A 133086-nucleotide genomic window follows, 5' to 3' on the forward strand; every position below is an offset into this window, starting at 1 on the left:
ACTGACTAAGATGCTTCTTCTTTGATGGTCGCGCTGCTACTGTGGTTACACGCGTGGATACCGCCTACCAGCGGTCTGCATTTGTGTTTGCACGCGGACAATGACGCGGAAATATATATGAAAACTGACGTTGTCGCGGCTACGCTGTAGGACGTACGCACAACTATAATGAGTCCTTAACGACTTTATTCAGCAATTTGTTTTTGTTCTTTTTGGTCGTTTCAGTGCGTGTTCACGAGCAAACTACGCTGCGTGTGCCGTGACCCGTTGATGTAGTTGTCCGCATAAAGACACAGAATACGCTGGCAATATTGAAGTTTGTTTTGTGACATTGCACTGATCAAGTCCTATGATCTTTCAACAGGTACGCTCCATCAGTCTGAACGTGAGGAAGAACGTTTCTCTTAGCACGATGAGTCAAGATCATCTGCTGAAGGAATTCTCCTCAATATCCTGAATGATAAACTTTCAACCGAAGACTGATCCATCTACATAACTGCTCACACATCTGAGGCTTCTCAACATTATGGATTTGATCCCGGACTGTATTAACCATGGCGATCTTTCTGTGTTTGTTTTTTGGGTGTGTTTGTGGTCATGCTCAGATCTGAATTGTATTGGCTTAAGAAAGCAATCAGCCAAACTTTGCACAATGTGAATTTTGATTCAGACTAACCGGTATTTACTCTGTTTATTCTTTGGTTGGCGTCTGGTGTTGTTCCTGTTGAATTATACTTTTATGTTCTTCAATGCCTTAGGACATGATGAAACCAGTGCTCATGTGTTTACCGCTTATTTTCATGGTTCCTATATATACCTCTATGAATGTTTTTGTTTTTTCGGTAAAGGACGTGTGGGTGAAAACTTGTTCGGGTCATATGAATAGAAATTATATTTTGCATATATAAAACAAGCCCAGTTTTGGGACTGGTAGATTATGACATTTTGTTTATAATTAAATTAAATAAAAGCAAATAAATAACAAATTATCATAATGCAATAATGCAGTCATTAAAATCCAGTTCAGTTTTTTCCATTGTGAACTACTAATTAGAATGGAAATGTAAAACAACACGCTGGCTTTTTTTAAAGCAAAATATAATTATATTCCCTTCTATTTGGGGCGAATTATGACTCGGACATGTTTGTGACAGGTGTGTCGTGAGATGTATGAATGCATTAATTTCTAAATTTGACAGTTTAGTACTATTTTTCTTCTCAGTATTTCTCCGCATTGCCAGAAGTTTCAGTTCAGGATCATAAAAAATGATTGTGAAAGCGCTGCAGTGGGGAAAAAAATTAAATATCGAGTTATCTAACACTGGGTGATAAACAAATGTATTAATCTGACAGAAATCTGACTGCTTGTATGTATGAGATGAGAAATTGTGCTGTTTATATTGGTTTCCATTTCCGTTTCGGGTTAAAACTGTAGGATTATAGAATCCAAACCACTTCTATTTCTAATTACTAAACCAGCACATTAAAGATAACTGAATCAATAAATCCATTTCAAAGATGTTCATTGTAAATTCTTTCTGGTTTTGGTTCTGGGTGAGTATTTCTGTGCTCCCTTCACCTTAGTATTCTTATTTATGGGTGTTTGTTTCTTAATTAAATCGTATTTTGTACAACACATACAGCGATGGTCATTTTATTTGAATTACGGTGTTTATTATATCACTACTGTTGATCGTATTTAAACAATTTATGCTTTAGACATGAATTTGTTAGATGACTAATGTTTAGATATTTGAATTCATCATAATGCTTTTTCTTCAGTCTGCAGTGGAAATAAAGAAGACGATAGGAGTCAATTGACAAATTGAAAAAGTTTATATTTGACCCATGTGGTTTGTTCAATTCAATTTTATTTATATAGCGCTTTTCAAAATTGGCAATTGTTTCGAAGCAGCTTTACATTAAAAGAAGCAGGGGTAACTCAGAAAAATCGACAGACAATATAAGTAGCAAATACAGCAGCTATGAATAAACTTTACAAGCGAGCGTGTTAATAATGTCTCGTATACAAGAGGGTGCTAAGTTTTTGCCAATGTCGGCTGACTCTCCGCGATTGAAAAAAACCCCTAGGAGAAAAACCTCAGGGATAGATAGATAGATAGATAGATAGATAGATAGATAGATAGATAGATAGATAGATAGATAGATAGATAGATAGATAGATAGATAGATAGATCCTATTAGCGTAGGGTCCGTTTGCATGTAATGCAAGTGTCACACAGTGTTGTGTTTTAATATATGCTCGGTTTCAGACAGGCTAGCTATTGCGGCATTAGTATATTACCTAGACGAGTTATGTGAATGCTTTGGTCCGTACAAGCTTATTGCGAGATAAGTATAATTTACTAGACAAATTATGTGAATGCTTTGTTAGAGAAAAAAGTCTTAAGTTTAGATTTAAAGTGATCGACTGTGTCTGATTCACGGACATCAGTTGGCAAATCATTCCAGAGCTTAGGGGCTTAGTAGGAAAAGGATCTACCACCTTTAGACACTTTTAATATTTTGGGGATAGTTAAGAGACCAGAATTTTGCAACCGCAATGTACGTGGTGGATTTTATTCTGATATTAAGATATGAAGGTGCTAGGCCATTTAAGGCTTTGTGGGGTGATTAATAGTATTTTAAATTGTATGCAATATTTGACTGGTAGCCAGTGTAAAGATGCTAAAATTGGGCTTATGTAGTCTTCCTTTTTAGAACGACTAAGCACTCTTGCAGCTGCGTTTTGACCTATCACATTTCATTTATCGTACATTGCAAACCTTCTTGAAAGTAATAAAGAAAGTTCTGCTTAGTTCTTCAGTCAGCTCACAGTTTACTGCTGTTGTTGAATGAATCACTGTTATAAATCTGTTGTGGGGAGCATTTAGAGCCCCACCATAAATATTGAACAACCAATTAATATCCATCACTGTTTTCTCTTATTTAATATGCATTGCAGGCTGAAATGTGATTGATAAATCTAAAACGGACGTTTTCTGTGCTTCGCCTTCTTATTTATGGGTGTTTACCAGCTGGAAACCGACACCCTATAAATCTGCTTCAAAACATCTCTATTGTTAAAAGTGCTTTATGAATGCTGTTTTCAATGCCATTTATTTTTATTTGCTTAGGCTTATATGATTTAGGGCCATTTCTGCATATCTTAAGCAACCACACTTGCACTTTATTTTAAAGCTCCTCAATTTTATGCAGATTTCGGTATAATCTCTTGTTTATCATCTTCACCCAGGCCTCAGACTTTTTTACCTGTAAACCAATTCAGCGAATTTATTTTCTTTTGCTGAATAAACGGCCCACTACATGAAATCTTTGCAGAAGCTTTGCAGTTTTCTTTAAGACTGAAACGGCCGTCGCTATTGCTAAAAAAATTAATAAATTTATATGACCCAAAATGTGCACTACAGGTACATGGCCTCCCTTCCATACCCATGTGGCATCCTTTGCCCAGGCAAAGTTTTTGAGCACTTTTTTCAGGCTCAATTAGATGATGTACAAATGTAAACAGCCAAATAGATATGTACACCATGTCATCATTGCAGCTTCCAAGAGATTAGGTTTTTGTTTCGACTGGTTTAAAAATAGTACCAGACAAAAAATATTCACAAAAAAGTTGTAGTCTTTCATCCTTGCATAGTGGCATGCTGTCTGATCCATGAAATATTAAATAGATGAAAAATGCTGGACCGCGGGAAATGCATGACTTATTCATATTATATTGGCATCTTTAAAGAGTAACTAAACCCTAATCCAACTTTTTTTAGTTACTGATCTGTAAGAATGATGGTTTATTAGTGCTGTTCATTGGTTTTAGTAAGTTTTTTAACATTTGGATATAAAGTGTTTCAAAACTACAATATATGGTGTAAAAACGAGTGAGTGCTGCCCTCTTCAGGTTGAACGGTGGCTACTGCAGTTGAAATTTCCTATTGGATGTTGGGTCCAAAAAATGACTCGTGACGTAAGCAGGTTCAAGATCACCACGCCCTTGTTACGATCTCACCACACACTTGGTACGAGCTTAGTTCGTCCCCTCTATCTCTGTTGGGATCTGCCCACTTTTCTTGCATTTTTCAAATATTGCCAGTGGGTGGAGTCAGGCTCTGACCAGGGGTTTAGTTACGCTTTAAGACTAATTTGAAAAGAAAAGGTATTTTGATGAGATGTTTCATGTTCCTATTACGAGAGCATCAGTGAATCAGGACTGATGTGTCTTATTTAAGCTCTCATGATCAATTCTTTTGTTTTCATTTGCTTTAATAGGTTTGTTTATAGATGCTGCTTACCTAGAGTGGGCATCTCATAACTCAAAATGTCTCTCATGCAATCACTTCGAAACGTTGTTGAAAAGAAAATACTTTAAAATGTGCCACAAATGCAAATCATGCTGACGTAAAATTCGTCAAAATTACATTTCAAAATGTTAGTTTGAATCAGTTCAAAGTTCTGTTATTTGTTATATAGCTTTATTATTCAGAATGCGTAATGCTCTTGATGTGAAACATTTTAAAATCACTCAAAAATTCTGCTAAATTAAAAATTGTTAGTTTGGAACGATTAAAATTAATTTTTTGCACCACAGAGGCTGTTAAAGGGATAGTTCACAAAAAAAAAGGAAAATTCTGTTATCATTTTCTCGCCCTTAAGTTGTTATAAACCTGTATAAATTTCTTTGTTCTACTAAACAATAATGAAGATATTTTGAAAAAGGTTAATAACCAAACAAATCTGGGGCACGATTCACTTTCATAGTATTTTGTTCCTACTATGGAAGTCAGTGGTGCCCCAGATCTGTTTGGTTACAAATGTTCTTTAAAATATCGCACTTTGTTTAGAAACATTAAAAAATTCCGCTGCAGTCGAAAAACCTTAAAACTAGTTTGAAATATGTACAAATAATTTAAGTTTGAATCACTTAAAAATGCTGTTATTTGTTTTATATAGGCCTACTATTTAGAATGCATAGATATATTTTGTTGGAACTTGCCACAAATGCTGTTGATTGGAAGTGGGATAAAACTCTGCTGATGTGGAAATATTAGCTTAAACCCCTTCAAAGTGCTGTTATTTGATATATAGGTTAGTTATTATTCACAATGTGCAAAATATTGTGTGGCAAATGCTGTTGATTTGAAACAAAACTGTGCTAAAATTCTGTTGATGTGAACATATAAAAAAATTACAGTAATTTGGAACATGAACACTTAAATAGGTTGGTCTAAACCTGGCATTTTTAGAGTGTGTCACGTCTTTTACTAGCCTTTTCTTTCTTTTACCCCTTCAAAGTGCTGGTATTTGTTGTTGGTCTTAACCCGCGTCTGGCGCGCCACCAATCGACACAGTTCAAAATCGCGCTAAAATTGGCTAAAAACAAACAAACAAAAGTACATTTTCAATGTAACATTTTAGTTTTTGTTTAAAAACTATTCAACCTGTTGTTAATTGTTACACACTTATTATTCATAACGCGTAAAATGCTTGTGATTAGAAAAGCGCTCACTTTTGTATTTGTTTTGTTCAGGCAGGGCAGGGGTCTCAGTAGGTTTTGCGACACACCCACACACATCTGATAGCTGAAGAGCTTCATTCAGATGACAGGAGGATAGAGGACAGATGTTGTTCAGGCGATGCAGAGACTTTTAATAACATCCAGTGTGAATGATCTTTGATAGTGAAGTGAAAACGCACGTGCGTGTTGCTGCTGCATGAAGAGAAGACGCTTGAGGAAATCCACGCGCGTGAACTTCTCGTGGACTTATAACGTAATATACGCTGCAAAGATTGCTTGGTATATATTTGCGTTATAAAGCAGTGGATTTATTAATATTATTATTCACTACGGAGGGATTATTTATCTAACTGTATGTTTGGTGGCGAGGACGATATGAAGGTGACATCTAGAGATGAGAGTTTGAACACTTCAGGAGATTTGGATGGATCTAATGATCTGCTGACGGGTAAGACCGTTAAATGACAATAAAGACATGATGCTACAAACTAAAGAGTATCATTTCTTAATCATGGACTGGACATAACGGGATAGAAATGGTCAGGTATGCAGAAATGACTTTAATTAAATTACGCTTACAAAACAAAACATAGTTGTTTTGGCGTATTGATTACGATTGGTAACCATAATTCAACCAAGGTTTTTGCAGCAAAACCATGTTTTTTTTTAATAAACATGATTTAATACAGTAAACATCTTTTATTTTATTTTAGTAAAGCCATGGTTAATTTTCGTAAGGTTAGACTACTGTCACATTCTTACCCACATGAAAAAATACTGTGGTAAACTTTCTTGTTTACTAAACTGTAGATACTGTAGTGTGTTTTGAAACTTACCATAGCAAATATTGAAGTATACAATATAGTATTTACTACAGTTTATCAATTCAGTAAATACATTAACAAAGCATACTATTTACTGTAATATGCTACAGTATACTACTACAGTTTACTTTAGCATGTATACTATTGTATTTTTTTCATGTGGTTGCTGGCTGACATAATTTCTTTATTTCCTTAAAGAAAGGCACATAAGCTGTGACTGCACTGTCAGAAATAAATGCCTTTACAGGACTACAAAACAGAATACAATGTTGGGTAGATTACCATACCATAAGGACCTACATTGGTAACAAAAAGTCAAAATATATACCCTAGCTCTCAGTGGGGCAGCACCCTTTAAGAAGGTAATTGTATGGACCATTAGGTACAGATTTGTAAATATTTAGTACCAATATGTATTTTTGAATTACTTATAAGCTTTGGTCCCAGTATGTACTTCTGAGGTACTTGAATGAAATCCTTAGGTGCAAAGCTGTACTTTTTGAAAGGGTACAGCCCCAGTGATAGAAAAGGTACAGTTTTGTACCTTTATTTCTGACATTGTGAGAGAGTACCCTTTAAAAGGTCCTAATAGGAACCATTTAGGTACAGATATGCACCTTTGAGGTATGTGTATTTTTTGAAAGAGTACCTTCCCAGTGACAGCTTTTGTACTTTTTGACAGCTTGAGTGTAGTTTAGATACATTTTATTATTTACAGGTACCATATAACTATATTATAACTGTAAAAATATAGTGTCAAGTAAATTAAAGGGGTAATTCACCCAAATATGAAAAATTCTGTCATATTTTACTCAATCTTTTACATGTTATCCACCAAGCAATAGACTGTGAAATGACGGCTAACTAAAGACCCAATATAGTCCGGCTATGAGAGTAACCCACTCCTAAATAATCTTGAATTTGGTTATATGACGTTTTTGCCTAAATAACTTGGAGATGTACGATATTCCATCATGTAAGCAAAGTCAACAGATGTTCAAGGTGTTTGTTTTCATTTCTTTGACATGTTCAAAGCGTATATCCATTGTGTATTCTTTGGCGATGGTTAGATGTCACTGACACTCCAAATTTTGCCTTGTTTTAGCCAAGTTTGTTTGCTGTGTATGTACACTAGATGTCGCCTTGGCTATGGCAGTTCATTGGACCGAATGCGTCAAATAGAGCCACCATCTTGAAACAGGGGAACCCCTGCATCAGCGTCATTGTAGGCAATGGTGTAACATAAATAAAATCACCATAAATCGTCATGAACGTGATATTCTTGGTTCCCTTTCAATACGGTTCACTTCGCATTGCGTCAGTTTGCTGACGCTATGGGGGAAACTCCTGTTTACTCCGTGATTGAAGCCTATTGGTTAACGTCTGTAGAAAATACAGACCAATGACGTTTGAGCCCGCGCGGGGGCGTGGCACACGTCCCTATATAAGCCGGTGAAATACGTCAAGAGCTCATTACTTTTCTCCTTCAGCGCGAACCTTCTCGCTGCTCCGAAGAAGAAGCCCTTACTCGCCGTCGATCCAAGCACTGCAGCGGACTACAACACACCAGCGTGTTCCCCTGCCGCTTTCCGGTGAGCCTAAAAGAGAGTTATCTAAAAGAGCAGAAGCGCGTTGAGATAATGTCGCTTCGGCATTGCGGCTCCTGCCGAGCCCCTTTGCCTGTGGAGGATTTCCACAAGGAGTGCGTCATCTGTCTGGGTCCTGCCCACGCCGAGGCCGTACTCGCCGAGGCGGGCTGCGCCCACTGCGAGCTCCTTCCTATCGCGGTGCTGCGCTCCCGCCTCGAGATCTTTAAACGGAAGGCTTCCCGTGCTCTCCCGCCTAAACAGCAGCGGAGCCGTGAAGCTGGAAGACGCCCTGAGACCGAGTCCACGCCGGCTCATCCCCCGCGTGCTCTGTCTCCCCGCCGTCACCCTGTCACCTTCGCCCATGAGGACCTACGCCCCCTGCCGAGTGCTAGCGGCATGGTTTCCTTTGGGTCCGGTGACAACTTGGAAATGATGTCATCCTCTGAGGAGTTAGAGGATTGGGCGGCTTCGGATGACGACGCCCACGCAGCCGCCGCTGATGAACCTACCGAGTCGCGTCCTCACGACTCTGAGCTCATCCGCATCTTGACGCAAGCTACGGCGGAGCTCAACATCAAGTGGTCGCCGCCGTCAGAGCCTCAACTCAGCCGGTTGGACGAGTGGTTTCTGCAGCCCGGGCGCCGTCAATCGTCCCGCCAACGGCAGGCGCCGTTTTTCCCTGAGGTTCACCAGGAGCTCACCAAATCTTGGCGTGCTCCCCACTCCACCCGAGCTCAGAGCGCCGTCTCCCACGTCCTCTCCATAGTGGACGGCGCCGACGAACACGGCTACTCCAAGATGCCGCCGCTCGAGGAAACTGTCGCCGCCCATCTCTGCCCATCTTCAGCCGGCGGATGGAGGGCGAAGTTGAACCATCCGTCAAAGCCCTGTCGCCTGACATCGACCCTGGCGTCGAAATCTTACGCCGCCGACGGCCACGCTGCATCCACTCTCCATACGATGGCGGTGCTGCAGGTATACCAGGCAAAACTCCTCCGTGACATGGACGAGACAGGTCCGGACCCGTCGACCTTTCAAATCCTGCGCAGCGCGACTGATCTGGCCCTTCGCGCCACTAAAGTCGCCACTCAGGCTGTAGGAAGAGCCATGGCCAGCCTGGTTGTTCTGGAGAGACATCTGTGGCTGAACTTGACGGAGATCAAGGACACGGATCGGGTTGCCCTTCTTGACTCGCCCGTGTCACCGTCGGGGCTCTTCGGCTCCGCTGTGGAGGGGTTCACCCAGCGCTTCACTGAGGCACAGAAATCGTCGCAGGCTATGCGGCATTTTCTACCAAAACGATCTGCCTCAGCGTCTGAGACCGGCCGCCCAAAACCGCCGCCAGCTCAACGCCCTAAGCCAGCGCCAGCTCAGCCCCAGCAGAGAGCTGAACCGGAGGTCAAGCGCCAGCGTCCTGCACGACCGGCTGGCCCGCCTCGACGCCGCGGTCCCCGTCCTCGGATTACGCTGGACCCGACGCCGGCGCCGCCTCCCTGAAGAGAGTCTGAGGAGGAAAAGAGGCTCTGGTCCCGGTTCGGCCGGCCCGCCCTCGAAAGTTCTGCGTGTTTCAGTCCCCTCGGGCGCTGGACACACCCTCGCTGTAACAGCGAAACACAAATTTTTACCTTTTCACAAAAAGAGCAAATTTCCTCCTCTGTACACACAAACACACACACACGGCTTAACGTCCATAAGCATATCGACGCTCGCCGTCAAATTTCACGTTTGGCAATCCACCCCCGGTATGCCGGGCTGGATTCTAAACGTAATCCAACACGGTTATTCACTTCAATTCGCCCGGAGACCACCCCGGTTTCGCGGCGTTCTCTACACCACTGTCCCAGACGATCGTATGCAGATCCTCAGGGAAGAGGTGCGTTCTTTATTACTAAAAGACGCGATAGAGACGGTCCCGGCGGATCAAAGCGAATCAGGCTTTTACAGTCGTTATTTTCTCGTTCCAAAGAAAGACGGCGGCCTCAGACCGATATTGGATCTACGCGTTTTGAATCGCGCTCTTGCCAAACGGCCGTTCAAAATGCTTACAGCCAGACGAATCATGGCGTTAATTCGACCGGGCGATTGGTTCATATCAGTGGATCTGAAAGACGCTTACTTTCACATTCCGATAGCGCCACGTCACAGGCCGTTCCTAAGATTCGCGCTCGACGGGACAGCATACCAGTACAAAGTTCTGCCCTTCGGATTATCTCTGGCACCACGCACATTTACCAAATGTGCGGATGCGGCTCTCGCCCCTCTCAGACAGAGCGGCATCCGCATATTAAATTACCTCGACGATTGGCCTATGCTAGCACAGTCAGAGAGGGAAATTACTGCGCACAAGACCGTTGTACTTCAGCATTTGGAGAATTTGGGGTTCAAAATCAACCTCCAGAAGAGTTTGCTCACCCCCACGCAGCGAATCGCGTTCTTAGGCACGACGCTCGACTCATTAAAGATGCGGGCATGGCTTACACAGGAACGCGCGCTCACGGTCAGACGCGAGGCGGCATCGTTCAAAGCGGGTTCACATCTCCCTCTCAAACGATTCCAAAAAATGCTGGGTCTGATGGCAGCAGCATCCCCACTAATACCGTTGGGAATGCTGTTCATGAGGCCGCTTCAGTTTTGGTTGAAAGCGAAAGTTCCGCCCCGTGCTTGGTTGTCGGGCCGCTTATTAATCAAAATCACGTACAGCTGCGTGAAAGCGCTTTCGATATGGACATCCCCTCACCTTTTCCTCTCGGGCACGGAGCTCGGCTCCGTGAGCAGGAGGAAAGTGGTGACTACGGATGCGTCTGCGACGGGTTGGGGCGCTCACTGCGACGGCGAGCTCGCCTTCGGTGCGTGGAACAACCAGTTGTCTCAGCTACATATCAACCACCTCGAGATGTGGGCGGTTATCTTGGCGCTACGACACTTTCGACCGAAACTCCAACATCAACACGTTCTAGTGCGGTCGGACAGTATGACGGTGGTTTCGTTCATAAACCACCAAGGAGGGCTGAGATCTCGCTCCCTATCCAGGCTGGCGAAACGGCTTTTATTATGGGCTCACGCGAACGTACGTTCGTTAAAAGCGACTCACGTACCGGGTGTAGCCAATACGGGTGCAGACATTCTCTCGCGCAACGGTCCGCCGCCGGGAGAATGGAGACTGCATCCTCAGACGGTCGAGAGAATATGGACCGTCTTCGGCCGGGCGGAGATCGATCTGTTTGCATCAGACGAGAACGCGCATTGCCCGATCTTCTTCTCGAGACATCACGATGCCCTGTCGCAAGCATGGCCGGCGTGTCTTCTGTATGCTTTTCCTCCGGTGGCTCTGTTACCACAGGTCCTTCAGAGGATAAGAGAGACGAAATGCGCGATAATTCTGGTCGCCCCGTTTTGGCACAATCAACCATGGCTCCCCGACCTATGGCAGCTGAAAACATCAGCACCATGGCCAGTACCGCTGAGGAAAGACCTCCTATCTCAGGCGAGAGGGACGATATGGCATCCACAGCCGGAGCTATGGAATCTACACGTTTGGTCTCTGAACGGCAACCATCACGCCTTTCAGGACGAGTGTTAAATACTTTAACTGAAGCTAGGGCCCCATCTACCAGGCACCTTTACGCTCAAAAGTGGTCTATTTTTTCTGACTGGTGCACGACGAAAGACTTAAACCCAAACACCTGTGAAGTGGACGTATTCTCTCCTTTCTGCAGGAAATGCTGGACAGCGGTCGCGCGCCCTCGACGCTTAAAGTGTATGTGGCGGCGATAACGGCGAATCACGCCCTTATCGCCGGTCGCACCGTGGGAAAACATGATCTCATCATTAAATTCCTCAGAGGCGCTCGCAGACTAAACCCACTGCGACCTAACACGGTCCCGTCTTGGGATCTGTCCACGGTCCTGAAAGCGCTGCGCGGTCCCCCTTTCGAGCCCCTCGAGCAGGCTGACCTGCGCGCTCTCTCGTTTAAAACCGCTCTCCTCCTGGCGTTGGCATCGGTTAAACGAGTGGGCGATTTACACGCGTTTTCAATTGACCCGTCGTGTCTGGAATTCGGTCCTAACGATAGCAAAGTGATCCTTAGACCGAGAGCGGGATACATTCCTAAAGTTTTGACCACGCCATTTAGAGTTCAGGTGGTTTCACTTCTCGCCCTTCCGACGGCGGACGGCGAACAAACCCCGAACACGCTCTGCCCCGTCAGAGCGTTAAGAATATACACGGACCGTTCTGCCTCATACCGCAAGTCAGATCAGCTGTTCGTAAGCTTCGCACAACATTCCTTAGGTATGCCGCTCACTAAACAGAGGCTATCTAAATGGATCGTCGAAGCCATTGCTTTGGCTTACGCCTCCCTGAATGAACATTGTCCAGTTGGTTTAAAAGCTCACTCCACGAGGGGTATGGCTTCATCTTGGGCTTGGTCTACGGGGATTTCCATCGTTGACATTTGTAACGCGGCCGGCTGGTCCTCGCCGTCTACGTTTGTCAGATTTTATAGCCTGGATGTCCCTGCCTTACAAGCACAGGTCTTATCGGCTTAATGATTCACGCGACTGCGTTTCTGTATGCCTTCACGGTGCGTTGCTAGCTCACCGTCATGGCTACTTATTAATAATTCATGCACAGCTCGCGGCGCGCTCAGGGAACCCGCCGTCTCGTGCTCTATTGTATATGCATCATAGTGCGTTTAGAAACTTCACTGTATGCGTATTACTGTCTCATATATGGTGCTTACACTTGCGCTCGCTAGAGCTATGTATATGCTGGGTTAGGGCCACATGCAGTGTCTCTCCGGTAAGGGCACCTCAGTCCGTTGTGTATGCACGGCGGGATGGGATTACGTTCCCCCATAGCGTCAGCAAACTGACGCAATGCGAAGTGAACCGTATTGAAAGGGAACGCTTAGGTTACTCACGTAACCCCGGTTCCCTGAAATAACGGGAACGAAGCATTGCCTCGCTGGCCGTCCTACAAACGTCTACGCAGCGAGTGTTATTCGGCTGCGCGCTTCAGTCGAATAATAATGAGCTCTTGACGTATTTCACCGGCTTATATAGGGACGTGTGCCACGCCCCCGCGCGGGCTCAAACGTCATTGGTCTGTATTTTCTACAGACGTTAACCAATAGGCTTCAATCACGGAGTAAACAGGAGTTTCCCCCATAGCGTCAGCAAACTGACGCAATGCTTCGTTCCCGTTATTTCAGGGAACCGGGGTTACGTGAGTAACCTAAGCGTTTTCTTTTGGTTCGTTTCAACAGTCAGACATGTATTTAGCATTAAGTCCAGAAAAAAAATGAAAGTTTGGAAATTATGAAAATCTACTTTTTCTAACTATATTGCATAGTTCTAGTATAGGCCTAACATCCATACGCAGCACAAAATCCGGCACCATCCATGAATTCGAAGTACAGGTGGAGATAGCAGTGTTACCTAGCTATGACAAGACCCCTGTTCCAAGATGGCGGCGGTTTTGACGCATGCTTAGAACCCCAAGGCGACATCTACTATATATATCTATGGCTGGGTACAATCCTGTGTAACTGTTTTTGAACTAATAAACACAAAACAAGATATTTTGAGGAATGTTTGTAACCAAACTGATCATAAGCCCCCATCACTTCCATAGTATTCTTTTTCCTACTATGGAAGTGAATGGGGCTCATGATCAGTTTGGTTACAAACATTCCTCAAAATAGCTAGTTTTGTGTTTATCAGTACAAATAAATTTATGCAGGTTTATAAAAACATGTGAGGGAGTAGATTATGACCGAATTTTAATTTTTGGTTGAACTATCCCTTTAATTTAGTCTGGTTCATTTTTGGTGCTGCAACATGAATCACTTTCAGATGACAAAACATCCTGTACACCTAAAGACCTAACAGGTTGAATTCATTTGATTTAAACTAAACAGACTAATTTACTGACTAGTCATTTAACTTAATACAAATTAACTGACGTTGTTATTAACTTTTTGAAGTGCAAATACTGTATATTATTAGTGAGTGACAAATAAAACAGATGCTTAGTCTATCTCACATCTGTTCATAACAGACCACAGTGATATTATCTAAATAAATGATGAAGTTTCATTTTGTAGACAAACTTCCTCTTTATCAGTTTTACAGCTACAATATTGCCATTGTTCTGTATATGCACTATAAATAATCATTATCTTTCTTTTTTTAACACACAAACAGCAAAAATAAAACAAAAACAGTGTTTTATTTTTTGTCTTTATTTCAGACAGTAATACTTTATTTATATAATACTCCAAGGTACTTCATAAACACGGCTTTACCATAAACTATGGCTTTACCATTGTGCATGATAATAAAAAGATTTTTTTGCAAATTTGCCAATGCTAACATTTTCTCCCTTAATACATTAAGCACATTTAATCACATTTCCCAGTTGTTTAACAGCCATCTGGTTATCTGACATTGCCAGCTGGTTAACAGCACAGTCGTAACTACTCTGAAGTGTTTATCTACAGTAGTGCCTGGGTTATTTTCAACCCAAAAGGACAAACCCAACTGGTTGCGATGTAATTTAACCCTCATGCTGGGTTGTTTTAACCCAATTGTTGAGTCAAATAAAAACATTTGGCTTGGTTTGTCCCTTTTTTTTGGGTTGATGCATTTTTTACAGTGGAGGGTTAAAGTAAGTTAGCCGATAGTAATAATCACCTCATTTCCATTTTTAAGCATTCACATCAGATATAGGCAATATAAAAGCCTAATTGCTTCTGCCCCTTATGGGCATCTCCATGCCTGTCAAAACTCTCAGTAGCTCCCAAACACAATGCCAAATTAATAATGAAGTATTTGAGGAACCAAAAGCTAAATACCTTTCAATAAAATCAAACCCTGATCTTAATTCAGCTCACAATCTAAATCTCTAACAGGACATTAAAATGAACCACCTGAAGCCAATCTGTTTTCCCTTAGTGTCAATATGAAATGGGATTTATTTCATTTCTGTAATATGAAGGATGTATAAGAAAGAAGGAATGTGCAACAACAACAAAACGTCATAAAGTAATTCATTAGGACCTCATGGTGTCTTTGTAACAGGTGTCATAAAGGGGAGGGGCAAAAATCATACAATAGTTCAAGGTAGGATTAGTGTATTATGAAAATAAAAAGGGTACATTTTGATACAGGTTTATACAGAAATGAATGGTACATGGAGAAAACTAAACATTTAATATGCTTTGAATTAACATTATCGGGTACTTTTCAAAATAAGGGTTCCTATAAGGTTCTTTGTAATGGTGTATGGTTCCATAAAGAACCTTTAACAGACCTTTTTATTTTTAACTTTAAAGCTATTTGGGGCATACTTTGCCACGCAGTCATTTGGCATAGCTATATAAGTAAAAACTATTTTTTTACTACATTAATTGTTGTGTATAGTAAAGCTGTTAACAAGGGTGTATTTGTTTGGAGTCTTTTATACAAATTAGTAGAGTATAAAATAAACACTTTTATATTGATGAACCTCTGCCTTGACACCTAATTGTATCCGAAATGTCACTTTAATTCCTCTTCCAAGCCAAATGAATCCATTCAGTGTTAGATTTGTAACATTCTCTGTTATTTTCAGGTAACCTCGCCTCGGGTCAGAAGAAAAGAAACATTAAACAGTGTTTTCTCAAACTTTTGCCCTGCTTTCATACTGAGTCAAAACCATCTATCAAGAAAGGCAAGTCAATGGCTGTCTGCTGTTTGTTTAATGTATTCATGCCGAGTCCTGTGTGAATGACTTCATCTCTGTTTGTCTCTCCTGTAGACAGCATAGAGGATGATTTTGAAATCGCTACTGTGTGCTACAGGCCTGATGGTTTGGAGAAACTTCTAGAACAGACTAAATTCAGCAAAGCAGAGCTACAAATTCTCTACAGGGGATTTAAAAATGTATGAAATGTATTATCTTTATTTTATTAATAGTCATTTCTTATGGATTTTGACATGGGCTGTTAAATGGAACTAGATGTAAATCAAATGTCTTGAGTTATGTACAGGCATTCCTGTTGCTTAACTGAGAAAGCGTTAAAGGAACAGTATGTAGGATTGTGGCCAAAACTGGTATTGCAACCACAAAACTTGTGGCTAAAACTGGTACTACAATTACACAGCTAGTGGCTTATACACAAAATGACAACATAAACATAAGTTGAGGGCTGCAACTCCACTTTTTAAATGACAATATCCTGCCCGACCACTGTTGTGAGTTATATAAGTATTTGAAATGAAAATGATTTCTTAATGTCTGGTGACATATCAGGGCCATTTTATGATTAATTTATATGAATTTCTTACATACGGTTCCTTTAAAGCAACATTATGTAGTTTTTTTTACCTTTAAATAATGTCTCTAAAATTATTTCAGTGATAGAACAACTTTTAACTGGACAAATTGTACTGTTGCTGCAACCTGAGCAGCCTCCTAGCTGCTACAAGCACACTTTGAAAGTGGCGGTGGAGGGTAGGAAACACAGCCCCGCCCCTCCCCCTGCCTGCAGAAGAGTGTCTGATACCAGGCACTGTTGCGCTTTTTAACCACATGGGGGAGCTGTAAGTCATTTTTACATGGAAACTACATAGTGTTGCTTTAAGTTCCCTTTCAGACAGTATCTTTGACGTCACGTTGATGACCAACGAATTGGGAACTTGTTAGAGCAGAGGTGCCCAAACTAGGGCCCACAGGCCAAAGTTAGTCCACAAAGACCTTTAATTTGGCCCGTCATTCCACAAGAGATAAGGAAAAAGGATAAACGTCATTCTAAACGTTCATGTTTCTAATTAAACATTTGCTAAAATGTAAACATTTTTGTTTTATTTGTATATTACAAAAATGTAAATTGAAATTTAATGCAAGAAATCAAAGTGAATAATTTTGTACATGCATACTTGAAGGTAGCATGCATGTCAAAACTCAAAGAACTCAGGTACTATAGGGCTAATAATGGAGAGGTTGCGGCAATGGCACACAGACAAAAGGAATTTTTAAAATGATTGGCAAAATTAAATATTTGCTTATTTATTATTTTTAAATATTAGAAAATGATAAATGAGGAGAATCAGGGCAAATTTAATTTTAATATAGCATAGCAACATTTACTTTCGGCCCACGGCCCTCAGTCAGGTTTGATTTTTGGCCCTTGGTAGGAAAAAGTTTGGGCACCCATGTGCGAGACCAATCTGCTTTAAGTGCGTCTTAAAAAGACTCAATAAATATTGGCATGCAGTATTTGCATCTGCTGGCATCGCCTCAACGTGCGGGTATAAATAGCAGGTGACTGCATCATCTGTTTTTCAGTGGTAAAGCAGCTGTGGCGATGGGATGCAACGTCTCCATTCCCTTCCTTCAGGGAACAAAGGTTACATACGTAACCGAGACATTAGCAGAGCAAAAGGTCATGGGTTTAACAAGCAGGCTGTTAAAATGTTTACCTTTTAAAATCGCTTTGGATAAATGCGTCTCCCAAAAGCATAAATGTAATTTAATTGTAGACCTCCAATAGTCTTCTTATTAGTGTCATTTCTTTTATGACTTTTTTCGGATAGTTTTACAAGGCCATTTTCTATCCACTCTTTGCTATACTGTATTTTTAAGATATATGTATGTAATAAAAGTATTTTATTATTATACTACTTAATGTTAATTATAGCCCATATGACAATGTGCATTGTTCACTACTACAGAAAATTGACAGTAGCTCACTAAGTTTTGTGTTTTTTGTCATTTTTTAGGAATGTCCAAGTGGTGTATTAAACGAAGAGTCATTTAAATTAATCTACTCTCACTTTTTCCCTCAAGGAGGTGAGTACAATGTTCAAGGCACACAAAATAATATTTGGCTTTTACCAAAGTCCCTTTAGGGAAAGTCGTGCCACTAGGCGGCCATGATTGCAACGCCTCTGGGCAGTTATTTCTGTCGTGCAAGACTAAAGTTTGATCTATTTGAATGGGGAAAGACAGATATCTATAAAATCGTTTGCTAAAATCACGATTTAACAACATATTTTTGACCAACATTTAAACCTGATGTCAACTGTACTATCTCTTTTGCTTCGTGAGCTCAAATTGCGCTCTTATTTTTTCAATATGCGCACAGGTTGCCACAGAGTCCCTCTCCTAGAAAATCGCCAGTCTTTATTGATTGAGGATTGGATCTTTTAACTGAAAGGCAGGACTTCAGTCTCCAGAGTGGCTATATTGAGCATTACATTGTCCCCATATTCATAGGGTGCGTCTGAAATCTCTAAAATGTTGCCTTCAAGGCAGCATTTCAAGGCATGAAGGCATCAAGGCACGTTCAAATCCATTGTTTGCTTTACTTCCTGTCTACTGGTATACCTTCATCAGGTCGATTTTTAAAGACAGCATAGATGTATCCTTCGCTGCCTTCAATGTCCCATCATTTTTTATACATGTGATGGAATGTGATTGGTCGAGCCTGGTCACGTTTGCAAAAATAAAATGCAGCCAAGAAAGCTGGCTGGAGCACAGTTTTAGTGTTAATCAAAGTTATAATTTCACTTTTTACATATTTTGACTGCATTTATAGCAAGAAATAGATATTACAGTTTTTAAATATTTGATTAGTTATCACAAAGGCCCTCTTTGTTTATATTTGAAACAGAATTCCGATTAACCTATATGAATGCGTTTCCCAGAGCTGCCTTCATGCATCTCTAAAATGCATCTTTCGGAAGCAGCATTCCAAGGCAGGAAGTCATTAAGCCACGTCCAAATCCAATGTTTGCTTAACTTTCTGACTCTTGAGTTACCTTTATTGGTATAACATTTTTCAAATATAGGATTAGTTATCACAAAGGTGCCTCTCTGTTTATATTTCAAACAGAATTCCAGTAATTAACTTTCCAGTACACTCTCAGAAAAAAAAGGTACACGTTGTCACTGGGGCAGTACTTTTTCAAGTACACTTTTGTACGGTGCATATTGGTACCCTAGAGCACAGTGGTTCCCAACCTTTTTCACTTTAAGGGCTCACAATAGTTGAAGGCCCCCCACTCACTCTTTTTCACATAAAATTAAATAAAACTTGGAAAGACTAGACAGATGTATATCTGCTAATAAAATGGCCAAAAAATAAACATCTTGATTTTTACTTGTTTTAGCTTATTTTAATGCTTGTTTTGTCCATTTTTTTTAAAATAATTTTTAAATCATCTTGAGGCCCCCTTGGAAATCTGCTGAGGCCCCCTATGGGCCCCGACCCCCTGGTTGGAAAACAGTGCTTTAGAGGTACTATTGGTTCCTCAAAGGTACATATCTGTACCAAAATGGCACATATTAGGAACTTTTAAAAGGTATCGGCCCATTGACATTTGTATCTTTTATTTCTGAGAGTGTAGGAGGAAAAGAAGATAAATACTTGAAAAAAATCCTAACACTTTTACATTAAAATACCATTTTACAGTATTAAAAAACTAAGCCTTTTTAAAAAAGGAAAAACTTTAGGTGTAACCAACTGAAGTAATTTTTAAGTTGATCCAGCTTTTCACTTTTTACAATGCAATAAACTCTTAATATTTTTACATCTCTCTTTTTTCAAGTTGAACTTGTATTACTTTGCAGATTCTGGCATGTACGCTCATTTCTTGTTTGATGCTTTTGATAGACACAAGAATGGATCTTTACGTTTTGAGGTTAGTTAACAACTTTATTATAAAATCACTTAAAAAGTTACCGTTATATGTAAACATTACAGGGCAAATATACAATAGTATTGTACAATTACTGTGTGACATTATGTTATTATACAGTATGTCATTTATATTGAACATTAAAAGGTGTTTTTCGAGACCTCAGTAAGATTAAATTGAAAGCAAATTGAGATTTTTGTAAATTATCCTGCTTCTCAGATGTTTGTCCTAAGAAGGAAGATGTCTCCAAAGTTTCAGAACAGATGCCAGTAATGTTAGATTTGCCAAACTACAAAATATGCTCTTATACTGTATCAAAACAGTAGATTTTGCTATTTACATTAACATTTGGGCATTAAGACGCTTTTATCCAAAGTGACTTACAAAACTAGGAAAACAGCAAAGCAGTTTGTCATATACGCAACGAGAAAACATGAAAAGTGTCAAAGTCACTTAAAGTCATTTTTTGTTTCTCAATTATATCCTATAAGAAACAAGTTGATACTTTAATTAAACATAACCGAGAACTGTAAATCTCCTGAGCTATGAAAACCTCTGGGCAATAAAATTTTCCTAAATATCTGTACTAAATTGTTTTGTTATTTATCGTCATAATATAAAATCTCCCTTATGTTTAATTTTACTGGTCTTTTGTTTCTAATCGGCTTTAGGACTTTGTAACTGGCCTGTCAATCATTTTGCGGGGTACAGTTATTGACAGGCTTTGCTGGGCCTTTAGTCTGTATGATCTCAATAAAGACGGCTGCATCACTAAAGAGGTAAATTGCCGTACATATGCAACTACTATAGTGCTTCTTTAAAAAAAGCTTATGGTGCTAACAATCCCCTTTGAATTCTTTCAGGAGATGAACGACATCATGAAGTCCATATACAATATGATGGGAAAGTCCACATATCCATGTATGAAGGACAGCGCACCCAAAGAACACGTTGAGAGTTTCTTCCGGGTAATTTTCAGGCTCTTAATCAAACTCATACATACATTCTTATGATAATCCATGTTTTTTCTGCTCAGAAAATGGATCGAAATAATGACGGTGTTGTCACTATGGAGGAATTCCTTGAGTCATGTCAGAAGGTACAAAAACATTACAGTCTTAAGTAATACATTTCTCATATCCTTGTGTTATGAAAATGGTAATGCTATATGGTTATCCTTTGTGTGTCAAAATATTTCCGTTCAAGCACCTGACCTTGGTGATGCAAAACCAACCTTAACTTTCTAAAAGATGCAAAAGAAAATAAGACGTGTTTCATTTTTGTGTACATGCCTATGTATATTTTTTATTATTGTGTCTTTTATTCAGGATGAGGCCATCATGGAGTCCATGCATCTGTTTGATCATGTCATTTAGATTCATGTAGACCTCTGGTGAATGTTGTTGCATGACAACATCTGTCTTTACATCTGACATGTAAACAGTTGATGTACATATGTGAGCATAACACTTTATTTGGGAAAGAAAGTGTATGTATTGTAAAGATTATGAGCTAATGTTTATGAACATTAAAATTACTGTTTTATCACTGGATCTATAACTGTTTTGTATATATCATAAAATGCTTTTAAAAATTATTATCCCAAGATCCAGTGAATTCATTTGACAGTTTTCTTTTATTAATATGACCCTACAAGGTGAATGCATACATTTAAGTTATTGTAATTTGGGAGACAGGACATTTGTAACACACATTTAAAAACAGCTAGACTTCTCTGTACACAAAAGTTCATGGATGTGAAACAGATGTGTAATAAATTAATTCAAAAACATTGATTCCTTTCTGGGCAAAACACTAATATAGTACATAAATATATTGCATAATAATAAAAAAATTAAAAATGGGGACTTCCAATTATGTTCATGAAATATAATTTTTTTTATTTTGAGAAACCTACAACAACCAATATAATTACTGTTAATTACAATTGAATATTTTAATGAATTATTATTATTATTATTATTTATCAAGTTATATTGTTGCATAGTGCAGAGCTTACTACTTAATGTTTGCGCAGACCGATCAGAGTATGACATCACAGTCGCTTAGCAATACAATGATCACCACTGGGAATTTAATTTTTTTCATTTAATACTCCGTATATGCAATATGTCTTTAATGGAAATGTATTAATTAACTTATTTAAATGTATTTTTTATTTTATGTCAATGAATAAATTCATGATTGCTATGCAAAAAATGTGTTTATATTTCCTGTCGTTTCCTGTTTTTGAGAACGTGCTTTATGAGTCTTTATGCTGGCAACTTTTTCTAACCATTGATAATAACCACAGAAAATCAAACGGAAACTGAATATATAAATTTTTTAAGACAAAAATCAAAATCAAAAAAAAATATACGGTATATTTTACAGTGTGAAGAAAGTTAACACATGTGTTGTTATATAATTTATTCTATTTAATTCTGTCGAAGGAAATCTTTATTTATTTATTTTTTATTATTGATAAACAATAAAGGGAACAAAGTACAAAAGTCACAGTATAAAAATTATACACATTATATAAATATAACATTTGTATAAACTGTGACATAAATATTTATATAAAAAAGCATGTAACAGTATTTAGTATTTTTGTTAATATTTTAAAGAAAGAGACAAGGAAAAACAAAAAGAGACAATAAGGAAAAAAGGAGAGGGTAAGACTTCAAGTTATGTGACAGTTAAAGTATACAAATTAAAGTCTTTACATATTAAAGTAGTTTTTCTTGAACCTCAATTTTTTTTCCAAAACTGTCTGGTATAATGACATGTCCAAAATAAGTGGCACACAGTTTCCATTTGAATTTGGCAAAATGAACATCTTATATCAATATCAGTTTTATATGTCGAAGGAAATCTTTCAATGTTGAAATTCATGTACAAGGATGTAACTTTTGAATAGGCCAATCAGCGCTCAGGACAACAGACCTGCATGTATAGCCCCGCCCATCTTATATCCTCGTCCAATCATGAATAAGCAGCGTTTAACGCCTCAGCAGCGGCGGATTCAAACGGAAGATGTAAGATGGCCGCAGAAAAAGACACCGATGTAAATAAACGAGATAGAAGGTAATAAACTTTCATTTACAAGTATAAATGACGTCTCATCTGCACCAGAAAGACAGACTCTTGCATTTATGAAGAAGTTGAAGTTAAGTGATGTTTAAATCTTGTAGTGTAGTTTCTTTATTGCTAACGTTACTGCAAATATCAGCTGATATTATTTTCTTAGAACGTGTAACTTACAGTGGTAACCTGTGCATAGGTTAGTTAGTTAGTAGCTGTGATAACTTGAAAGTACCATGTTTTGGATATCTGCTGAATACTATGAATATACTGTGTTCTGAAAGGGAGCACGCACTGTTCTGTTCAGTGCTGTTTTCTTTGTAAGGAAACGTGTCACCCAAATAACGAACAAAAATGACAGATCCAGACATTATTCTGGCATTGTGAGAATGTTTTACTGTGGTAAACGTCTATTGTGTTAAACAAAAATAATAAATATGGAGTAATGAGCATAATTTCAGTCAGTAACAGTTACAGGGTCGATGCTTTTGTTTAATGTGATCATACGTTATCTTTTTTGTTTTGGCTTGTTTACAAGCATTTTATCATCAATTTATTCTAAGCTTTCTTACAATCAGTTTTTTTAAATCAATACAAAATGTTCATTCACAGTGAGATTTAAAACCCTGTGACCTAACGTTACCTAGATAGGCGTTTTGACAGCTTATTTGTATATGTAGCCTAATATGTGTTGTTTAGACAGCATACGAAATATCACTTGTAAATGTTTTTAAACATATTTCCTTTTTAATAAATTTTTTGTTACAAAACGTTATCAACAGATGTTAAAAAAGTGAAGTGAAATGTTAATTGAGTAAATGTCCGTTTCTCAAACGCAAGGCTGCAGCCGGCGGATGTCGCATTTGCAGGCTGCATACGTCATCAAGACTGTCTTATTTCAGAATATTAACAATTATAAAGTTGACATTCATTCTTAGTTAATCGTAAATTGTTGTAATATGCTTATGACTTACTATGTAATGCTTAGATAATTTAAATAAACCAGGCTTGATGACGTATGCAGCCTGCATTTGCGACCTCCGGAGTTTTCAGTTTGAGAAAGAGCCATTGACATGAATTTCTTTGTATGTCTCCTTTTTGCTTTAATAACATAATTTTACATGCTTATTCTGCAAATTCCTATGATCTGTGTTTATCATTGATGAAAACAATGAAAGCTAAGAATTTTATCACAAACTTGCTTGTTTTGTTATAAACACAGACAGTGCAGAATACTTAGTATTGTCAAGTATCTGCCATAATGTTTAGAGATTTCAATTAGGTCCCAGATTTAATTTTAATCTCATATATTTAAAGGGACATTCAACTCTTTTTGAAAATATGCTCATATTCCAGCTCCCTCGTTAAACATTTGATTTTTACCGTTTTGGAATCCATTCAGCTGATCTCCAGGTCTGGCGCTAGCACTTTTAGCATAGCTTAGCACAATCCATTGAATCGGATTAGACCATTAGCATCACTCTAAAAAATAACCAAAGAATTTGGATATTTTTCCTATTTAAAACTTGACTCTTCTGTAGTTACATCGTGTACTAAGACCGGCAGAAAATTAAAAGCTGCGATTTTCTAGGCAGATATGGCTAGGAACTATACTCTCAAACTGGCGTAATAATCAAGGACTTTGTTGATGTAACATGGCTGCAGCAGGCGTAGTGATATTGCGCACTGCCTGAAAATAGTCCCCTTGGTTACTTTAAATGCCAAGGGAGCATATTTTCAAAAAAAAGTGGAATGTCCCTAAAGTCAATGTTTAAACCCCATTTTATATATGTGTATTTACAGGGGCACGGTGTGTAATGTTGTGATCAGTCAAGACACAGAAACGGGGACGAGTGGTGATGGCCGGCCGCCCATCATCTTCAATCCTGACTTTTTTGTCGAGAAGCTACGTCACGAGCGGCCTGAAGCTTTCACAGAGCTGGTGCTGAGCAATGTCACGCGCCTTATCGACCTCCCAGGGGCCGAATTCTCCAAGTTACTGGGGGAAGAGGAGCCCAAGACTCCCAACGGCACTGCAGTGGGAGGCTTTTTTCGCTCCTTTAACTTCCTTAAACGTAAAGGTAAGAAGGTTTTTGGGAAATGTTGCTGTTTTTTATAAACTATGGATTAATTTTCTCATTTAATTTCATCAGTTGTTCTTTCAGTCAATATGCCTTTGAGTTGTCACATGACCCAACATGGGTGCAGACAAAAAATTTTCAAAATTTTTATGTTATGTTTTTGGATATGGGGTGTTTATAAATCATGATTATTTAGATTTCTTTTGTGTTGGCTAATAGTTTTTTTTCTTCTTTATTGACCAGATAAAGGCCTTGTGTTTGGGATGCCCCTAACAGAGGAAGGAATAGCCCAGATATATCAACTTATCGTTTACCTCAGCAAAAGTGAGTCCATGATATGCATTTGAATATGTTTATGAATATGTCTCTTTAGGTGAAAAATAGTAACTTATGAAAGGGTATCGCCCCAGTGTATAATAAGGAAACAATTAATGGCCCCTGTAACGGACTTATCTTTGCTTGTAGATCTGCATGCTGAGGGTCTTTTTCGGGTTCCTGGGAACAGCCTGAGACAGCAGATCCTCAGAGAGCAGCTCAACAGCGGGACTGATATCAACTTCGCCTCCGGGGATTTCCATCCCAACGATGTTGCGACCCTTCTTAAAACATTTTTGAAAGAGCTGCCTGAGCCCCTACTAACCCATCGCCACTTACACGCCCATCTAAAAATCACAGGTCGGTTTACCCAAAAACTATTGATTCCTTACTCAAAGATTTAGAAATACGATTATTTGTAATGATAACCACAGGCTTGATTCTCAACCGAGTGTCCACTTCTCATTGTGTTTTGTTTCTGGGCAGAATTGACCATGTTCGACGATCAGGGCAATAAGACGAGTTTGCCGGATAAGGAGCGTCAGATCGAGGCTCTACAGCTTCTCCTGATGTTGCTGCCAACAGCCAATCGCACCCTTCTTAAACTGCTACTGGACCTTCTGTACCACACCGCAAAACAACAAGACAAAAACAAGATGTCTGCACACAATCTCGCCCTCATGTTCGCCCCACACGTCATCTGGCCCAAAAACGTACGCACTTACTTAATTTAATACTTTTGTCCATCATCATTTATTAAGTATTTAATCATGGGTCTTTTTTTTCAGATGAATGCCAGTGACCTTCAGGAGAACCTGAAGAAGCTGAACAACGGCATGGCATTTCTCATCAAACATTCCCAGAAGATCTTTCGGGTACAACTTTTTACTTTAATTGTATTTGGTAGCTTAAAAATAGTGTTGGGTTGATAACCGATTCTGATTTGAAATCACAATTTTAGATCAGATTTATTTAATTATATGAACGATTTTCTAAAAAATTAAAGCCATTGTTATCATTTTAAAACTACTTGCTATTTTACAGTCATTTACATGTGCACCTGCTGTTGGATGAAAAACAATATCATAAAAACAGAACAGAAAATGATCTTTACAAGAGATTTTACATCTTTTATTTTCTTATTCGTAAAGGCACCAGGTTATCTGAGGGAACACGCCAGGCTGCAGTTCGCCAACTCCAAAATTATTCACTCCAAGGTCTGTGTCATTTCATTTGTGCAAACTGTATTATGTCCCATAGTTAAATCGGTGTCTATACTTTGATCTTTCTGATATCTATTCTGTGTTGTTTTAAAGGACGATTTGGAGCTGTTGTCCGTCAGTGGTTCTCCGTTCATACAGGCGTGTAAGAGGAGCGGTGCGAGAGTTGCTTTAGACCCTGAGAATCACACAGAAGAGGCACTGAAAGAGCTTTATCAACACGTCACTGATTACATGCCAAACTCGGCCAAGAAGAAAAAGCTTATCAGACAGGTAACAGCATACTGCTTAAAGAGCATGGTCCGATTTACGGTTTTACATTTCCTTTGGCGTGTAAGTGTGTATTAGCACATGTTAACAATATACAAAAGGTACAAACCCCAAAGTAAACGATGACACGAGTTATCATCTCCAACTTAAATCTCTTTTCTTGGACTACAACAAACACACGGATTGTAGGCTACAGTTTACTTCCTGGGACTGGTGACGTAGTAGTAGTAGTAGTAAAGACAGACATTATCATAATTCCTCCCGCTTTGACTCACAGCCTATAAGTTAACTCCTGTTAGAATTGCATTGTGCGTGAATCTTTCAAACATGGTTAGTAGCGTCACATTTAGGTATTCAGACCAATCACAACGTTCAGATTAGCTGCCCAATCAGGGACACAGCGCTTTTTAAATCCATCCGTTACAGGAAGAGAGTGAAATCTGGAGCTACAAAAATTTACGATATGTGGAAAATAATGTGTTTTTTGAACTATAAACCACGCAAACACAAAATAACAATGAAATAGGTGCTCTTTAATTGGTGTGTGTCTGTGTGTTTGTTTGTATTATATTACGTTATATGACTCTACAGCTAAAGTCTTTTTTGTGTTGCTGTTTTCTACATAAGTCTTCCTGCATAATGTAAAGAACATTCTGTGTTCATTCTGAGTTCAATATTTTTGACACGGTCACTTTACTTCGGTATTACTTTTTATTGTTGAGTAAAATTGTTAAAATCTAATGTAGGCTACTATGTAGGTTTTTCTGTAACTATTGCTTTGTTGTTTTCAGCTTGGTAAACAGTCCACCCCAGGTACCCCTGGCAATGACAACACGACACCTACGAGTAAAAAACACGCCCGCTCTCGCTCCTTCGGTGGTCTTATCAAGGTCAGCACTTTCTAAGATTTAAGCTGAATGTCTGTGACTCTTTGGGATGGTTTCCCAGACAGTGTTTAGATTTACATTTACATGCATTTGGCAGACGCTTTATCCATAGCGAATTACTAGGCATACCTTTTTATCAGTTTGTGTGTTCCCTGGGTTTGAACCCATGACCTTTTGCGCTGCTAATGCGATTAATCCAGGATTAGGCCTTGGGTCATTTAAGTCTTTTTTTTACAAACATACCTTACAAATTTATACTGGTGTGCATCAAAAAAAATGCCATTGATATATGGGTCAATGACATGACGTTAATTATCTGTATGGTTGAATTAAATATAAAAGGGTTAAAATTTCAAAATAAATTTGCAGATTACTTGCATACATTCTCTTTTTTGAGGACCAAGTCTAAAATTTTTGGGTTTATTTCATTTTAAAAGAATATTTGGGGGATAATTGCAAAAATGTCAATGTGGCGTAACCGGTCTGTGTCAATTGGTGTAACTAGTATTTTTTTTTAAATGAAAATAGAAATATATTCATAAAAAATGTGCAATAAAATATAATCATCTAGTTTAGTGTAATATGATTTTTTGCATACATTTTTACATCATTTGTCAAAGATTATTTAGAAAACAGAGCTGTTTTCAGCATATGTCAGGGCAAATATTACAAAAACGCATTAAAATGTACATTTAAAATAACTAATAAAATTATATTTTAAAATGATTATATATATATATATCTAATTATGCTTACATGCCATCAAGGTGGATAAAATATTAAATATTTCTCATTCTTTGGCACAATTGGCGGTTACACCATTTGACATTTTCAGGTCCATTCAGTTTTAACTTTCATAAAAATAATGAAAATTTTATTTCTTTATAGCATAAAATCAACATAAGTACACTATGTGCATTGAAATAAACTTGATGCATGCTTTTTAAACAAATTTTTTTTAAACATTTTTGATTTTCTTTTCTCATCTTGCCAAACTTGTTTTTGTCACTGACCCATATGTTAAGATCTGTTAGTGCAAGATTTTTTTTTATTAAATTAAGACCCTGTCCGGGGAACCGCCCATGTATAACACATGTTATTCTGTACTGACATCGCCAGATGTGTGTAAACATATCATGTTTAAATGCAGTGATGGTAAAGATAAGGTTGATGACACTTTTTTAAAAAAAATATATGTATATATTTTTGTATGTCCATACGAACGCTTTCAAAGTTGTGAATGAATTTCACTATTGCACATTAACACTACGTTTTTGTTTGTTTCTTTACTGTTATGTGCATTGTTTAGTTTGTGCACCTTGTTACAATGCATGTTACTCATAGTGAGAGTCATTGTGTGGACCTATTGTTAATATAAATGTGTATTTCAGTGGTATAGCCAAGTAGGAAGGTTTCAATTACAAGCATTTATATTTCAATATGGATTCTCTCTCTGCAAAAAATTAAAAAAGATAAATGAATAATATTAATATTGAATCGAATCAAATCTAAACCATATAAATGAGAAAGAATCAAATCTCCAAATTGGTTGCAATACTCAGCCCTTACTGACAAAACACATTGGGATCACTTTCCACAGTCATTTAGTTTCCAGCTGATGAAATACTAAAAATATTGACAGCCAATTAAAATCCATTAAATTAAAATGGTTTACACATTTAAAAAGGGAATTTAGAATAAATAGTATGTTTTCATCTGTTGGTGTGGATGCTACTATATCTGTCGCTGTAGTTTTCTCTATAATTATTTTTTGTGGTGTAAACAGTACAGTACTTCACTCTGAATTGTAGTAAACTGTATGAATCAGATGTACTCAGTTTACCTATCTGCAAATACAGAGGAAGGTTTTGGGGAATCAGCCGGGAGACCGAAGGGGTCGACACGTGTCGCCGCCGTCCACATCTGGATATACTGCAGGTCCAGGAAAGGAGAACATTAGCTGTGAGCCAGTGAGCTTTAAATAAAACTTTTCTTTTTTTTTCAAAATCTGCCTGCACACTGCAAAAAATGATTTTCAAGAAAGAAAATTCTTAGTATTTTTGTCTTGTTTTCAGTAGAAATATCTAAGAATTCTTAAATGATGTTTTTTCTTGATGGGCAAAATGACCCAAGAAAATAAGACCAAAAATATCAAATTTAAGGGATTTTGTGCATAAAACTAGCAAAAAAGTAAGAAAAATGTAAGAAAAAATTGCTTACCCCATTTGCAGATTTTTTTTGCTTGTTTTATGCACAAAATCACTTAAATTTTATATTTTGGTCTAAAAACAAAACTTATTTTCTTGGGTCTTTTTGCTCATCAAGAAATCTTAATTTAAGCATTTTTTTATATTTTTACTGAAAGCAAGACAAAAATACTATGAATGTTTTTTTTCTTAAAAAATAATTTTTTTTGCAGTATAGACAGCCAGAGTGTATAGAGTCTTTATATTTTTTATTTGTATTTATTTTTTTTATTCTGTGATGTTTTAACTTACTAAAAGTTGGGAGAAACCGTTACATCAGGTTTGCATGGGTAAACCACTAGTCAGTGCCACTGGGCATTTTATAACTGACCCGTGATAACACATTTGTTTATATTTGCAGTGTGTATTTATGTAAATATATATGCGTGTGTGAAATACATTTGCATATGTTAACTTGCCTTAAACTTTCAATTTACACTGTAATCCAATGTGATAGACACAAATATGTATTCATATTATTGACAATATGACATTTTACAGAACACAGGAACTGATATTTGTTTACATAACAATAGTTGTCTTAACGCTGTGAACATAGACAAAAAGTGAATTGTGTTAAATAATGTGTTTTTCTTAAAATGTGACGCCAGATACAGTTGGCTTATCTTTTTTGGTGCAAAAAGATCAGCATGACCCAATTTTTTTTTTTTTTACTGGTTTTAATACTCAATATTTATATTGTGAGATGCATGCATGTTTCTTACTGTTTCCTGTATATAATGGGCTTTAAGCATCTTACACTGGAGTTTACCGATTCTTCAGAAGGTTTTTGTATGTTGGAAGTATGATGGTATGTGGTTGGTTTTGATGAAGGGTTGATGTTTGAACACTTTTGTGTGAGTCGAGACACCATATTTTAACCACTGAGGATTAAGAAAGCATTATAGTGTGGTCAGAACTTGATTTAAAGTTAATCCAAAGTGTTCAGCGGGCTTGTTGCATGTTGTACGTTTCTGTTTGGAGCAGTAGGAATTAAAGAACGTCATAAAGGGAATGAATGATCTTGCTGGTTTGACTTTGTAATTGTTAAGAGTTTAATTTCTCAAAATAGTGATTTTTTTTGTCTTTTTCATCTCTCAAAAGCTTAGCTGTATTGTCATGCTTTGATGTCACTTCCTGTCATCGTCTTTACATTATTCTTTTTAATAAACATGGTTACAGGCACATTCTTCATCAAGTTAAGAGAAAGTGATTAGGTTTTGCTCAAACATGGGTCAATAATTTTAGGTAAATGTTTTACATTTTCATATGTGTTAATGCTGGACTGTTCATAAACTTTCCTCTCACTATCCCAGTATTTAAAAACTTTTGGTAACTGTGGTAAAACTCTTTAAGGTTACATTTTTTATGCCAGCTGTGAATCATTTTCAGTATTGGGTGTTTTATATGATTGTTTGCGTTTGAGTGTGTGAGAGGGCATGTGATGCTTTTATCTTTTTGTACAGATGGTACCATGCGGAGGGTAAGCAGGTTGGAAAATGTATGATGCGACACAAATTGGGCAATGCATTGATTAGGCCTAATAAACCTTAAAGAAATGTTAAAAATGATTTAAAGGCCTTTTTTATTTGTTGCAATGGATAAGTGCAGTTTTAAATCATTGTTATTTGTGTATTTCAGCTGTGAAACATTTCTGTTATCTGCACTACTGCAATGGATATTTTTTATTAAAACTTTTACCAGAAAAGCTGTCAATGTGTCCGTTTTCTTAAATAAACTATCAAATATTGTTCCTGTAGCTCAATTCGATATTAATTAGGCTTGCAATGCAAATCTATTGGGTTCGATTCCTGTAAAAAAATACTGATTACAAAAATGTGTAGTTATAATGCACTACTGCACTGCAAAAAATGATTTTTAAGAAAACATTTTCTTAATATTTCTGTCTTGTTTTTAGTAAAAATATCTAAAAATTCTTAAATAAAAGATGTGTTTTCTTGATGAGCAAAACTAATATTTTGTGCATAAAACAAGCGAAAAAAAAAAAATTCTTGAATTTAGATTTTTGCTTACCCCAATGGCAGATTTTTTTTTTTGCTTGTTTTAATTTAATTTTGAGTGAATTTTGCTTTAATTAAGTAACAAAAGAAAACTTATTTTAAGATTTTGTTTCTCACCCCCGTGGAAGATATTTTTGATTGTTTTAAGCACAAATTCGCTTAAATTGTATATTTTCTTGTTTAAAAACTAGACTTATTTTCTTAGGTCATTTTGCTCATCAAGAAAAAGCATCTTCATTTAAGACTTTTTAGATATTTCTACTGAAAACAAGACAAATATACTAAGTAAGAAAGTCATTTGGGGTGGTTGAACAGGGTTTAGATTAATATACACTGCAAAAAATGATTTTTAAGAAAAAAAAATCTTAGTATTTTTGTCTTGTTTTCAGTAGAAATATCTAAAAAGTCTTAAATGAAGATGCTTTTTCTTGATGAGCAAAACGACCTAAGAAAATAAGTCTAGTTTTTAAACCAAAAAAATAAAATTTAAGTGATTTTGTGCATAAAACAAGCAAAAAAATCTGCCAATGGGGTAAAGAAATTTTTCTGGAAGTTTTCTTGAATTTAGTGTTTAAGAAAAATGTTCAAGATTTTTTGCTTACCCCATTGGCAGATTTTTTTGCTTGTTTTATGCACAAAATCACTTAAATTTGATATCTTTTGTCTAAAAACTAGCCTTTTGTCTTGGGTCATCAAGAAAAAGTATCTTAATTTAAGAATTTTTAGATATTTTTACTGAAAACAAGACAAAAATACTAAGATTTTTTTTCTTGAAAATCATTTTTTGCAGTGTAGGACTAGGCCTTAGTTATATTAAATGATTTAAATTCCTTACAAAAAACTACTGTGTAAACCTTGAGACTATACAATGTTACTAATATATATTAAGATCTGTCAGTGCAAGGTGTTTTTAAATTAAGTCACCTCAAACGTGCATTTTAGTCTGGGACTAGGATAAGCCCTGTCTGGAAAACCACCCCTTTAAAGGGATAGTTCACCCAAAAATTAACTCACTCTCATGTTGTTACAAACCCTTATAACACAAAGGAAGATGTTTTGAAAAATCTTTGTAACCAAACCGTTCGTGGACCCTATTTATTTCCATGGTATTCTTTTTGTAAATGGGGTCCACAAGTGGCTTGGTTACGAACATTTCTCAAAATATCTTCCTCTGTGTTCATCCGAAAAAAAAAAAAAATATAGCTGCAAGCAGCGATTACCGGGGTTCAAGCCATTTAGATCACAAGACGTTTAAGGACATGGCCATATAGATATTCTGCATTGTATATTGTAGGAGAAACAAGACTCTTAAAGAACAAGACTTAAAGGTTAAAGGTCAAGTTCTTCCTGATACCATTTTTTAAACCCTAGTTTGCATGTAATGTTGCTATAATAGCATAAATAGTACCTGTAAAATGATAAAGCTCAAAGTTTACTGCCAGGCGATACATTTTCTTCAATAGAATTCCTCTTTAAAAGCCTACAACGAACGGCCGGTTTGGACTACAGCTCTCTATTTCCTGCTTTAATGACGTCAGTAAAACAGTTCGTTGACTAAACTCCGCCCACAGGAATACGTCAGTCACCTGCTTTGGCTCAAACGGCTCTGCTAAGCTTAGCTGCTATGGAATCACAGCACACTTAACAAACTACACAATCAAAACCCGATACGTATTTCTGAAGGAGGGACTTCATAGAACAAGGAAGACATCAGCCCGTTTTGAGGACAGTGAAAACAGCGCTATACAGATAAGTAAATTGTGTGAAAACTACCGCGTTTTTTCACACGTGAAAAACATGAACACATGTTATATTGCCCACTATAAACACAATCAAAGCTTCAAAATCACAGACAGAATGGGAGCTTTAATATTGACATGGTTACACACTCATTTGGAATGTAGTTTTTTTTATAAAAAACAAAAAAATATAATTCTTACTGCAAATGTTGTGTAAGTGCCTCCAAAATTCTGTTCACATTTCACAGCTATCATAAAGTGACATGAGTGTTAAAACTGATAATTCAGAACAATTAAAGTGTTAGTCTTTCACTAAATGTGATTTTAATATTATAACAGTAAAATCATGAAGTTAAAGGTGCAGTGTGTGTTTTAGCGGCATCTAGTGGTGAGGTCACGAATTGTAACCAATGGCTTAGTCCACAAAAGTAACATAAACACATGCTCTGCATATTTTGTATGTTTCTCTCATCTTAAACAGTCATTTTAGTTCATAGAGATCTATTCTGTAGGTCTTACTAAATGGTTGCTTGTTTAAATCTTTTAGACATTTTTTTTAAACCAAAGTAATTGTTCTTATAGAACATATATTCTTTGACATAGATATTATGTGCAAACATACAAGTATTTCAGATGACAGCCTCTGTCATATTATAGTAGGCCTAAAAATCGTACTAAAGCTCTACATTGTTTTATATTTAACAACTGGCTATGTCCATACATAACTGATCCAGATGTGTTGTTTATATCAAATGGAGTTAATAACAAATATGATTTCATTAAAGGTGCAGTGTGTAAATTTTAGTGGCATCTAGTGTTGAGGTTGCGAATTGCAACCAACGGCTCAGTCAACTGCTCACCTCTTGCTTCTGAAACACATAAGAGAAGCTACGGTAGCCGCCATCGGTCAAACAGGTCATTGTTGGAGAAAACTTAGTAAAAAAGTTTGTCCGTTAAGGGCTTCTGTAGAAACATGGCTGCACAAAATGGCGACTTCCATGTAAGGGGACCCTCTGTGTATGTAGATAAAATGTCTCATTCTAAGGCAATAATCACATAACGGTTCATTATGAAAGGTCGTTATACACCCCTGATAATTTAGTTTTGTATATTATTTTGCATTTCTGTCAAGAGATCCTTCAAAAAATTACACACTGCACCTTTAAGCAAATGTCAGTCAGATTTCCTATTAAGCACTTATTTGTTTTCACACATGCGCTGTGCTAGTGTAAGTTTTCAGTAAATCATTTACATTTAAAATAACCAATTGCATCATAACATTACAATTTCATTGCAATAATTATATAAACAATTATTAAAAACTTTATAAGACACATCATGACATGTTTATGTCATGGAAAATAGATTAGAATACTAAAGCTACTTATAACCAAATAAATATTCTCTTTATGTATGATTATTAGTTATTATTTCTACTGTTGGCCTGTTCTTTAAGAACCCACATATTTACAGCAATCTTTTTCTTACCTTTAGGATTTGAAGAATTCTAAGACAAAATTTGAAGCTTTATAACTTTATTGGGTTGTTTCCCACAGGTTAAATTGATGCATGACTAGCCATTAGTTATTTAAAAACATTTAGGTACTTTTTTAAAAACAAACCTTTTAAAAAACATTAATGGTGTACATCTTAAGACAAAACTATAGCCCAGATATATATAAAGGTAGGCCAGTGTAAGCTATTTTCAAGTAACGGCCGCTACGCTAATACGATTTTATTTTTCTCTCCCTGTCTCGTCCTTGACCCGAGGACAACGAGACAAACAGACCCAGTCCCGGTAGATGTGAAAGTCGGCACACCTCTGATCTACTGGCCGTCCTTCAACGTCATGCCCAGCTGATGCCTGACCAACGATCACCGGCAGAACCGCATAATCTCCGCTAAATCTCCTTATCCGTTCTCCTAAGGGTTTTTCCCTCCTAGGACTTATTTTTCCTCGGATAAAAGCCCCGGGGAGGCAGCCTTTTTGGGCTTTACCTAGCTTCCTCTTCTATACGTTGCTTTAGTAATACGTGCACTTATAATATTGAGTCATAGCCGCAGCAAATTTAACTGCTCATGCTATCATGTATTTTGTTGTGCTATCTGTCGTTTTTCTGTGCTTTTCACTGCTTCTATTTATGTAAAGCTGCTTTGAAACAATTGACTTTTGTGAAAAGCGCTATATAAATAAAATTGAATTGAATTGAATTGAAGTAAGACAACTAAAACTTACGCCTAAATTTTAGTCTGGAACTACACTTAAACCAATGGTCAGTAACATTAATCTCTAAGACTAGTATTCAAAGTTAGTCATACATTTTTATCTTCACGATTGAACATAACTGTTTTAATTATCACGTGAAAAAATATTTAAATTATTTAAATTATATTTAAATCCAAATAATAAGACTGATTAGCCCTAACTAACTACTAGTTCTTCAGACTAGTCCTTAAAACACAGTCTTAATTATGTTTTTTATATTATATAGTTTTTAAAATAACATTACAAAAATATTAAATGTATCATTAATTATTACGAGTTGAATTTGAATCCCGAGCAGTTTTAACCTTACGGACATGTTACTATAACAACAACTCTAGGATGACCTTAGAAGAAACAAATAATTCAACATGAAGCTAAATCGTCAACAATGAAATCCAGCTAATTGAGTTATCTACGTATGAACGACGGACCCAGCAGTGAAAGCTTTTAACAACTATAGTGTATACAGCTCTTGCATTAGAAGTCCCACAATCAGTTATAAAAGAGTTGGATATTATTTTGTTTAATTTCATATGGAAGAACAGATCGCATTACATTAAAAAGTCAATTCTATGTAATCCAGTTGAGAAAGGAGGATACATTTTTTACTAGATTTTAATACTGCTAACTGTGTTTTTAAAAATAAGTGGATAAAAAGTTACTGAAGTTGCAAGAGTAGTATATGGAACATCATACCAGAAAAGATTTTAAAGAAATTGGGTGGTTTGGAATTGTTTTTGCGATACAATTTTGATATAAACAAGGGTTCCCATAAAACTGTCAGGTTTCCATAAACAGGTTTGTTTATCTTGGATGCTCATATATAAACATAACTTTTCTCCACATAGATATGTTATTTGGAATAACAAGAATATTCTATACAAGAAACAGATCCTTATTTTATAGAAATTGGTATGATAATAATATAATATTAGTGAGGCAGTTATTTAAAGATGATGGTCACCTATTTAATTATTGTGAATTCCTCAATCATTATAAGATTCCAGTAACTGCTAAGGAATTTGCAGTTGTATTTGATGCCATACCTAGTGGACTTATTCAACTCTGTCAATGTTATACATCTTATGATTGTAACTCCTTACATAATACTGAGTTATGTATTAATGGAGTAAATATTCTAGAATTTTTTTTTATAACTTTTTTATAAGAACAGAAATGAATGTATAAATGAATATTTGCCTAGATGTAAACCATACTAATCTGCAGTTCAATCTTTAAACAAGTTTTAATTTAAACTATTTGATTGTAATATTATAGTAGTGAGTTTGTAAAACTAATATATATAAATTGTTCATACTTTAATTTGAAAACAGAAGTAGAGATAATTAGATTTTATTTCAAGTTAATAGACACATTCACTTGAATTCAAAATAAAATGTATAATACAGTGAAAAGTCTTGATGATGACAACTATAATTATTACTCGATTATTTGTCATTTAATACTATTGTTGTTTTTTTTAATAGAAAACAGTTTTAATACATTTTGATGATTTGATTATAAAATAAAATAGATATAGTACAGTAAATTCACAAAATTGTTTTTCATATAAACATAAACATCTAGAGCAGTACTTTCAAACTCAGTGAAAAGCAGTGGTTTCTCGAGACCCAATGCTCGGCACATTTTGTATGATTCTCTCATCTGACACAATCAGTTCAGTTCATAAAAATCTCTACTTATGATTAAAGTAGATTTGTTTAAAATAGAAGACTTTTGTATATGTGCAGAGCAGTGGGCCTCCAGGAATAATTTTGTGAACCACTTATCTAGGGTACAGTTAACGTAACACCCGTTGTTCTAGATGCAAATATTTCCGGAATGATGAGCCAAAAATCCTCACAGACACTTGAGAACATAAGACAAACAGGCCCATCAGTTTAGTTGTAATCGCACACCATTACACTGGACACGTACATGGTTAATGCTGGCTGGCTGTTGGTCGCATGTTTTCTAAGATATGTAGTTATCCTAATAGACCCTTATAAGAATCTGAAAGCAGATGTTATGTGCAAAATAACAAGTAGGTCGGACAAATATTTATGTGTCGTATACATATGCTATAGTCATCATTCCTTGATCTTATGTTATAGCGCCACCTAGTGGACAATCTCTGCAATTTTTTGCATATGACCTGGGCCTAGGTCTATGCATATGTGTACCAAGTTTGGTGTTGATATCTGATTCCTATCATAAATGATAGCCATTTAAGTATTTGTGGCACCACCTCTTCGTACTTTTAACCGTGGTGTTGCGACGACGAGTGCAAAGTTCAACTTTTTTTTGATAATTATTGATATACAGTGTCTAAGGAATATTCCAGCACTGGATTGGTTCAGATCGGTCAAAAAACCTAGGACTAGTTCACAAAAGTAGGTTAAAAAGAAAATGATGAATATCTAACAAACGATTTGACTGAGACAAGTGCTTCTTGAGGAAAAGTTGTTCATTGTAAGTACCTCTATTAAATGATATGAAGATCTTGTTGATATCTGAAACACTGCATAATACACAATCACTTAAACACTGAAAAAACGTGATAGCGCCTCCCGGAGGCCGAATTTTTTCTTACTCTGCACAGACCTTCATGGCCAAGAGACAAACAGGCCCACCGCGTTTCGTTTCGATCGGCATCCGTTAACCCTGTCTAACAGCTGCTTTTCCTTGATTGGCCGATGGCGGCCATGTTTTTTGATCTAAGCGAATTTCCTTTTACACATTGATAGTACCCTAGACCAGGAGCATCGGTGCCAAATGTCAAGTTGATCGGTCGCACATTTCTGTAGTTACAGACCTTCAAAGTTGAGGTGGTGTTATAGCGCCAGCTAGTGGTCAAGCGGCGCAATTTTTGTTTCGTGACCCCAGAATAGTCCATTGTATACGTGTACCAAATTTGGTGTTGATACCTCTTTCCAATCCCAAGTTATAGCCATTTAAGTCCAAGAGGCTCCGCCCATTGGGGGCGTTTGGGCGTGGCTTGACGACGGCGAGTCTAAAGTTCCACTTTTTTTTGATAACTTTTCATATTCACACTCCAAGGAATATTACAGCACTGGAACGGCTCCGATCGGATGAAAAACCTAGGACTAGTTCGTTTTTATTTTTTTCGACAAAATCGAAAATAGCGAAAAAATTTCCATGGCGGAAATGAAATCGGAGATATACGTTTTGTTCGACTTGACGCAAGGATTCCAGTGATATAAGACACTTGACATTTGGACAAGATTTGTGGGAGTTATGATCATCAACGCGTTTGTTATCGCTATAGCGCCACCTATAGGCCAATCGGGTTGATACTCTATCAACCTCTCCCCAAATTGGGTCCTACCATTTGACCAAGTTTCAAGTCTCTAGGCCTTACGGTTTGGTCTGCACGTTCCGTTTTACGGCAAAATAATAATAATAAATAAAAATCTTAACAATTACAATAGGGTTTCAGCCCTACGGGCTTGAACCCCTAAATATGCGGATTTGTAACAACACGAGAGTGAGTAAATGATTACTTCATTTTTGGGTGAACTTTCCCTTTAAGTCAGTGGTAAAGTCAGGCACGTCATCTTTTGTCCAGCAGAGGGCGTAGCAGCTTCACTAATATAGCACTGTTTTAAACGATTTACCACAACGGGATGTATTTATTTCTGACGCGATTTCTTCCTATTAAAAAAAACAAAAGTAATCGTACCTTTATCCATTTTACATTAGTAATCATAATTCTAAGCAATTAAAAATAATGAAAATTGTTTAATATATTATGTTTCCCTTATTTTAGAGAAATAACTGCATACACATTAAGCTAAATATTTCTACAAACAGATTTAGAAAATATAAACTTATACTTAAATGTCTTACATATTCTTTCTTACCAATTCGTTAGTGAAATAAGGCAAATGTGACAAAGTGAATTTTGAAAACAAGTCCAGAGTTTCTCATGCAGAGGTTTACCACGAAACGGGAAATGCACTCATGAATATTAATTAGGTTATGCTGACGTTCCCTGATAAAACAAAGCTTCATTAATATTCATAAGCCTGGTTTTGGCGTTGTAGTAGTATACCTACTGGTTAATTAGCATTTGGGCAGAATTCAGAAATTTTATTAAATTGGCTAAGGTATATCTATTTATATATTTTGTTAATTTGTACTTTGAATTTGAGGTGTGAGCAATCTATTTTTTCTTTAGGTATCCTATATGTGCAATCCAAGTGACTAAATGGATTAATTAATCGAATTATGATATAATTATTTTGTCAGTGGTTCTCAAAAATGTTCTGACATGTGGCCTCACTTCGTGTACATTGCATCCCTTCATGAATTTTAAATGAAAATAAAACATTATAAAACTTAAAATTTGAATCAAACAAAACATATTATGATTTAAGAAAAATGTATGTATTTTATAAAATGTGATAAAACTGGTGCCCCTCTATATCATAATGGTGAAATTTTCTAACTTGTGTATTATTTTCACTATTAGTTTTGTAAATGTACATCTTATAAAAAAAAGTGTATACACATTTTCATACACAAGGTTGTGTTTTTCATTTTTATGTCTACTGCTTGTACCAATATGTTTTTATTGTAATACTGCAATGCAACAATGCAAAACTGTAAAATAAATTTGGATTAAATAAAATAAAAATGTCTCTAATTCTAGTATACCGTACTTACATATAAATAATATATTTATGCATAACACGTCTTCAGACTCTGAATTAAAGGGGACTTTTAACAAGAATTAGTTAAGATGTCAAATAAATCTTTGGTGTCTCCAGAGTACATATGTGAAGTTCTAGCTCAGAATACCGTATAGATAATTTATTATAGCATGTTAAAATTTCCACTTTGTAGGTGTGAGCAAAAATCTGCCATTTTTGGGTGTGTTCTTTTAAATGCAAATGAGCTGAACACTGATGCCAGTGCCGTGGTTGGATAGTGCAGATTATGGGGATGTATTATCTCCTTCTGACATCACAAGGGGAGCCAAATTTCATTTACCTGTTTGTTCACATGCTTACAGAGAATGGTTTACCAAAACTAATTTACTAGATTTTTTACATTTTCTAGGTCGATTAAAGCCCTGGGGACCCAATTTTAGCACTTAAACATGGAAAAAGTCAGATTTTCATGATATGTCCCCTTTAAGAAATGAAAAATCTGTTCTGTGTAAACTGCAAAAAAATGATTTTCAAGAAAAACATGTCTTAAGGGGATCTTACACCGGCCGCGCAGCTCCGCGCCTAGGACAACTCGGAGGTATTGTAAACCGGAAGTGCACATTAAATAGCGAGATTCATCAGATAGCGTCTACTTCAAAATGCAAAATATACGTTAGCAGCCAATGTTAATTGTTAATGATTTGGGACAAATATGATGTTATTTAATGTTAAACTATGTGAGTGCCGCTGTGTGGCGCGACAGGGATTTGAGCAACTTCCTGAGTCACAGCTGGGCGGCGCGGACAGGCGCCACCTGGCGGCGACAGTGTGCATATACTCATAGAAAACAATGTGTTCGATTTTTTTTAGAACGGTGCTGCGCGGCACGGCCGGTGTGCGATCCCCTTTAGTATTTTTGTCTTGTTTTCAGTAAAAATATCTAAAAATTCTTACATTAAGATACTTTTTCTTGATGAGCAAAATGACCCAAGAAAATAAGTCTAGTATCAAATGTAAGTGATTTTGTGCATAAAACAAGCAAAAAAATCTGCCAATGGGGTAAGCAATTTTTTCTTGATTTTTTTCTATAATTTTGTGTTTAAGAACAATGCTTACCCCATTTATTTTTGCTTACCCCATTGGCAGATTTTTTTGCTTTTTTATGCACAAAATCACTTAAATTTGATATTTTTGGTCTAAAAACTAGACTTACTTTCTTGTGTCGTTTTGCTCATCAAGAAAAAACAACTTAATTTAGGAAATTTTAGATATTTTTTCTGAAAACAAGACAAAAATACTACGAATTTTTTATAAAATAAAAAAATAAAATCTAAATACAAACAAAAGTATAAATAAGTTCATAATAATTTTCAAACCAAACATTCTCAACATGCCCTTTAATTCTGCTAGGAATTTTAATTCTTGTTTGTGTGGATCTAAATCAAAGCTGATATGTGAGGTTAGACATTATTGTGTTTATACAGCTTCTTCTTATCCAAGTCCCCCGCCAGCACGTGAGTGTTAAAACCCCCAGAGGAGAGAGCAGGACTGTGGGCATCATCGCTCTGTCGACTGCAGGACTCCCATTACTGTGACTGAGAGAGAAGAGACGTGAGTGCTGCCTGCCCGTATATGTGTGTGTGTGTCCGTTAGAAACCGTCGGAGGGTGTAATATTGACTGGGAGGAGTCAGACACTGTGATTTGTAGATCCTTTGATGGATGATTCCTATATGTGAATGAGGGAGGACGCGTGTGGGAGATTGTACGACTCCTTCTTTCAGAGCTCTTCCCAAGAGGAAAGAAATGGAGAGGGGACTGTAAAAGCAGACTGTGGTTGAACCACAGCACAAAGACCAGAGCAAAACCAGCCGGTAGAGAAGAAAACAGCCATACAAGAGTTCACCTTAGTATTTGAAACCAGTCTGAGGCTTCAATTAAATTTACTTTTAGTTTTAATTTCTTTTATTTTGAGTGTTTTAACTTCAGCTTTCTGTGTAATAGTTTAGTTTATGTTTAGCTACTAGAGAGTAGAGGTTTAAACAAACTCTGCTTCTTGGACTCTGGTGTGGAGATGCTGGGTTGGGCTGGTTTGTGGATTTGGGGTGCACTGGGTGCCCTGGTTCTGGTGGGTCAGTCTGAAGCGTGCCCACCTCACTGTTCCTGTACGGGGACCACCGTGGACTGCCATGGACTTGCCTTCAAGAATGTGCCACGAAATATACCAAAGAACACAGAAAGACTGTGAGTATCTTGTAAAACATAAACATTTGTACTGTACTGTTTGAACTTGTTTACATTCTTTATGTTCACACTTTTGGTGTGCATGTGTATGTTTCACAGAAAGTGTGGATGGTTTAACAAGGTATTTATCACATTTTTCTGCCACATTGTCATTGGTCTTATTGCTTTTAATAGGCACCTTATGATATAGGATAATGCAAATGTTAATGTATAGACACTGAAAAACAAATGTTATATAGATGTATATTACTTGTTTTCAATAATTATTAATTATAATGTGTAGAAATTGAAAAGCAAGTGTTATAGACGTCTATAAAGGCATAAGAACCTAATTTTTTAGACACCTAGAAATGTATAGACACTGATAAACAAATGGTATGAATATCTTTAAAAACAAATGCTATAGACATCTAAATGTATAGACACTAAGAAGCAAATGTAATAGACGTCTTTAAATGTATAGAAACTGAGAAGCAAATGTTATAGACGTCTTTATATTTATAGATACTGAGAAGCAAATGTTGAAGATGTTTTATACAGTAAATGTATAGACTTTGAAAAACAAATGTTATAGATGTCTAAAAAGTTATAGACATTGAGAAGCAAATGATATAGACACTAAAAAGCAAATGTTATAGATGTCTATAAATGTATAGACACAGAGAAGCAAATGTTATAGACGTCTTTAAATGTATAGATACTGAGAAGCAAATGTTGAAGATGTTTTATACAGTAAATGTATAGACTTTGAAAAACAAATGTTATAGACGTCTAAAAAGTTTTAGACACTGAGAAGCAAATGATATAGACAAAAGCAAATGTTATAGATGTCTTTAAATGTTTAGACACTGAGAAGCAAATGTTATAGACATGTTAAAATGTACAGACACTGAGAAACAAATATAAAAGATGTCTTATGCATTAAATGTATAGACTTTGAAAAACAAATGTTATAGATGTCTATAAATGTATAGACACAGAGAAGCAAATGTTATAGACGTCTTTAAATGTATAGACACTGAGAAGCAAATGTTATAGACGTCTTTAAATGTATAGAAACTGAGAAGCAAATGTTACAGACATCTTTAAATGTATAGAAACTGAGAAGCAAAAGTTATAGACATCTTTATATATATAGACACTGAGAAGCAAATGTTGAAGATGTCTTATACATTAAATGTATAGACTTTGAAAAACAAATGTTATAGATGTCTATAATTGTATAGACACTAAGAAGCAAATGCTATAGACATCTATAAATGTATAGACACGAGAAGCAACTGTTATAGATGTATTTAAATATATAGACACTGAGAAGCAAATGTTATAGACATCTTTTTTATGTATAGACACTAAGAAGCAAATGTTATAGACGTCTTTAAATGTATGGACACTAAGAAGCAAATGTTATAGACGTCTTTAAATGTATAGACACTGAGAAGCAAATGTTATAGACGTCTTTAAATGTATAGACACTGAGAAGCAAATGTTAAAGATGTCTTTAAATGTATAGACACTAAGAAGCAAATGTTATAGACGTGACATAGACGTCTTTAAATGTTTAGACACTAAGAAGCAAATGTTATAGACATCTATAAATGTATAGACACGAGAAGCAACTGTTATAGATGTATTTAAATATATAGGCACTGAGAAGCAAATGTTGAAGATTTCTTATATATTAAATGTATAGGCTTTGAAAAACAAATGTTATAGATGTCTATAATTGTATAGACACTAAGAAGCAAATGCTATAGACATCTATAAATGTATAGACACGAGAAGCAACTGTTATAGATGTATTTAAATATATAGACACTGAGAAGCAAATGTTAAAGATGTCTTTAAATGTATAGATACTGAGAAGCAAATGTTGAAGATGTTTTATACAGTAAATGTATAGACTTTGAAAAACAAATGTTATAGACGTCTAAAAAGTTTTAGACACTGAGAAGCAAATGATATAGACAAAAGCAAATGTTATAGATGTCTTTAAATGTTTAGACACTGAGAAGCAAATGTTATAGACATGTTAAAATGTACAGACACTGAGAAACAAATATAAAAGATGTCTTATGCATTAAATGTATAGACTTTGAAAAACAAATGTTATAGATGTCTATAAATGTATAGACACAGAGAAGCAAATGTTATAGACGTCTTTAAATGTATAGACACTGAGAAGCAAATGTTATAGACGTCTTTAAATGTATAGAAACTGAGAAGCAAATGTTACAGACATCTTTAAATGTATAGAAACTGAGAAGCAAAAGTTATAGACATCTTTATATATATAGACACTGAGAAGCAAATGTTGAAGATGTCTTATACATTAAATGTATAGACTTTGAAAAACAAATGTTATAGATATCTATAATTGTATAGACACTAAGAAGCAAATGCTATAGACATCTATAAATGTATAGACACGAGAAGCAACTGTTATAGATGTATTTAAATATATAGACACTGAGAAGCAAATGTTATAGACATCTTTTTTATGTATAGACACTAAGAAGCAAATGTTATAGACGTCTTTAAATGTATGGACACTAAGAAGCAAATGTTATAGACGTCTTTAAATGTATAGACACTGAGAAGCAAATGTTATAGACGTCTTTAAATGTATAGACACTGAGAAGCAAATGTTAAAGATGTCTTTAAATGTATAGACACTAAGAAGCAAATGTTATAGACGTGACATAGACGTCTTTAAATGTTTAGACACTAAGAAGCAAATGTTATAGACATCTATAAATGTATAGACACGAGAAGCAACTGTTATAGATGTATTTAAATATATAGGCACTGAGAAGCAAATGTTGAAGATTTCTTATATATTAAATGTATAGGCTTTGAAAAACAAATGTTATAGATGTCTATAATTGTATAGACACTAAGAAGCAAATGCTATAGACATCTATAAATGTATAGACACGAGAAGCAACTGTTATAGATGTATTTAAATATATAGACACTGAGAAGCAAATGTTAAAGATGTCTTTAAATGTATGGACACTAAGAAGCAAATGTTATAGACGTCTTTAAATGTATAGACACTAAGAAGCAAATGTTATAGACGTCTTTAAATGTATAGACACTAAGAAGCAAATGTTATAGACAACTTTAAATGTATAGACTTTGAAAAACAAAAGTTATAGACGTCTTTAAATATAAAGACACTGAGAAGCAAATGTTGAAGGTGTCTTCTGCTGTAATTGATATTATTCTGCTGTAATTGATATTATATTATTACTTCTCAGTGTCTATACATTTAAAGACGTCTATAACATTTGTTTTTTAAACCCATATACATTTAATGTAGAAAACATCTTCAACATTTGCTTCTAAATGTCTATACATTTAGATGTCTATAACATTTGCTTCTCAGTGTCTATACATATAAATACGTCTATAACATTTGCTTCTCAGTTTCTATACATTTAAAGACGTCTATAACATTTGCTTCTCAATTTCTATACATTTAGATGTCTTTAACATTTGCTTCTCAGTGTCTATACATTTAAAGACGTCTATAACATTTGCCTCTCATTGTCTATACATTTAAAGACGTCTATAACATTTGCTTCTCAGTTTCTATACATTTAAAGACGTCTATAATATTTGCTTCTCATTGTCTATACATTTAAAGACGTCTATAACATTTCCTTCTCAATGTCTATAAATATAAAGATGTCTATAACATTTGCTTCTCAGATTCTATACATTTAAAGACGTCTATAACATTTCCTTCTCAATGTCTATACATTTAGATGTCTATAACATTTTCTTCTCAATGTCTATACATTTAAAGACGTCTATAACATTTGCTTCTCGTGTCTATACATTTAAAGACGTCTATAACATTTGCTTCTTAGTGTTTATACATTAAAAGACGTCTATAACATTTGGCGTGGTGATGGCGCAGTGGATAAGACACACGCCTTTGGTGTGAGAAACCCGGGTTCGAATCCACTGTGACACACCATTGTGTCCCTGAGCAAGACACTTAACCCCTAGTTGCTCCAGAGGCGTATGACCTCTGACATATATTGCAATTGTAAGTCGCTTTGGATAAAAGCGTCAGCTAAATGAATAAATGTAAATGTCTTATAGAGTAAATGTATAGACTTTGAAAAACAAATGTTATAGACATCTATAAATGTATAGACACTAAGAAACAAATGTTATAGACATCTTTAAATACAGACACTGAGAAGCAAATGTTATAGACGTCTATACATTTATAAATAACTGAGAACAAAATATAGTTGATGTCTATAAATGTATAGACCAGGGGTAGGCAACGTCGGTCCCGGACTGCCGATTTCCTGCTAAGTTTAGCTCCAGTTCTAATCAAGCACACCTGAACAAGCTTATCAAGGAAAGTTTCCAGGACTGACGTTGCCTACCCCTGGTATAGACACTGAGAAGCAAATGTTATAGACGTCTTTAAATGTATGGGCACTGAAAGCAAATGTTATAGATCAGTGGTCCTATGTTTTAAAGATGTATGTACTTAGTTAACTTTCATGTTGTGCTTAAAGATCTAAGCTTGTATGGTTCGAACCCTGCAAAGAACTTTGGAAGGAATGTGACAGGCACAAGATATGCTCTAGTAACATTTAATATCAATTACAGCAGAAAATGACTTGTACTCATGTCTGATTTAGTAAAAATGACAGTTTGTATTTATAGTCAACTTACAATGGACTTTACTAATCCTTTAGACAAGGTTTACATAGAGACTGTCTGTAGTACTTATCTTGCTTTAAACCCCTAGCATTCCTTTAAATTCGAACCAACAACCTTCCAGTTGCCATCCCAGATCTTTCAACTCATAGCACAACATAGTAGATAAAAGAGATAAGTAATCTTTTAACCCTATGAGAGCCACTTCAATAGGTTTCGTTCTCAGCAAACATGCCACATATTTGGTATTTGGGTTTTGTTTACAGCGTTGTTCTTTAAATTATGACCCCCTCGGCATCTCTGTGTATGCAGGGGTGTGTTTGTGTGTCTCGGAGGTTTGGGTGTCTCATATGTCAGTGTTCGCTGTCAAAACCATTGTTTACCCTGTGACATGGCGAATGAAACGGATACTACAGGACAATAATGTCAATTGATTTACAGGATGTAATTCCGGTTATTGCCCTCCTCAAATGCACTTTAAGACGTATCATATGTATTCTTCCTAAGGTCACTGCGCTTTAAACCAATGCCTCATATTTTAGTCAACTATACTTAAACAGGAATTAAAAGCATGACAAAAGCATGAATATACCTCAAGTGTAGTGTAGACAATATACTAGAATCAACATTTGTGTATTTAAGATTATGGCTCAGGGGTTTAATTAACAGTTTCTTCCAACCAATCAGATTTCAAAGCTCGAGTTAGACTTAAGTGTGGGGTTGGAGGGTGAAAACATTCCAATCGAAGCCAATTTTAGGTGATTTTTGGGGTTGTGGCTAGGGTGTTGTTGACACTTAAACATCCTTACCAACCTATCATCTCTCTTTAGCATGGTTAGTACAGTGACGCTTAAGGGGTTTTGGTTAGCATTGACTATACCTTTAAAATAACTTTTTTTTCAAACCTCGGTCGGTTAAAATATGGACAAATACTGTTAAGTTACAAATAAGTTGTGCTGGGTTGTTTCAAACCATAGCTGGGTCAAATATACACACTTTCAACACTCGAAAAAAATTCTAAGTTGTAATTTAACCTATGCTGGAGTTTTTTAACCCATTGTTGGGTCAAATATAAACATATCTTAATTTAACCCAACGGCTGTGTTTGTCAATTTTTAACCCAACGGTGGGTTGACAATAATACAGCATTTTTTAGAGAGTAGGTTAATTTAAACCAGCTGTTTGAATTTATATTTTACCCAACCGTGGGTTGAAAAAAATCCAGCATAGGAGTTCCCACGGGTCATTGAAAGTTTGTGAATCTGGGGGAAATAATTCAAGACCCTGGAAAGTTTTTGAAAATATACATACATAGATACAGGTCATTTAAAGTGCATGAATCTATTTTATACAAGACGTTTTTTTGTAAAAAATCCATATTATTCCCTGTGTTGTGCAGGATAATATCATGAAAATTCTAGACTTTTTAAGCATACGTGCTACACTGTTCGCTTTAAATGCTTATATCTTCTGTATGCGAATGTTGATTCATACCAAAATGCTTTTTTGCATAGTTGTGTTTGACACATGAAAATGTCTCGGGTTACGTATGTAACTGTTGTTCCCTGAGAAGGGAACAAGACGCTGCGTCTCCCTTGCCATACTTCCTGCGTCCCTAATGCCGTCTTTGGCAATATTTCAGATAGCGATATACTTCCTGGCTCCTGCGTCCCCCATGTCTTTGTCGTTAAGCCTCACCATTAGTTCAATTTGATATACACATTCAGATGCACTTACACCTGGAGGCGTCCCCAAAGTGTCACCACAGTGACGCAGCGCGAGTTTCCTCAAAAGGGAACTGTAACAATGTATCTTAAAAGGTAACACAATGTAACCTTGCTCTCACTTGAAATGTGTCCCCACATTTAGTCCTTGAATTTTAGCGTATTTAACCTGGAAAGTCCTTGAAAGATCCTTGAATTTGAAGTAAACTATAGTGTGGGGACCCTGAATAAAACATTGACAACCAATCAAATCAATTCAAATGTAAAAAGTTCATGCTTTTAAAGGAAAACACCAACATTTTCAGTATTTTATTATACCTCAACTTAGACGAATCAATACAGACCTATCTTTTTTCAATGTGGGCAGTTAATCTTTGTACAGCGTGTCGTGAATGTGTTAGCATTTAGCCTAGCCCCATTCATTCCTTAGGATCCAAACAGGGATGAATTTAGAAGCCACCAAACACTTCCATGTTTTCCCTATTTAAAGACTGTTACATGAATAGTTACACAAGTAAGTATGATGGCATAAAGTAAAACGTGGTGATTTTTTAAGTGGATAAAAAACGAGAACTATATTGTATGGTGGAAGAGCACTTAGTTTGCAGCACTTCAACCTCGGGTGCAGTAATATTGACAGAAGTTTGAGTGAGTCGTACTTGGCGAGAGGAGAAATAGTCAGGAGTGATGATGTTACTGCGCGCCGAGGTCAAAGTACTGCAAACGAAGCGCTCTTCCACCAAACAATATAGTTCTCATGTTATATCCGCTTAAAAAATCACTACGTTTTATTCAGTCCCACCATACTTACTCGTGTAAGTACTCATGTAACCGTCTTTAAATAGTGAAAACATGTAAGTGTTTGGTGGCTTCCAAATTCATCACTGTTTGGATCCTAAGGAATGAATGGGTCCAGGCTAAATGCTAACACATTCACGATGTGCTGTACAAAGATTAAGTGCACGCATTGAAAAAAGATAAGTATGTATTTATTTGTCTAATTTGAGGTAAGAACATAGTAAAATATTGAAAAACAGTGGTGTTTTCCTTTAAAGTGTAAAAATAAACATAACATTATTACCCAATTGTGTAGTAGATGCTAACATACAGGTAGGCCTAGTTTTAATAGTTATCGTTCCTGGTGTGAATGGACCTTAACCCAAACGTTTTCAGCTCCAACAACAGATGTTGATCTAAAAGCGCATGCTTCAACGAACAATACAAAGACGTTTATGTAGGGTTCAATGTGTCGAACCTATTGTTGAACAATTAGGAGTGAAAGCAGTATTGATAACAGCCAGTAGTTCTGTCGCTCCCTAGGCGATGTGCAGTGAAGAGAGTCATTTATCACAGAGACTGCACTAGCCAAATAATATCAGCTATCGTCCCTTGAGCTTTGGTCCTGCAGCGGTAAAGAATTAAGTTGTGGAGGCGCCGTTATTTGAGTTGACCGGGTGGAGGCGGGGGGGTCGTGGATGAGGGCAAAAGGCTGCGGGTTGAGGTATAACTGTTCCTAATACTGGACCAGCAAGCTGCCGTTTCGTTTTATATATCAGGCTAAATTAAATAAAGGTGGTTGTTATTAAATGAATCGATTGATTAGATCACATGGAAGTTTCTGGTATGGTATCTCATGTCACAAGAGTCCAATTTATATCTGGCTCTCGCAAGAGGTAATAAGAGGTCGAGTTGATTGTACTTGGTTGGACTAAAGGTTGCTTGTAGAACCTTAAATTTTGAAACATTATGAAATTTGGCAAACTCATAAGGGAGAATCTCAACATCCTATGTGGGAAATCACATACACATACACTGTAAAAAAATCCATAGAAATTACAATGTAATTGCAGCTGGGTTGCCGGTAATTTACCGTAAATTTAAATTTATGTTATTTACTGGCAAGAGTTTGTTCAAAGTTAAATAAATTTTAAATATTTACAAGTCTTTATCTTTACAGAATAAAACTATACAATAACACCCTCATGCAAAGCATTCTGGGAACCAGAAATCATCATCAACCTTTTTCTGTTTTTTGCTTCAGATTTTGTTTCCCAGAACGTTTTGCTTGATGCTGTTTTTTTAGTTTTACTCTGTAAAGACAAAGACTTGTAAATGTTAAATGTTCATTCAACTTTGAACAAAATGTTGCCAGTAAATAACATAAATTTAAATCTACGGTAAATTACCGGCAACCCAGCTGCAATTTCTACGGATTTTTTTTACAGTGTAACGTTTTATACCAAATTAAACAAAGTCATTGACATTTATGCATTTATTCTAAAGTGCATTCAAGTTTCACTTAATATCAGTTTGTGTGATCCTGGGATTGAACCCATGTCCTTTATGTTGCTTAAACAATGCTCAAGTGATACAGAAATACATGTTTTCCTATTACACACCAGTAAAAGGCATGTTTGAACAATTTTTTTATAAAGCATACATTTTGTTTACATTGCAATATATCTGTCACAGCCATGACAGATACTATTATCACTGCTTAGATTTGTTGCTCATTTCCCGCGAGTAAACATATAACCTACTCAAAAGGTTGCATATTCAAAAAGAACAAATGTATATAATATAAAAATAAACACAGATGCTGAATGGCTGCACATGTTTGTGTACCTAATAATGACAATATTGAGTGGTTTCTGTTAATTAGAGTGAAACAAAGATAAAGAAGGGTAAGTTTGTTATTCTTTATTGATTTTAAAGTCTTCAGGGAGTCCATTTATTTTAAAATAAGAGTGTATATATTATTTGAATGTATTATCTCTCTATTATTTCTCTGCATTTACGTCTGATTTTAACCTGCATTTCATCCTGAACGTTTATTTTATTTTAATAAATGTAATTAATTTTTCTAATTAATATTTTATATTAAAGTGCCACTTTAGATCACTGAAAAAATTATTAATTCAATTTACTAAATTGTTTTAAGGTAAGTGGTTGCAATCAATTTATTTAAGCTACATTTAAACAAACGTTTTTTTTTTGTTTTGTCTTGTTTTTCTAATTTTTTATTTTGTTTAAATGTAGCTTAAATAAATTGATTGCGTCCACTTACCTAAAAAAATTGAGTAAATTGAATGAATCATTTTTTTCAGTGATGGATTATTCATATAGGCTACTTTCAGTATGTAATATTTCGATTAAGGAAGCAAACTTTTGTGCAAAGTAATAAAATGTACACTATAAAAAATTCCTTGTTGCACTTAAATCTTTAAGTTGAATCAACTTGAATTTACAATACATTTAAACTTTCTTGACTAGTTGAGGAGTTTCTATACATTACGAAAAAGTTGAATTAGCTTAAGTTATTTGACTTTTATTTGTATCATTTATAGCACACTGAAAAAATTATTCTTTCAATTTACTAATTTTTGTTTAAGGCAAGTGGTTGAAATGAATTTATTTAAGCTACATTTCACTAAAGTTTTTTTTTAAATGTAGCTTAAATAAATTGGTTGAAACCACATTATTGCATTGATTGCAACCTTTAAAAAATTGAGTAAATGGAATGAATCATTTTTTTCAGTGATGGATTATTCATATAGGCTACTTTCGGTATGTAATATTTCGGTTTAGGAAGCAAACTTTTGTGCAAAGTAATAAAATGTACACTATAAAAAAATCCTTGTTGCACTTAAATCTTTAAGTTGCATCAACTTAAATTTACAATACATTTCAACTTTCTTGACTAGTGAGGAGTTGCTATAAATTACAAAAAAAGTTGAATTAGCTTAAGTTATTTGACTTTTATTTGTATCATTTATAGCACACTGAAAAAAATATTCTTTCAATTTACTAATTTTTGTTTAAGGCAAGTGGTTGAAATGAATTTATTTAAGCTACATTTCACTAAAGTTTTTTAAAAAATGTAGCTTAATAAATTGGTTGCAACCACATTATTGCATTGATTGCAACCTTTAAAAAATTTAGTAAATTGAATGAATCATTTTTCAGTGCAACTCCTTATTACTCAAAAAAATTCAAATGAATTGTTAATTCAAGTCAAATAATCATAAACATTTAAGTGCAACAAGGAATTTTTACTGTGTGGTGTCAATAAAATAATACATTCCAGTACTTATAATAAGCAATCAAATACATTATTTAAATTATTTGAAATGACAATAAAATAATTATCAATTTCAATATTTTATTTAAAAAAAATGAGTACACCCAAACAAATGGATCAAAACGTTATGTACTCTGGCATTGAGGTGAATAAAACCAGATAATATTTGACCAAAAAATGGGTTTAAACAACCCAGCAGTGTTTTGTCCATTTTTAACCAATGCCATGGGTTAAAAATAACTCAAAATATCATTCTGTGGTTACCCGATGCTTGACTTTATAACACATTGCATTATACAGAATATGTATATACATATATCTGTGGACTTGGTTGGCTCTAAGGGATTCGTGTGAACAGCAGATGAAGAGATCAAGTGTCTTTTGTGTCCAATTTTCCAGGTTACTGGTCCTGGTGTTGGCCACAGATGCTGGACTAATTAAAGGATTAAAAGAGTTCATTGCTCTGATTGGTCACACCTGGGCTCTTTTCCACAATAGCACTATTATAGCCCGTGCCCCATGTGACACTACTGTACAAGTGTGCAAATGCATTTTCCACTACAAAGGGGGCGGCGGCTATTCGGCATTCAGCTTAAAAAAAAAAAAGAATTCAGTCCTTATTGTGTTTTTTTTTCCTGTCGGGCACTGGTGTCCAATAGACTGCACAGTAATACATTCTGTGTGGCTTAAAAAGGCCCATGGCAACACAAAAAGGACATTACACACTATACATTTTATCAGTATGTGTATTCAGTAGGATCAAACCCATGGCCTTTTGTGCTTCTAGTGCAATGCTGAACCAAATGTACATGCGCTTTGATAGCTGAGGAGACATAATGAAGTTTCAGCTTAGTCTCATCTATCTCTCAACAAATTGGAATAGGAATAAAAATAGGACAATTGTTGACCTATCGCATAAGTATATAGCTATACTTTAAATATTATGTGGATAGCTTGTCTTGTAAGATTGTAGAAATTTTTTTTTTTATATTCAAATCTCTGAGCACAGTCTGAGACATTGCTGAAATTTCTTCTGAAGCAGAGACACGGTACATTACTGTTTTCATTTTCTGGTGATATATAGAAGAGTTTTCACCAAAAAAAAAAAAACTCAATTTATTATAGATTTTTGAGATTTTCTGGTCTCATGCTATGGCTTATCTCCCTTTTTAACAATACTTGAACATAAATCTGCAGGATTTGTCACTTATTTGAGCGTAGTTTAACTTAAATCTCTAATCTTACTGTAAAATTTCCACACACACACACAAAAAAATTTCATTTATGCATTTGGTAGACGCTTTTTTGCATTACTAAATACACATTTTTTATAAGTATGTTCTCTTACTCTTTGCTGCATTACTCTCAAAACAGAAGCACAACGTAGAAACAACAGTAATGCTTAATGCTACGTACACACCAAACGCGTAGCATTGCGTTGCTCGCTCTAGATTACTCGGGGGATTTAATTTTGTGTCATGTTTGAGGCAAATAGCGCGTTTTCATGGCAATCGCACCGCCTAATTTGTGTCATTCGCATCGCCCCGCGCGAGGACGCGTCTGATCGCGTCTGATCGCGTCTTTGCATTAACTTTGTATGTAAACTACTCACACAAATCGTTGAACTTGTGTCTTGTGTGAACACACAGTTATGCTAAGTACACACCAAACGCAGGACATCGCGTTACTCACTCTAGATTACTCGGAGGATTTAACTTTGTGTCATGCTAATTTTTTCAACTTGAGCGAAGACGCGTTTGAGGCAAATAGCGCATGTTTTTGGTGCAAACACCCCACCCATATCGCGTCATTCGCATCGCCCCACGCGAGGACGCGTTTGATTGTGTCTTTGCATTGACTTTGTATGTAATCTACTTGCGAAAATCGTTGAACTTGCGTCTTGTGTGAACCCACAGTTATGCTACGTACACACCAAATGCGGGCATCGCATTACTTGCTCTAGATTACTCGCGGGATTTAACTTCGTATCATGCAAATTTTTTGCCCGAGTTGAATATTTTCAACTTGAGTGAAGATGCGTTTGAGGCGAATATCGTGTTTTTCAAGGCAAACACCCCACCTATATCGCATCATTTGCATCGCCTCACGCGAGGACGCGTTTCATTGCGTCTTTGCATTGACTTTATATGTAATCTTCTTGCAAAAATCGTTGAACTTTCGTCTTGTGTGAACCCACAGTTATGCTACGTACACACCAAAAGCGGGGCATCGCGTTTCACTCTCTAGATTCCTTGTGGGATTTAACTTCGTATCATGTAAATTTTTCACTTGAGTTTAATATTTTCAACTTGAGTGAAGATGCGTTTGAGGCGGATAGCGCGTGTTTTCGTGGCAAACGCCCCGTGAATATCGCGTCATTTGCATTGCCCCATGCAATGACGCGTTTGATTACGTCTTTGCATTGACTTTTTATGTAATCTACTTGCGCAAATCGTTGAACTCGCATCTTGTGTGAACCTATAGTTATGCTACGTACACACCAAAAGCGTGGCATCGCGTTACTCTCTCTAGATTACTTGTGGGATTTAACTTCGTATCATGCGAATTTTTCGCTCGAGTTGAATATTTTCAACTTGAGTGAAGACGCGTTTGAGGCGGATAGCGTGTCATTCGCATCGCCCCACATGAGGACGCATTTGATTGCATCTTTGCGTTGACTTTGTATGTAATCTACTCGCGCAAACCGTTGAACTCGCATCTGATGTGAACCCACAGTTAAAGATTCATTTTAAACACAATAGACACTCACAAAATATACTACACAATAGTGTTGTCAAACGCTTAATCGTATACAAAATAAAAGTTTGGGTTTTCATAATATACTGTATGTATGTGTAATTATTATGTATATAAAAAACACATAAATGTATAAATGTAAAAAAAATCAGTTTTTATATATGATATAAAATATATAACAATATAAATTAATAAATATATACACATTTAAAAGATTCTTAAATACATACATGAATGTGTTTATGTATTTATATATAATAATTACACACAGAACACACAAATATATTATGCATTTACATAACATTTTTAATTTTAAGTTAATCAACTTTTAATTTGTTTGCGATTAATCGTTTAACAGCCCTACTAAACAAATTACCAGGGTTCTTCAATTATTTTTTAACAAGGGCCAAATTCTGTCAACAATACAAAGCCAAGAGACAAAGCCCTTTATGTTATGACAACACATTTTTCTGCTGATATTATTATTGTTTTTTTCTTTCTTCTTCTTCTTAGTATTTCTAAGTATTTACAGCTGTTTTTTAATTAATAACATTAACTGAGGGCTTGTACTCTGCCACCAGTTGTGTTACCTTCTCTTTTTCTTCCCTCAGAATGTTGTGGATAATTGGCTTGTTATCCAGTTATTGATGTCATCAGTCTTACAGACCGCCATGGTCTGCATGCAAGCCCACTCGCTTTGCATTCTGGCTGTTTGGCAAAAAAGTTAATTCAGTCGGTTCAGTCTATTTTCAGCCTCCAGACTTCTCTTTATGTTGTTGCCATCAGACTACTTTCCAATGCTGATTTTATTTTATGTTTAGTGATGCTGACTTTTACTACAATTTTAGTATTAACCATCTCTCACTTGCCTAGTGTAGTTCAATTCTGTGGTTCTTTACCAAAACAAAATAATTATTATTTCCAGTTTGCATTTACACAGGAGTGCTGAACCTGAAGGCATGACAACAAGTTCACAACCTGATTGGTCAGCATTTATGATGTTTATTTTCCAACGAATTGAAATCATCCAAAACAATGCTGCAAAACAAAGAGCTCATAAAATGTTTAAAAGAGTCAAAACAGTGCCAGGAATTCCATTATATGCGCAGATAAAGATATGATCAACTTTATTCCTATAGGTTAACAAACGGTGTGATTTTTGCAACATGATCTCACGGAAAGTCGTGTTATAGTCACGAATATTTGATTCATTTATTTGTGTCCATGGCACGAAATTCAGCTGTTCTTAGTCCCTTGTGCACGAATGTCTTTTTCGTGTCACGCGCACTAATTTCTATAAATAGTTTTTCGTGTAGGTGGCACGACTTTCTTTTTTTTGTCATTTCATGTATTGTTTTGCTACCCCCCCCCCCCCCCATTTTTAAATCATTGTCGCTTGGGGTTGGATTTGGGGTTTGGGTTAGGATGTACTTTTATGTATTGTTACATGTTATTTTTCCGTTTTTAAAATTATTCTCGCCTGAAGTTGGGGTTAGAGTTGGGGTTTGTGTTAGGATGTCTTAAAATGTAAGTAATAATGAAAATAATAAATAAAATGAAACGGAAAAAAAGTTGTGCCACGGACACGAAAATATATAAAATTATATATATATATATATATATATATATATATTTATATATTATTGTTTTTTTTTTTAGATTTTTTACATTTATGTATACATACATCTTACGACCAACAAGACAAAATATAAAGGGACCAACAAAGATTAGAGAAATAATAAGATAGTAGCCTAATTCTAATAGTGACAAGAAGTCATAATAGAAAATAAAATTATAAAATAATTATTGTTTTATAATAATTAATGAATAAAAACACACTAAAATAAAATAAAATAAATAAATAAATAATAAAATGATAAAAAATACATATATAAAAAGGGTAAATAACATTTCACAGTATCCAATACACTGACCCTATTCAAATTTTACAATATTTTGCAGCCTATGCATGTGTTACGAAAATATATTTATACAAATTGTGCAAGTGACATGAAAAATACATTTGCCCCCAAGGCATGAAAAAATGCTGAATTTTGTGCCATGGACACTAATAAATTATTAACATTTTTTGTGAACACGACTTTCCCTAAGATTAGTCTGTATTTTTAGGCATTGCACTAGCATTTTTTAGGGTTATCATTTCCTGTTTTAAGTTCATTTAGATGGTTTTCGATGTCTTTGTTGCTTTCAAATTTATGTTGTACCACACTACAGTTTATTTGAAAGACTTTTCAGCCATCTTGGTCTGTTTGCTTGGTGCACACCCGGGTTTGGATAGCTCTTTTCACAATTGCTCAAATGATCGGCACTAACATAGCAATCGAACCAAAACTGCCAAGTGTGAACCCATCCTTAGACCTTCACGTTTTTTTTGTATGATTTACATTGTATGAATTTATATAAAATCTTAAAATTGTTTTTTGTGGGTTTAGGTTGCTATGTCAATAAAACATAAAATCATAATACAGTACTGTAACTGACATGCTCATTTACCCAAAAATCTGAATCCAATAAATTACAATCAGTATTTCACTTGTGATTAAGAGTGATTCTTTTTCTTCCTTTTTTTTTAAAGAGACTTGAACGCAAACAATCTGACACACATTGGAAAGGACGACTTTGCTGGACTGAAGCACCTGAGGATTTTGTGAGTTCAGTGTAAATCTCATTTATATTTCATAAAGTTATATTACATACACAGTCAGGGACGTGCACAGACATTTTGAGGGGCAGGGGCTCAAGTGAAATAAAGGGCACTTCTCATAATTATGTATATTTTTTTCTTTTTTTTAAACAAAAAGTATATATATTAACGCAATTCTGACTTCCTTTTTTTTAAATATTAAAAAAGTTAATTAATTTTTTCTTCCTTAAACTCACGCAATTGTTTAATTTTCAAAAGATGTCTACAAAATAATCAGTTCACACAGACACCATGGTCTCCTTAGTAGTCTAGGTTTATAGAGCAGCAAAGGAAGCCATTACACAATGTGCATGTTTTGAAAACATTAAATTACATTACAATAACATTAATTACAAATGTGTTAAAATGCTAAACACAAAGTTGTGACTGCTGAGTTAGCGCTACATGCCAATAAATGCCATATCATATGCTAGCGTTTAGCTGATTAGTTGTTAGTTGTTACTCAAAATGTATTTTTGTCTGATACGGGCTCAAAATATAAGGTCTGTTTACTAATGTGAGCTTCTGGCATGAGCATCAGAGCAGAGCTCAACATTATTATTCATGACCCTTTCAAATAGGGCAAAAATAGACCATTTCATTCAAATGACAAATTCTAGGGTTGTAAATGGACATGTAAAAACGTTTCTGGATAATTTTTGCACTTAATAAAGCAACATACCTTCTATGTAATTGTCAAAAAACAATTTAACATATTATGACAACACATCCTATGGCACCTTTATTCTTAGGTTTCATATTTATTAGGGTTACACATGTCAGAAACAACAAATATAGATTAGGCCTATTTTATTTGTATTTTATATTTTACTTATTTTGTGATGTCAGTGAAAATTCAGCAAGTAAAATACTGAACCATCAGATTTCTTCCCAATCTACTCCAGCACTCCAGTATAACACATTATACTTATTTAACAGCCGTTACAAAAACGCAAAAAAAAAAGCTTACTACTGTAGTTAGCAATTGTATTATTGTTTGTGCTTTATTATTTTATGAGCAGTCTGTTTAAACTACATACACTATGTTACAAGTTTGCAACTCTTCAGGTTAATATGGGATTGCCGTGGAAAACAATGTCCCTGAATCGTTATGTGTAACAACGTGTCCTATATTTTATGCATAAAACTGTTAATATAAGAATGTTTTCTTCCTCACACACTTACCGGTAGCCTGCCTGTATAATCATGCACATCACGTCTCGTTCAGGCTGAGCTTTGGCGCTTGAAGCTCGAATGATGCAGCACGAGTGTAGACAAACTAATCATAAAGCGATGTACGTTAGAGAGGCGGGACTATGGAAAGGTAAAGCCAATCATATTAGCGATGTGAATTTTGGAGGCGGGACTCATCTGTTAACCGTTTGTGTGCCACAAATAGCGCTATTTTTCTTTATATAAGAGTTTAAATCTTATTTAAATGATTCCTGAATAAATTCATGTTAAATTAAATAAGCAACAAGTAAAAAACACAAGAAACAGACAGACATCAGTTGTTATATGAATAAAGATTATATATATATTTTTTTAAAGCACCCCAGAAAAAAGGGCACTTTCTCTCCAGGAATAAAAAGGGCAGGTGCTCTAGCCCCCTTTGATGTCTATGTGTGCACGTGCCTGTACACAGTATAACAGCGAAACAAGGTTTTCTCTAAACAAATATTTTAGGTCACAGCTGGCTTTTTGGTTTCAACTTAAATTCTTCAATGCAACAAAGACAGGAAATAAATGAATACAAACAATTTCAGTAGCTTTCACAACATGATCTATAAAGGTTGATCTACGTAGCCACATGTGTAAACTTTACTTTACTAAAACTAAACTAAACAAGCTAGAAAACATTAAAGGAGACATTTCACAAGACTTTTTTAAGATGTCAAATAAATCTTTGGTGTCCACAGAGTACGTATGTGAAGTTTTATCTCAAAATATCAGATAATTTATTATAGCATAAAATTGCCATTTTGTAGGTGTGTGTTTTTGGGTGTTTCCTTTTAAATGCAAATGAGCTGATATCTGTACTAAATGGCAGTGCCGTGATTGGATAGTGCAGATTAAGGGGTGTTATTATCCCCTTCTGACATCACAAGGGGAGCCAAATTTCAATGAACTATTTTTTCACATGCTTGCAGAGAATGGTTTCCCAAAGTTAGGTTACTGGGTTGATCTTTTTCAATTTTTTAGGTTTAGAAGCACTGGGGACCCAATTATAGCACTTAAACATGGAAAAATTCCATGATATGTCCTCTTTGAGATAGTTTGAAAGCTCGCAATCCACACACAAAGAAGAAATAGCAGAGAAACAAACACAAAAAACGTATTGCACTATGTTATATCAAAAAAATATTGTAACATCATGTTTGTATATATAGGCTAAATTGACCTCTGTAAGAAATACCTTGTCAAAATTAAAAATATTTTATGTGTGTGTGAGAGAGAGAGAGAGAGAGAGAGAGAGAGAGAGAGAGAGAGAGAGAGAGAGAGAGAGAGAGAGAGAGAGAGAGAGAGAGAGAGAGAGAGAGAGAGAGAGAACAAAGAGTTTAATTGTCAGTTTGAATGTATTTTTTCATGTTTTTAACCCATAGGCAGTGTTGGGGCTAGTTACTCAAAAAAGTAATATATTACGTATTACATATTACTCTCAAAAATAGTAATGCCTTAATTTACTTTATTACTCCCTGGAGAAAGTAACTAGTTATATAACTAGTTATATTACTAGTTACATTTTTTTTCTGGACAAGAATGTTTATTTGGGCAAGCCACAGCCAAGAAAATGCTGGCTTCCTTACCCGCTACTGGACGTAGGGCACAGCGTTTGGAGAAACATTAAAGAGTGTGCACTTCACCGTCAAGTTATTTTTCTTCCGTTGAACATAATAAAATATGACTGAATCTCCACCCGTCGAAACTAGCTTTCTGTTGCTGGGAACCTTCCTCTGAAAAAGAGCTTGCCGTTGTTGACGCTTCCATTTACCCGATCTGTCTTTGAGTGTGCCGCTGCCGCTCTGTGCTGCTGGCTGCCGGGTGTCGACCAATCGGTGATGGTAAATGATACCTCGTGCCAAACTTAGACCAATCACTGTTCCATTCACGCCCTCCTCCCCTTCCCTTTTGTTCTCTGTTTTTTGTGCCTTGTGTGATGAAGGTGCTACTGGCGAATGTAACTTAAGTAACTAGCTCGGGAAAACTGTAATAATATTACCATTTTCAGACGGGTAATGCCTTACACTACTAGTTACTGAAAAAAGTAATATTATTACAGTAACTAGTTACTTTGTAACTAGTTACACCCAACACTGCCCATAGGCCACAAAACACAGCCATTATCGATGAATGTATTAATTCTTATGCATCTGAATATTCTGGTGGAGCCATAAAAAGCCACAACAAAATGAAAATTTTAGACTTCTGCTTGGAGAACAGTGCGTGACATTCAGTAATTTGTGTAAGGGAGCTTCAAATCGCATGAGTGCATTTAGTAATTTATAAATAATTAATACATATAAATTACGGTCTCATATTTTATTAATCACAATTTTATAATTGCATAATAATTTAATTAATGTATGATTATATTTACAAAATCTTTAACTTTATTTAATGCAAAATAGATTGTTTTATTGTGTCATTCATTATGACCAGGATCTTTATTGATATCAATCACTATTATACATTTATATCTATCTGTCTTCTTCTTTACAGACACCTCATGGATAATCAAATTGTTTCTATAGACAAAGGAGCATTCAGTGATCTCAAGGAGTTGGACAGATTGTAAGTTCAAAAACTTTCAATTTTACAAATTCCTTTTCTTACATTGTGATAATTCAACTCCTGTTTTGACCATATACACAAGATTTACAAGAAACTGAATGTCTTTGTCTAGCAAAGCAGATGTAAAGGGGACATTTCACAAGACTTTTTAAGATGTCAAATAAATCTTTGGTGGACCCAGTATTATAACATGTTAAAATGGCCACTTTGAGTGTGTCCTTTTAAATGCAAATGAGCTGATCTCTGTACTAAATGGCCTACCCAGTCTCACAAGGTTTCGAATTTCAACGAATTTCTGCGTTTTTTCATGATCGTATAACGAATTCCAGTTTTTGTGTACTGTTATCACGTATTGGTCACTCAACTGTTTTGTCCTATTTTCTTACCATTGTCGCTTCGGTTTAGGGTTAGATTTACATAAAATGACATCCCTACCGAAACCCGACTGTAACCCTAACGCCAGGCGACATAAAAAAATAAATCAGAAAAAAATAGTATAAACCAATGTATAAAGTGACATTCTAATGCAAGCACCAAATCTAACCCTAAACCGAAGTAACAATGGTTTAAAAATAGGAAAAAGCAGTTGAGTAACCAATACGTGATAACAGTACACAAAAACAGGAATTCATTAAATGATCACGAAAAAGCACGGAAATTCGTGATAATATCACGATAAAAGAATAAAAAACGTGACTATGACGAAATTTCATGAGACTGGGCTGAAATGGCAGTGCCGTGGTTGGATATTGCAGATTAAGGGGTGGTACTATCCCCTTCTGACATCACAAGGGGGCCAAGTGACTATACACATATTCACAGGGGACTCAGTTATAGCACTTAAACGTGAAAAAAGTTAGATTTGTATGATATGTCCCCTTTAAGATGTTCAAATTTTGTACGATTTTATTAATCCAAACTAAGTTGGTGTCCTAATGTCCCACCAGGCGTTTAAACAGAAATCGTCTCCAGCAAATCCCCGAGCTTCTGTTCCTGAAGAATCCGGCTCTCTCCAGACTGTGAGTAAATGTTTCCTTATCAGAGACTCATCAGGAAATGTTTCTTTTTTAGACAGATCCACCCATTCCCAAGATATTCACATACTCAACAGATTCAACTCGAGCATGCACTTTCAATTTTACCAATTTTTAAACATAAAATAATCAATTGGTGCATTTAAATTTAGTAAAGTAAAAAAGAATTTATTTAAAGCGGCAATCATGTGCCCTTAAATTTTGATAAATGATGGGTTGACGGCACCCATTGCCATCCATAGTATTTTATTTCCCTACTATAGAAGTCAATAGGTGCCGTCAATCCATCATTTACATTTGTGCAAGCTTTATAAATATCAAGAGTACTTTATACAGCCATGCAGTCTGATATAACAGAACCAGAAGTTTATATAACATTACACTTAGTTGCAGTTTATTTGTTCTTTCCAACCCACAGCTAAGTCTCACCCCCTGGTTAACAATAACTACATTTTATTCTGTAGGTTGGTCAGCCCCAAAGCTTTAATTGTGACTTCTTGAACAACGCCTCTCATAAAAGCATAGCAATTTAGGTGCTATAGAGTATATGCATATACACATATAGGTGTACAGTATCATTGGGTCACAGAGGATCCTATGGAGGAATGTGTGGGTGTACAGAAGGAAAGACATAACGGGTTTGAACAAACAGTTAAGGACAGCTGTGTTTGCTTGTTATTTAGTTGCGTTTGTTCATGACTCCTCACATGTCGGCTCATTAGTGAGTCGCCATATGGACGTGTCGCGTTCAGTCAATGGCCCTGCGAACAACCTCAGCCACCCACATATGCCTTTAGGGAGATGTCTAGTATTTCGAAAGTATACATGATGTCTGACTCTAAGAAAATACTGGTTAAGGGAAAATATGGGTCATGGTTTGCTTTATCGCTTTATTTATGGAAATGTTATCGATTATATGAATCAAATATCTGGTTTGTGAGAGTGTTGTTAATAGTCAAAGATTCATTACACTAGCTTTAATTGGTGGCATAGTGGTGTTCTTTATGCACAATTAATTTAACATAGTTCATTAGGAAAGGAAATAACAGGGGTGCTTGCTAATTATAATTGGTTTCGAATCAGTATGCAGATTTTTCCTCAACCCTGTCACTATGGTGAACGAAAATGATAATTTATGCCAACCGAGCGTGAACTTGTCTAAGAATTAGTGTATGTTTTTAACACCAATGACATGAAGACAAGACTAATTACTCCTCAGCGTCTTCAAAACATTACAGAATAGTGTGAACAGCTCTATGAAAAATCCAAGCGAGCTACCTAACTAGACAGCATTTTAAGACAACATAGGTAGGGGGGCCGAAAACAGCAGGAAGCAAAATTATGCTTGCTAACTCATTTACCACCAGCTTTTTTTTTGTTGAAAGTTGCCCACCAGCATTTTTTGTGATTTTCAGAAAATGCCTTTCAGAAAAATTTTCTTCTATAAATATATAAACATAAAAATATTAAATATAGCGCTGGGAAAAGATTAATCGCAAATAATCGCATACAAAATAAAAGTGATTTTTAGCATAATATACAAGTGTGTGCTGTGTGTCATTTATATATATTTTTTTATATATTCTATGGTGGACCAAGTACATAAAGATCATAAAAAATGACAGTTTGACCCAATGTATCTCTGTGCCACATGTATTTATGCTTCAATTTAATTGTCATAGCATTAGCTTAGCAACATGCTAACAGCAAACTCTAGTAAAATTAAATCAAAATGTACGTTTAATCTCATATGCAATTTATCTGAGAAGTGTTATTTGAATGGTTTCACCAGTAACAACATAAACAAACGGCTTTTGCGGTCTAAACATAACTTCTGGTAAACTTAGCAAAGAATCAATAACAACAAAATCCTTCTACAGTAGATTATTTCTGATAACAAGCCAAATAAATAACAAGTAGATTACCTTTTCAAATCTATATACGGTTTAATGACATGACGTTAATTATTTTGTGTCCGTATGGTTCAATTAAATGTAAAAGGGTTAAAATTATTTGAAAATAAATTTGCAGATTACTTATGCAAATATACATTCTGTCTTTTTTGAGGACAAATGCTAAAATTTCTGGTTTTATTTCATTTTGACAGAATATTTGGGGGATAATTGCAAAAATGTCAATGTGGTGTAACCGGTCTGTGTCAATTGGTGTAACTACTATTTTTTAAAAATGAAAATATAAATATATTCATAAAAAATGTGGAATAAAATATAATCATCTAGTTTAGTGTAAAATTATTTTTTTCTACATAAATTTTTACATCATTTGTCAAAGATTATTTAGAAAACAGAGCTGTTTTAAATATTACAAAAATGCATTAACATTTACATTTAAAAATAACTATTAAAACTATGCTTACATGGCATCAATGTGGATAAAATATTTAATATTTCACATTCTTTGGCGTAATTGGCGTCTACACCATTCGACATTTATAGGTCCATTCAATCTTAACTTTCATAAAAATGGTGCAAATGTAGTTTTTATTGCATAAAATAAACATAAATACAATATAAACCTGATGCATGCTTTTAAAACAAGTAAAAAAAAAAATTTAAACCATTTTTGTCACTGACCCAAACATAACTAAAGAATATCAACTAATACACTGGGCTAAAGTTACTATGTAAAATGTATGTAGGCTATACAATGTTAGCAACATATCCTTAAATTCTTGCCTTTCTGCTGAACCTCTCTTTGGTGATCAATGTTTGCTGTCTTCCCTTGTCTTTAGGCAACCAAAACTTTTTTATTTCTATAATCATTTCTGTTTCAGAGGTCAATTTAGCCACTAGCCAGACCAATAAACACACATTGATGGGAAGTTAACTTCGCATAACCGTGACAACGGCATGTATCCGATGAAACAAAAATGTATTTGTTATTTAAAATGTTCCCTTTGGACATAGGCCGTAGACAGCAAGGCAGTTTGGATCAAAATACAAAGTACAAATTAGAATATTCGGACTACTATTCACTTCAGTCATTTTATCACTGTTTCTTTGCCGTCTTTATACTTTGACGAATGTGTCTCTTTGCCTTCGCTAACATTTAATATCTCTTTGTAAACAGCACGTCAAGCTCAGAAAGACAAATGTTAGAAAGAGGACGACTAACAAAAGGAAACCAGAGTTACTACTCAGTCTCTCAGTTCCCAGAATTTGTTGCCCGTTCCTTCCCACTCTTGCTCCTATTGTCTTTTCCTTCTCGTCCCTTTTCAAGAGTTTTCAAATAAGCGTTTTGAAGTGTAATATTTGTCGAGGTTGAGCACTCTTAGTTTCAGTATGTTTGCCTTCCCCTCTTGCTAACCCTGGTTAGGACGACTGCAAACGCAAACTGAGCATCTCTCTGCAAACATCTCTGAATAAAGAGGTTACCAGGGCAACCCCAGATTCAATGTATTGGAGGCTTTTCTCTTCCCAGGGTTTAGAGAGAGAGAGAGGTTGTGTTAGATTTTCACTGAATGTGTATAAGGATGGATGTGTTTTGATACAGCAAATAAAATAAATTGATAAAGAATTGGTTGCATTGGAGCACCTACTACATTAGTTGTGTACTCAATAGTGAATCTGCAAATTCATCGCTTTAACAATTGAGCTACAGGACCATTTCATTTGTGCATTGCAAGGCTGTAAAGAAAAAAAGGCAAGGGTTTGCCAAAGTGATGCTTTCATGCAACCAGAAGTCAGAACCTTTAAGACAACATGGCATCCATTGACCAATTTAAAACCTCATACTTGAGTTTTGTCAACGCTATCCCGTGGCATTTCTTGCGTATTTGGCTAATTCGTACGACCATATTTGTACAATTTTGTAGGATTTTCCTTGACCCCTGTGACGTTGGGGTTAGTGGTGGGGTTTCATTAATGTTTTTTTTATGATAATCGTAGCAATGAACTTTTTCCTAATCTCACAAGAGTCTGTACGATTATCATAAAAAAACAATAATGAAACCCCACCAATGTCACCTCCCGCTGGTTTTGTTCTCCCTCTGAAAATACTGTACAGTTTAAATATCATTTTATATTCAAATATTAGACTGTAGTTTACATCTGCAATAGCAAAGAGCTATAAAAAGATTAATGTTTGAATTTATAGATTTTATAACATGGGAAGCTAGAGCACAGTTGTAACCCAAAGGTTTCAGGTTCAAGTCTTACGGTACATTCAGACGGGGCATAAAGGGCGATTTATAGTCGTGCGTAGGTCCTACGGCGTAGCAGCGACGGCGTAAGGGCGATTTATAGTCGTGCGTAGGTCCTACGGCGTAGCAGCGACGGCGTAGGTTCCGCGTCGGTTTTCATTTATACTTGTGCGTCGCCGTCCGCGTCGACGTGCAAAGACACGCGAAACCGCTGGTTGGCAGTAATCACGCGTGTAACCACAGTAGCAGCAGAAGTCGTCACAGAAGAAGAAGCTAAGCAAGTTAACCCACAAACGAAGAAAAAATAGCAACTTGTTGTGTATAATTTGAGAAGACCAGCAATGATGGAAGTAAATAAACAGCGACTTATGTTGCAGTTTGAGTTAAATCACTCCTCAACTTGGCTCATCTTTGTTTTCACCGTCTCAACCGGAAATACCTATGACGCAGTTTTTTTACCTGACGGGAGGGGTTCTGGTGGACCAATCACAGAGCTTGCGGTCCGCGTAGGTCCGACGCGCTGTTAGGAATTTTGTGAGGTGCGCGTCAGGCTACGCAGAGCTACGCACAGGCTACGGATAGCCTACGCCGTAGCTACGGCGTAGCACCTACGCACGACTATAAATCGCCCTTTAGGTTCCGCGTCGGTTTTCATTTATACTTGTGCGTCGCCGTCCGCGTCGACGTGCAAACACACGCGAAACCGCTGGTTGGCAGTAATCACGCGTGTAACCACAGTAGCAGCAGAAGTCGTCAGAGAAGAAGAAGCTAAGCAAGTTAACCCACAAACGAAGAAGAAATAGCAACTTGTTGTGTATAATTTGAGAAGACCAGCAATGATGGAAGTAAATAAACAGCGACTTATGTTGCAGTTTGAGTTAAATCACTCCTCAACTTGGCTCATCTATGTTTTTACCGTCTCAACCGGAAATACCTATGACGCAGTTTTTTTACCTGACGGGAGGGGTTCTGGTGGACCAATCACAGAGCTTGCGGTCCGCGTAGAGCCGACGCGCTGTTAGGAATTTTGTGAGGTGCGCGTCAGGCTACGCAGAGCTACGCACAGGCTACGGATAGCCTACGCCGTAGCTACGGCGTAGCACCTACGCACGACTATAAATCGCCCTTAAGCGTTAACGCTTCTTGCCGAACTGAATTGTGGACCTGTCAACGTCGCATCACTGCCGTTGCTTGCGGCAGAAATTGAACATTTCTCAACTTTTTGAGTGCCAACGCGTGCGTCAGCCAATCAGATTGTCTTATGCAAATAACCTAGTGCGAACCAGCCAATTACGTTGCTGGCATGCTCCGGTCTTCAATAAATGTTATTGGCTAGCTCTGCCCCTAGGTTATTTACATAAGGCGATCTGATTGCGTCAGCCTGTGTTTAATGCAATCTGATTGCCTGTGTTTAACCAAACCCAGAGGTCACTTTCTAAGTATGGGTTACCATACTTGACAAACATGTCACACTTTAACTTCAACCTATAGAAGACATATTCTGAATTTCATTTATGGATAAGCAGAAGACTTGAGTGAAAGTCCAGCCTGTTCTCAGGGGAATTTACGTACTTATTAGTACATATTTTACAAGTTGGATAATTCATATTATTTGCGTATGAAGTGAATTGTACAAAAACGTACGATTGTTAGGAAAAAAAACCAATAATGACACCCCGCCCCTTACCCGAACGTCACTAAACTATACACTATACACAAACTATACAAATGTGGTCGTATTACTTTATAAGAATTAGCCAAGAATACATGCAATACATTCAAACTCATGTCCCCTGTGAATCTGGACCTGAATACAACCCATATTTGGCAGTCACATGGATCGCAGCGCCACCTAATGTCTGGTTCAGTTTCCTTATTTTTACACTTTGATTTTTATCATTTGCAATGTTTCCAGCTGCATCTTTAGTGATTTTGTAATTGTTTACCATGTCTTGTCCAAAGAAGTGGATTTTTTGCCAAAAAAGCACTTAGAGTAGGGATGCACCGATACCGTTACTGGTATCGGGTATCGGCCTCGATACCACATTTTCTAAAGTAGTCGTACTTGTTAAAGTCCCCCGATACCAGGGATCGATACCACGGTCTGAGAAATGTTTATGTTTGAGCGGCGTGTAAGGGGTTAATGCCTCTTGTGTTGTCCAAAGAGGCAGAGTTTACAACAAACTGGAAAACTAGTCCCTTGTTGTTTTGTTAAATTATATGACTAAAGCTGTTACCTGTAAATTTAAATCATGTTTTTTATTAAGTACTCAGTATCGGTATCGGCAAGTACTGAAATGCAAGAACTCGTACTCGTATTCCAAAAAAAGTGGTATCGGTGCCTCCCTAACTTAGAGGGTTTTGCAGTCAAAGACAGTCAAATTTGTTAAATGCTAATGAAATGACTAAAGTGACATTTGTAAAACATTTCAGGTACTTACCAATAACGTTTTCATTGCCATTAAAATTAAATTACTGAACCTAAACATAAGAAAACAGAGAGAGTTTTGAATCTATAATTTTTATTTGCTCTCTATTTGATCATATTCTAATATTCTAATGAGAGATCTTATTTGTAATCCTTCATATTTCCACAGACTGTATTATTTTATATTATCTTATTTTAACCAATTTAACTCTGTGGACTACCGAGCCCCTAAGGTAACATTGGAGTAAAAAAAATGTAAGTTTAGTTTCATGTGCTCACGTGTGAGCACATGAAAGTTTCACGTGAGCACATGAAACTAAACTTTATTTAATTTTTGCTCCATGTCCCCTTAGGGGCTCCGTAGTGGACCCTGTACCGGGTCCAAAATTAATTATTATGACTTAATATAAAATACTCCTTTAATTTTTAATGATCTGTCATGGACCCAGTACCACATATGAAATACTGTTTGAAAGCTTAGAATCTCTACTTTCTGCATCACTTTGAGATATATTTTACTGTAAGAAAGTTATTTACACTTAATTTACACTATCACCCTCCCCATATTTTTTATATCATTTAATATTCACATAATTTCATATTTTTCAAGTATGACAAACATGGGCAAGTCTTATATCAAATGAAAGCTCTCACTCTCAGTACTAACGGCACATCGTTATTTTTGTTCTATTATTATCACATATCCAACAATCGTTGAATGAATACAAAATGTATTTTGTAAACGTATGTGAAACTTGAGCGTGAACTGCCTCAGATAGCACAGATAGCCACAAATGCTACACCATCTTTTATCTTAGGTCCTACTCTAAACAATGAGTCCATTCACAGCATTTTCTTTGGTTGTGTGTATTAATAATCCCTTGCTATTTATTATATGTGCAAAACAAAAAAAGTATTTGTATATGAAAAATGTATTTTCACACCCTTCAGTAAAATAAGAATAACTTTTGAATGCGACATGCTAAAGAGTTCATTCTTTTTTTGGGTGTTTACTGTCTGCTGCTGCTAACAACCAGAACTGTCTGCAGTCTGCTAGAGCACACAGAACCAGAGTTATACACTATCAAAGACAGTGTTTGCAACATAAAAAAAAAGAAAATTTGGTGTTTCATCATATGAAAAACACCCTAAATAACAATATTTGTCACAAACAGCAGCTTTTCATGTAACTTCAAAGGGATTTCTGCAAAATGATATAAAGATATTGCATTTATTCCACTGTATGTGGTGATGGGAGCACTTCAAATATTTTTAGGCGGAAATTAAATACAAAAAGGATATTATTCCTCCCTTCAGTTGGAGTAAAATAACGTTTGCATAGATTATGATAGAGAAAAAATTAATTTTTCCTCTGTAAGCTGACAATTTCTGGAATCAAATAAAACTGCCTGCAGGTTTCGTTTCCACTCAGGGCCAGAGTTATACACTTTTAAATACAGACTTAAAAAAAAAAAAATCAAAAAGCGCCTTTTAATTTTTGTGTTTATTAAAGGACTAACAACACATACAACCATGTGTAGCACTTTCAACAGTGTTTTATCAAATTTCAATGGGTTTCCTGTAAAATGATACCAAACTTTTGTATGTAAACCTCTGCATGTGGGTATGGGAAGCTTTTGAAATTGGGTAGGCCAAATCCAGGCGGAAATCCCCAAAATAGCCTCAGAGTGTAAAGATGAGTTAATGGATAGTGAACACATTTCCAGAAGGAATCGACAATGAAGTCAACATTATGTCCCAAAAGCTGAAACGCAATTTTCTACAGTAATTACTAATCCCAGCAGTAATGTATTCTTTATGTGATCAATAGGCAATGAAATTGGTTTGGTTGTGTCTGCTTTCATGAGCAGAAATTATTGCTTACATTTACATGAGTGACAAATGGGTTTAATTAAAACCTGGATATTTTGTGATTTTTCACAAAACGCAGATCTTTTCAAAATGTAAAATTCTGTGATATTGCTTAGACTTCCCCTCTGACATTTCATTGTTGTACAATTGCTGAGACTTTCATAATGGATTTCAGCTTTCTTGTGTGTCTGGTTCATTGTGTGGATTCAGTGGCTTGACCTCAATTAGAATCACAGCAGCAGACATACTGTACAAGTGTCGTATGTTTGAAGGTCACAGTCACAGTATCCTTAAAGCAATAAAACACATTGCAAATGAACGTATGCAACCTGGAGACCCCACTGTGTGCAATGATGAAAAATGCAGTATGTCATCACAAACCCTTTGTGCATATGTGTATAAATGACACAAGGGAATTGTCCTGTGGATATTGCATTGCAATGCAATTTTTGGGGCACGTTTCCTGATTTGCATACCTTTAGTGAATCCGGCATTAAAACAAGACGTTTAAATAAACCACGCTATCAGTGGGCGCCATTCATTCTTAATGAAATCCCTCCTTAGCAACTGCTTTTAACTTTTTACTGCTCTGTACCCTTTATTCAAGCTTTAATCAAAGCAAAATAAACCCAACTGTGAGCAGAACATCCTGAACGGTTCAGGACAGGCTTTTATCAAACACTGACTGGCTTGAACCAATTGTGGAGGGACTTTACAGCAAGATTTAACTGAACCAAAAAACATCTGCTTTAGGAAAAGGTCACCAATGGTTTTCAGATGGAGAGAAAGGAGATGAGATGACATTTAGAAATCTAAATGCTTTTTCACCGAATGCCAGTTTCCTTCTGATACAGGACAGAACAGATATGCAATATGTATAAAAGAAACTTCATTAAATGGTCATGAGATTGTTTACTCACTCTATTGTGTATGTATTTGCATGGTATTTATCATGATCTCACAAAGTTCCGTAGGATAGTCACGGAATCTTGTGCTCATTTTTCCGTGGTATTCTCACGGATCTCCGCATTTTTCCGTGGCCCTGCTACGGACTGTCTTTTTCCGTGGCATTCTCACGGATTGGTTACTCAACCATTGTCGCTTCGGTTTAGGGTTAGATTTGGTGTTTGCGTTAGTCACTTTAACTATTGGTTTATACTATTTTTTCTGATTTATTCTTTTATATTTTCTAAACCTTAAACAATTGTCGCCTGGCGTTGGGGTTAGAGTTGGGTTTGTGTAGGGATGTCATTTCATGTAAATCTAACCCTAAACCGAAGCGAAAATGGTAAGAAAATAGGACAAAACAGTTGAGTAACCAATCCGTGAGAATGCCACGGAAAAAGACAGTCCGTAGCAGGGCCACGGAAAAATGCGGAGATCCGTTATCCAAAGTGCCCTACAGTGCATTCAAGCTTTACATTTTAAAAATTTTCTCCAATTGAATTTTGGTTAAATATTCAGTATGAGACAACGTTTATAATTAAAAATAATTATAACTGTGAACTTTAACTCTTTAGTTCCATAAAAGAGGAATTTCTGAGAAATCCCCTCTAAAAATGGCTGGGTTATTTTAATCCATAATGGGTAAATATTGGACAGAACACATGCTGGGTTAAAATTGAGCCAATGTTGGGTTGTTGTTATGCAACCATGAGTTATAATAACTCAGCAGTTGGGTTAAAACAGCCCAGTATTGGCTCAATCTTAACCCTGTGGTGTGTTCTGTCCAATATAACCAAGAGTATACCTATAAAATCCAACTCAAGTAAATGTATTTATATAGCACAACATTATCACAAAATTGTGTTAATTTTAAAGGGGAAGGAGATGTATATGTATGCATATGTATATACAGTATGTGTATATATACAGCGGGTAAAATAAGTATTCGACACATCAGCATTTTTATCAGTAAGGGGATTTCTAAGTCTAACATTTCCACCAGATGTAGCCATCAAGCCACATATTGAAATCTTACAAAGATATTATAACATTTAAGTATACAAGTTGAGTCATAATAAATAAAGAGAAATGACACAGGGAATAAGTATTGAACATACTTTATTTAATACTTTGTAGAAAAGCCTTTGTTGGTAATCACAGCTTCTAGACGTCTCTTGTATATATACACACATAAACGGAAAAAAAAACAATATTAAATCCTTTAATACTATAAATGTAGTTTTTGATGTGTTTTCTAATAGCTTCGTTTTATTTGAATTAATAAATATGTGCTTTTTTGTTAATTAAGATTTTTTTCAAATCTCTTTTTTTAGGGACTTAAGTGAAAACTTTATACAGGTCATACCAAGGAGAGCGTTTCGAGGTGCTACAGACATCAAGAACTTGTGAGTTGTATAAAATGCACACACATATAAGTAAACTAAGTGTCGTGTTAGGCCTATCTTTTTATAAATGTGTCTTTGATCATTTCAGACAGCTGGACAAGAACCACATCAGCTGCATTGAGGATGGAGCATTTCGTGCCATGAGAGTTTTGGAGGTCCTGTATGTATGAGACTTTCTCTGTTAAAGACCCATGACATCCAAAGTGATGTTTTATGGCTTAAGGTTCATGTCTGTAAATCTCAATAGAGGGCAGCAGGGATGACGAAACGAATTAGCATGTCAGCCTCTCACTTACAAAGTGAAAAATACCGATGGCTCATTTTGCACTCATGGGCAGATCCAAAGCTTATCCAATCAAATGCTCTCTACACTGTAAAAAGTGAAAGTTGCATCTATTTAATCAAATTACTTTAATTGATAACACTTAAAAATTATGTTTTGTCAACTAATTTTTTTTTCGTAAAGTGGGGAGAGCAGGGGGAGAGTAAAATTGTTTTCAGAAAAAAAGATAATGAGATTTATGTTCGCTGTGGTCAATAACTCACAAGTTGGGTCTATCAATACCAGATGGAATTTTGAACAAATGTAAAGCGACTGTATAATTTCACACATAGCACATTGTTACTTTCGACCCTGTCAGCTAAACCTTATAAATTAGGAATGGGATCTCATTGAGGTTCATGTGCATATAAAGGCAGGTGTCAAAAAAACTTTTGGCAATATAGTGTATTTCGTGGGGTCTTTAAAGGGATAGTTCACCCAAAAATGAAAATAATGTAATTAATGTGTCACCCTCATGTCGTTCCAAACTCTTAAGACCTCCGTTCATCTTCAAAACACAGTTTAAGATGTTTTATATTAAGTACGAGAGCTTGTTGACCCTTCATTGAAAATCTAGGTACAGTATACTGTCCATGTCCAGAAAGGTAATAAAAACATCATAAAAGTAGTCCATGTGACATCAGTGGATCAGTTAGAATGTGTTGAAGCATCAAAAGTACATTTTGGTCCAAAAATTACAAAAAATTGCGACTTTATTCAGCATTGTCTTCTCTTCCTCAACTGTTGTGAACCGCATGAAGTCATGTGACAGCAGTGACACAGCTGACATGTTATCCTCAGACATGTTTGTGAAGGTTTTTTCCAAAGTCTCCCTCAGACTGTAAACGAAGCTCGGGCGCACAAAAAAAAAACATCTGGGGCGCACCACATAACACGTCAGCCACGTCATACGTCATCCACGTCACTGCTGTCACGTGACTTTAGTCTCGCGCATGCGGTTCACAACAGACATGGAAGAGAATACAATACTAAATAAAGTCGTAATTTCTGTTATTTTTGGACCAAAATGTTTTTCCGATTGCTTCAACACATTCTAACTGACCCACTGATGTCACATGGACTACTTTGATGATGTTTTTGTTACCTTTCTGGACATGTATACCGTGCATAGATTTTCCATGAAGGGTCAACAAGCTCTCGGGCTAAATCTAAAACATCTTAAACTGTGTTCCGAAGAGTCATTAATGACATTATTTTCATTTTTGGGTGAACTATCCCTTTAAAGAGAAGAAACGACTTAAATGGCTTTATTGATACAAATGTTTGTTATTGTTATAGCTGATTATATTATATATTCTTTATAATCTCTCTTTGTCTCTTATTAACCTCCACAGCACACTGAACAACAACAATATCAGCACCATCCCTATCTCCAGCTTCAATCACATGCCCAAATTACGTACATTGTGAGTCAAGATCTCTATTTCAACCTTATTTTCTCTCATAATCATGAATTTCATTTGGTTGATATGAATAGCCTTGATTTATTCACTCTCTATGTCTCTCACACAAGCTATTTTACGTAATGTATTTGCTCAGCAACATGTAAGCGACAATGTACAGTCAGACCATCATCTCAATCATTTTGTATCATCCTGAAGAGGTTTATTTTGCAATAAGGATGACTGGATATTATCCTGCTTATTATATGGCTACCTACCAAATAAATTGATGTAGTGCCAAAGACTGTACATAAAAAAGATGCTGCACGGCAAATTCCTAACCCATAATGTTTGTCTGTGGTATGAAATGAAGTGTTATGAAGTTATATATCAATACAAATTTTGAACAATTTCTCTTTTTCTTCTAGCCGTCTGCACTCTAACAGTCTGCGATGTGATTGTCATTTGTCCTGGCTGTCTCAATGGCTCAGACAGAGACCAGCGCTGGGTCTGTACACCCAATGCAGTTCTCCATCCAACCTACATGGCCTCAACCTCGCTGAATTACAAAAGAAAGAGTTCACGTGCGCTGGTAAATCTGAGCTTACAAGATTTAGTCCCCCTCAATTACACTAATCCCCCTTGACCATCACACTGTACAGTACTTATGTCTTTCTGTTATAGCTCATCACATAAATACAATGAAAATGAAACAGTTTGTATACATAGAGTAAAAAATTTAAAGGGGATATACCATGAAAATCTGACTTCCTGTTTAAGTGCTACAATTGGGTCCTAAGTGCTTCTATCAACCTAGAAAATGTGAAAAAGATCAACCCAGTAACTTAATTTTGGTAAACCATTCTCTGTGAAAAATAGGTAATTGAAATATGGCTCCCCTTATGATGTCAAAAGGGGATCTTATTATAATAATACCACCATATTGTATTACCAAAGATATTGTATATAACAAGATTAAGCACTCCTATATGAATAGGGGAAAATACAACACTTAATATGGCGCTCTGGAGACAGATGTCCCGCCTTCCAGTTAAAAGAACCAATCATCAATCAATAAAGACTGGGGAGGGGCTCTGTACAGAGTGGCCAACCTATGCGCAATAGCTGAAATGACCTCGAAAAATTTGGCATGACTGAAATTACTGCCCAGAGGCATTGGCAACTTTGGTATTACATCATTGCTGTGCTGCCAATATTATTGTTAATAATAACAACCATAAAGCCTTTGGAAAATCAGTGGTTGAATTGTTTTTGGGGTCCAAGAGTGCACAGATTATGTAATGGGTTAAATTTTTGTTGTGAGATGATTGTACAATCTCACCATGCAACAAAAATTGACTGACATCAACCATACCGCAAGTCTAGTCCTAGACTAAAATGCATGTTTGAGCTGTCTTAATTGAAAACAGCTTACACTCACATATCTTAAAACATATCACTGCCTTAGTTTTGTCTTAAGATGCCCACTATTAATGTTTTTGTAAGGTATGTTTGTGAAAACTACTTAAATGTCCTAAGATAACTAAGGCCTATTCTTGGATTAATCTAAACCCTGTCCGGTAAACCGCCCCTTGTAATTAACCTATATAATGTTGTTTTGTTTTTCCTAGGTATTTTGGATTCAAGTCCCCAGCCATGTAGCCTGGCATCTGGTTCTTGTCCGCCCATGTGCACCTGCAGTAACAATATTGTGGACTGTAGAGGAAAAGGTCTCACGGCCATTCCTGCCAATATGCCAGAAAGCATGACTGAAATGTGAGTGATTTGATAATTACAAATATTTAAGATTATTGGAGGTTACTGGGATCAGATATTTAGTGTATATAATTTCAATTTGAAGTATTAGTCCATTTTCTTAAAAAAAATTCAGATAATTTACTCACCACCATGTCATCAAAAATGTTGATGTCTTTCTTTGTTCAGTCGAGAAGAAATTATGTTTTTTGAGGAAAACATTCCAGGATTTTCTCATTTTAATGGACTTTAATAGAGCCCAACATTTAATACTTAACTCAACACTTAACAGTTTTTTCAACGGAGTTTCAAAGGACTCTAAACAATCCCAAACGAAGCATAAGGGTCTTATCTAGCGAAACGATTGTCATTTTTATCCGAAAAAATAAAAAAATGAACTTTTAAACCACAACTTCACGTCTATCTCCGGTCCTGAAAAGCGGCAGTGCGACCTAACGTAAATGCGTAGTGACATAGAAAGGTCACGTGTTACATATATGAAACGCACATTTGCGGACCATTTTAAACAATAAACTGACACAAAGACATTAATTAGTATCATTCCACATACAACAACGTCGGAACGGTCCTCTTTTTCCACACTTGTAAACACTGGGGCGTAGTTTCTCGTTCGTTCTCTGTGACCTCTTGACGTGATGACGTATTGCGTGAGGTCACACTGGCGCGTCACAGGATCAGAGGAAGACGAGAAGTTGTGGGTTTAAAGTGCATATTTTTTATTTTTGTTGCCAAAAATAGGATAAGACCCTTATGCCTCGTTTGAGATCGTTTGGACTCCTTTGAAACTCTGTTGAAAAAAAACTGTTACGTGTTGAGTTAAGTGTTAAGTGTTGGGTTCTATTAAAGTCCATTAAAATGAGAAAAATCCTGGAATGTTTTCCTCAAAAAACATAATTTCCTCTCGACTGAACAAAGAAAGACATCAACATTTTGGATGACATGGTGGGGAGTAAACTATCTGGATTTTTTTTTTAAGAAAATGGACTAATCCTTTAAGTTACAATAATAGAATATTAAAAAATATAAAAATCATAAAACCATGAAATCTATAAAAATACATTGTAATATAAAATGCAGAATATGTTATAAATTAAGGCTGTAACGATTAATCGTGTGTCCCATTAAAAATGCCTGGTGGATGTTGTGACTGGTGGCTACAATAATATTATTAAGACATCCATGGTGACGCACTTTCTATTCAGTTTACAATTACTTTGTATATTGTGTGTGTCTACAGTATAAATAAGACCCTTATGCCTCGTTTGGGATTATTTATATTGTTATGCTTAACCTTCAGTGTAAGATATTGTACTACAGAGCAGGTGTTTTCAAACGCCAAGGGCCCCTCAAATATAATGAACCTTTTGTGAGGGACCCCCTACCTTACAATATGCTGTAAATTTGACAATACATCTTTTTAGCAGCACCCAAATATGTGGAAAAAAGGCGACAGTAATAAGAAGTACATTCTGAAACGTATGTAACAAAAAACAAGAGATAAACACCTAAAAGCTAAATTTTACTAATTTTCTGGGGACCCCCTAGAACTTCTTGGAGGCTCCCTGGGGGTCCCCAGACCCCAGTTTGAAAACCCCTACTATAGAGGGTATATTGCACTTTAAAGCAGATTTAGGAGTTATTTTAGATATGAAATAATAGAGGGGAAATGAAAAACAACAAGCTACATAATTATCTAAGGCTAATGAGTGAGATTTCTTTATATTATGTATAATAATGTTAAAAGATGTTCTTAATTGAAAATCACTACTGACCCCAAGTTTAGCAAAGATGTCTGGGATAAAATCTGGAGATGTCCCCTGGTTTTGTTGTTTACACCAGTGTTTGTATCCTAACAACATCTCTGTTTTTCTCTGTTGTAGACGATTAGAGCAGAATGGTATTAAATCTGTTCCTCCAGGAGCGTTTGCCCCCTACAAGAGACTGCGTAGAATGTAAGTGTACGGCGGTCTAAACAAACTCTAAACATAAAAGAATCATTACAAATGCAGCATTTACTTAAAACATGAAAAGATTTTAGTAACAATCTTCTGTTGTTCTTGAGCTCTATGATCTATGATTTTTTCCAAATAAATGACGATTGCATGTTTATGAAGGGTAATGCATCTCTGTTTTTGCTCCATAGTGATTTGAGTAATAACCAAATATCTGAAATTGCCCCTGATGCGTTTCAAGGTTTGCGCTCACTCAACTCACTGTAAGTATGAATACTTCATTCACTGTGTTCGTCTTTGTTGTGTGTCTATTTTGTGCATTTAAATGAAAGAAAATGTTAAAATTTGTATATATATATGTATATATATGTATATATATATATATATATATATATATATATATATATATATATGTATATGTATATGTATGTATATGTATGTATATATGTATATGTATGTATATATGTATATGTATATATATATGTATATGTATATATATGTACAGTATGTATATGTATGTATGTATATGTATGTATATATATATATATATATATGTATATGTATGTATATATATATATATATATATATATATATATATATATATATATATATATATATATATGTATATGTATATATATGTATATGTATATATATGTATATGTATGTATATGTATATATATATATATATGTATGTATGTATATATGTATATGTGTATGTATATGTATATTAGTATAACATCCATAGTAGGAATAAAGAATACTATGGAAGTCAATGGGGCTTCTGATCGGTTTGGTTACAAACATTCCTCGGAATATCTTCATTTGTGTTCATCAAAACACGGAAATGAATACAGGTTTGTAAAAACATGAGCGTGAGTAAATGATGACAGAATTATCATTTTTGGGTTAACTATCCCTTTAAGGCTTGCGTTTCAAAGGTACTTGTCCGAGTCTTCATCTGAGTCTTATTTTCACGAAGAAAATTTCAAACCACTGTGAGTTTGGTCCAGATGCGGCTGTCCCGGCAAATTCCTAAAGATCTGACCAAAAGATACCCCAATGCATGGGTGCATGAACTAACATTGCCCTACATGTGAGGTCTGGAAGGGAGAGGTCTTACTGTCAAGAAGATATACAGATCACTAATGCCTCCGATGTCCAACAAAAACCTTGAGCAAGAGAACCGCATGATCTGTAAATACTACACTGTACCAGAGAGTACATGAAAATCCAAAGCTATATTGTAGAGAGAAAGAGGATGCCGAGCTGTAAGCAACCCAATCTGTGTTTCAATCTTGTTTCAAAAATCGAGGGGTTATGAAATTGCAACAACATAAAAAAAGCTGCAGATGGACCTCTCTAAGCTCACAAACATCACAAACTAAAACGATTTCTGCCGTTAGGTGCGCTCGAAAATATTAATGTACGTCAGTATAGCAGCGAGGTACATTACTTGGAATGTCTATAAGAAGTGATTTCCACCGATGAAGAGATTGCATTTGGAGTAAATAAATGCACTTATTTTTTCACAGCGAAAATGCAATTTTCATGTCCATGGATTTTTTAGTGTGGCACAGTCAGGGGCAGAAAATACAAAGCATGATGCATTTGTCCATGTGCAATAGAAGCCATGCGGAGAGATTTTATATATATTTTATATTTCCGGTATATACACAAAAAAAGTCCTGGAGTAATTCGATTAAAATGAGGATTTCATTTCATTAAGGTTTAAGCAAGCCTGCATATTCCTGCTATTGCTCAAGTGTAAAAGGCGGTCACATTAAATACTTGACATTTCAGTGTATAATCTTTTTTTTTAACACAGCATACCAATTTCCTGTATTTTCTTGTTGTGTTCTTATCTAGAGACATATTAAGAGAAATAATTATACAGGTGCTAGTCATATAATTAGAATATCATCAAAAAGTTGACTTATATTTAAAAGTGCATATTTATATTTATTCATTACACACAGACTGATATATTTTAAATGTTTATTTCTTTAAATTTTTATGATTATAAATGACAACTAAGGAAAATCCCAAATTCAGTATCTCAAAAAATTAGAATACTGTGAAAAGTTCAATATTGAAGACACCTGGTGCCACACTATAATCTGCAAATTAACTCAAAACACCTGCAAAGGCCTTTAAATGGTCTCTCAATCTAGTTCTGTAGGCTACACAATCATGGGGAAGACGGCTGACGTGACATAGACACCTTGCCCAAGTAGGGCAAGACACAAAAGGTCTTTGCAAAAGAGGCTGGCTGTTCACAGAGCTCTGTGTCCAAGCACATTAATAGAGAGGCGAAGGGGAGGAAAAGATGTGGTAGAAAAAAGTGTACAAGCACTTGGAGAGGATTGTGAAACAAACCAAAATGTGGGGGAGATTCAGAAAGAGTGGACTGCAGCTGGAGTCCCACTATGCACAGCTGGATGCAAGACCTGGGTTTCAGCTGTCGCATTCCTTTTCTGTCAAGCCATTCTTGAACAACAGAGAGCGTCAGAAGTGTCTCACTTCTGTACTGCTGCTGAGTGGTCCAAAGTAATGTTCTCTGATGAAAGTAAGTTTTGCATTTCGTTTGAAATCAGGGTCCCAGAGTCTGGAGGAAGAGTAGAGGGGCACACAATCCACATTGCGTGAGGTCTGCTGGTGTTGGTCCACTGAGGTCCAAGGTCCACGCAGCCATATACCAGGAAGTTTTATACCTTTATGCTTCCTGCTGCTGGCCCACTTCATGGAGATGTAGATTTAATTTTCCAGCAAGACTTGGCACCTGCCCACAGTGCCAAAGTTTAACTTTACCAGTACCTGGTTTAAGGACAATGGTATCCCTGTTCTTAATTGGCCAGCAAACTCCCTGACCATAACCCCATAGATTTTGTGAAGAGGAAGATGCGATATGCCCCACCCAACAAAGCAGAAGGGCTAAAGGCCACTATCAGAGCAACCTGGACCGTTGTAACACCTAAGCAGTGCCACAGACTGATCGACGCCATGCCGCATTGCTGCAGTAATTCAGGCAAAAGGAGCCTCAACTTAGGGGCTGTTTACACTTGGTATTAAGATGTGTTTTCATCAATCGGATCACAAGTGGACGAGAGAGACACATTACGTTTACACCTGGTATTTAAATCCGTCTCTTTTGTCCACTTTCGACCGCTTCTGTCCTGAATACTGTGAGGGGGCGGTCTGTGAGACGGTGGGCGAGTCTCTCTGCTGTCATTCAAACCCGAGCGGGAGTAATTATGATTTTATATGGACGCAAACTAATATCATGTCGGAGTCCGCTGCTTGTTTAGCAAGTATACATGCTGCACAGAGTTTTGTATGTTTTTATGTTGGAGCTTTCTCTGAATTTTCAGCGCAATTGATGAAATAGGATCGCGCAACTTTCAAGCTTTCAAAACGAAACTACGGAGATCAGCCGCTTTAGTTTTATCAATGAAAGGCTAAAAATAACGCTGTTCACCGTATGTTCACGTCAGAAGTCAAAAAAAGACGTAAAACTTGTGTTTAATACCTCAGATTAGATAAATGGGCGGAGAGAAGGCGGTCGCGTGTGGTTGTTCGAACACATTCAACCACATATGCGTTCCGCAGCTCCAAAGCGATCCGATCGAAAGTGGTTTCAACTACCTCTGGGTGTGGTTGAAAGTGTTCGAAAGTGGACGAGCTCAAAACGTTTTGAACACCGTTTACACCTGGCATTAACGTCGTCCACTTGTGATCCGATCGACGAAAACGCATGTTAATGCCAAGTATAAACAGCCTCTTAGTATTAAGTGCTGTACATGCTCATACTTTTCAGTTGGCCAAGATTTCTAAAAAGTCCTTTCTTTGTATTGGTTTTAAGTAATATTCAAATTTTCTGAGATACTGAATTTGGGATTTTCCTTAATTGTGGAAAGTAGCACCTGTATATGGTCATGATACCATTGCAAAAACAACAAATCTAATAGTGGTGTGGTAACGTTTGTGCGAGAGCCCAGACTCCCAAAGGCTCTACTACAACATACATTAGGCAAATGTCATTGTGGTGTTATTACATCCTTTACAACTTTTCTATCGCCATATAATTGCTGTATAATTCAGTCTCATTTGTAATGGTGAGCTTGTTATTAGTTGTGTTAAATTATGCATCAAGCATTTCAGCCGAGCGAGATGAGCTCTGTAAACATCTGTTATGAGAACATCCCACCAGGGGTCTGATGTGAAAAGCGTGTGGTTTGTGTAAATATGTATGTCTAGCCTCCAGGGATTGTCGTCTTTAGCATATATGTCATATATGAATTCACGGGAAAAGATGCACTCATTTCCTACAACTCAGCGGGTGTTCACCATGTTTGTGTGTTTTTCTGTTAAATACAGAGGATTAATGTGCACGCGTGCCGGGCAAATATTTATTAGCGGTAATTGCAAAGGCATCGCTGTTATTATCGCAGATACTAAGGGTTAGTGGGTTTTTAAAAACATTTAACCCTAAATAATAAACTGAGGCATGTATTTGTCATGTGTTGTTTATCCATTTAATAATCTTATTATTTTTGTGTACAGGTAGTTACGTAGGTTAGTTAAAGTCCCGCTGTAGTCAATAATTTATTTGCTTAAAATCTTCATGCTTAAAAACAGCTTTAATGTAACTCTATGCCTCATTTAGTATACGTGGATCTATGAATATGCAAATTAGTAAGGGTGTAATGATAATTCGCGATACACACTTATACTACTTCTAGTCTCTCTAGTAGCAAAATGCATAAATGTAACCGCAAAGCAAGGACTTGACAATGTGTTTTTGTCATTTTTCGTCAGATGTGCTTTGTGCGGACTTCATGCATTTTTTATTTGTATGTAAATTTTATGTGGAAGCACACATCTGAATCATTTCTTATGATATCTGCGCTGTGCCCTGCAGACTTGGTACAATTGAGACAGTTTATCAGCACTGTGAAATCTGATGTTATAGTGTTTTTTTCACAGGGTTCTTTATGGAAATAAGATTACAGATCTGCCTCGAGGTGTTTTTGACGGATTGAGCGCATTAGAATTACTGTAAGTACTGAAATGCTTGATGTGTTATCCTACGGTCACCTCTGATACTCACTGTAAGCCAATGCACATTTACCGCCTATGAGAAATGTCTTAATGCCATTGCTTAATGGTCTGGGAAGGCAGCACTTTAAAAACTGCCAGCCAGGCAGTCATCATTATAGTGTTGGGGCCGCCTGTGTGTTTTTGACCGATCTCTGTCTTTCTTTCAGACTATTAAATGCCAATAAAATCCACTGCGTTCGTGTAAACGTCTTTCAGGACCTCGAAAACCTGTCTCTATTGTCTCTGTATGACAATAAGATCCAGACTTTAGCCAAAGGGACATTTGCTCCACTGAAATCCATCCAGACACTGTATGACATGTTTTTTAGTTTCCATATTGCTAGACTATACACAAAGCTATTTGCTATAACCAAGACATGAATTTTATTGTTTTTTGCAGACACTTGGCTCAGAATCCATTCGTCTGTGACTGCAGTTTAAAGTGGCTTGCTGATTTTTTGCGCTCCAACCCGATTGAGACCAGCGGTGCACGCTGCTCGAGCCCACGACGTCTCGCCAACAAACGCATCAGTCAAATTAAAAGCAAGAAGTTTCGGTGTTCAGGTAAAAAACACAAACAATGAGAGTTTATCTTCTTTTTCTTTTAACCGTGGGTTATGAAACCTTGTACTGAAGCAGGGTTAGTACCAATGTTGGTGGTTTAACCCTGTATTATGGTGCCAATATACATGAGTAGTGTGTAAAACCATACTGTTTGTCCACTAAATATGATAGCTGTGTAGGCGATAAACCGGTAGACATGATTAACCGGTAGAAATTTGTCAACTGGTACACTGCAAAAAATAAGTTTCAGGAAAAAAAAATCTCTACACTGCAAAAAATTATTTTGAAGAAAAAGTATTTTTGTCTTGTTTTCAGTAAAAATATAAAAAAAATCTTAAATTAAGATGTTTTTTCTTGCTTGGCAGATTTTTTTGCTTGTTTAGTGCGCAAAGTCACTTGATATTTTTGGTCTAAAAACTAGACTTATTTTCTTGGGTCGTTTTGCTCATCAAGAAAAAGTATCTTAATTTATGAATTTTGAGATATTTTTACTGAAAACAAGACAAAAATACTAAGAATGTTTTTTCTTTTTACATATATTTTTATTATTCAAAGACAAATGTTAATATTTGTACAGAGATTATATTTTACATTTACAATCCCTTCCCAACCCACCCCAAACAAACTGCCTCATGATATTCATAAACAGTAATAGTACAAAAGATGATGGATACAATAATAGTGATATCAATCATACAATATTGAAATAAAATAAGATAAAAAAAGATAAGTCTTAGTTGTTTTCTTGAATGTTTTCTTGAAAATCATTTTTTGCAGTGTAGAGATTTTTGAATATCGTCTCTATCGAGGTTCTGCGCCCACGTCATGCTCCTGTGCGTGTGGTCACGAAAATGTAACATTTGTACACATATTTAAGTACACGTAATTTTAAAACAAGATTTTAATAATGGAAAAACCTTATTAAAACATAAAAAACTCTACCGTGATACATATCGTTATCATGATATAAAATTAATCCTATCGTGATAGAAGATTCTGGTCACATCGCCCACCCCTCGAAAGCACTTTGGAGACCCATGTTTTTGTCCATTCTTCATCTTTGCTGGCTTTTTGGGTGAATCATATTATCATCGTGTTTGATAACAGCTGTATTTTTCTTGTTTCTTATTTTTGCACACATCACGAAAGCAGCCAAGGAACAGTACCACATTCCAGGTGAGTTGTTTTTGTCAAGTTCCTCTTACTGTTGTCTCACAAAAACAGACTGATCTCACGGAAAGTGGTGTTATAATTCAGCTTTTGAATGTCTTTTTCGTGTCACGAAATTCTATAAATAGTTTTCGTTTCCATGACACGACTTTCTTTTTTGTATCATTTTAAGTTTTTTTATATTTGTTTCATATTTTCTTACTATTGTCACTTGGGGTTGGAGTTAAAATGACTTTCTGTTACATTTCAGACATCCTAAGCCAAACCCCAACTCTAACCCCAACTCCAGGCTATAATAGTTTTAAAAGTGAAAGAAAAACATGTATAAACCAATACATAAAAGTACATACTAAACAAAACCCCAAATCTAACCCCAACCCCAAGTGACAATGATTTAAAAATAGGAAGAAAAAATGAGAAAACAATACATGACATGACATGAAAAAGAAAGTCGTGCCACGGACACGAAAAACTATTTATGGAAATTTGTGTGAGTGACATGAAAAAGACATTCGTGCTCGAGGCACGAAAAAAGCAGATTTTTATGTCATGGACACAAATAAATTATTCACATTCTTCGTGACTATAACAAGACTTACCGTGAGATCATGTTCCCCCCAAAAAAACTGTATATCTTAATCACTGGCATACAGGAATAATAGTGTGTAAATGCCTCTGTGTATTTGCCTCAGGTGCGGAGGACACGCGCTTGAATAAGGACTGTAACAGCAAGCCTGTGTGTCCACCAAAATGTCGCTGTGAAGCTACTGTAGTGGACTGCTCGAATTTACGTCTTACCAAGTTCCCAGAGCACCTGCCACTCTCTACTACTGAACTGTAAGAGCACACACTTATATTTAAAATAATAATAAACACCTTGCAACATAGAGAATGCATTTAAAGGAATTATAAAATATTTTCCCAGAGGTGACCGCCATCTTTTGGAGTCTATTTAATCCCCTAGGATCCATTACAAACGTCGTCCATCTTGGATTGAACATCAGAGACATTTTGAGTTTAAATATAGTGTATTTTATACTGCAATGTATTGATGACTCAAATTTGTGTGATCCTTTATGCCTGTAAGAGAGCTGCACTGCTAGCCTAGCAGCATGCTAACAGCAAAACCATTGACATCAACTGTGAGTTGATTCAATTCACACTATGAGCATATCTGTCAACCCTCCCGTTTTTGCCAGGATTCTCCCATATTTTACCATTCTTTCCCACCATCATCATCCTGTTTAAATCATTTCCTGTATTTTTAGTTTATCTATTAAATCCACTGGCTGTATTTTATGTTTGCCACATTCACCTCCGGTAAAGCAGAGGGCAGTATATCTGTAAAATATCACTCAAACATCACCCGCCAATGAAACAAGAAGAAGAAGCTTTACGAGGATGAGTGGGGGATGACGAGCCTGGCGCAGTTACAACCGCCACACGCATTTAGCGTGTACTTCCGGCCGCCAGCGTAGCATACACAAACACAAAACAATTTAGATGTGCTGGCCAATGCATGTGGCTGCACTGCAAAAAATTATTTTCAAGAAAAAAAATCTTAGAATTTTAATCTTGTTTTCAGTAAAAATATAAAAAAAAATCTTAAACTAAGATGCTTTTTCTTGATGAGCAAAACGACCGAGAAAATAAGTCTAGTTTGTAGACCAAAAATATAAAATTTAAGTGATTTTGTGCATAAAACCAGCAAAAAAAAAATCTTCCAATGGGCTAAGCAAATTTTTCTTGATTTTTTCTTGAATTTAGTGTTTAAGAAAAATTTTCAAGATTATTTTGCTTACCCCATTGGCAGATTTGTTTGCTTTTTCATGCACAAAATCACTTATTTGATATTTTTGGTTTAAAAACTAGACTTTTTTTCTAGGGTTGTTTTGCTAATCAAGAAAAAGCATCTTAATGTAAGAATTTTTAGATATTTTTACCGAAAACAAGACAAAAATACTACAAATTTTTTCTTTAAAATCATTTTTTGCAGTGTACAAGCATTTATATCACTGCAAAAATGACTTTCTTACTAAGTATTTTTGTCTTGTTTTCCGTACAAATATCTAAAAATTATTAAATCAATATGCATTTTCTTGATGAGCAAAATGACCTGAGAAAATAAGTCTAGTTTTTTAACAACAATATCAATTTAAGTGAATTTGTGCTTAACACTAGCGAAAAAATCTGCCAATGGGCAGTGTTTAAGAAAAAAGTACGTTTATTTCAAGATTTGTATTAGCTTGTTTTAAGCACAAATTCACTTAAATTGTATAATTTTTGTCTAAAAACTAGAATTTTTTTTAGGTAATTTTGCTCATCAAGAAATGTATTGATTAAGAATTGTTTGATATTTGTCCTGAAAAGACAACAATAAGTAAGAAAGTATTTTTGCAGTGTACCCATCCATTCGGTTGCATAGTAATGAAGGGGGGGGGGGGGTGTTAGGGTTCAGAAAATAACCCTTATTTTTAAATCTCAATGTTGACAGGTATGACAACTGGTCCAAATCCAGTTTTTATAAATATCCCATTAAAATCCATCATATTTGGTGTAGACGGCAAAAAAACACACATGAAATCGGATTTCTATTTTTATTTCTGAACACTCTGATCCGATTTGGCTTTGATAGCTTTTTACTTATTTCACATTCTCACACCACGTAAAAAGCAAGCACATCAGACGTTGTTACGTAAGAAGCAAGGTTGTTGTGTTATTGTCTATGTGCGAGTGAAGACGGCAGAAAGGAATAAAACCATGAATGCTTATGTAGCCTCCTATATTTCTGCTGTTGCTTCATTAGAGGTAATAGTCCAGAACCACGACTACACATTGTGATATTGTAAGAAGACGACATTAAGGGGGCGTGCACCCAAAGGGTTATGCCGGCGGCCGGCATATGTTTTCAATTGTTTCCAATAGAAGCGTCGCGTTTTTCAAAAACGGCAGCTGCCGGCCAGTTTTGTCCGCGCTGAGCACCGACACACTGCGGTTTTTCCTCAACTCATCAATGTCACCAATTGGCGCAATGTTCAACGACTGATAAACAAAGCAGAAGGATTATAGCAACCACAGCGCACAGCTGAAAAAAAGCTGGCAAGCGCCAACAGTTGGCATCCGCCTGCCGTTTTCAATGCTTTGGTGTACACGCCCCCTAAGTGTTTAAATTCATGTGGCAATGCACAGACCGAGAAGTCGTATGACATCAGACTACCATGATGAGAGTCGAAAGCCGATCACTCCGCACAGAATACAGGCAAAAATCCTTGATCTTGCAGGCACGTTTTCTTAAAAAATTAGATGGAATAACGTTATGCGGGATATTTACAGTATGCAATTTTATGCGATGAAATAGCGGGAACTTGCAAAAACTGTTTGCAGCTTTTCAACGATGTTTACCTCACATAATTACGTCACTTCATAACGTTCCCATGGCAACAGGGGACATGGCTGCGCTTGTGTGATGTAAATGCAACATTTTTCAACTTTGTGCTAAGATATAAGCAACTTTTTGCTACGAAAATGCGGGATTATGAAATCATGCAAGCCCCACATATTTTGCGCCATTTATGCGGCGAAAGTGCGACGTATTAGAAAAAATGCGGCCCCAGCATAAATATGCGGATTTTGGCTGATTATGCATTGAATCATGCGATCGCATAATCACGTTTTTCTGGAGGGACAGAAAATATGCACAAAAATCTCATTTTAACTAATAGTGTGAACATAGTCATAGAGTTGTTTTATGAAAAAAGCTGTAAAGTTGTCACTCATGAGGTTTTATATCTGTTAGAAAGTTAACAGCAAGTTAGCTCACCTCTCTCTCTCATCTTCTTTCTTTTAGTCGTCTTAATAACAACGACCTGTCCATCCTGGAGGCAACAGGACTGTTTCGGTCCCTCACACATCTGAAAAAGATGTGAGTTTGATATACATATGTAATACAAAACATAATAAAACAATACAAAGTAATCATTTTCTTTGTTTACCTCAGAAACCTTAGCAACAATAAAATCTCTGAGATTGAAGATGGAGCTTTCGATGGTGCGTCGTCTGTGGTTGAACTTCACCTGACTGCCAATCACTTGGTGTCCGTGCGTGGAGGAATGTTCCGGGGAATGGACGGATTACGCATGCTGCAAGTTTCATTTGATCAGTTTTACAGTTAGCATAGCTAACAATTTGTTTCCTCTTGCTTAGCCTGTACTCTTAAACCATTTATTTCTATCTTTGTTAGGATGCTCAGGAATAATCACATCCGTTGCGTCCACAACAGCAGCTTTGCTGGCCTTCAAAATGTTCGTCTGCTCTCGCTCTACGACAACCAGCTTACCACAATCATGCCAGGAGCCTTTGACACACTACCAAACCTCTCTACCCTGTAATGAATGTTTGTTCTCACTACTGAATTTTTTTATATTTTGCGATTGAAATTTACTTTGTTTCAAACGTCGTCCCTGTAATCATCTTTAGAAATCTGCTGGCAAACCCTTTTAATTGCGATTGTCGTCTGTCTTGGTTGGGAGAATGGCTTCGCTCTCGGCAGATTGTGACAGGGAATCCTCGCTGCCAGAACCCTCCTTTCCTGAGAGAGATCCCGTTGCAGGATGTGGCAAAGCCCGACTTCCGCTGTGACAAAGGTAAAGTTTACTTTCGAAATATATTATTCACAAGCGTGTGACAAGTTAAATTTTACAAAGTTGCATTTCTTAATGGATAGCCGCTAGAAGTGGTTTAGCGGACAATAATTTATTTATTTCAAAGCTTCAAAATGCTTGGTTTCTAGCAACTTTAGTGCTAGCTACTTAAAGGCGGGGTGCACGATTTTTGAGAAAGAGAGGGAGTTGGGACGAGTACCGAAACACACTTGTAGCCAATCAGCAGTAAGGGGCGTGTCTACTAACCTACATCGTTGCCTGGCTTGCGTATGTGTGGGGCGGGTCTATCAAAAGAAGGTCCAGATTCTATTGGGGTAGGGGCGTGTTTGTTTAGGTGATTTCAAATGTCAACATCGGCTTTCAGAGATTGCACCCCACCTTTAAATAATAATAATAAGAGCAGTTTAATATCGCAGAAGGTAACTTTGTTGTTGTTAATCTGAACCTAACACAATGTTGAATCATCGCTTTTGACGTTTTCTAGGCTGAAAGATACTGAAGAAGAATGTATAACTGTGGATAACTTCATAATTAATGCAATATGCGTTGCGATAATGCTTTAAAGCGACAATACAGTATGTAAAAATGTTGTAGAAAAAAACAAATGCACTGTGTGATATGTTGCATGCAGTTGTGTACTTACATTATCCCAAAAGTTCCCAAGGATTTGTAAATCCTATTTTATATAATGTCTTATCCCTTTGTAATTTTCGACTATCGATGATGTAATATCCGTGCTATTCTTGGATATTCTTATGGCAAAACGAGTAGACAAATGTTGTTTTATGAATGACAAGTGGTGGTTTTATAGCATTTAGCATGCAGTTGTTGTGCCTTGCAGCTAATTCATTATAATGGCATACATATAAATAATAATATAAAATTAGGGCTGCACGATTTGGGTAATTTTTCCCATTGCGGTTATTCGTGGTAATATTGCGATGTGCCGTTGCGATTATAATAAATGGTATCATGAGTCAACTTGATGGGTTTTAAGGAAAATACACACACAGTTTAGTATAATGCTAAAATGTGTATTTGTAAAACTAGTTTCAGTAATCTTAAATCCAAAATACCGCCATACAACAGACATAGAGTTTTTTTTTAGCTACCAGATCACTGTCAACCTCCTCTGCATCCATCTTCGCTCTGGTATTTCTACGCTGCGCACACACAAGTGACGACGCACACCACACACACGTGCATGCCACACATGCACTGCCTTTTTTGTTAGTTTTTCTTTCTTTTTTAAACAGCAAGGAAAATCTTCAAACTGTTATCAGAAGGTTTGTGTTAACAAGTCCACACATTTATTTATTTAATATAATTGCAACGTTTTGCTGTCATATAATTGCACAGGCTGACATTGCGATTGTGATGCGATTAATTGTGCAGCACTATATAAAATAATATAAATAATTTGATCAAACGTACGGGTAATAAAAATTAATCCATAACCTCATCTGTAAACATGATAAGAGAATTACATAGGTCTCTGGATGGTGAAAACAACATCTCCCATCATTCCACTCTTCTATATAATAACATCATTAAAGGGAAACTCATATGGAAAATATGCTCATTTTCCAGCTCTCATAGAGTTTAACATTCGATTTTTACCGTTTTGGAATCCATTCAGCTGATCTCCAGGTCTGGCGGTAGCACTTTTAGCATAGCTTAGCACAATTCATTGAATGTGATTAGACCATTAGCATCGCGCAAAAAAGTAACCAAAGAGTTTCGATATTTTTTTCGATATTTTTTCTCAACTTGACTCTTCTGTAGTTACATCGTGTACTCAGACCGACGGAAAAATAAAAGTTGCGATTTTCTAGGCCAATATGGCTAGGAACTACACTCTCATTCTGGCGTAATAATCAAGGACTTTGCTGCCGTTAAATGACTGCAGGAGGCACAATGATATTTCGCAGTGCCTGAAAATAGTCCTTGCTATTGAAAGTTACCAGGGGGACTATTTTCAGGCACTGCGGAATATCATTGCGCCTCCTGAAGTCTTGTTACAGCAGCAAAGTCCTTGATTATTACAACAGAATGAGAGTCTACAATGAAAAAAATGATTCATTGAATTTAATACATTTTTTAAAGGTAAGTGGTTACAATTAGGGATTGCCCTTGAGTCCGAGTCATTTGATTTTGAGTATCTGCCGATACAGAATCCCGATCCGATACTTCTATAATACATAAAAAAAGAATAAAGAAGAGCGAAAAAAAAACCAGATCCAGGGTGTTCCTTATGTCATGCCGCACGCATTGCTGTTTCTATGGGGAGTCAAAAGGGTCTAACTCTGTGCCAGCGCATAACTATTGATGTGTTCTCTCTCTCTCTCTCTCTCTCTCTCTCATCTCTACAATGTGTAACGTGATCCTCCTGCGCGAATGCGCGTTCTTGAGGTTCTGAGTGAGACAAGGAGCTGCGTACTGATGTAGATTAACTGAGCACATAGTGACAAAAACGATCGACGTATCGTTTAAATGAGCGGTAAAAACCTAGTTTTGTCGCGCATGCACGAGTGTGTGAAGCTTTTGAATGAAAACACGTAATTATTCACGTCACTTCACACGCACCAGCACAGCGCGTACACTGGCGCGGAGCAGAGCGAGACCTTCAGTATGTGTGCGGTCCTGGCCCAATTTAAACCCTGCATATCCGAGTCCTGATTGAAAGATAACATCCGATTCCGATCGAGTCTGAAACCACATGATCGGGGCCGATTTCCGTCGGATCGGGACATCCCTAGTTGCAATCAATTTATTCAAGCTACATTTAAACAAAAAAGATTAGTAAAAGCTTTTGTTTAAATATAGCTTAAATAAATTGATTGCAACCACTTACCTTAAAAAAATGGATTAAATTCAATGAATAATTTTTTCAGTGTATATCGGCCTAGAAAATTGCAACTTTTAATTTTCCGTCGGTCTTAGTATATGATGTTACTACAGAGGAGTCAAGTTTTAAATAGGAAAAATAACAAAACTCTTTGGTTATTTTTTAGCGCGATGCTAATGGTATAATCAGATGCAATCGATTATGCTAAGCTACGCTAAAAGTGGTACCGCCAGACCCTGAGATCGGCTGAATGGATTCCAAAACGATAAAAATCAAATGTTTAACTCTAGGGGAGCTGGAAAATTAGCATATTTTTAAAAAAGTGGAGTGTCCATTTAAGCTTCGCTTTTGTTATTGTATAGAAAGTACGACTTCAAGTGGTGAAATCCTACATATTGTGCCTTTAAGTTCGTAAGATCCATTTAAATTATATTAAAATATGTATAAAAACTAAGAATTATACAACCAACATACGTTTCACATTAGTTTTTGAGTATAAAGAAAGCATCACCCTCTGTCTTTCCAAGCTGTCTTTTCCAAAATCATTGCTATAGGATTGCTATATGCACATTTACAATATTTTTAGTATATCTTTCTCCCTAACCTTTTTATAATTATAATTTATGTAAGACAATTTCCAAATACTGCAGAAGTTATGACATTTGTCATACTTGTTTGAATTCTGGATGACCAGTGGATATGATAGCAGGCACCCAAAATATCCTATCAACTGCAGTGCTATGGTATACATGACCGTTTGTCCAAACTCGCATCTATCTCTTCACTTGAAGCTATTGTCGAAGACAACACTGGCTGTGTCCCCAAGCCGGAGTGTCCCGAGGAGTGCAATTGTGTGGATACTGTGGTGCGCTGCAGTAACAAACACTTGGTTGGCCTTCCCCATGGCGTCCCACACAACGTCACTGAACTGTGAGTCATATTCAGGGGTGGGCGGAAGGCTAGAGTTTATGCAAATGCTTTGAGATTCCTGTCTGGCAACATTTCCGTATCTCATTAACTCAATGATGCACTTCCTGTCTCCATAGATACCTGGATGGGAATCAGTTTGTTGCCGTACCCAAAGAGCTTTCAACATTTAAGCACCTTCAGCTCGTGTAAGTGTGTTATACTTGAACCATGACCCACCCTGATGGCTCTGGTTTTATTATGGCAGTTCTACATTTAGCCACTAGGGGCAATCTGTCTAATATTTTGTATTTTGTATTCACAAACCTTAAAATGAGCAAAGCATGTGTTTAATGACATACAGTATGGTATCTTCCAAAGAATAGTCATCCTCATTTCTTTTATACACTGTAAAAATTTGGATTAATTTAAGTGAAAATTTAAGTTGATAAAGCTTACATTTTTAGAAGTTAACAATTGTGGTAATTTTTACTTGTAGTTGATAAAACTTTATTTAAATTTGTTTAAATATAAGTTTTTTATGTTGATCCATCTACCCCACTATATTTTTAATACATAAGAATAAGAATACATATAAATACATATTTAATTTATTTTTCCAACATAAACTGTAAATAATAAATATTATAAAACTACTAAATGGAAAACATGTGACAACCCACCTTCATTTTATACTACATATTTGTGTTTGCTTAAATGTATGAAAAAAAAATTTTTTCTTAAATTTTGAGGGTAGAATTTTCTTTTTTGTGTGTTTGAAGACAATAAGTTTTGTATTATATATATTTTATAAGCTCCTGTTTTTATTTGTCTCTACTGCATGTTTATGTTTTTACCAGACTGATCTAAAAGGGAATTTTTATAAAATATAAAGTATTGTAACGTTTTTATTATACAAAAGCCCCACCCCTAAAGCCAGTGTCATAAAAACGCACAAATAAGATCGTAAAATTTATAAGAATTCGCCCCCTCATAAAATGGTTATGAATTGCCATGAGATTGTGTTGGTATTTACTGTTACACTAAGCTGCTTTGCCACGTTGGGTAAAAAGGGACAACCCCGGCCATTGGATTAAATTAAACCAGAAAATATGTTTATATGTCCCAACAATGGGTTAAAAATAAATTATCCAGCCCTTTTGTGTATTCAAAACTAAGATCACTGATATTTAAAAATACATTTTAAAACAGCCTTAAATGATTCATTTAATTTATTATTTTTTTAAAGCAATCAATTAATTTAAGCTACATTTAAACAAAAGTTTTTTATAAAATTTTATGTTTAAATCATTAAATTTTTTACATTTTTGTTTAAATGTAGCTAAAATAGATTGATTGCAACCACTTACCTTAAAAAATGTAGGAAATTGAATGAATAATTTTTTTCAGTGTAAGGGGGCGTGCACACCAAAGCTTTTACGACGACGGCCGGCGTATGTTTTACATTTTTTTCCATGCTGAAAGCTGGAGCTCTGTGTTTTTTACATGCTCAATGCTAAGTGCAGAGAGTTGAAAAATATTGAACTTTGGGTGAAAAGCTCAGCTCGTCAATGTCGGTTCTCACACGGTCGTCCAATCACAGTGGAGGAGGGGCGGGATAAACATCACAGCAACCAAACGGCGCATCGTACAGCGACTGATAAATAAAGCAGAAGTATCATAGCTGAAGAAAGCTGGCAGTCGTCTGAAAAAAAGCTGGCAGTCGGCATCCGTTTGGAGCACTTATATAATTTTTATTACACTTTTGTATTATTACAATTTATTATTTGCTCATTTGTGCAAAAAATGTAATTTTATAAAATACATCTCTTATCTATATGATACTAACATCTTTTTTGTACTTTACACATTTTAGGGACTTGAGCAACAATAAAATCAGTTCCCTATCCAACTCATCTTTCGCCAACATGAGCCAGCTCACCACACTGTAAGTGTTTACCATACACACAACTGCATTAGATGACATAAGAGATGTCTTCTTTGTAATATCCGGCTTGTGTTTTTGTGTATTACAGCATCTTGAGTTACAATGCACTGAACTGTATTCCTCCTCTTGTGTTTGGAGGTCTGTCCTCTCTACGATTGCTGTGAGTGTCTCATACATACTACAGTTATGCGTATTCTTTTTAATATGTATTGTACAGTATTTGTAAAAAGAATACGTTACCAGAAATACTTTTATTTACATTTCATTCAGATGTTTTCAGAGTGCATTTACTATAGGCTGCTTTATTATATTGAATGCCTTCCCTGTATGTGTTTTATAATATTTTATGTGTTACATTGTTTTGAATCTATGACCTATTCTCTACAATTTGAGCTACAAAAATCCTAAAAATACTTTTTGTGGTTGTGAAAGTATTATGCTGTATTTGTTAAACAGTGAAGATCATTTGACCTTTCCTTAATCTATTTCCCTTTGCTGTTGTCTATTTATCTCAGCTCTCTTCATGGTAACAATATTTCCGAATTACACCAAGAAATCTTCAGAGATTCTGCATCTTTATCACACCTGTGAGTCGCACATGTTGTCTCTGTACACACAGTTACATTTGCACATGTATAAGGGTCAGTGACAAATGTATGAGATTATAAAGAGTATACTCCTAAAACTGTAGTTTTTTTATTGCTGATGTTAGTTTCCCACAGTTTATACCATTTCCTACAAGAAATTTGATTTAAAAATGTTTAATTTAAATAATTTCCACCTCATTTGGTTGTGTTGTATTTTATTGTATTTATTATTTGATTCAATTTAATTGTATTTATTATTTGATTTATTATTTTATTTAATTTGAATTATTAATTAATTTAATGTATTATTTAATTGTATTTGTAATTTAATTTAATTTAATTTAATATATAATTATATTATTAATAATATTTTATTTTATTATTTTATTTTATCATTACACCAACAAATTGATATTTTAAATCCGTGCATTCCTTATCAAGGGCCATCGGTGCAAATCCGCTCTACTGTGATTGTCGTATGCGTTGGCTGTCTGACTGGGTGAAAAGTGGGTATAAGGAACCCGGCATCGCCCGCTGTGCTGGGCCAAAGGGGATGGACGGAAAACTGCTGCTTACCACGCCAGGCAATAATTTCCAATGCACAGGTGAGTACAGAGAAATAAAGGAGCCATTGCTTATCATAAACAGTTTTTGAGCTCTCTAATGTTCCTCAGGCCTTGTGGATCCATCCGTGTCTGGGAAATGCAGTCCATGTTCCTCAAACCCCTGCCAAAATCAAGGCCGATGCCACAATGATCCTGTACATCTGTACAAATGCATCTGTCCTCAGGGTTACAAGGTAATAATCGTAAACCATATACAACGGCTTTGCTTTAACTTCAGTATACTGTATGACTGCAGTGCACCATCTGAATGATTTCTGCTCCGCGCTGGTGTTTGTTTAGGGAAAAAGCTGTGAGATTCCTATCGACGCCTGTGAAGGCAATCCATGTGTAAATGGAGGAACTTGCAACACGAAAGAGGCAAGAAAAGGCTTCAGGTGAAAACAAGCCCCTTGCTGTTGTTGTACTAATATTCACACCACTATACATAAACGACAGAGATGCACATCTATGTTTACATGTCTCTCTTCAGCTGTACGTGTCCTCTGGGATACGACGGTCAGTTCTGCGAGGTAGACGTCGATGATTGTGTAGATAACAAGTGTGAAAATGGCACCATCTGTGTGGATGGAGTGGGAAATTACACCTGTGTCTGTCCTCATCCCTTCTCAGGTAAATTTGACAACACATTACTTAAGGCACATTAAGCACTCACAAGCACAATGGTCAGGGACGGATTATGACTTTGATGCGCCGTGGGCAAGGACGTCTCGGAGCCCCCCACCTGTGTTGTACCATCATACAGGATTTACAATTGCGCTTAACAAGCATGTAAAATATGCACATTGTGTTTACTCTTTATTTAATTTAAATTGTTAAAAACATTTCAGTCTCAACGTTGGAAATCTGTCCTTTAGATAAGTAAAAATAGATTAAATGCACCAAACAGGCTGCCATTAACATGGGAAATAAAAACAGTACGCCCCTTCAGATGAACTCACTCAGAACGCGCACACCAATACGCCGTCTGTTTTTTTTTACCTGGACACGTTTAAATTTCACAAAAAACGTATTTAAATCGGTTATGGGGGTTATTAAATCAGCTTTTAAACATGACGTATTAGGGTATAGTCTCACAAAATCTCATCTGACGTGCACGTTTTAAGCTGACAGGAATAGCTTCAAGGAAAACACCATAGTTTTTCAATATTTTACTATGTTCTTACCTCAACTAGACAAATGAATACATTCCTATCTTTATTCAATGCGTGCATTTATTATGTGTACAGCGCATTGTGCCTGTGTTAGCATTTAGCCTAGCCCCATTCATTCCTTAGGATCCAAACAGGGATGAATTTAGAAGTGCCGCAAACTAAGTGCTCTTCCGCCATACAATATAGTTCTCATTTTTTATTTCATGCCATCATACTTGTGTAACTACTCATGTAACAGTCTTTAAATAGGGAAAACATGGAAGTGTTTGGTGGCTTCTAAATTCATCCCTGTTGGGATCCTAAGAAATGAATGGGGCTAGGCTAAATGCTAACACATTCACGACGTGCTGTACAAAGATTAAGTGCACGCATTGAAAAAAGATCGGTATGTATTCATTTGTCTAAGTTGAGGTAAGAACATCGTAAAATATTGAAAAACGGTGGTGTTTTCCTTTAATATAAAACGTTGGATTTAGCTTAGCTGATGGGTATCTTTTCTGGTTTCCTTCAGGAAAACTCTTCGGACGTCATCGAAATCCAGTTCCCCCCAAAATTCAAAAAAATCCACTCGCTCAACAGTGTTGAAATGTAGGGCTGGGTATCGATTCAGATGTTCCAGATCGTTTCGATTTTGATTCGCAAGCTATCGGTTCGATTTCGATTCTAGATTCAATTTAATTCAAATTTAAATTAGGGCTGTCAAAAGATTAATCGTGATTAATCACATCTAAAATAAAAGTTTGTGTTTACATAACATATGTGTGTGTAGTGTGTATAATTAATATTTATATATAAAAACACACACAGTCATGTATATATTTAAGAAAAATTGGTTATATTTATATATAAAATATTTATATTTCTATATAATATAAATTATATAAATGTTTATACAGTATATAAATGCAAATATTTCTTAAATATACACATGAATGTGTGTGTATTTATATATACATAATAATTATACACATTACACACACACATATGTTATGTAAACACAAACTTTTATTTTAGATGTGATTAATCACGATTAATCTTTTGACAGCCCTAATTTAAATACTATATTAATAAAAAAGAACATTGAACAGCAGTTTACAAGTGGGTAATTAATAAAAGAATTAAAAGCCACAACACTATTGTCGTCGTCTTGCTTGATCTAAAATGCTTCCATACCTCTAACTTTTTATGTGAAGGTGGCATCAATGTCTATGAAGCACCTGAAACCGCCATTTTAAGCACTGAATAAATAAAGGACAGGTTCGCCTCTCGCTCCTGGGTAACATCGCGCAACGCAAAAAAAGAGGGTGACATCTAGTGAAGACTAGTAATTCGATTAACGTTAATCTTATGTTCAATGTTTGTGAAAATAAATATAAAAAGAAAAAAATCGATTCTGCTCTTGAGAATCGATTTTGATTCTATCTACCACATAAAAAAAACGATTAATCAAAAAATATTTATTTATTAAAAACACTATTTCACAGTATTTAGCGCTATTTCATGGAAATAAAATTAAAAAAATTATATACAAAATTTACACGCAGTAAACTTGCAAGGGACCCCTGCTGGTGGTCCGGTGCCCAATAGCCCCCTGCGTTAATCCGTCCCTGATAATGGTGGCAGCTCATGGAGTACAAAAATGTTTTTCAGTTACAATAAACTGCTTTTTTCACAATACAATAGACCCTACTATATTCTGGATGTTAGAGATGAAGTGAATGAAGTGTAAATGTACATTACAGGCCCAAAATGTGAAGAGTATGAGGAAGATCTGTGTTATCCTGGACAAAATCCTTGCCATCGTGGCTCTACTTGTATACCAACAGTCACAGGACCAAAGTAAGTATATTGTGTAACTGAGATGTTTTGGTACAATTGTTTCACTTTCAAAAGATTTTAGGAATATTAGGAAACTATGGTTTTAATCAGTGGTTTTCAAACTGGGGGCCGCGAGATGGTGCCAGGGGGGCCCCAGTTTTATGACATTTTATAAAATACATTCATTTATCATGAATTCTGTGTAATTATACCTAAAAAATAATAAGACAACTAACCAACAGCACTACTAGGTATAATTTTATATGTTTTGTTTAATTTTTTGTCATAAATTTTCTTTTGGGGGGCCGCGAAAAAATGCACTGTACACAAGGGGGGCCGCACACTGATAAAGTTTGGGAACCACTGGTTTAAATCACCTGTGCTTGACACTTTTCATTCCATTAAAGTTTATTTCTGTAGCGTGTTTTCACAAATTTGCATTGTTGCATAGCAGCTTTACAGCAAATGCATAGTTATAAACACAGTATTGTATTTTATTATTGTATTATATATTATTGTTTGTTTATACATGCTATCATTACAAATTAGTCTACAAAAGATGTACATTAATTATTGTAAAATTATCAATATTGTAATAAATTATTTACTGTATATATTATGTCTTGTTCTGAATTGTCACGTCATGTGTGTTTGTTCTTAGATGCATCTGTCCGCCTGGTTTTGTTGGAGATGACTGCAGTATAGATTATAATGAATGTAATGGGCATTATTGTCAGAATGGGGCTCGGTGTGTAGATCATGTAGCAGGTTATACCTGTGTTTGCCCACAGGGTTACAGGTGAGTCAACATAAACCACTCAATAATATTCTTGATTCTGATTGGTTGACAAACAACAAATTGTGATGATGATTCTGATGAACTATCGAGTTATAAAGTGCTTCTGGATGTGGTGTGAAAAAGTGTTGGCCCCCTTCCTGATTTTTGCATGTTTGTCACACTTTAATGTTATAGATCATGAAACAAATTTAAATTGGAATACAAAATAACACAACATGCCGTTTTTAAATGAAGGTTTTTATTATGAAATGTGTTAAAATTATCTGCTGTGATAAATGGAACCAGGCAGTTTAAATTAAAGAAATGTGCTATTTAATCGTTGTTTTTATGCAGTGGTCGGTTATGTGAAGTGGCTCTTATTCCATCCGGCTGCGAGTTGGTGCACTGTGAGAATGGCGCCCCCTGTGTGGAGAGTGAAGCAGGTGCAGCGTGTCAATGTCTGCCTGGATTCGGGGGGTCACATTGTGAAAAGCTTCTCAGTGTTAACTTCATCGACAGAGACTCGTACCTGCTGCTGAGTGACCTTAAAAACTGGCCCCAGACCAACATCACTCTACAGGTACATCTGAAGAAGCCACGCATGCAAATAAAAGTGTTTATATGTACAGCACTGTGCAAAAGTCTTATGCCACCATCACCAGCTTTTGTTGTTTAGTCTTTTTTAAGATAGAAGGAGAAAACACAGGAAATATGTACACAAAATTAAAAACAAAACCAATTTCAGAACTACAGTAAATGTCTTCTTCAGACATCAGTCAGTATTTAGTGTGACCTCTCTTGGTGCGAAACACATCTTCAGCTTTTTTGAGGAGTCTGAAGTCCTGAAGTCATTCGATAAGAATTTGAAATTACGATTTAATTTTATTTAGGTTTAAAAAATTCCAGTTAAGTGGAAGAGGAGGTTATATACTTGACACTTCAGCTTTTACTTTTATACTGTATTTAATACACATTTCCTTTATTTTTTAGTTGTATTCTAATAAAGAGACTGAGAAATTATTATATATGAGCGCTATACAATTGCAAAAACAACAAATCTAATGGTAGCATGGTGGCCTTAGACTTTTGCACAGTACTGTATATAGCTAATGCATATTTCTAGATAATCAAACAAGTCCTTAAACCTGAAAACAACTGACCTCATGGCACACAAACATCTGTTAAACATGTAAATATAAATGTAATTTAAAGAAACATATGTCTAAGTAACTGTATCCATTTTGGTCTCAGCTGTTGTACATTAGGTGACAGATGTGTTTACATTTCTTCATGTAAAGCGGCTTTGAAACAATGCAACATTGTATTAAAAATTCTATATAAATATATTTGAATTGAATATATAAAATAATACCAAAAAATAAACACAGCTACACACTGTAAAAATTATTTTCAAGAAAAACAATCTTAGTATTTTTGTCTTGTTTTCTAAAAATTCTTAAATGAAGATGCGTTTTCTTGATGACCAAAACGACCCACGAAAATAAGTCTAGTTTTTAGACCAAAAATATCAAATTTAAGTGATTTTGTGCATTTTTCTAGAATTTTCCTTCAATTTAGTGTTTAAGAAAAATGTTCAAGATTTTTTACTTAACACATTGGCAGATTTTTTTGCTTGTTTTATGCGCAATATCACTTAATAAAAATCACTTTGATAAATTTGACTTATTTTCTGGGGTCGTTTTGCTCATCAAGAAAATACATCTTAATTTAAGAATTTTTAGATATTTTTACTGAAAACAAGACAAAAGTACTAAGAATTTTTTTCTTGAAAATCATTTTTTGCAGTGTAGGACTGTGTGTTTTTAAAGGTCCCAAAATATACCATTTAGGAACAGGTATGTATACATTTGGTATCAATATGTGACTTAAAGTTACCAATATGCACTTCTTAGTTACAAAAGTGTACTTTTAAAAGGGTAACAACCCATTGACAGCTTTTGTGCCTTTCTTTATAAAAATTGGCGTATTCTGGATAAATAATTGTTCTTCCACCATGATCCATACAGTTAAAGGAAAACACCACCGTTTTTCATTATTTTACTACGTTCTTACCTCAACTTAGATGAATTAATACATACCTATCTTTTTTCAATGCGTGCACTTAATGTTTGTACAGCCAGGGCCGGTTCTAGATATTTGGAGGCCCTAGGCAAAATTTATGTTGGAGGCCCCTCACACCCCTCTAATTTTCAGAATAATCTGAGAAAGTGTTTTCCTACCCTGTAAGAAATCAAAGCAACTGTAAACCTCCGTCACCACAATGAAAGGACCGCCTCTCCCCTCATTAGATTGGACAATGGAAAGACGCAAATGATGTTGGGCGCTTTTCCGCGCAACGCTCCTTCAAAAGCACGTGCTGCGGCCGGCGGCAAAAAACTGCAAGGCATTCGGCGCACATAAACAGCGCGCAAACGCTCCCTGCCCATAGAATATCATTCAAAAAAGGCGTCTACAGCTGTCATAAACGCGTTTGGTGTGATCAGCCCCTTACTGAACCAATATACAGTATAAAGTTATCTATTAGACTATGGATATATTCATATGTATTTCAATACCTTTTTATACCTTAAATATCCACAATAACGCCAGTTTTTTTTACTTTAAATACAAACTTTTTTAACTTGACTATTTTGATAGTCAGCTCCCCATGCAATGCTATCGTGCACACCCATTCAAAGTATCTAAACAGAGTCGGCAACGCTCAAGTTTGATCTGTCCTGAAATGATGTTGATAAACAGAACAAAGCTAAGATAATTTTTTAAATGCATTATTTTAAAATACCTGCATCATGTGCTGAACTGTCTTTGCATGCCGCTTTTGCTAAGCAGGAAAAGGACGTGATAGCTGCTTTCAGTGTCACTCAAAGTGGGTCAGCTGCAGAGATTTGAATGTTGTTCATCTAGGCTTCTTTAACTTCATGAGGTGCTGCAAGAACCGACAGGTGGATGATATCAAAGCACCGCGAGAGTGAATCGAGAAATCATACAGAGGAGTTTGTTTATCAATCATTCTCACGTTACTTTGATGTCAAACGCCTGCGGTTCTTATGGCGGCGGCGCCGCATAAAGTCAAACTCACCTTAAACCTGTATTTATTGCTGTTGGACTAGCGCACATGGATTTGGCAGTTATGGAGTCCCCCCTCCAAGCTTGAGGCCCTAGGCATTTGCCTTCTCTGCCTATAGCTAGCGCCGGCCCTGTGTACAGCGCTACTTGAATGTGTTAGCATTTAGCCTAGCTCCATTCATTCCTATGGCTCCAAACAAAAGTTTTATTTTGTGCCACTATACTTACTCGTGTAACTACTCATGTAAGGGCACACTCACATTATCCAAACCAAACCAAACCATGCCCCAGCGCGATTGTCACCCCTCCCTACTCCCCCAGGTAGACGCACTCACACTGTACTTTTTATCGATCGAGTCTGAGCACGCTTTCGTCATTAAGATGCGATTTTTTTTAAAAAGCAGGAAGTAAAGCTCGCTCTTAACACTGGAACCCACCGTAATGATAAGTCTGTGTTTTTTATTCGGAGTCGTTTGGTGCGCGATAACAGACAGCCCTCTCACATGTCATCATATTGCTTAGTTGATCTGTCACGTGCGCAGCTCGGACATTCACGTAACCCCGCTGCGCGCATCAAAAGGTTTTTACGGCGGGAGATGAAGGTGAGTGGTCGCGCAACTGACGTCTTCACCTTTTGAATCGCGCTCAGGCGCGATTGCGCTCACACCACAGCCTGAACCGCGCTCCGGCCCACCTCTGCAACCCGGCCGCGGCGCGATTAACTAATCCGCGCCCAGGCGCGGAACAGAGCGATCACACTAATCAAACAAACCAGGCTTTGGGGGTCAAACGCGCCCGAGTTTGGTTTGGATAGTGTGAGTGCGCCCTAAGAGTCTTTAAATAGGGAAAACATGGAAGTGTTTGGTAGCTTCTAAATTCATCCCTGTTTGGAATGAATGTGGATAGGCTAAATGCTAACACATGCACGAGGCACTGTAAAAGTTCATACATTGAAAAAAGATAGGTATGTATTAATTCATCTAAGTTGGAGTAAGAATATAGTAAAATATTGAAAAACTGTGGTGTTTTCCTTTAAGTTAGTTTATTATATATAATGACTTACTATTAAATAAACACCAGCGGCCAGCGTATGTTTTCAATTGTTTCCAGTGGAAGCGCAGTGTTTTTCCAAAAAATGCAGCTGGTGTTTTTTCCACCCTTGGCGGTTTCTAGATTTGAAAAATATTCAACTTTGGATGAAAAGTTTATCTCGTCAAAGTCAATTCTCACACGGCTGTCCAATCACAGTGGAGGAGGGGCGGGATAAACATCACAACAACGACTGCTAAACAAAGCTAGCAGTCGACGTTTAAAAGCTTTGGTGTGCACACCCCCTTATAATGTATATCAGTGGTTCTCAAATTTTTCGGCGTGTGCCCCCCTTGTGTAGGGTGTATCCCTTCTCGACCCCCTCCAAAGAAAATTCATGACATAAAACAATCTCAAACTTAGAATTTGAATTAAACAAAACATATTAAAAACTTCATTAAATGACACAATAGTGTTGCTGGTTAGTAGCCTTATTTTTCCGAGGCTATTGCACAGAATTTTATGAATTTGATTTGGGGCCCCCTAGCACCATTTCAAGCCCACTACTGTATATAATACACTACTGCATATAGATGGCATTTTAACATTTGTTATTTAATACATTTATTATTTAATACAGTTGTGTACAAGATAACATTTATAGTGCAATCAATGTACATAAAATAAAACATATATGAATTACACCTGCTGAAATATTCTTGCTATTTTCATTTCCAGTTATTTAAGAATCATGCATGCATTCAAAGTATTCATTTCACCAGTTTATGTTCCTTGTAAATGGATCCCATGACCTTGGTGTAACCAAGTACTAGGCTACTAGTCAAGCCACGGGATTAAAATTCACACAAAGTTAAAATACGCTTTTGTATCAAATGACGCTTATTGTTGGCTCCTTTTATAAAACGATAAATGCTCTCATTTGAGTCACCTTGGATAAAAGTGAATAAATGTAAGTGAAAAGCTATTCTCGGTTCAGTTCTGAATGCCACGCAACCGTACTGTACTTACTGTAAACTTTGATTGCAGGTCTCTACGGCGGAGGACAATGGCGTCCTTCTCTACAATGGAGTCAATGACCACATTGCTGTAGAGCTGCACGAAGGACACGTCAAAGTGACCTACGATTCAGGAAACCAGCCAGGCAGTACTATTTACAGGTGCTTAAATAAAGGTCAGACTCAACTAATAGCACGTACATGTGAGAATCGCTAACGCGCCTGCTTGCCTATTTCCATAGCTCGGAAATAGTGAACGATGGAGAGTTTCATACAGTCGAGTTGGTTACATATGAACGGATGGTCAATTTATCTGTCGATGGAGGGCTTCCCACGACTCTAGACAGCCTGGGACACGTCCAACCTCTCATCAGAGACGCCCCACTATACGTCGGTGGTAAGATTCGCATTTGACATCTTAAATAGTTACCCAAACTCCCTCTAAATGGGTGTTTTTTCATCAGGTAAGCCTGAAAACGTCCAGTCGTTGTCGTTTAACCAGTGGCCGGGGCTTAATGGATCCAGTTTTCAGGGTTGCATTCGGAATCTGTACATTAATAACGAGCTACAGGACTTCACTCGTACCCAGATGAAGCCTGGGGTGGTGCCCGGGTGTCAGCCTTGTCAGGAACTCCGCTGTGTGCATGGACTGTGCCAACCGGCTACCGCTGTTGGACCCGTGTGTCACTGCAAGGCGGGTTGGGGCGGGCCACACTGTGATCAAGTCCTTCTTATGGCGGCCGTCAACCCTTGCCAGAAAAACAAGTAAGCACTTGGCTGTTTTATGCCATATTTGCACAATAGCGTCTTTGCAGAAATGTATTGCAGCTTCTTGATGTGCAGTATTGAATGTGTTCCCATCTAATGTGGTCTTAATGGCATTATTTGGATTATTTGCCCCAAGTCGTCAATTCCAAAAAGATCAATCTTTAAAATTGCTCTGTTTCCTGTAGGTGTGTCCATGGTACGTGTGTTCCAGTAGACATTCAGTCTTATCGCTGCGAGTGCGCAGAGGGTTTTCATGGCTCTTTATGCAGTCAACCTGAAGTTCCCCCAGATCCCTGTACAGCTCTCACCTGCCAACATGGCTACTGCGAGTTATCACAGACGGGTCAGGCACGGTGCATCTGTGACAGTGGCTACAGTGGCCGATTATGTGACATAGGTAAATGAAAGACATGTTACGCTCATGTTCATTATAAATATGTTTCACCCAAAAATACCATTTGTAAGTCAAAAATACAACGTAAGTCCATTTTAGTTCACTTCAAATTTGTGTTACAACCTTTACGTAAATGTGCAGGATAGCCACGCATTTTTGGGTAAACTGTTTCCTTAAAGGGATATTTCACTTTAAAATGAAAGTTCTGTCATCATTAACTCATCCTCATGTTGTTGTAAACCTGTCTGAATTTCTTTTTTCTGATGAACACAAAAGAAGATATTTTGAGAAATGATGGTAAACACACAGCAGTAAGTGACCATATGCTTCTATAGTAGGAATAAAAAAATATGATGGAATTTAATGGGTACCGTCACCTGTGTGCTTACCATCATTTATCAAAATATTTTCTTGGTCATTTATCACAATACTTCCAAAATATTTTTCCCACTATGGAAGTCTATGGTCACTTACTGCTGTGTGTTTACCATCATTTCTCAAAATATCTTCTTTTGTGTTCATCAGAAGAAAAAAATTCATATAGGTTTAGAACAACATGAGGATGAGAAAAGTATGAAAAAAAAATTCATTTTAAAGTGAACTGTCCCTTTAAGTTGAGTATGTATGACATTAACTCTTTGCACGCCATTGACGGGTTAATTAAGAGAAAACATTTGCATAAAAAAAATGTTCCTGATTAATTTTATGTTAATCTGAAATACTGCGATTATCCGCTAGATGGCGATCTTACCTCTAGTAATGAAAAAACTGAAGCCAAAACGTTATTTACTCATTTTAAACTCTGTGTATGTTTTGATAATCATTTTAAATCTGATCTCTAACGAAATCCCTTCCCAAAAATGCAATTATTTCAGCTTTTTGCTAAAAAGTTTGTATTTTTAAAGAAAGATACCCATATTTAAGAGTTTAATATACACTGCAAAAAATGAATTACTTACTTAGTACTTTTATCTTGTTTTCAGTAAAAATCTCAAAAAATTCTTAAATTAAGATGTATTTTCTTGACGAGCAAAATGAGTTTGTAAAATAATTCTAGTTTTTAGACAACAAAAAAATATACAATTTAAGTGAATTAGTTTTTAAAACAAGCAAAAACAAATCTGCCAATGAAATAAGAAAAATTCTCTTGAATTAAGATTTTTTTTAATTCCATTGACAGATTTTTTTGCTTGTTTTCTCTAACAAAATTCCTTCCCAAAACTGCAATAATTTAAGCTTTTAGCTTAAAAGTTTGTCTTTTTTAAGTATAGATACCCATATTTAAGAGTTTATAAGCAGAGAAAAATATACACTGCAAAATATGACTTCTTACTTAGTATTTTTGTCTTGTTTTCAGTAAAAATATCTAAAAATTCTTAAATTAAGATGCATTTTCTTGATGACCAAAATGAGCTTGGAAAATAATTCTAGTTTTTAGACAACAACAAAAAAGAAATTAAGTGAATTAGTGTTTAAAACAAGCAACAACAAAAATCTGCCAATGGAATAAGGAAATTTTTTTTGAAATAATTTTACTTTTTTCTTATTCCATTAGTAGATTTTTTTGCTTTTTAAAACACTAATTAACTTACATTTTATATTTATTGTCTAAAAACTATAATTATTTTTCTAGCTGATTTTGCTTATCAAGAAAATACATCTTAATTTAAGAATTTTTAGATATTTTTACCGAAAACAAGAAAAAAATACTAAATAAGAATATCCAATGGGATAAGAAAATGTTTCTTGAATTTTTCTTGAATTTAGTGTTTAAGAAAAAAAATTTTTGCTTACCCCATTGGCAGATTTTTTGCTTGTTTTATGCACAAAATCACTTAGATTTGATATTTTTGGTCTAAAAACTAGACTTATTTTCTTAGGTCGTTCTGCTCATCAAGAAAAAGCATCTTAATTTAAGAACTTTTAGATATTTTTACTGAAAACAAGACACAAATACTAAGAATTTCTTTTCTTGAAAATCATTTTTTTGCAGTAAGATGAAACGTTCCCCCCCTCCCCCGTTTTGTTTGTTTGTAGCAGAGGGTCTATTCTTTCATTTGATATATTTGTATGTTTATATATTTTTAGAAGAAAATTTTCCTGGAAGGCATTTTGTGAAAATCAAAAAAAGTGCTGGTGGGCAACTTTTCAAAAAATAGCTGGCGGGGAATGAGTTAATATTATTAATGTGTGTAAACTTTGCTTCGGTTTCAGTGTCTCCCTGTCAGGGTGAATCCGTGAGGGATTTCCAACGCATACGTCGCGGTGAAGTCCAGTGTCGGAGCACGCAGCCGCTGTCGTGGCTGGAGTGTCGCGGGGGCTGCAGGGCGGACACGGGCCTCTGCTGCACCAGTACCAGAGTACGGCGAAGACGCTACAGTTTTGAGTGTGACGACGGCAGTTCATTTACGCAGGACGTCGAGAAGACCGTTGAATGTGGTTGTGATAAGTGTGTGTAGTCATATTTAAAGACTAGGGGCTGCAGAGAAGAGAGTTAAAAGCTGGGACATATAGAAATAGAATGCATTCGTATCTATGTACCATGGACCATAATATCTGTGATGTAGAGGAGTTTGAAGAACTATTTAAGAGAAGATAACACTTGCATGAGAATGACTCATTCATTTCACATCTAAATGTTGTGAGCTAACCAACAACTGGATTAGTTGCTTAGTGGAATTTGATTAATTCGGTTTAACAGACAAGATGTTATACAGGCACTATAGTATTGATATCATTTTAAAAGCGGGGTGCATGATCTCTGAAAGCCAATGTTGACATTTGAAATCACCTAAACAAACACGCCCCTACCCCAATAGAATCTGGACCTTCTTTTGATAGACCCGCCCCACACATACACAATGCAGGCAACGATGTCGGTTAGTAGACACGCCCCTTACTGCTGATTGGTTACAAGTGTGTTTTGGTACTCAGCGATTTTCAAATATCATGCACCCCGCCTTTAATATCATTGTAAAGTATTTGTTTAACTTTAAGTTTGATTGTAATATATACTGTTTTTAATTTCAATATAGTATTTTTGTATGTTGAACACCGACTTTGGTGATGTACAATTTTTTACTTTTTAGTTTTCTACACACAGTTGTTTGACAGAGTAGTTTGTTTTTGTGTTTCCGTTCAAATGGTCTCACACAAATTTTGTTGTGACCTGATGCCGTTTCTATTTATTTCATTAAAGTTTTTGTCGTCAATTTTTCTTCTTTTTTGTGATTTACGTGGTTTTTGAGTACACTAGAGGTGCAAATAGGACTTCACAATACAATACAATACAATATCGATTCTCAGCCAGTGATACAAATACAATTTTGCATTTAAATTAAGTATAATCAGCTTGGTTTTAAAAAGTCATTTCAAATCTTGACTAGTTATGTATAGAAGGTTTTTCCTTTAATTTTAAATTAATTAATTAAATGATCAAATACAAATTTTTACAGCAAAATATGTCCCAAAATTAAATTATTTCATTTTAATCTTTACATCTGTACACATTCTGTGTTGCCTGTACCACCCCATGAGTACCAGGTCTTACTTCTCTGGGGAAAATGTGTCATTTTAACCGATTTGTGTTGATTTTGTGTTAAAATAAAAGTTGTTCCAATAATAATAATAATAATAATGTGTCTATTTTGGAACAACGTTGTCCCAAAACAAAAATGGAAAAATGGCTTTTGTGGAACAAACGTAATTTCCTGTAAATTTCCGCAAAGAACCAATAAAATAAACAAAATAAACAACTTAGTTCAAATCATAACTAAAGCGTATCAAAAACTACACTGAGCTAACGTTACGGTGTAAAATTAATGTATACAATGTTTACTACAGATCGCTGCCAAAGCTCCCTTCAAATAGCAGTGATCAATAATCGTTGTCTCCCCTCATCTTTAAGAAAACATATTTGTTATTTTCAATGCATTTTTTATTCCAGAGTTCAATTTAGCCACAAATCAGACCATTAAACAAACAGAAACTGGAATTTAAGTTCTGCCCAGACGCGCAACCACGACAACGCACGTGCCGTCAAATGAAACATTGATATAAAAGGTTTCATCGAATGCACTTGCGGTGACGCGTTTACGCGTCTGGTCGGAACTTTACTTCTAGTTTCAGTTTTTTTTATGGTCTGACTAGTTGCTAAACTGAACTCTTGAACAAATACCTTGTCGAAAATAACACGTTTTGGTTCCCTAGGTAAACTACGTGTTGTTTATTTTGCTTGTTATGTAAATAAACTACTTTAAAAGGACTTTGTTGTTATTTATTCTTAGCAGAGTTTACCGGAAGTTACGTGTTGACCACGAAAGCCGCTTGTTTATGTTGTTACTGCTGAAACGATCTTTACTATAAAAATGTATTGCTTTTTATTTTTCAATTTGATAGGGAGAATGCATTATTACCTTCAAAATAAAAAAAAACTAAAATCTTCAATTTTTGACATATTTTGCAACATTATGATATTTCGATTTTTTTATCGTTCAATTATTTAAATAATTTAAAATTGGCAGAAAAAACTTCTATAGTGTTGAGTAGCTGTAACTTAATCAAATAAAGCCAAATTATCTATTTAGTTATTTAAAGGAACAGTATGTAGGATTGTGGCCAAAATTGGTATTGCAATCACAAAACTTGTGGTTAGAACTGGTACTGCAATCACACAACTGGTGGCCAATACACAAAATGACAACATAAACATCAGTTGAGGGCTGCAACTCCATTTTTTAAATGACAATATCCTGGCCAGACCACTGTTGTCAGTGATATAAGTATTTGAAATGAAAATTATTTCTAATGTTTAGTGACATATGAGAGCCATTTTATGATTAATTGATATAAATTACTTACATACTGTTCCTTTAACTTTATTTGTTAAGATACAGCAACTAGTCAAGAAAGTTGAAATGACCAATTTGATTATTCTTAATTTTTTGTATGATGTTTGCCGATACCTGGAAAACGTATGTGATACAATTTCTAATTTATTCGATTCGGGGGGTATACTGATTGATTATTGATATTTAGATCGCATCCGACAGCAGACACAAAGTTTTCTGCCTCTGTTTTTCACTGGTACCACCGTTTTGTTGTTGCATTGCAATCTGACGCACATGCAGACAATAATATCACTAAATGAAACTGCATGCTTTGCCAGAAATGCGTAGACTAACATTAGGTGAACTTGTGGAGAGTGTCATAATAAAGGCATCTCATACCAATATTTTATTTGTGGCATGCATCGCATCATTAGCCATTTGATTGATGCATCGATCCATATCGGTGTGTTGTTACACCCCTAATGCATACACATTCATAAAGGTTGCACTGTATTAATGAATACATTTCATAGACTTCAAGCTTTTGCATAATAATTAATAATATTTGTCCCTAGGCTGTAAAAAAACCATTCAAGGTATTTTTTGTGATTTACTGTTTTCTATGTAAAGCCATCACTGAAAAAATGATTCATTGAATTTAATCAATTTTTTTAAAGTAAGTGGTTGCAATCAATTTATTTAAACTACATTTAAACAAAAAAGAATAGTAAAGTAAAATAAAATATAAAACTTTTTGTAGCTTAAATAAATTGATTGCAACCACTTACCTTAAAAAAATTATTAAATTCAATGAATCATTTTTTTCAGTGTACATGATGTAAAGAAGAGCATTCTGTGGAAATATATCCTCGATTTCTTTAATACTGACCAAGTAAGGTCAGGTCAAAGATTAAAAATCAAAATGAAATCAAACTGTGATTATCATTAAATTATGAGACTTTAGCCTGGATTACACAGACCGGGTCACATTTTGTATAACCGACCCCCTATACTCTTTATGATGTGGCTAATTTAAGCTTACAGTAGCAAAAATGTAAAAAAAAAAATGTACAAAATGTTTACAACTCATCTGAGAATATTTTAATATATATGGCTCATATTGCCAAACCTGTAGACACACACAATTTTTAGAATTAAACTGGATGGTTGGGAGGGTGGACAGTTAACCATTTGTTGGTTGTGTATTAGCTCAAGTCAAAAGATTCCACCCATTTTTGTCTCCAGATATGGCTTGGGTCCCTCCTTTCAATAAGCCTAGCAGGTAAAAAGTTTGATCAAAATACAAGTTTAATTCTAATACCTTATGATAAAATTAAGCAATAGTAATATTGCAAGTAATGCTTGGCTTGAGACATATGCATAGGACATAAGAAGGGTATGGATGAAGTAAAACCAATTTTTACAAACTACAAAAAAACAACAACACCTAGACAAGAGCTAGAATATACTAAATAATAAAACGAGAGAAAAGCTGAGCATGCACCATGTAAACATTATGCTGCTGCTATACTTCCAGCTGGCTGAAATCTACACAGCTATTTTTAACAGCCCTCAACAACCCACAATGCTTCAAATTAGCCATGATAACCTTTGTAGCAAAGTCCTTTAATCCAAGCTGTCTTAATGATTACAGAGTTGCTGTTATGTCTGTTGCTATGAAGGAATATTATCCTTACCTCATCCTGGTTTTTACTAACTTAAACCAGATACTCCAAACATCTATGTATCCATCTAAAGACTCTTCTGAAGCTTCTTCAATTATTGAGTTTATAAATGCAGTGGTTTGTAAATAGACAAAGTGCCTGGAAAATGATTAGGTACTTATGTGAGGATATTGAAGACCAGTTATTATAAGGCTACATTAATGGTTTTTCAAAGTTTACATATACTTTCATTGATGGAGACAGAACATCGTACACAATCTATAGCGCCTTACTAAAATTAAATTAAGATTTAGCTGAATTGTCAGTTTGCATTTGTTAATTAAATACATCTCATGATGAGAGAGAACAACAATTAGATAAGTCATATTGGATTATCATCCTGATTTTTGATAATCTATTTTTTTATCAAATATTTCATTATTTGCTTTTCCATAACAATTTATGCATTGTTGTTCCATAACCACATTCAAACACAAAAGAAAGTTCTCCATTGCTTTTAAATTTGGTTGGTTACTAATCATTTGTACAGTTGTATGTCATAGTTTAGACAATAGGTTGATATTTCCTCCAAAAGATTTAACAGTTAAGAAATACATTCCTCATTAAGTATATACTCTGGAAGTCAAAGCACATAATGCTGACAAACTTTTTCTTTTGTAAATTAGTAAGAATAGGTAATTGGTGCATGTCATGCAGTTACCGACTGTGGTAAAATGGCTTCAAAAGTTAAAACTTCAAGACTTAATATTTAGAGAGAAACAAACAACATCACCAATTAGAAGAAGTAAGATTGAATAAGTAACTTTGCAGATGGCATATTATTATTAGTAGCTGATTTCATATCATTATTACTTGCAGTGTTATAGATTTTTTTTTCATATTTTCAAAACAAATATATTTTCATTGCCCAAAATCATGCAATCATTTAAATTGCTTTTGTGGTTTATGTAAAAAATAAATTGATTAATACAATTGTAGGTATTTCTTTTCTTTTCAGGGCAAATCATATAGGGACTGTGTGAAACCCGTAGACGTGAGAAACTGATCGTTGGAAATGTTGAACAAGGACATTTTTCTTGTCAATCCATGTTTATTTTGAACATAATTAAGGCACTGTTGCTTTAACTAAGTGTATGCATGGTTATAGAACTTCAGCCTGAACGCTAGCATATAGCATTAACTAGCATATAGCGTGAACTCCACAGTCGCAGCTTTGTTTTTAGCATTATAACAACATTGTTATTATTTAATGTGTAATTTAAAGGTGCCAAAGAATGCATTGAAATAATGGGCTCTATCTTACACCCGGCGCAATGCAGCGCAAGTGTCTTTTGCTAGTTTCCACCCTGCGCAACGATCATTTTCACGTTTAGCACCACGTTGTTTAAATAGCAAATGCATTTGTGCCCCCTTTTGCGCCCATGGGCATTCTGGTCTGAAAACGAGGTGTGTTCAGGTGCATTGTTGGCGAGTTGCTATTTTGAGGCAACTAAAAAAGACTACGCCTTTGACCAACAAAAAAAAGTCTATGGCGCAATATGTTTTTTGTTATTTAAAGAGCGCATTAGTAATATGCACCTATAAATGGGATGACAATGCGGGTTTGCTTATCACATACATGAATGAGCAGCAGCACAAAAATGCTTTTAAATATGAAAGATTAAAGGATTGAATATAAAAAATTATTATTGAGGCTCTTGGACATAAATGAGGACCGATTATGAGACGTTAGAAGGCGCAAAGAGCTGCTTCACCTGCAGCCTGGTAAGTAAATAAATGCTTTGCTTTAAACAAATGCATTTGTTTTTAAATGTTTTTTTTTTTAAATGCTACCTCACGGATTTATTGTATATGATGACTCTGTACCTGTGGATATGATGAGATGAGAAACATTTTTAAGTAATGCTTAAAAAAAACTCATGACGCTGTCCAAGTGCTGAAACGTGCGGAGAGTCATTTGTAAATTCTTTATCTCCTGTTTGTTACAAATAAAGTATTTTTAGAGTACAAACCTTTTTTTACATACTTGTTGAGCTCTGCTCTGAGGCTCATGCCAGTAGCTCACATTAGTAAACAGACCTTATGTGTTTCAGATTTTAAGGAACAACTAATTGTTTAAAGATTGTTAATGGATGTTTCCGAGTGGTAAGTTTGTGGTTTTTTCAGTATAGACCTGCAAAATGTAACTGTGAAGTCAATAGTAGAACTTCAGGCTAAACTTTAGCATATAGCTTTAATTAGCATGTAGCGCTAACTTTGTTTTTAGGATTTTAACAATTTTGAAATTAATTTAATGTGTAATTTAATGTTGGGGGTGTACATCTCGACTGTGACGTCACATTCAGTGTTATGTTGAGATTTGTCTGTTTTCCAGCTGTCTTTTGCATGCGCAAGGTTTAAATAAGAAGGTGGAAACAGTGTTTGAGGCTCATGATATGTCATTACCATGTACAGAACCCTTATTATTCATCTATGCCTATAATACAGTTTTACATTCAATGGCACCTTTAATGTTTTAATTACTATAATAAGCACGCTGCTTTTAGTATAGTAACGGTATTTGCAGTATACTCCCCACACAAGAGAACCCTATCTGCCAAATTCAAGTTTAGCTACCAGCAAAATACCGTAAAGGTGAATATGAAGGTTAAATTCAGGGTTCTGAAACTTTTGGGGATCATGGACCCCTTTAAAAGTTTTACAGGGAAGAACATTTTTTAAAGACCCTGTTTTAATTATAACTGTTATTAAGCACATACTTACCACAATTGACCCTTCGATAAACCACGCTCAAAAACCGCCAAAGGCCAATCGTGGTTTAGAAACTGTAACTAGGCCCGGGAGGTCTGACAAGCATTCGAGCGAGGGAAACATGCCGAAGTGTTGTGCTTATGGATTGTGTAGATCTGATGGTATCCTAAAAGTTTGGACGTAGTGGTGGAAAAGCTTGTCAGGCGTACTGTAGCAACAGTAACTAAGGAGGCCTGGGCTTAAGGGCGATTTATAGTCGTGCGTAGGTCCTACGGCGTAGCAGCGACGGCGTAGGTTCCGCGTCGGTTTTCATTTATACTTGTGCGTCGCCGCCCGCGTCGACGTGCAAACACACGCGAAACCGCTGGTTGGCAGTAATCACGCGTGTAACCACAGTAGCAGCAGAAGTCGTCACAGAAGAAGAAGCTAAGCAAGTTAACCCACAAACGAAGAAGAAAAAGCAACTTGTTGTGTATAATTTGAGAAGACCAGCAATGATGGAAGTAAATAAACAGCGACTTATGTTTCAGTTTGAGTTAAATCACTCCTCAACTTGGCTCATCTTTGTTTTCACCGTCTCAAACGGAAATACCTATGACGCAGTTTTTTTACCAGACGGGAGGGGTTCTGGTGGACCAATCACAGCGCTTACGGTCCGCGTAGAGCTGACGCGCTGTTAGAAATTTTGTGAGGTGCGCGTCAGGCTACGCAGAGCTACGCACAGGCTACGGATAGGCTACGGCGTAGGACCTACGCACGACTATAAATCGCCGTTTAGTGACAGGTCCATAGATGGTGAACTATTGTACATTTTTTCAAACTTTCAGACCTGTTTGACAGTGATAAAACCTCTGGTAATACCAGTTATGTGCCTTCAAATTGAGGGTCATTTTGTTCTAATTTTATTTTGACTAAACAGCATTCTTCAAGTTATCTTAAAAGCTATCAACAGGATACTGTACAAAAATGCAGCATGAAGTTCAAACAACTTATCTAAGTTGTTAGGTTTTGAATGATAAGTTGGTATAATAGCTGAAATGGTTTAACTTAAATAGTCAAGTTAAAGTAACATCAAAATATATGTTAATATGATACACATTTTTTACAGTGTTGCAAGGCATAGTTCAAATAAACCAAACGTTTAAATATTTCTTCACAGAGAGGTGAAAAGAGAGTTATTTTAAGCGAAGTGAGTGGTTTATGACATTTTGTTGTGATTTGTCATACTTTTATTTGGTCCCCATATGTAAATATGTTTTTTTATAAACATAATACAGTACAATTTTATCATTTATAGCAAATTATTTCACCACATGATCTGTGGTTAAGATCCCCTTAAATACATTTTTGAATAGATTATAAGGAAATAAGTGTTATAATAGGTGGAAATTATGAATGTATCTGCTTTTCTGGCTGTTACTGTTTTTAGACAAGATGTGGGTGGTGACAGGCATGTTTAATAATTGTCAAATATAGAAAGGTGTTGGGCACCGAAACATCTGGAAATCACAAATACAAACGATCAGAATAATTCTGTCTAATAATCAGATACTGGAAAGTATATTTGGGGTTATGCGGTCAGTTAACATAAAAATGAGTCATTGCTCAGTTGGTAAAGAAAGAACAGGAAATTGGTTTACCATAATGTACATTGTGCAAATACTGTAAATGTTAAAAAAACACAAGTACACTTACATGTTATGAGAATAGTGTAATAGATATTCAGTGGTCCAATTATATTCAATCTTCAAATTCAAAACCACATTAACCTAATACTTTTGTAGGCAAAGCAAAGAAAAGTCACAGTAAGTGCTCAGGAAACACGAACAGTTAATACATAACTAGATGTAGAAAAGTACGGTAGTACCACCCCAAAATAGCTAAAGATTTAACAAAAATATGAGCTATGATATGTAATAGAAATATTAAAAATAGACTGATGTGTAAATGTATATGTTAGTTGATCAAATATTCAGTATGTAAACAGGTAAACATTTAATAAAGACAGTAGATATAAATGTTCTTCCATGTCTGACAGCACAATAATCCACAACAAAAGACATTTTTGCGTTGCTTAATTGAATCCATTTTCTGCAGTTGTTATTGAGTAATGGGAGCGCTTGCCGGGCACCTGCAGCTGTGCACAGCAGGTAAGTCTTTATGATTATGGACCTGACCTTTCCGCTCCCTGACACATGTCAGTTAAAAACAATGCACACCTATGGTGCGTAAGCGGTGTGTGCTCGTATTGTTAAAATTCGGTCCAATCAAAAAATTGGTGATGTCAAATGATTTAGTTGATGTAATGCATTTAAAGGAACAGTATGTAGGATTGTGGCCAAAACTGGTATTGCAATCACAAAACTTGTGGCTAAAACTGGTACTGCAATCACACAACTGGTGGCCAATACACAAAATGACAACATAAACATCAGTTGAGGGCTGCAACTCCACTTTTTAAATGACAATATCCTGGCCAGACCACTGTTGTCAGTGATATAAGTATTTGAAATGAAAATGATTTCTTAATGTCTAGTGACATATCAGAGCCATTTTATGATTAATTGATATACATTTCTTACATACTGTTCCTTTAAGGTCACTATTGTCATTAATCTTTAACGGTCTAGCCTTTCAACATGCGTATCTTGGTGTTGGTGACTGGTTATTACGTACAGTAAATGGCACATTAACATAATTGGAGAGGTAATAGGAAAGTAGCAGCCAAAATTAAAAGGTCATTATGAGGTTTGTCTCAAAAACGTATTTTGGGGAATTAAGAAAGCTTTACTAGGAAGTAGTGATACGCGGGTCGGCGTTTTTTCCAACCCGCGGGGTCCCGCTTTTCTTTTATGAAATATTTGGCCCGCCCCGCACGACTGTATCTATTTTTACAAGACGCACCCGCGACCATTAAAATAGACATACTAGGCATTGGTAATGTAAATAAAAAGAGGCTTTATTTCAGCCTAAAAGTGCTTGGAAACTTGTGATTACATCGCCATGTAAACTGGCAACAACATAAGCGAATGAACCATAGAAACCAGCACGGCCATTGTAATATATTATTAATATCTATAGATTCAACATTATAATTCAACATTTACAAAGCAGCGTTTGTATTATCTATTCACAAATTCCCTACCTTAATTTCTCCCTCAAAACGTCTTTCAGCTTTTATTTCTCCGTTTGTTTTGATGTTGTGGCTGGAAGCGGGAGCTAATTGGCGCTTCCGTGACGTGAGGCCAAAGGTTTGAGATGGTCCTCACTGCGGAACACAACATCCAGAGGGCGGGGTTGGATCTAGATCCAACTCCTCCCACTTTATATACTTTGTTCCGCCAAATGAACCAGTATATTTGCGTTGTTGCAGCCCGCAATTAGTTGCAACTTGTGGTCGCCAACGTTTGCTCTTATCAATTTAAGTGTACGTTTGATTAATAATATAGTTGAGAAAGATTCATAATTTAGAAAGTATCACAGTTAGGTGTAAGGAGAGGTACGGACATGTTCCCGACAGTTTGATATCACTGAAGGGATTTATTTGTACATTATCCCACTTATAACACAGCTATTCCTATACGAGTAAATATAAAAACAAATTTATTTGATATCTTTTATTAGCAAATAAAAAAAAAAGTAAACCATCTACGAGGGAAACCTGTTTCCTAATGGCTGTAAGCAAAGACGCGTTAAAACAAGTTTAAAGTCCATATATATTTTAATAATTATGCATATTTATACTGTATCCATTAATAGGTCTTAAACTGCATGTGGTAAGATTACTCATAGTAGGCTTACCCGAAATGTTTTACTCCAAAACATTATAGCAAAAAACTTACATTTCACCCTAAAGGCACTTTTATTGTAGTCATAAGTAAAGTTAGTTTTTATGTCAAAATAATAACTTAATTTAGTTACGACTTAATGCGGAAATGGTAACGCAGAAACACGTGTATGACGTGTCTTGTGGTAAAACTGCCGACCAATGGGATCTCTGGATCGGGATCCAGCTCCGCCCCTGGATCTAAATCCAACCCCGCCCCCTGGATGTCACGTTCTGCAGTGAGGCGCTATGGGGATATCAAGTTACGTTGCGGAAGTTATGTTGCCACCTAGGCCTACGTAATTTAACCATTTAATCAAAGAAACTAATAAAATATAAAAATATATATTCCCAAATAGTTAATATATGCTACAGGGAATTAGAGGCAACATACATGGTTTTTTATTTTGTTTTGTAATGACCCGCCCCGCAATAAAGTTACAATTTATTTACCCGGCCGCCACAACCCGACGCGCGGGTTACGAGACGACCCGCGCATCACTACTAGGAAGTGCAGGAAAAGCAACACAATAAACTTGACACTTTGTTTTCACAACAAAAATTTATTAGAAGAATAGTGGTTTTCATAAGAAGTTTCTAGCATCCAGTGAATACTAACTTGCACAATGTTACAATTAAAATGCGTTGAAAAATGGCATTTTTTTTCTAATGGGTAAAATATAACCAGTAAAACTTCACACATGCACAAAGACGGATCTAGTCAGCATTTGCTTAACGGTCAATGCAAATAAAAAGAAAGAGAAAACTTTTTTATTCTGCTTTAAATCAGACCACAGAAAATCTAATTACTTTTTCCTTTCCTTTTTTTCTTTTTTAAAAATCACATACAATAGGAGACAGCTTATTATTCATTAGCCCAGCTCGTAAATAAGAATTTGCATTCAAAACAAAAGAAAAAACCAAACATAGTGCAATCAAATAAAAATAGTTATTGTGATCTTCATAAGTGCTCTAACACAGACATCGATATAAGTATAGAACAAAAGTTCAACACACAGTACAAAAAGGAACAAATTAATATACATAAATAAATCTACAGTACAAGAAAATATTAAACTATACAATGTTTTTGTCAAAGAGTAAACAGTATATATTGAAATGAGGTCTATTCCAGTTTTGGAGCGCCTGTCTTTCCGACCATTAGACTGAATCAGAGGAACCAGTAGGCAAGATGCCGTTTCGTAAAAAGCACTCATTTCGATCTAGACGGTCTGAGGTATATCGAAAACAGAGAAGATTCGAAAAAAGCAGCACCTTATCCCAAACTGGCAAACCTACGCGTTTTAAAAACGACTACAATCTGTCTTGTTTTAAAAGAGTTAACATGTAAGTATTTCTTTTATTTTATACATTTATATTAAAATCCAAGCCCGTGTGTGGATAAACAAGCCTGCAGATTACTGTCAGCCATTGTAAACTAAACCCCATGAAAACAGTAAAGAAAACGTCGAACAACTAAAACTAAATTAAGACGTAATGCTGCCAAGATGTTCCACGTGACTGCTGTGCTAAATTTAAACAACTTTGATATACACTTAATTCCAATAACATTTATTAAAAACCGTTTGTCAACTACAGCCATAAATCCTGTCGTCAATTCTCTGAGCTTTTTTGACAGTAGGCACCTAAAAAAGCTTACGAAAAAACAAACGCTGCCTTTGTTGTGCGCTAGCTTAATTTCAGACAAATACAGCACATTACACTCACAAATGAAAATCAGTCCGAAAAAAGAAACCGTTTTTTCAGTCAGGTTTTACACTGAAATACTTACACGCTAAAAAAGAAGTCGAAACTTCCAATTGCGCGGACTGCGAATGTGAAAGATCAGGCGTCACTGCAGAGGTACGTCTGTATTGGAGTGCTAAGACTGGTCAACCACTGTCATTGAATGGTCTGAAGTGGCGTATGTGTGTGCGTGTCAAAATAGTGTCCTCTTATCTTCAGGCATTTGAGGCACAGTGTGTGCAGAAGAATTCGTAATGAAAAGCACTGCCTGGCTGTTAAGCTTCACCTGAAGTTTTTTATTTGACATTCATTTAGTATATTGTACTTAAGTCTGGATACGAAGAATACAAAAACTAAAAACGACAGCGGTGTAAAAGCGACTTTAACAGGTTAAAAATGACACAACCGTTTTCTTTTGCTCGATTTTTTTCTTTTTTTCAAAATATACGCACGGTTTCCGTAATATTTTAAGAGCTAGGCCGCAGAATCAAGAAAAAGTACCTGAATAGATTGAATCAGAGTGTCGTTTGTCCCTGAGGGATTCGTAGTTGTGGCTTAGTAATAATAGGATAGATTTTTAAGATGAAAAGATATAGGAATTTTCCGTAGATGGTCAATAAGACCGATGCTTACCGGCGGTTTATCTTTTTAGAAATCGTAAAATCATCAAACTGTTGGTCTATCCACAAAACGCTCGAGCGAAAAGCAAAATCGGAAAAACGTCAAACCGTTCCGCACGCTCATACACAACCACGCGCACAGCAATGTTTCACTTCACACAAGAAATAATAATAATAATAATAATAAACATCTCAATTATCATTAAGAAAAAGCAGTTGCGGCTAAGCACACCCAGGGCACGTTTCCCCATTGTCACGTATAAGGATGATTTTAGGACATCGTTCAATAGAGATCCAGTGTTCACGGATAATTTTAACCATTTGACTTAAAGTCCATAACATGTACACTTTTGTCGCAAGCAATAATAACAAGCAATACGAAAAATCCTGGTTGATACTCAATGGGGAATAAATACTTTAAAATCACTTAAAAAAAATTCCTGTGAGGTGCCTGAACGGAAAATTTGAAAATGAGTACGAGACTACATGTACAACCACCTTAAAAAGTTAGCAGTTTCCTCTTTATATAAATTTTGTTTGTACACTATCGTCAAAACTGCACAATAGCAGCCTTAAATGACTTAAAATAACGTAATTTATCCGTTGTATAGCTCACTTCAGGACTAACTACCATTCCAATATGTTGACGATAAAAGAAGCGTGTGAGCAAATGAACACAAATTAACTACACGAATGGTTCTAGCCGTACATGAGTCTAAATATACTGCACTGAAACGTCGGTTCCCTGAATCAAATGAGGAAGAGATGAACTCTTTCCAGAAGATAAGTATTTAACTATACAGAACGTTATATACAATGCACTGCGACTGTCCAATGTATATATATATATATATATTTATATATATTTAAGAACACATTAATATAATCTATAGCTTGTCCTAAAGTATGTAGTTACATAAAAAAGTTTGTGTGTTTCAATTTCTCAAATTCTCCCCCTACATTCAGTTTAGCTGATAATGAAAATGATATATAAAATTATGAAACCCAACATATGACAAATGCACAAACTATGGCGTGAACTCAACAACCTATGCCTGAAGCAAGACAAAGCACATTTAATAGCCTAAAAAAAGTATGATTTTCTTATTTGTATAAAAAAAATTAGTGCTGTAACGTCATAATTTTAGTAACACAAACTGCGACTAGAATCTCCTAACTAGAAAATGAAAAGATGATTTGGTCCTTTACAAAGTATGTCCCATTATTACTGCATTACGTTGAAATTCGAGACACTACGTTGAACTGCACTGCTACTGCAAATATCTTGCCTTTATTATCAGCGAGAAAGAAGCTCTTCGGTAGTAACTAGTTGAGTTAAAGTGACACTCCACTTTTTTTGAAAATATGCACATTTTCCAGCTCCCCTAGAGTTAAACGTTTGATTTTTACCGTTTTGGAATCCATTCAGCCGATTTCTGGGTCTGGCGGTACCACTTTTAGCATAGCTTAGCATAATCTATTGAATCTGATTAGACCATTAGCATCATGCTAAAAAAAAAACAAAGAGTTTTGATATTTTTCCGATTTGAAAATTGACTCTTCTGTAGTTACATCGTGTACCAAGACTGACGGAAAATTATGCAGTGCCCGAAAACAGTCCCCTTGGTAACTTTTTATAGCAGGGGACTATTTTCGAGCAGTGCGTAATATCATTGCGCTTCATGCAGCCATAGTACGACAGCAAAGTCCTTGATTATTACGCCAGAATGAGAAGATAGTTCCAAACCATATCGGCCTAGAAAATCGCAACTTTTAACTCTTTCCCTATCATCTCGTCAATTAAGAGAAAACATTTGCATAAAAAACATGTTTCTGAAGAAATTTTATGTTAATCTGCAATACCGCACACTTACCCAATTTATGAAAAACTGAAGCCAAAATGTTATTTACTAATTTTAAACTCTATGTATGTTTTGATAATCATTCTGAATCTGATCTCTAACAAAATTCCTTTACAAAAATGCAATTATTTTAGCTTTTTGCTTACATTTTTTTTTTAAAGAAAAATACCCATATTTAAGAGTTATAAGCAGAGAAAAAAATATAAAAACTTCACAAAAATGCTGGCGGGCAACTTTTAAAAAAAAAATGGTTGGCGAGGAATGAGTTAATTTTCTGTCGGTCTTACTACACAATGTAACTACAGAAGAGTTAAGTTTTAAAAAGGGAAAATATCAAAACTCTATGGTTATTTTTGAGCACGATGCTAATGGTCTAATCAGATTCAATGGATTATGCTAAGCTATGCTAAAAGTGACACCGCCAGAGCCGGAGATCTACTGAATTGATTCCAAAACGTATATTTTCAAAAAAAGTGGAGAGTCCCTTTAATAGCTCCACTCAACATCAACTTTTACTAAAAAATCATGTCATCTGCTACTAAAACATGTTTTGTTGTTGCAATGCTATGTCAATATCAGGCCAGTTGCAGCGAGTCATTTCTTAAACCTTGAAAATACTTCTCGCCTTTCCTAGCTTAATATGCACAACTACAAGACAACTAGGTTGACTCCCGTTATTGTTGTTACATTGCTCTGTTCGGGCAACACGGCCTCAACCAATGGCGTGAGTTCGAGAACCATATAACCGAATGGTGAGTGTGTTCAGAAAAGTCAGTTCGATAACAATCTACGTTTTTGACGTTCTGTATGTCGACACTAGTGATGCAAAAATAATCATTAACGTTATCAAGCACACAAATTATTGATTAATGAAGTAATGGTTTCATTAATAACAAATATGACAAGAAAAACCTCCACAGTGTACAACAGGCATTGACGTCATCGAAAACAAGACAAGCGTGGCCCTCTTGACCACGTAGATGAGGGTGGGGAGGCAGTGAACTGGGCTATATCTACATGTGGAGGCTGTCAAGATTTACATGGATATATTATCTGAGGTATTTTGCGTTGTAAGGTTTTTTCTTAAAGTTAAAACACATCATCACACGTCGTACAGACTGAGGAAACAAAAGTAATAGTCTTTGCGGATTTGTAGGTCCAAACCAAAGAACTTAAGTTTAAGCGTCCATTTTTGTTTCCCCGGGTAATTTGTACTTTACAATCCTTGCTGCTCATAAAGCACTGAACTAAGAGTATTTGGCTGAATCTTTTCAAGTTCGAAAAAGACGTAGAGCTGTTTGGCTGTTAGGTGACCCACTACTATGGGTCTAGGCCAGTAAACTCAGTTAAGGGGACTTAAATCGTAAGTATTGCCTTGCTTGACTCATTGTTTAATATTGCAAAATAATTACACCAAAGATGTTTTTTGAACCACTGTAGTGGGGGGATAAAGTTAGGGGGATATTAAAGTCATCCTTGAATATTCCTCTCCAAAACCACATACTTGCGTTAACTCCTGGTGAAAGTATGGAGATCAAAGCGAACGTATTCATGTTTTTATTTTTATTTTTAATAAATCACAATAACAACAGTATTAAGAAATATAGAAAAATCTTTAGCCAATCTTTAGCCGAGATTAATTCATTCCACTCTCAAAGTCATGCATTAACCTGAAGGGGTACGGGAGACCGGTATCCAATCATTATACTACACTGAATGCCGAAACTTTACAACGTTAAGAACCTATTTTCAGAATTTACAAAAACGTTTAAAAAGTACTTGAAATATTAACACAACTGAACAGATAGCAAAAGGCATTTTTGCTCCGGAAAGCTTAGATGGAGTCTAACATGGAAAACTTCATCAACAGATAAGATGCCTGTCCTAGATGTATGAATGCAAACTTAATTTCTCGCAAAACAAAGATACTTTGCCCACAAACTTGATTTGGCTTGTATTTCAAGGGCACAAACTATACTATATTCGAAACGATTACACAAATGTACATTACAACGTTTCCAACCTAAAGGCCGGTTCACACCGTCCCAACAAATGCCAACATTTCAAACATTCTAGAGTTGGCTGTCGGATTTAGGATCTTGGGAAACACAACAGTCATTTTCGCACCCCCCCAACAAATACCAGAGAGGTTTGCATGGCGATTTACAAAACCCAAAGATTTGCTGTTTGTTGGGGGCGGTTTGAACTGGACGAGGACCTAAAGGGGATTAGTGGTCAACCTGAATTTTTCCCAAACACTGGTCTTAAAGATGCAAGCGAGTATCTCCAACAACTTTATCCTTACATCCAAAAAACATGTTAATGTGGAATGTATATTTAACTGCTTTCCAACAGATTGGGACCTTGACGATCTTCTGGATGATGAGCCAGTGTTATCCCTGCATCTGAAATGCTACATACGGATTCCAGCAGGTATGCCGGTAAAACCATCATTACATTCCCACAACCTGACAGAGCCATTAAGGCCTGTCAGTCCCTCGAAATCCAAGTCGTTTTTGCTTCACTACCAAAGGGCTTCTACTGTATGTCAAAACTATTTGCAAGTTGAGGTAGCAAAACTAACAAGTCTGATCCTGCACAACTCAATGGATTGCAGGGTTGAAACAGTCATGGATGGCATTATCTGGATTTGGTCAAAATCAACGCAATGTCAACGAGCTATAGGGATGAGCAAAGTAGGAAGAAACCGAGTACGAAAAAAGAGGACGCTTGTTTGGAAATATAACCTCCATCTGTTATTCTCTCCTCCGACAAAGGAATGTTACAAAAAGATAAAAGCAATAAAAAAGTAGAAATATAAATCCTGATCCTAAAGAATGCACAACACTGTATAAAGCTATAAAATAAAGGGAAAATGTTTTTGCGCAAATGAAAGAATTAGAATAGGCACACCTTTATTAAGTGAATGATCCTGCAAGATTGTCATGGCAACACATGAGCCCTTTTATAACCAAAAGCTCTCAAGTTCTTGAGCAGAACGTTGGTCATTTGATGAAGCCCACTTCCACACAGCTCTGTTCGACCTCGAACTAAACAACTAAGCAAGAGATGAGTCTTCACTTATTAAGACAATGGACGCAGTGGTCGGATGTTGATTTTTCATGGCTCTCTTCCATATGATTCACAGTTTCGCTTATATCCATCACTCGTGTAATTCTTTCAGCATTTAAAATACTGTACTTTACAAAAATTTAACCATTTGTATGCTAATTTCCAGAGAAGTATATCGAAAAATGTGCTCTCGATTGTAAGTCACCTTGGTAAATGATTCTCGATTGTTATGAATTACAGTAAGTATTTTCGCTTCATGGATTACTGCCGTGATTCGAATTGTAAGTGGCGATTGAATGCCGCAAAACAGGCACTCCAGATGAAACCGCAATATATATATACTTATGTATATAGTATCATAGTGATTTTTTTATACGTTAAAACTGCATATTCTAACAATATTTCCCAAGACACGTTTCTCTGGGAGCTTACATTCAAAATATGTCTTTTACCATGGCGTGTGATGCGAGTACCATGACAACAGCTATTTTAAGCTATATGCTGCAAATGATAGACAACTAAATCGAATAAAATATTACAACTATTGTGCCATGAAGTTTTCTAATAGGAACAAAACACACCTTTAAACACTAACAAAATCACAAATACAGAAAACATTCATGGTGCAATGGTACTCTCTCAAGTGCATAGATTGACAAAACAACGGGCATCTACTGTATAGACCAAGTGTGTGCCGACAAACCCATTTTACTAATTTATAGCGAACATAACGTAAAGCAGATTCATACAAGGTCCCAAAAGTTTGTCACTGAATAAAGGTGTGCCTATTAATATTGGATTAGCATGTTAAAAGTTATAAAATAAACTTGAAATGTAGTAGGACAACTTGAATGCAATGATTTAGATTCTCTAACGCTTTGAAAACATGCAATTGCAATTGGAGCAAGTTACGACAACAACGAAAAAGAAATGTAATGTTTAATTTTGGAGTGCCTATATTTCCATACATGCCCAAACCTTCACAAGCAACTCGTTTTTAGTTAAGGAGCTATCAAACCAATACCCTGATAATAAAGTAGATAGCCCACCCACATGATATTGTTGTGTTTGGAGCGTGTGCTAACGTGCAAGTGTCGTATCTCTATATTTGTGTGCTAATGTCAATAGTTGCGTTTAAAAAGAGACCCGTGGTTTAGTTAAGCTAAGGTTTATACTGTATGTTATTTTTTTTAAATACGACAAAAAAGAAAAAAAAACAGGACTACAGTTACAGTGTTATTTAAAAACTGCTTCCTTAAAGTAGTAATAGTTGTGTTTTGGAAATGCGTGTAAAAGTCAAGAAAAGGTCTTGATTTCTACAGCTAAATGTACAGTCAGCTGCTCTGGAGAGATCTCACCTGAGGTAATGATGTTATGTGGATATGCAGTGAAGGTCAAAAACGCATCCAAATAAACAAAAAGCCTATCCAAGCAAAGAAGAAAATTGAGACAAAATAAATGGCACATCATATTGTACACAAACTGAGGTTATAGCTGTCTGATTTCTTTGTAGCATTTCAATATCATCCAGAAAAAAAACAAAAACAAAAGGATGAACAGTAAAATAAATATTATATATATATATATTCATTTGTATATGTATAGACTTTTCTTCCATATAAAGGTATATTTTGTTGAAATTTTTGGAATGCAGTTTAAAAACAAGTGTACAGAGATCACACAAAGACAACAGAAGGTTAACATTTCCACCTGCCCCATATTCTCCCCTTCAGATCTCCATTTTACGTAAACAACCGTGACGGTTAAAACCGGTGTATAGAAATCAGGTTATCGTCTCGCCTACAGCCTTCTCTTGAGGAACGTTACAAGGTGACGTTATTGGCGAAAAAGTATGTGAATGATAAATATCGGCCAGGCCGCCCGTCTCACAGAAGATGAAAACGATGGTAAGAAAGAGGAAAATTTCCCAGAGTTCAACCGCTCCTTTCTCGTGTGCCCCTGAACGGTATTTGTGTGGCACAGAAAGGTACGTTTATTACAGAAGATGAGGTATATTGTGCGAAGATTGTAGTTACTACAACACATCTCTGCACATCTTGTACAGGTAGTTATGTCTGCATCGCGGACCCTTCTGCGGAATCTATCTATCTATCCTGAGATACGAAAGTACTGAAGGCTAGGAGGTGTACGTTTCAGAAAAACAAACGAACGAAAACGGCAGCAGCAAGAGAATAAACCAAAACAGTCTTGTTTATAGGATGAAATGCTGTATGAAAGTGCTGTGTTTTTCAAACAACTATTCGGTACATTCATTGAGTAGGTTTCATTTCGAGAGGAGAAATCTTTTTCGGACAGGGGGAGCTGTTAACCCGGTGATAAAATACATTAATCGTTAACGTCAAATCAAATAAATATGTTGAAATGGCATGCACCGTAGTTATTCGGACCGCTGTTGATAAATAAGGTTGCAGCAACCACAAGATTACAGGAGAGGTGATTGTTTCAACTTCAAGAGCCCAAAGATTTAAGTGCTCCAGTCATGGACGTCAGTGCAACAATTCATAAGTGCCAATTATAGGGGAAAATACTAGTTGTACCAATCTAGTTGTTGCTATGATTTACTACTAGTAATTTACTAATGGGGATAAGTCAGTAGTATTTCAATTCACATTGATTGATAAATAGAGTATATTGATTGTTTAAATCTAATTAGACACTTCAAACGCTCAGCATTGATAAAGTGTTGGTGCATTTAATGCCAAATTGTACACAAGAGAATTCTCCATTGTCAAAATATTAATAAAAAGCTAAATATTAAAAATTCTTCTTTTAATTTGTAATTAATTGTACAAGTAGTATGCAATTAAAATTGATATGAATTTCCAAAAAATCTGCTTTTATATAAACAATCGAATAACTATTAATTAAGAAATATCTTATTTGAAAAATTCAATAACTTAAAGGGGACATTTCTTAAGACTTTTTTAAGATGTCAAATAAATCACTGGCGTCCCCAGAGAGTACGTATGTGAAGTTTTAGCTCAAAATATCATAAAGATAATTTATTATAGCATGTTAAAATTGTCACTGTAGGTGTGAGCAAAAATGTGCCGTTTTGGGTGTGTCTCTGCACTAAATGGCAGTGGCGTGGTTGGATAGTGGAGAGTAAGGGGCGGTATTATCCCCTTCTGACATCACCAGGGGAGCCAAATTTCTTATTTTTTCACATGCTTGTTGAGAATGGTTTACCAAAACTAAGTTACTGGGTTGATCTTATTCACATTTTCTAGGATGACAGAACCCAGTCCCTCCAGAAAAACGCAATTATGTGATCGCAATCAGCCAAAGTCCACATATTTATGCACTGAAAAAGGATTCATTCAATTTACTCAATTTTTTAAGGTAAGTGGTTGCAATCAATTTAATTAAGCTACATTTAAACAAAAGTTTTTTGTTTTGTTTTGCCTTTCTAATTTTTTTGTTTAAATGTAGCTTAAGTAAATTGATTGCAACCACTTACCTTAAAAAATTGAGTAAATTGAATGAATAATTTTTTTCAGTGTGGGGGGCCGTATTTTTTTTAAATACGCCGCACTTTCGCCGCATTAATTGCAGATTTCTGCTTGAAAAATATGCGGGCTTGCATGATTTCATAATCCTTGCATTTTCATAGCAAAAGTCATATATATCTTAGCAGAAAGTTGAAAAATTTTGCATTTAACTTCACACAATCGCAGCAATGTCCCCTGTTGTCATGGGAATGTTAGGAAGTGACCTAATTAGGCGACGTGAACTTCAATGAAAAGCTGCAAAAGCTGCAAACAGTTTTTGCAAGTTCCTGCAAATTCATCGCATAAATCCAGCATTTTCCATCGCATTTTTTTAAGAAAACGCGCCGCAAGATCAAGGATTTTTGCTCGCAACAATCACAAAAAAACTCAGTGTTTTTCTGGAAGGACTGAAAAGCACTGAGGACCCATTTAAACATTGAAAGAGTCAAATTTTCATTGCATGTCCCCTTTAAAATTATTGAAATAATTTGTTTACTCGTATATGTAATATAAAGCAATAATTGATGTAGGATATCGCCAAATGCTACCGGGAAGGTGGGAGTTATAGTACGCCACCAAGTGTCAGATTTGAATATTTAATTAAATACTTTTTCAGCCTCCACTAAACTGGTGCATGCCATTTACAGTGATGATTCAAATTAAATAATCAAATAAATAAAGAGGTACATTACATTAGTGTTTTACAACAGTTTCGTCAGAAACCCTGAAGTTTGAAACATCAGTTTTGTCACAGACTGGGTGAGCACCAGGCAGTGATAGACCAGAATGCCCTTCGAACAACATCAAAGTAGAGCATGCCATTTCAAAAGCCTTCCTTTTTATATACATTAAACGACACAGTTTATATTGGAAAAGGGGCGATATGAAAATAGACAGTGATGGCAACAACAGACAAATTTGGGAATTCAAGCTGTCAACCACTGCATTATTGAAGAGGTAATTTTTTTTCAGTGAAAAATAAACAAAAATTTGGGGAGCATGTTG

General features: G+C 35.9%; 4 protein-coding genes across 6 annotated transcripts in view; all 4 read left to right on the forward strand.

Moving 5' to 3' along the window:
* Positions 1-1519, forward strand: part of armh3 (armadillo like helical domain containing 3) — a 27408-nt gene extending 25889 nt beyond the window's left edge. For all 3 annotated transcript variants that reach the window (XM_065259419.2, XM_065259421.1, XM_073813425.1), the window contains exon 26: positions 365-1519. In XM_065259419.2, the coding sequence (XP_065115491.1) occupies positions 365-457 (93 nt within the window). In that variant the 3' untranslated portion in view covers positions 458-1519. The remainder of the gene's footprint in view (positions 1-364) is intronic.
* Positions 1520-5585: 4066 nt separating this feature from the next.
* Positions 5586-21355, forward strand: kcnip2 (Kv channel interacting protein 2). Its single transcript, XM_065259448.1, has 9 exons — positions 5586-5981; positions 15561-15663; positions 15751-15871; positions 17711-17780; positions 19563-19633; positions 20302-20409; positions 20494-20598; positions 20667-20729; positions 20959-21355. The coding sequence occupies exons 1-9, from the start codon at positions 5888-5890 to the stop codon at positions 21004-21006; spliced, it is 783 nt and encodes a 260-aa protein (XP_065115520.1). The 5' UTR covers positions 5586-5887; the 3' UTR covers positions 21007-21355.
* A 1302-nt stretch (positions 21356-22657) lies between these two features.
* arhgap19 (Rho GTPase activating protein 19) lies at positions 22658-29578 on the forward strand. Its single transcript, XM_065259440.2, has 10 exons — positions 22658-22720; positions 24521-24798; positions 25042-25122; positions 25264-25473; positions 25600-25826; positions 25902-25988; positions 26265-26330; positions 26430-26606; positions 27395-27493; positions 29350-29578. Exons 1-10 carry the CDS (start codon positions 22677-22679, stop codon positions 29473-29475), a joined length of 1395 nt encoding a protein of 464 aa, XP_065115512.1. The 5' UTR covers positions 22658-22676; the 3' UTR covers positions 29476-29578.
* A 12417-nt stretch (positions 29579-41995) lies between these two features.
* On the forward strand, positions 41996-111819 carry slit1b (slit homolog 1b (Drosophila)). Its single transcript, XM_065259414.2, has 37 exons — positions 41996-42680; positions 58531-58602; positions 62359-62430; positions 63378-63449; positions 74206-74277; positions 74366-74437; positions 75955-76026; positions 76431-76594; positions 77634-77778; positions 79659-79730; positions 79922-79993; positions 84714-84785; positions 84995-85138; positions 85228-85391; positions 86544-86567; positions 87254-87398; positions 90409-90483; positions 90559-90702; positions 90802-90945; positions 91038-91204; positions 94862-95000; positions 95117-95185; positions 96853-96924; positions 97013-97084; positions 97440-97511; positions 97953-98116; positions 98186-98310; positions 98417-98511; positions 98607-98746; positions 101031-101127; positions 101768-101905; positions 102239-102464; positions 107048-107178; positions 107259-107413; positions 107481-107781; positions 107970-108181; positions 110393-111819. Exons 1-37 carry the CDS (start codon positions 42511-42513, stop codon positions 110635-110637), a joined length of 4587 nt encoding a protein of 1528 aa, XP_065115486.1. The 5' UTR covers positions 41996-42510; the 3' UTR covers positions 110638-111819.
* The last annotated feature ends 21267 nt before the right edge of the window (positions 111820-133086 follow it).

The sequence above is a fragment of the Paramisgurnus dabryanus genome, chromosome 24 (genome assembly GCF_030506205.2).
Source record: "Paramisgurnus dabryanus chromosome 24, PD_genome_1.1, whole genome shotgun sequence".
NCBI classification, from domain to species: domain Eukaryota; kingdom Metazoa; phylum Chordata; class Actinopteri; order Cypriniformes; family Cobitidae; genus Paramisgurnus; species Paramisgurnus dabryanus.

Coding starts and splice junctions, on each gene's coding strand:
- arhgap19 (XM_065259440.2), top strand. CDS start 22,677: ATGGCCGCAGAAAAAGACACCGATGTAAATAAACGAGATAGAAG. Junction 22,721..24,520: donor GTAAATAAACGAGATAGAAG/GTAATAAACTTT, acceptor GTGTATTTACAG/GGGCACGGTGTGTAATGTTG. Junction 26,331..26,429: donor CCAAAATTATTCACTCCAAG/GTCTGTGTCATT, acceptor GTTGTTTTAAAG/GACGATTTGGAGCTGTTGTC.
- slit1b (XM_065259414.2), top strand. CDS start 42,511: ATGCTGGGTTGGGCTGGTTTGTGGATTTGGGGTGCACTGGGTGCCCTG. Junction 91,205..94,861: donor CGACTTCCGCTGTGACAAAG/GTAAAGTTTACT, acceptor CTTCACTTGAAG/CTATTGTCGAAGACAACACT. Junction 95,001..95,116: donor CCACACAACGTCACTGAACT/GTGAGTCATATT, acceptor CTGTCTCCATAG/ATACCTGGATGGGAATCAGT.
- kcnip2 (XM_065259448.1), top strand. CDS start 5,888: ATGTTTGGTGGCGAGGACGATATGAAGGTGACATCTAGAGATGAGAGT. Junction 15,664..15,750: donor CCATCTATCAAGAAAGGCAA/GTCAATGGCTGT, acceptor TCCTGTAGACAG/CATAGAGGATGATTTTGAAA. Junction 20,599..20,666: donor ACGTTGAGAGTTTCTTCCGG/GTAATTTTCAGG, acceptor TTTTCTGCTCAG/AAAATGGATCGAAATAATGA.